Raw genomic sequence first — 109,263 nt, 5'->3', positions numbered from 1 at the left:
TTTTTGCACCTTAAGGCTAAGTAGCCCGTCATTCGTTTTGGCAACAAGGATGACTTTTCAGCTTGCATTTCAAAGTGATAAAACTCAGTCTTGATAGTTTATATTGACTTGAAAATGTATCACTGTACGCGCTAACATGCATAAAGTATGCTGATACTTTTTCAGCTATGTCAGTGCAAAACCAACTGATTTTCTTTGATTCGAAATTGTGAGATGAATTAGCAACAATCATCAACGACGCGTACAAATTTCAATGACGGCCTACTTCGCCTTAAAGCGACATTTTATTTTAAAATTAAGTGATATATTTGGTTGAAGTTCGCCAAAAATAAGGTTCAAATTTTCTAGACGTCCTGCTTTAAGAAGCCTTGAGCATTTATTTGTGAATCTGTTCGGCAATTCCACATAAGCCGCATTTTGAGGCATATTTATTTCAACCAATGCCATCTCTGGCGAAATTGTTTGTTCGGAAATCTCGTCAGGGGGAAGCAGTTTGAAAAGAAGCTCATTTTTGGATACATTTCAGGTATTTCTTCACGTATCTTTCTTTTCATATATCCTTAAACACAAATCGAACTGAGAAAGTATGTAGCTTTCATATTCAATAAATTTGATCATCTTGAATTTTATCAGAAAAATCTTGAATTTCATTATTAGTGCACCATTCGTTTTAAATTTTGTGGTCACCATCAAAAAGCTAAGGGGTCACCCAAAAATGACACTCATCATTTGAGGGAGGGGGGTGGTCTACGAAAGTGTGACAGTGCATGTATTAGGTATTGGAAAAAATTTGACAGAGGGACGTCATATTTGAAACTTCCCTAAGAAAAAACTGAGTTAGAACAGCTGCAAAAACTAGGTGAGCAATGGTATTATCCGTTTGAAATGAACGATTTTATAAATTTATGAAAACAACATATTTCGTACAACAAAGGTATTAAATTTGGGTAAAAAATTTGGTGTCCATATTGTATTATGACGCCATCTTGATTTTAAGGAAAAGTATGAGTTATTTAGTATAGTGATACTTATCATGGTGAAATGAAATAAACATTGAGTTTAAGCAAATACTTTCCATTTTGAGAATATGTGTGAATTTTGCTCGTTTGTCCCTGGTTTTGAAGATATTCCGATGTATTTACCCAGTGAACCACGTATCGTATAAGGATGTGCGCCAAAAATCTCATATTCATACGTCAAAAATCAGAATCGCACAATATATCAAATCAAAACGAATAAATGTTAACACAAATTGTATATAATTCTCCACAACAAACCATGCCGTAAATAGTATAATGTAGAATAGCATCAAGTTGTATAAACTGACAGATCATATATTAATGCAGATAAGCATCAAATGAAATCGCAATAACTTAACAAAATTTGCCACCCGAGGTTGGTATCTTCTGGCGGTGGGCTTCAAAGAACAACAAAGCGTGTGTGCCTTATAGCAAACTTCCTTTCATGTTGCCAAATAATCACACCTTAATCATGTAGCGGTCTGTGGTGTAATGGTATGGTACCGGTATAGGGATCCAAAGGTCCGGTGTTCGAGTCTCGTTGGAAACTTTTTTTTTTGTTTTTATCGGAATTTTGTGGCATCGTATTGCTGACCATGGAAAGTCTGAAAAAGTCGTGGGAAGTGCGTATATGGCCTCCACTTTGGTGTGTATATAGCGTTTTCATGCATTTTATACGAGTGATTTGATTCACATATAATGATGTATAGCAAAATATATACCAACCGAAATGTTGACTGGGTAGAGGGGTCGACATTATACATATATTTTTTAAATTTATAGGTGTTTCTCCGTTTCACATTTTAATTTGAATAAACATTGAAGATTAACTTAACACGTACAAATGCATATTAGTTCTCATGAGTTTGGAATATATATTAATTTGATACAATTTTCTTGTGAGACTCCCTCATTAACACCTGCGAGTACAACCGCCCTCTGGGCTATAGCAACGCCCTCCTCAAAAGGGGATTACTAAGAAGCTCAAATTTTACGACGACAGGGTTGGTGGTCCCACGCTGTTCTGGCTGAATCTCGCTGGCAATCGAAATATCCCACAATACGGATATCTCCGGTGGTCACTCCTGAGTTCAACTATAAGAGTCACAGGGATTCAAAACTAGTTTTGGTGCTGAAACTTAGTGGTCCAACATTACGGGTTTCCTGTGGCCATTCTGGTGCTCCAAAAGGACCAAAATAACAATCAATATCCTAATGGCAAAATACATCAAATCATGAAAAAAGTTGTATTGAATTAGACTCCGTTCATTTGGTTTTGGGGCATAAACCGGATTGTTCAGAACGGCCACCTTTTTCAGGTGATGTGCTCCGGTAGGTTCCCTATAACGGAGATTTTTTTTTTTTCTAAAATATACATCAACCGAATAGTATTGATGTGAATTACATATACAACACTGCGATGGAAACTTACTTTTCGCATGTTCCAAGTTTCCGGTACCGGGTAAATGATTTGAGAATCTCTATTCATATTCCACTTGAATACCTATTCAACTAAGCACGGTTCAGATTACTTGTTCAGTTACGAAATTATACAGGTGTTTAAAGTGAGGATCTCAAGACGATTTTTTTTTCATATAAGAAGAAGGGAAATTGGTCAACACACTGCGACCTGTCTGAGTTGAGGTCGAAAACGATTCAACTTTTTGTTAGGGACTAAGGAAGGTTAAGGTTTAGTAACTTTTTTCGCAAGCCCATGCTCGTGCACTTTACAAGAATTTCTGCTCTGAACCCTTTACGTGAAAAAAAAAACAAATTTTTAAATTTAATGGTTTGTCTTTATAAAAAAAGGAAAAATGTTGAAATAGTTTCCAGCATTCGAACACACGCTTAGTGCATCAAACTTTGTTGATTAACGACGATCCAAGTTAATGTCGTTTCAAATATAAGTTATAAGAAAGAGTTGACCGAAATTCAACATGAACAAACTAATCGCAAACTGTGCGGCACATGCGTTGGCTTAGAAATGTTCCCCGCAAATATGTGACATAATACATCGCCATCAAGAGTTAATTACCCCAGTCCTTGGCAAAAAAAAAAAAATGAACCTGCATCAGCAGATGCGTCAGGCAACGAATCACGATATTCATCATAGATTTTGATCATTTTTTATCTCATACCTACTGTGCAAAACGAAACAAAATAATAACCGACGCAACATCAGATGAGGAGGGAAACTAGTTTACTAGTGTACAATGTGTTTTATCCATAACGATGCGTTTGGTTTTGTAAGTTGGTGTTCTCTTCTTCTTATAGAAATTTACAAGCGTTTGAAGACAGGTCAAGTTACAAAAACTATGGTTGAGCTTTAAGACCGAGCATACGGTGTGGTAAGAGTTCAACCGCCTTCGCAGGGTTTAAAACGTGACTGACCAGACACAATACAAGATGCGCAGTACCTTGCTAGTCAGTAATGTACACCAATAACCGTAAACCCCATTTCTCAAGCTGACTCAATCAGAAATCTCATCCGGAGATGCATTTCTCCTCTTTACCTGAATATTGTGGAACCAAGGCCTTTGCGGCACAGAAAAATGACACAATAACAACGATGCATGGTTGATGCAAATATAATTGGATGCCTCAACAACGCACAATGATTGGAAGAAAAATTAAATCTGACCAAAACTAGTTTTATCGTTTTGCTTAGACAAATGTCTTAGTTCAACAGCTGTTTTGTTTCAGCAGTAATCGTTCACATAATACGTATCCTTTTCATATCGTATACATTAAGTGATTTTTAAAAGTGCAATCAAATTTGTTAGAAAATACATGTTTTGTAATTGATCTACAAAGTCGCTAGCCATTCCAAATCGATATATCAAAGCATAATGTTGTGAGTTTTTTTATGTATTGGTTTTAAGCTTGTGAGCAGGCTACTGAAACATAAGCGAGTACTGGTTCTTTGACAGTACCTCATTTGGTCAAAATGCGTGTGAGTGCATTAGTATATTTTAAATTTAAAAATTTAATGAAAAAAAAAACACTTTTGCAAAAAAATACTTTATTGTATGTCGAGGATGTTTTTTTATGTATTCTATGAAACATGTCACAATTTATTCACATAAAATTTTATTTATGTGCCTCATACCCATTACGTGAAAGGAAGTATCAAAGTATTTTAAAAATATTTATAAAATATATGAATCACTTTCAGCAGTTTGGCCACTTTTTGTTTGAAGCCCATCCATTGTGCATCGTCTGCTTGAACTAACAGTCATCAACTGCTAACATCGAATAGGGTCGAAAGAGGGAAAGTTAAATGGATCTCGATAGATTGCCACAGATATCGACGCGTTGCCAAAAATTTCATACTGCGTTTGCCACGGTGGTGAACGTTATGTAACCTCACGACGTTGGCCATTGAATAGGTGGTTATGTTTTGGTCACTCTTGATTCGATTATTTTCGGTTACAAGTGGTGACTCTCTAGCGCGGTGACTCTGAAGCTGCCCGGCGGCACGGATTTCTAAGCTACACCCAACACACGGGTTCAATGGTGATCATGTCAAGTAAATCATACTGAGATGCGCTTTGTGAAGTTATGCAACATTTCGTTGGTGGTACTGCACTGCTGTTCTACGCATAGTTGTCCCATGTTTCAAAATATGCAATCAAGATAATAACGTTGAAAGACTTTCAGATATTTGTGCCTTATATTGGCAAAATGTATGATGAACTTAAATACATTTGTTGCAATAGTGTAAGGGGCGATCCATTTATTACGTAAGACAATTTCCGGGGTTTTTCAACCTCCCTCCCCTCATGGTGAGATTTTTTTTATGAAAATTAAATTTATATTGTATGGTGCCTAAGACATATCAAAATCCCCCCTTCCCCATAAACCCTTACACAATTAATGGACAACCCCAAAAGTATAAGTTGTTGGTTATAAACAAGAGTATTATTGGATTTTTGGAAAACGTAAGTTTTGCTACGATATTTAGTGGGACGGTTTTGTCTTGATATCCTCAGTTGTAATACTCGGTTAAGTGATTCCACACTTTTAGCGTGTAGTGTATGTGATTTTCGAATGGTTCGTTCATGACAACTTCACCGTTAGATTTAGGCACGGTTCGATTTTGGAAACATATTTTTTACACAGTTAATTTTTTTTTCTTGTAAATGATTCTGCACACATATTTATTAGTTTAATTTGTAATTCATTACTTAATACAACTAAATTATTTTTTGGGACCACTGAAATGCATATACAAACGCTCCAAGGAAGGGAGGGGGTCGAGTCGAGCGTGAAAAGTCTAAAATAAAATAGAATAAAACGTATCAAGAAGAAGGAGGGAGACTCTCCGCTTCTGTTCATTGCTTTCTTAAGCTGGTTCCCGCCCACTCTCCGGATATTGTAGGGGCAAATTTTACGCTATGCGCGGTCTTCGTCTCCAGGATGCAGAGATTGTCCGATAGTTCCGGTTTGGGGATAAAGCTCGCACTGTCGGTGTCCTACATACCCGAAGCTTTTCTTTATTCTTCGTCGGCTGGCTTGTCGGGTGCCGAGGTCGGTCCGACGATTCCCCCACATGCTTAACTTCGCGCTTCGAGTTGATGATGCAACAACCCATCCACCTACTGCACAGCCTTATCATAACCTGTTCAGTTTTGTGGTGGGCTATCGCCAGCTTCTTGTCCCGCATCCAATCTTCTACCGTATCGATCGTCTCGGTGGTGAGTATCTCCACCTCCTCTCTTGATTCACCGACTATCAATAGCACCACATCGTACGCAAAGCCAGCAATCTTCACGCCTCTGGGAAGATTCAACTTCAGGACACCATCGTACATAATATTCCACAGAGTCGAGCCGAGAATAGAGCCCCGAGGAACGCCCGACATAATTGAAATACTTCTTACTTCTTGGCCTGTTTCGTATATCAGTAACTGGTTCTGAAAATAGCTCTTCAGAATCCGGCAGATGTACTCAAGTACTCTCATGCTATGCAACGAATCCTCGATTGCTTTCCAGCTAGCGCAGTTGAAAGCGTTCTTCACGTCCAGTGTGACCACCGCACAATAACGGTTTCTTCTCTTTTTTTGCTTCTGAGCTGTCTCCATGGTTTCCGCAACAGTTTAGATGGCATCCACAGTAGACCTTCGTTTCCGGAAGCCGAACTGCATATTCGACAGCTCGTTCTCGCTCTCCATATGCTTGTTCAGGATTAGTCTCTCGAGCAGTTTTCTGGACGTATTCAGCTGCCATCGTCAATGCAGTTCTGCAGTGTGGTCCTGAACATATCGGGGCTCTCGAGGATCGCTGTTTTCAGAGCCAGATTTGGAATTCCGTCTGGTACTGGGGCCTTCTTTGTTTCCAACGCTTTCGCCACACCGATGAGCTCCTCATTTGTTGTTCGAGATTCATCGTAGTTTCCACCATGCACTCCGTAAGTAGTGAACTTGGTGCTGTGGTAACAGTCCGTGCTCTTCGGGCACCTTTCCGGTAGCATGGTTAGTCCTTTTAACTTCACCATGGCTACTCTATACGCGTTGCCCCACGGATTCGCTTTTTTCCTTGTAGCAAAGTTCTTGAAGACATTTTTTTTTTGCTAAGCTTGATTTCGCCGATCTTGCCGCTCTGTAGACGAGCCTTCGTTCCTCTCTTTCAGCATTGTTGCAAGCACGCTGCATCCTCCTTCTGGCTCGGAGGCAGCTTCCTTCCGGCAATGGTCGAGTTCTACCAGTAGACTGGACGACGACCATCAACTGGTTTCACAATTAACTGTTTGCATCGCACGCACGAGTTAGTGCTGCCGTTAACTCGTGTGCACTGAGGTTCAAAGTTATGTGTTCAAGTCTAACCGCTTCGGCGAACACGTTCTTTTTGAAGTCCACCGTTATCCACCTTCGTTCGTCAGTCTGACTTTCGCACTATACTGGCTGGAACCAGTGTTGTGAAAAACTCAATTTCTTACAACTCAAGCTTCAGATTTTTTATGCGTGAGTTGTCAATGATGCAACTCAGCAGTCAAAAAAATCATGGATGAGTTGGCTCACCATTTTGACTTATTTTCTCGTATTTCCACAGTTTACTCACACACGGCAATAATTTCTTGTTAGTCTGGTAAAATTATAATAATCCTTTCTAACGTAAACAACAACATTCAGGTTTCACGAGTTTTTGCCGGGTTTTGCGACTGAATCATTCTTTACGGTTTGAGTTGATTGAGTTGATTTTGCATCAAAATCTCAAGCGTGAGATTTGCGAAGCAGATCTCTAATGAGTTTACTCTCACGGGAGAGCGTATTGATTGAGATTTTGAGTGTGAGTCTATCAACACTGGCTGGAACCTGCCCCCGATGCGGTATCGGATAATTTGATGGTCGCTGCTGGTATACTCTTCACACCCCTCTCCAGTTCATGTGTCTTGCTAACCCCGGGCTGCAGAAAAAAGCCGATTGTGGACTCTTTGCCTTCCCTACGAAATGTGCTGATAGTAACTTTGTTTGCTAGATGAACATCTAGCATGACAAATGGTCTACGATCTTCCATTTATCTGTCTAGCATACAGTTGAATTCTTCTAACGGCCATCGCGGGGGTGCGTAGCAACTACAGATGTACACACCATACACTTTGGTTAATACGAAGCCTTCTTCTGCGCATTGCACCACTTCCTGAAATGAGTAGTTTCTCACCGTCCAAATTTCAGCAGTTTTACTTGTATCTGCTACTCAATTCCCATCTCGAGGTGGGATTTAGTATGGCTCAGAAATGATAGCTACATCACACTTCATTTCCACTACTAACTGCCACAGCAAATGCTGTGCAACCTTACAGTGGTTCAAGTTTATTTGCACTATCTCCACTGTGACATGTTTGCAGACGCTTGTTTAAAAGCACGCTACCAGCTGATAGCGTTCAGACACACTAAGTGGACAAGCCTACCAGCCTACTTTGATTTTACCGGTTTTGAGGGCCTTGTGCGCTGCGTCAACAGGTCGAGAATTCTTGCATCCCACTGCACGCTATGTCTGAACCAGACGATTATAAAAATCGAATGTACATCGGATTTTTTCTCGTCAAAGATCAGTATTTGATCCATATTTTCATAATCGGAAGGTTTTAAAATATTCTATCGGTGAAATTGTATGGGTTGAAATGCACCGAAAAACGAGGTTTTCATGGGTTTTAGTATGAAAAATAGCTAAAAAATGTAAAAAATCAAAATTTCCCCGATAGAATATTTTAAAACCTTCTGATTATAAAAAATATGGATCAAATACTGATCTCTAGCGAGAAAATATCTGATGTACATTCGATTTTTATAATCGTCTGGTTCAGACATAGCGTGCACTGGATCCTTTTCTCATGCGAATTGACATTGGAACGTTACCCAATGCGCACTGCTGCTGCATGGCTAACCTCAGATCTACCTCCGTTGAAATCTCGTCCTTATTTTTACATCCGAGAGTCGCTTCCGAGCACACGGATCTTAGTTTGTTTGGAGTTTGGCTGATTTCCTCAGTAGCTTCCTCGGTTGTTGGAAAGACCCCAGTACCGGGTGCATCCTTGTGCTTTTTTGAGCAGCCTGGTGTAACATCTTCTGGTGACGCCCTTGCCCTCTTTGGCGTAAAGAAGGGCTAGGATTGCACGCTATTGGCATTTCTGTTTGACACGGTGGCTTCCCCCGTTACAGTACTCATTTCCACTTTTCGCAATGCTGAACTTGGTCACCGCAAGCTCGTTTTCGGCTGCATCAGCCCTCGCATCCAGGGTTTTTCATTCGTCACCAATAGTTTGATGTCTTTGTGCATAGCATAGAGTTGACTGTACAAAGTTTTGGGATTCTCTTATGATTGTTGGTGCGATCCATGGATAAGAATGAATAATACGGCTGTTAGGTACTTAAAACTAGTTTTGAAAGTTTTATCGTGGTGAAAAAAATTAGCGTTGAAAAAGTACGTCAACATTTATATTGTTGAACTTTTCGAAGGTTTTTTTAAAGGAGGTTTTTTGTTCGACGAAAAAATATAGGTGTAAATTAATAGTATATGATACTGGAATAAGGGCTTATGTCGACATTTGTAGTGGCAAACTATCCAAAGATTGTTCGAAAATTACATAAAGGTGACGTTGCCTCCATAAAAATATGTTATCATAAGCATGAAACGAGCTCATCATTTGGTAATCCATCCTCGACTTTTGCTAAGGAAGCGCCATCTTTTTGTAGGATCGGTAACGACAACTTTTTCCCATCGCTAATCAGCATTCGTGACATTTATATATTATCTATCAAATTAACATGTCCTATTGAAAAGGGTTAAATACGTTATTGGGCATGATTTAACATTAGAAATTACCTTCAGTCAGTATACCTTTCAGTATAGGTTTCAGTTTTAGTATGTGCAACATTTCTATGATTTATATAAAGTAATGACTCATAGTTTATGCAATTGACGTCTTGAGGAGTGCGTGTCAGCTTCAGTAGATCAAAACGAAGCTATAATACCTTTTTTTTTGTTTTAAAAGTTAGGTTTTATTTGTCAAATTCATTTTTAGTTAAATACAATTAAATAGTTCAAGTCTAACAAGAAGTTCAAAGCATCAACATCAATCCTATCGTTACTCTCATGAACATGGCAGATGTATTTTACTAAAAGCTTCAAGATCTCCACACGTTTCGCTTTATTTATTCCTTGTATTTTTATATTCGAATGTAAGTCGTCTCCAATCATTCATGATCTCTGCTAATCTTCGCTGAAGGACCATCCAGGCCGGGCCGACGCGAGTTGTGTCACACAGTTTTTGCCGGAGCTTTTCTACCTATGTGGTTTCCACAGTGTTCGCAGTTTTCGTCCGCCACTCGCTGCATCGCAAACAGTAGCTTTCGGTGCTCAAGTTTCTCGTTCACAAGCAGGTACAGTTTCGTGCGCTCCACCGACGAGAGCTGCTTGATGTTTATGTTTCGCCTCGCACGTGGCCAGTCGGTCACAGGACTGTTACGCTCCACCTTGGGCACCTCTGTTTGTTGCACGAAGAACTTGTGGATTTAATCGGCGGAGGTGTTGTTGGATTTGGTGGGAAATTTGGGATAAACTTGATAGGATTAATTTAATATCAGGATGATCTATGGGAATTACTGGGCGAGGATTTACGTGGTGAAGATGGGATCGATAGTAGGGGAGGGAATCGATCTCTTGCATATGCCTGTTGATAGCCAAAGATTTGCACATCAATGCTGGCAAATGAAGATTTAGGCCTCCGTGCTCTTTGTCGCGGGCCAACTGCATCATTGGCACGTGAGCGACGATTCCTCTCCATAGGAATTTGCCCATTGTGGCGGTGATTTTCGCCGTGTGTATACCAAAGGGGGCAGCACTGACGAAAGGTACCATAACTTCGACGTGCCAAACGTGTTGAGCATGATTACCTTTTGGTGCAATGTTAAGGTGCGCAGAGACTGCAACCACATTTGCTGCGAGAACTTTTCCACCAGCGTGTTCCAATTGAAGGTCGTCATTAGCCGTATGGAATTTGCGAAGACAACACCCAAAATTTTGACTGTGTTGACAGTTTGCAGCCAATGGGTATTAATATCGTTGCCTTCGCAAAACCCAACGTTGATCGCAACTGTCTTGCGCAAATTTAATTTTACACCGGCAATCCCGAAGCGGGTAAACATTTCATTGAGCGCCTCGATTTGCGCCGCTGACGTCACGATGACGCTGATGTCGTCCGCATACGCTACGAGAAGATCGTTGCCACACGCTTCCTCCAGTTTGCACACCAGTGGGTGAAGGTACACGCTAAGCCTGCTCAACGCAGCGCATGTGTTAAAACTTAAAACTGCACAGAATGAGGCAACCAATGCAGGACTCTCTGGCTGAGTGAAAATTCTGTGTAAGTCGCACTCATGCTATGTGTAACCGATGTGTTGGCCATTGGCTGTGTGCGGATCAATGGAAATGGAACTGTCAGTCATCTCCCGCGCGGCAGCAAACAGTTGGCCATTGGTAGGATGTGTAGTTTTCCGGGATTTTTTCAGGCGAAAAGTCGGAAAATGGTCGCAAATGTGAAAGTTTTTTCCCCATTTGCTTCCGCTTCAGCTATTCGAATGAAAAAAATCTCTGAAAACTTGAAAAATTGAATGTTTTCTTAATGTTTTCAGAAGCAAAACAAAAATGGAAGCAAATTCCGCATTCCAAGCGTTCCTCCTCTGTGCGCATTTCACTCATTCGATTTGTTTACCACCGTTCTCACAAAACTGTGTACAACCCTCTTTCCACAGATTCTGTTCTGCAACGATCTTCTCGTAGCGTATGCGGACGACATCAGCGTCATCGTGACGTCAGCGGCGCAAATCGAGGCGCTCAATGAAATGTTTACCCGCTTCGGGATTGCCGGTGTAAAATTAAATTTGCGCAAGACAGTTGCGATCAACGTTGGGTTTTGCGAAGGCAACGATATTAATACCCATTGGCTGCAAACTGTCAACACAGTCAAAATTTTGGGTGTTGTCTTCGCAAATTTCATACGGCTAATGACGACCCTCAATTGGAACACGCTGGTGGAAAAGTTCTCGCAGCAAATGTGGTTGCAGTCTCTGCGCACCTTAACATTGCACCAAAAGGTAATCATGCTCAACACGTTTGGCACGTCGAAGTTATGGTACCTTTCGTCAGTGCTGCCCCCTTTGGTATACACACGGCGAAAATCACCGCCACAATGGGCAAATTCCTATGGAGAGGAATCGTCGCTCACGTGCCAATGATGCAGTTGGCCCGCGACAAAGAGCACGGAGGCCTAAATCTTCATTTGCCAGCATTGATGTGCAAATCTTTGGCTATCAACAGGCATATGCAAGAGATCGATTCCCTCCCCTACTATCGATCCCATCTTCACCACGTAAATTTTTAAAGCAGTCTACCAAAACAATGCTGGCTTTTGGTGACTCGTCGACATGAGGTGCTCGGAGCGACGACGACGATCCATGCACGCGTTGGGTTTGTGGGAGGGGGGACGTTGTCAAATAGAAACTAGCATCGGATTTAGAAGTCGAGGCAGGCTGTTCAGGCTGGCTCGAAGACTTCGGAAGCTCGGGAAAGGCATCCGACGTTGCTGGTGGGAAAACGGGAGGTTTCGGCCCGATCTGTTTTGCACTTGGTGGTTTCGTGCCCGCTGTTTTTTTCGGCGGTGGTCGTGTTAATCCCGTTTTTTTTCGTCACGGTGGCATAGCTCTTTTGCATCAGCAATTTCTTGTTTTGGAAACAATAAATGCCAGACTGCAGCTGCTCTTTGTAGACAATATATGCCTGCTGTCCGTCGATGGTGACCCACGAGTCAATATTTTTTTGTATCAACACCATGTGCCGAGTGGTATACCAGCAAATTCGTAGCCCTCTCCCCACGTTAGCTCTCGGATGTAGATTACTTCGCCGAACGCGCACAAGAACTCGACGATCTTCTCTTCGGGCACATTTTCGGGCAGATCGTGAATCTTCACTTCCACACTACCATCTTCCATGGTGATATGAAGCCTGTGCTTCTTCCCGTTTAAGGGGGCAGGATCCGTCATTGATTTCAGAATTTTCAAAAGCAGTTTTTTCGTTCAAAATCAAGAAAATTTACAGGAAAATGTGTTCACTGTATTCTGTTTCCCTACCGAAATACAGTGAACACATTTTCATCGAATTTTTTTAAGTTTTGAACAGAAAAACTGCTTTTTAAGTTTCGATGATGACGATGATTACGATGACGGAGCGTTGATCGTTAAATCCACTTCATGACGGGCATCATGTTCGTCCACAATTTTTGTGCAAGCGTCAGGTCGCTGACCTTGACGAATGCACATTGTTCGCCCTTGTGACACTGTAGTCTTTCAACGTCTTCTTTCTTCAGCCCAAGCACTGAACGGCAGAAGCCGTGCACTTTTTCGAAAGACGGCTTCACTGGGAAGCACGAATAGTCTATTCGAAACGTGTTTTCCCGCCTCATCGCGACTATACCCACGACGCGGCACAACAGAAATATCGATTGAACGATCTGAAAAAAGTGCTTCACTAATGAGGAGTGCAATCGTAAACACGCCTATGTGTCTCAGAAGCTGAGCGATAACTGCAATACTTGCAAAATATGGAAGATTTTGACCTAATGTTTCCAAAATTCGACTTAAAATATTCCCACATAAACCAAAAACACTTAATTACAAACCTTCAGGTAGACATGTAGTCAGCATTAGATGGGTACCATTAAATTGGTCTGATGAAGATAACCATCGAAGTCTCATGCTAGATTAAAATGTGGCCCTCAAAAATTCGTGGGCTTCGTGGCCGTGCGGTTAGCGGCATCATCAGTTTAGGCGTATTGTGGGTACCAGAAAGCGTGGATTCGATTCCCGCTCCAGTTGGTGGAAACTTTTCGTCAAACGGTGAATTTAATTCACCTTTAAATATTATGAACTGCTACGGAACTGAAATGTTAACAACGGCATAATTTAGTTTTACCAAATTAGAATTGTAGAAAGTCAAAATAGACTCAAGATAACATGGGACAACTATGCGTATACCGGCCGCATATGGTTCTTTGACAATCAAAGAGATTTTTGCGCGTTCGCAAATGACATTTAAACCGTTAAAGCGCAGTTTGATGCCGAACAACACCAACGTAATGTCCTCAAAACGAACTCTAGTGATGGTCGTCATCGCGCCAACCGTGCAGTGGAAGCCCTTCTCGTTAGCGAAAAGTACGTCACCGCAAATGCTTTCGCTTCGCTGTCAGAGCAAAGCCAAACAAATACAAAACGGGAAAGATTTGCTCAGCTTTTTCGAGTAAGTGCAAGTGCACGTGAGATTGCTGTGCTCGATTCCGTTCGCACATGGCGAGATAGGGTCTCGTTTGTTACCCTTGTCGTTGTCGTCGTCGTCGCAGGGTCACAAGTCAGATAACCCCACCGCAAACGTCTGGGAAACTGCCGCCCGATGCCTCTGGTGAAGTTGAGTGGTGAACGCAACGTGAACTTCTTGGGGCGACTTCGGATCACGCAAGACAAACGAAGTAGATGGAAGGAAAATGTGACGAATTGTAAGGGTATGCGATATGATTTTTTTTCATATCGGTACGGAACGAAACGATACATTGAATTGCAAGCATTGTTAATGACGAAACGGTGCAAAATATGAAAATGTTTCGTGTAATAAAATCCAAAAATGAGAAAACATATTTGTTTTCTTCACTATAAGTTGCATGCCTTCAACGAAAGCATCTCTATCTCTATTATTATCATATTTATATTTTTATAAGATCTTTGAGGTACTATTTTGATACAGATGCCTAGTAAAATGGATAAGTTCCCATATTACATCAAATAAGGCAACTTTTTTTGTAATTCTAAGTAATTTAGGTAAGTCTTTTCTGATATCATTAAAAACACTTAGTTCAGTCTGTCTGAACACCGACCATATATTACATCAATCGAATTGTCTTGTCTTATGAGTTGTTATACGGACCACCAATACGGAGATTTGTTATGTGATTTTAATCTATTCGTTAAATGAGGAAACAAGATTTTGTATAACTTCACGGCTTCACTGTGGGCTTCGTGGCCGTGCGGTTAGTGTTACCAAGCATTTAGCCGCATAGAGTCAAGGGGTGGGGATTCGATTCCCGCTTCAGTCCGAAAAACTTTTCGTCAGGAAGGTTTTTCGACTGTGCCACTGGACGTTGCATGCTAGTCCATTGTCTAGTGTGGAGCTTCCTTCAAAGGGCAAATCGTCCACTGGAAGCATTAACGTGTCGGTGTCTTTAAAACTCACCGAATTCCTTTGGCTTCATTTAATTTCATTGAATTCCGCGTTTCTGTATTTCGAAATCATTCGTAAAACCGCATACCCTTAATGAATTGTGATGGAAGAGGCCGTGGTTGCAACAAATCGCCTGTCCAGAAGGTCTTTCCCGCCTCATGGGCGAGAAAAGGTATTAAGAGTGTTTGACGAAGCAGGTTTTATTGATTGGAACCAAATGAGGTGAAGCACGTGTTACAAGTTTCAAACTACTTCTACTTCTTCTTCTTCTTTGCCACAATACAGCTCAACTGATACAGAGCTGATCTGAGACGCTAAGGGATGTTATGAGAAATTCCAAACCTTCCGAAATATCTTCGATGGGACCAGAAAACGAACCCAGCCGCCTTCATTATGATTTTGAGTTTTGGCTGCATGTTTCCAGATAAGTTGAAGGAGGTCCCAAATTGCATGTTTGCTGCTTTAGAATACTTGCGGCGGAACCCGGGGCGTGAATGCTGTTGCAAAAACTTATTATTTGGATTCCGATAGTCTCACGCTTTGTTGATTGAAAAATATCAATAATTCTTCATTAGCAATATTTTTTGCGCTTATATAGCTTGAACGACCTTCTCATTTGAATTGTTGTTTTGAATGTTGACAATAGGAGTTTGCTATTCTTCGTATTATTTGTGGCGTTACGTCTCAACTATGATAGTGCCTGCTTCTCAGCTCAGCTTAGTATTCTTATGCGTATTTCCACAATTATCAAATGGGACCTTTTTTGCCAATTGACTATTATTGCATTCATACATATATCGTTAGCACTTTTGGAGGTCGTGAAAATTTCCAACCTGCAAACATCTGTGACCGGTATGATTCAAGCTCACGACCCTCAGATTGGTCTTGCTGAATTGCTGCGCATATCTGGTACGCTTACCCATTTTAACCCGTATAGGCCTGAGTGAAAGCAAAAATACTAAAACCCTCACCGCTCAGCGAATTCGTAACGGATTCAAATGATATTTTGTCAGTTTACTGGCCCACATATCTAGTTTCTAGAAGTAGCCAGGGGAACTGGGAAATATTCCTGTGACCGGAGTTATTCCGGTGGGTCACTAGGTCAAGTCGGGTAAAAAAGGGCTATTTTTTGGGACCTGCCAAGTTACCTTTATATACTGACAATCATTTTAATTTGCATAAATCATTGAGATCTTATATTCAACATTAACTAAGAGTTATGCACCGTTTAAAATATACCAGATGTGGCCATTGGGACGTAATGCCCAGAAGAACCGGCTATAGATTTGTTGGGTACTAAACCCTTTCAATTCTAGAAAAGTAGAAATCAAACATAATTGTGCACTAAAATGCATCCCCATAAGCTTGGCACAGATGTTCAGAAACAAATTGGGTACTTTATCGTAAGTTTGAGGCGTCCCGGGACCCGAAAATGGTCATTTGTAGGATTAGTCAAATGAAAAACTCATAGTTATCCAATTCAATCGTTTCTCAAAAGGTTTACACTGATGAAATTTTCTTAAAATTCCGTCATGTGGTGGCCACATATTAGCCGATTCTGGAAATTATCTTTGAACTGAAATTTGCCAACCTCCAGGGGCACAAACGCAAGGTACCCTTCTCACCCGACCTGACCCTGTGATTCTCCGGAATAACTCCGGCCACATGAATATTTCCGCGTTCCTCTGTCCACTAGATATGTGTGCCTGTACACTGACAAAAAATCATTGGAACCCATTAAGAATTCGCTAAGCGTTGAGGGTTTTAGGTTTTTTTTTCACTCAGGCCTATACGGGTTAATTGTTTTGGCCTAATGTTCGCACAGTCCTTACGTCGCCAATATGGTCTAAACGATTTTTTTCATTGCAATGTGTTCTCACGGTGTGTTTCGTAGAACAACTTGATTGCGAATGAGGTAAATCAGAAAATTTAGAACAATAAATTCTAGGTCCTCATCCAATAAGACACTTGCTGGACATGCGAAATAAAAAAAATAGTAGAATAGAAGATATTTGAATTATAGGAGAAAAAAGTGATGTTTTAGATGACAAAAGTATGAAATTGATAAAAAAAATCTCTTCCAATCAATTTTTGAATTTCAACCCCTAGGGAATGCAAAAATTATTTGTCCGAAATTATTAACAGAAGCAAGAATGCAACAAGAAACACAAAAACACATATTTACAGAATGGATAGTTCGGGTGGTGCCGTCGACCATGCAAACATGGACTGAACATATGATTATTTATTTGAAATTTTCCCTTCGAATATGAAGGCAACTCCAGAATCGTCTACAAAACTGTTTTGAATCCTCTGCAGAAGAGTATAACTGGTATCACAATATTGTATTGTATAAGTATGGACTAGTTTTTTAGCTAGTTCTTATTGGTTAAACAAATATAATTGCGGACATGATTTATTTGAAGACCAAATGTCTGTTTTGAGAAACAGTTTTGATTTTCTGGTAATGAGAGTAAACAGACATTTTATGTATTTATTATTTCCGGATTGAATACCCTCAATTCGGTTTTGAAAGGTAAATTTTAATCTAGAATGAGTCTTAGGTACTCCATGTGGAATCGGTTCCTAGAGTCCCGAAAGGTGGAAGGTGGAATCTGGACAATTCGATGAAATTACTCGGATGTATGCCCTAAAAGCAAATGAATTGTGAAGAATGGACGGATTCTGATCCTTTTGGAGCACCGAAATGGCCACCTGGAAACCCATAATAGAAGACCAACAAGTTTCAGCACCAAAACAAGGCATGCGACGGCTCAATCTTCATTATTTTGAATACCGTAAAACGAGGTAACTTTGATAGTTTTTTTTGAAGACTTGACAAAACTTGAATATTTATGCATGCTGTTCCAAAGAATTATAATTTATATTCTAAAAACAAGTACTGGTATCCTAACTATCAATTGCAGTTGTTAGATTGCCAAAAGATTTATTCTGAATGAATACATAATTTTTCATATAATCAAAAATCGGTTTTCTGTTTTGGAGTAACTTTAATAATGGAGTATAAATCGAACAAAATTGAATGAATTACGGAACATTTATAGGGCATTGCATATCTCAAGGCGTTTAACGCTATATGGAAATTTCTAACTTAGATTACAAAAATGATCACAGTTTGCAAAAATGGTTTTCGCTAAGAGATTTGAGAACGAATTCATGTTCTACTACAACTAGGCTGTCAAGGATAAATGACGAACTCATTATGACTTCATCAAATAGTGATCATAAAACAGATTGTTTGTGAGCGTTTCAAACATGCTAAAATCTTATAAATTTTTAATATTTGCATATAAATCCTCAAATATACTTCATTCCAACGAAAATAGCTTTGACATAAAGTAATAATACTCTTTACTTTTGCATTCGTTTTGTTTAACTGATTAACAGAAATCTTGGTATTTCGTTTAGTATGTTGTGGGTCTCGCACTATCAAAGTTACCCGCATTATCAAAGTTACCCTGTTTTACGGTACCTGTACTTCTTCTAGTTCAATTATTGCTGAATTAACCGGGATCACCGAATTAACCCAGGAATTAACCAACAAAGATACCCGTATTATAGGACATTTCAGTTTTTTTTACCAAAACTAGACATGCGACTGCTCAATTTTCCTGTTTTTCTGCGCACGTAACCCATCTAACACAATAATGAATGGATGGCCAGTCTGGTCCTTTGCTTTCACTGAAATAACTCAGAAATCACCACAGGGGTAACCTATATAATGGGGCATTTTAGTTTTGTACCAAAACTAGGCATTCGATGCTCCAATCCTCCTAGTTTTTCGGATTTGTGACTTAACCTACACACTAATAAGTGAAATAAGCTGAAATAAGCCAGGAATTACCACTGGAGTTCTCTATTGATGGACATTTCTGTTTTTGTTCCAAGACAAGGCTCAATATTCTAGGTTTGGTGAGCATGTGACACGTCTCACACAATAACAAGTGATTTGTCACTCTGTTTTTGTTGCTGGTAAATATCTTAGACATGACCAACAGAGGAACCGGTATAGTGGTACACATTAATTTTTGTACCAAATCTGGGCAATCGGCGGCTCAATCTTTCTAGTTTATAGAGCATGTGACCCATCTCTGTTTCTTTGAGGCCATAGAAATAACGTAGAAATGACCAGCGCAGAAACCCGTACGTATTAAGGGCTTTTGGTCTTAGTAACAAAACAAGACATACAACGGCTCTATCTCCATGGTTTTTGAGCATGTGACATAATGCTCGAAAACCAGAGAGATAGAGCTGTCGAATGCTTAGTTTTGGTACAAAAACGGAACTGTTCCTGGTCTATTTCTGTGTTCAGAGCATAAGGATCCAAATTGATTGAAATCGTGCACCTGGATCCGGGCTTTAGAGGTAGGTCACATGCTCAAAGAAAAAAATATCAGGAAAATTAAATCACCGAATGTCTAGGTTTGGTACAAAAACTGATGTCCCACATCACCGGTAGCTCAGGTGGTCATTTCTAGGCTATTTCATTTATCAAGAAGCACCAAAGTGATCAGTCTTCTATATTTGAACTAGAAGAGCCGTATGTACTCGAAATCATGAATTTTGATCCGTCACATGCCTAGTTTTAGTATAAAACCTCAAATACCCTACAATACGGATATCTCCGGTGGTAACTTCAGTGATCACAATAAGCCAGAGTGGTGGCCCAAGGTCCTTACTAAGGTTAAGACCGCACGAGAGCCGTCATTTTAATCACCCTATCGATTTGAAGAAGGAAATCTCAAGTACGATGAAAAATTTATCATATAGTTCTACAAATGTAGTGCACAACCCTTGGTTTTTGTGCTACCAGCCGCTTTCTTGAATATTTCAACATTTTTGGTCAAAAAATTTGTGCATTTGCTAAAGATTGATATTCATAAGTTGATCAAAAGGTTAATTTGATTAATTTCTTACATTTTTCATCTGTAAATGCATACGTCGCTTTATTTGTCCGAGGATAGATCGGAGTAGGCCACGCGCGCGGACGGGCGTTTTTTTTTTGTTGTCACGGTTTTGATCGTTCTCAAGAATTTTCAATTTGGCCGGCCAATTTAAAGTTTGGATAATGCTGAGCGTAAAACAAAATTCAAGAAGTAAAAAAGTTGTTCGGTTAACAAAAGGCGTTCGCAATATAAAAATCTAAAGTTCATTGAGTTATGGTCGTTGTTGTCCGAATATTTTGAATTGTTTCGCTGAAAATTTAGTCGGTGTGTTTTGTTCGTTAATTTACCGGATGATGATTAGAGCAACGGCTGTTGGAGTCCGAGGTAGGGAGAAAGTGATACAGCTTCGGTTTCAAGAGATAGTTTCAGGACTGGATCTTGGGAACTGTAGCCGGTTACTTGTAAAAAAAGCTCAAACAAACAATCAGCACTTTAACAGCACGTTATCTCTTTCAGGACGGACCATATTTGAGTGATTATTTTAAAATTTACCCTATAAACTTATCATCTCGTAGAACAAAATATTCTTTATTTTGGCTATTCTATCACTCCATGAACTTTTTAGGGTCAAATTTAGACCAGCACAATTGTCCCCAAAGCGGTCGACGTTCGAAAAAAATATATATTTTATTTATTTTAGAAAATTATTCCAGTCATGCCTTTTTAAAACATGTTGGTCCCGTATTTTTTTATTTCGTCATTAGGGTGCTCTTCCGTGGGATAAGGTGACCCAAAAATTCATAAATTATTTTGTTTATTTTTAATGTACATTATAATTTTAAAAAATAAGGACTGTTCATTTAAGAAAGTGGACACGTATTTTTTAAAGCAAACAGTTTATTTTCGAACAAATTCATGAGTTCTCTTGAAATACATGGAAATCAAAGTAATCTCGACCAAATTCACATAATTTTGAACATTTATTTAGCATTCCTGGATAATGCTCTGACTTTTCTCTTGATGCCTCCCATCGGATTCTGCACAACTTTCTTCATAACTTTTCTTTGTGTTGCTTACCACATTTTCTTGAAACAATCCATGGAACTGGCTTATCTTCCATCTTTCTTAAGATGTTGTTTGATTATTGCCCAATATTTCCAAATGGGGCGTAGTTATGGGCAATTCGGTAGAATCTTCCATGTTTCAACAAATTCGACTTTTTCCTTCTTGATCATCTCCAAAGTAGCTGAAGCATAGTGAGTCGATGCCAGGCCTGACCAAAACAATGGAGGCTTGTTATACTTTCGGTAGATGGGTAGAAGATGTTTTTAAATGCATTCAGTTCTGTAATTTTCGCCATTGATTGAACCCGTTGTGAAAAATGTAGTACTTTTCATACCGCAGGAGCAAATTGCTTGCCATAAAAAAAACTTTTTTCCCAAATTTTTCTATTCGGATGTATTGCACGTCGTCATAAGCATCTGTTTTTGATACAGTGTTGCAAAATTGGAATTTGGACACTTCGCGATTTAAGCCAAATCTCGGAACGACAGCTTTTCTGAACACCATTTGTGCGGAAACAACCTGTGTGTCGCCATGTTGAACCGACCTATCGCTCGGAATTTACAACTGTTTGATGTCAACTTTCTTCTGCTGTCAAAATAAACACTTGAGTACACACTGAAACAAAATTTGAATTTTTCCTTGTAATTTTCACACCAAAATGTTAACAATCAGATGTCCACTTTTTTTAATGAACAGTCCTTAATATACTTCAATTTATATGATTTGTTTATAAATGGTACAAAAACAATTTACAAGAGATAAAAATACTTCATATTCTCTATAAGATTCAAAGCATTACGTGACGATGACGTTCATCGAGATTATCCATGAACAAGTCTACGTCATATAAAAATGGGTGAACATACATGTGTGAATAACTTGAAAACTAATTGTCTCAACCAAACCGTCTTGGTGCTATGTTTGCTTGTATCGTCAAAAATTATGTGGGATTTTTTTTCTCAAAAATAATTTTAGAATAAAAATCAAAATTGATAATTAAAAATAAACCTTCGAATTGTTTAGTGCAATAAAGTTTGTATCTTTTGAAATATACGCTTAATTCGACCTCCACTAAAAGGTCGTTATCAGAGTTGTGTACTAGACTCGAAAATTAAGTTATTTTTTTTTACAGACCTCCTTCAACCTCTTTCACTTGCTTTACCTAACTTATACACTATCACTTTTGAAGTTACACAGCTCTCCTTCAAATGATGCATAAACGATGTTTTTGTAAAGGTTGGTAACATGGAACTGAATAATTTTAAATAACTGGAATCATTCAAAATATTCAGTCTGCGTAAGCAGCTTCTCTAAGAATGCATGTAAATTAACGTCATATGTGTCCGATAGCTTGTACGTTAATTAACAAGAATGACGCAATTTTAAGTGCAAATAATTACTATCAAATTGTTTTCTTCTTCTTTTTGACGTTACATACGCCAACTTTTCCCAACTTCTCATGAGCACTTTCACAGTTTTTAAATGACAGCTCTCTTTATCAATCGATCAATTTTGCATGTGTCTATCTTGTGACAGGTACGATCTTACTCTACGCTCAGGGAAGTCGAGAAAGTTTCCTTTACGAAAAGATTCTCGACCGGCTGGACTCTTTCCTAAGACCCTCAGCATTGTCTTGCTGAGTATTTGCGCATTAACCGTTATGGTTATCTGGCTCCCAATATCAGATTTACTTTATTTTATTTTTTACATCGAGAATATTTACTTAAAATGGAATTTAAGTCACTGTACTATTAGTTTTTAGTAGTGTGTAGGACTGAAAGAACTGTGACGGATAGCTTACATATTACCGGGAATTAAAAAACCCATTTAAAAGGATTGTCAAAATCAGGTCAATAACCTTATTAAAGCATGAATTTGGTTTTTGAAATTGTTACATACATATATTCCAGCAATTTGAAAAATTACAAAAAGAACAATCATTTTTTTTTTCGAATGTGTTTAAGGGGACACGGGAGACCGTGTTATTTTCCCTATCTTTTGTCTCACTCTAACAATTATCATCAAAACTTTGCCGAAGCAAATCTCGAGTTTTAGTGAACCGATGAAGCTGAAAATTTAATCGATTGTGCACCACATATATAGAATATAGTGATAAATTTTTCACATCCATATATGGAGTGGTACTTGAGATCTGCTTCTTCAAATGGATAGGATGATTATAATGACGTCCCGTGCGGCCTTAAATATTTGGAAACTATGAGATTTAAAAATAAAGACACTGACCATGCTTCTAATAAGACAATCCATAAGACAGCTGCGTTCAGCAGGCTTTTTGGTTTGCCATGATTTTTTAAAGTTTCGCAATCAGTGTAACCGTTAGATTACAAAGGAAAATGTAAAGATCGACCATACTCGTAAATTTTGTTTTCCCTTTTGTCTCGGTTGCATGAACACTTTTAGCTGTCAATCCTACCGTGGAAAGTCTCCTGGAAAGCATTATGCACGATTAAGGCCTTTAAAGGGAGCATCAAACGAATCAACGGACATGGCACAATCGTAATACATTTCTGACAAAAAAAATAATACTGCAGCGGGAATTAAACCTAAACTTCTTTGATCGATACAGTTACAGTAGCTTGCAACACTATACGCACGGCAATGAAGTCCAGATTTCAATTTTCAATATATCAGCTTTTATAAGTCTCAAAACTCAAGATTTGGACAATATATTTTTGAAGGTAAAAGGAACGAAACGATATTTTTTTATATTAGCGGATAACCTAGACTCCAAAACTTCATACATTGCTTAATAGTTTAGTAGAGTATTTCATAGTACTGCAAAAGTTTAAAGTTCCCCAGTTTAAAACGCATTTCGTACATCAACATTTTAGCGAGTAATACCAGCAGGGTCTATCCTTAGCCGAGTGGTTAGAGTCCGCGGCTACAAAGCAACGCCATGCTGAAGGTGTCTGGGTTCGATTCCCAGTCGGTCCAGGATCTTTTCGTAATGGAAATTTGCTTGGCTTCCCTGGGCATAGGGTATCATCGTACTTACCACATGATATGCGAATGTGAAAATTGTAACTTTGGCAATGAAAGCTGTCAGGTAATAACTATGGAAGTGCTCATTGAACACTAAGCTGAGAAGTAGGCTCTGTCGCAGTGAGGATGTAATGCCAAGAAGAAGAAGAAGAAGACCAGCATGGACTGCATACGTCAATAGTATGCCATTCAAAAGACTCTGCAGTTCAGAAGCAAATAGTAAGTAAGGGTTTTCAGCTCCAGTTGTCCAACTTTATAATTATTATAACAGATATTGAACCAGGATGCATTATAGAACACCAAAATGGATTACCGCGCCAACATGGTATTGGCAGATTATCAAATGAAGGGGACATTCAAATATTACGTCCATTGTTTTTAAGTATTTATAAATCCTCCCTATGCTCACTATCACGCTTGTTTCCAAGCCCCTAGTACATACACTGACACAATTTCGTACACCCCCACTCCTCTAAATGATTGACGTAATTTTTGAACGTTCCCCAAAAATTATACTGTTTCTTAAACTTTGTTCAAAGCATTATTTCCAATTTATTTAAAATATGGACGTATAAGAAAATTAAAAGGCTTTAAACCAAATTGTGCTGGTCCCACTTTGTCCCTCCAGAAATCTTTGCTGTGTGAATCAATTCACATTTGGTCTTCACCATTTCAAAGAATGACTCTTTCACTCTCGATTCGTATCTGTGCATACCTAGAAAAACGAATAGTTGAAAAGTTGCGACTGATAAAACTTTTTCAATTCTTACAGTGTTTGTTTGCCTTCTGTTTCCCTGAGCTGGTGTCTTCTAAACACGATGTAAACAAAAGCTGTTTCGCTTAATTGCAAGTATCAATGATAATTCAATAATCGAAATCAAAAAAGTTTAGTAAAACAATTTCGTTTCCTTGACCCGATGTAAAGTTCAACTAACAGGTTATCGTTTATAATAAAGTTCAAATTACAAATTAAATTAACAATGATTTATTGGCTAGAAGAATCATTCAATGTCATGGGTGCCGAACAGCACAATTCTGGACAATCATTTCAAAAGGGCACATCGTCATTGGTAAGCATTGGCTTTGCAAGACGCTGTTGAGCCCAATTCAACTCGATCACGCTCACCAATACCACTATCAGGAAGAGCGAACACCAATCTTTCTGATAGTGGTGTTAGTTTGCGTGGGCGGGCTAAAAAGGGCTCAACAGCCACGTTTCTAAAAAAAGGCTCAAGACCTCTTGGGCCCTTTTCAAATGTTTGTCCAGAATTGTGCTGGTTCGTCCCGAAGGGGATATGGCGATGGCACAAATTTCCCAACTGGTGGGGAACGTTCCTTTGGAGCCGGCCTTCTGATACCTGATATCATTCAAATTTCTATGTCAATTTATGAAAATTTAAGTAACTGTTGCGTTTGCGTTTTGTTTATCTTTTTAGGCTTGGAAAAGTTGTAGTCAAGATCATTTCCAGAGACTAGGTTAAACCTCCAACTTGCGGGGTATAAGGGGTTCCGTTGTGTAATTAAGTACGTATATTTACTATGATTATGAGGATATTGGTGCTTCACAAATACTACTTTGATTATACAGATGTTGGATTTTCTTCCAGTTAATTGATTCTTGAAACTTAGTTTGAACGATCTTCATAAGTTGTTCCGAATCTTACATTAATATGAATAGTAAACTGCAGAAAGACTCCTCAATTCGAGCTCGCATTTGTATTTATTTGATTTTCATTTGATGTCTTAACGACAAACACATGTTTTTGTGAATGACCATAAACTGACATAAAAAATATAAAACATAATAACATAAACAAGCACTAAGCTTTATGCATTGTGGATCGATTTACATGAAAAATGGAACTTCGTTTGTAACTCTATTGACACAAAAGATTCTACAGATTTGCAATATATTAGTTCCTTTGGCTTCAAGGAACAAATACATACAATGTCTGTATTCCACTTATAACCAGAAAATATAAAGCCTTAAGAACAAGCTTTTGATCTTCAAATGATTTTTCAAGCCGGCCATGTTGTATAAGGGCGATTCAAATTTAAAAATGTTTGAAAATCCAATCTCCCATATGCTCCTTACCATCCTTACCATAAAAACAGTGTTCTGTGAAATTTTCAGCTTTCTAGGTGATAATTAAAATGTGGCCCAAAGACAATGTAGGATTATATGGAAATTACTATGGAGAAATTTCGAGAAATATTCCAAACACGCTAGTACTGTAATGTTATTAGAAACTCATTATCCCATATTGAAAACTCATTCTTCAAACCTTAATGAAGGATGTTGCTGAAGAAACAAATACCTTTTGAGCTAATTTTGTTTGGGATTCTTGTACATGTTTGCAGAGCTTTAATCCCATATAAGGCCAAATAAGGACTTGCATTTTATGAAGCAGACACTTTGTTTATGCTATATCTTTTTTAATTTATTGATAAAATCGTAATCGGTTTTCTGTGAATCGTTCAACTATTATTATACAATGCTATGAAAATATAAGATCTTAGAAAATGCTTTTCGTTGATGGGAAGCTGATTGTCAAAGTTTAACATTATTTTTAGCAAAACAAAAACCTTCATTTTTATGAACAAATTGTATGTTTGTATCTTTACTAGTCTACAAAAAGTGTAGTTTAAAAAAAATGAATTATATTCCACCATTTACTAACATCAGTAACATAAGTGACTCATAAATTTACGCCCAAATTTGCTGATACACCATCCTTTCACTCCCAGCAAAAGAGAAAAGTAAAAAGTGTGTTCAAAACTAGTTCAGATTACTTAAGAAACTTTATTTGTATAAACGAGAGCTAAATCGTGAGTTTAAACCGCAGTCTTGAGTATAAATTTTACTATTTATGGTCGTTTTTCTAAAAAGTCTCATACTTTTAAAATCATGTACGCATATTTATCGATCTACAGCAAATTGTAAACGTTTTTTTCCGAATATTTCAATTGGTGATCTCAGAATAACATAGGGTAAAAGCACCGGTTTTGGCCAGCCTAAGAGAAATTGTCGTTAAACATTAAATGGGAAGCCGTATTTTTACTACAAATATGTCAAATGTAAGCTTTCAATCCATATTATGTGTGTAAAATATCAAAACTGAGCTAAATCCATTGTTTCGCTTTAAAAATCCCGTTGGTCAATATAGGCCAACGGAACCAGTTTCGGCCAGAGATTTAACTTCGGTTCCTAAATTAGCCAATCGCATTGATTTCTCATAAGAAGGGCCAAATTAGGAGTGCCCTGGCCAAATTAGGAGTACGGGAGCTAAAATTATAAGAAAAATGAATTGATTTTCTTATGTTCTGAATCAATTTGGACGAGTAAATGAATGTAGCTCTATCATGTGAATGTGATCTACTGAACACAAAAGGTTTTATGCTGATTGGCTATGTAAGACGATGTATAATCCCCTATGGCTACAACTGGCGTATGGCCAAAACCGGTGCTTCTACCCTATTATGAAAATAATATGTGGAAAATAAATTCGATTTTATTACAGCAGTGTTGCCAATTTCAATGAATGTCATTGTGCTTTGAAAAGTCTTCTAAAAATAAAGTAATTGTTTTTCTATTGTGCATTGAATGTGACGTGGAGACTAATTAAGTAATTCTATGAAGGCGTAAATTATTTTTAATATTAATAGTATATTAGAACTTTCATCAACGTTCCAACCAAAACGTTAAACCAAAAAAAAAAATCTACTCATATCAGTTCCTTTCAAATTTAAAATATTTTTCTCCAAAAATATCGAGGAAAAATGATTTTATTATATCTGTAGCATTGTTGCTCCAAAAATAACTTGATTTTTTCCATCAGGCTTCTGATTGATGTTGCTTTCGAAGAACGAGCCTTTTTGGAGAATAAAAAACAAAGATTGTCGAATTTCTCAGCCATTTTCTATCAATCATTGATTTTGATAACCTAAAAAAATCGACCGTTCAAAACGTTGTTCCATATTCGTGTGCAATTAAATTATTTTGGAGAATATTTTATTATTACAACATTGTATAATACTAGTCAAAAGATGTACAGAAATCCGATTGAAATTTCATGGATAAATTAAAAAGATACAACATGCACAAGGTGTCCAATTTATAAAATGAACAGTCCTTAATAGCAAACAAACTCATGAATATCTCTTCTACTATCTGTCGGATTGAATTTATGACTTCAGAGAATTTTTTTATTATGGCTTGAAGAATATGTTTTTACTATGGGATAATAAGTTTGTACTTAAATTATAGTACTAGCCTGTTTGGAACATTTTTCAAAATTTCTCCATAGTAATTTCCATTTAATCCTACATTGTCTTTGGGCCACCTTTAAATCTCCATCAAGAAAGCTGAAAATTTCACAGAACACTATTTACATGGTAAAGATGGTAAGGAACATATGGAAGATTGGATTCTCAAACATTTTTAAATGTTGAACCGCCCTAATGTATGTATTCTGATGCAATACCAGAATTGCTTTCATCATGGATTCAAAACAAAATGCTGAAGATAGTTCTGGCACTCTTTTTCTGATATAATTCTAATAAATTTCATATAATGTCCAATGTTGAATATCTAATAAAATTATAAATAAATTTTTACTAAGACCATTGCAAAATTAAACTAACAAAATGTTATGAGAAATAAATTAAATGTTTGAAATAATACCAAAGAATTATTTAAAATGAAATCATCTCATTCAGCTGTTCCAGTAAGTTATATGAAAATACGTCCAAAATTATTATCGGTGAAATAGCTATCATCACCTCGAGTCACTTATAATTTCAAGAGTAATAAATATTTGGCTTATTCTAGGGAAACAAAACTATTTTACTCAAACAATATAGTTCATATTGACAACTATTGGTTGGACAAAATGGTTTAAATGTATTGTTAAGAGTAGTCGGTTTTACCACACCTAAAATGTTCATATTTAGGGCTTTTCCCTCAAGTTAAATATTTACATTTTATATATTTTCTAACGCATAATTTACAATGATATTCAAGCATGGCTCGGTTACTACTTATGTTTGTACAACAATGGCTTTTAAGGAATCCTGAATTTAGTATTTGTCAAACTTAAATCAAATTCCATAGCATTGAGCAAAAAGTTTTGGTTTGAAATTTGTTTTGTAAAACATAATATTAACATCCCCCAAAACGCAACGTAATAGAAAAAATCCTATACTTTAACTAAGTGACATTTTCGTTTTAAACTGAAACTGGTCTGTCCAGCTCAGGCGGACGCTGTTATCCTATTTCCCGCTATGTTAATAAAACAATAAACTCAAAAAGGAAAAGTTGCATTTTTTTTTGGAAGATGCGCAAAGCTCATAGCGGTAACACTCACGAAAAAGGCGGAGTTAACATTAATGATTTTTTATGTTTTATAAAATGATGATGAGAAAGCTTTCACGTGATACTATTGTGTGTTCCAAACACACACCAGCTTAATAAATTTTGGCTCCGCCCTCAGAAGTGATTGTGATACTTTCGAAAGGGTACGCGTTCCAAAATAGGTAAAGTTAGTTCTGCGACCATATATTGATGTAGCATTTGGAAATCCGATAAAATCATATGGAAAACGCTTATATATTGAATTATTGAAATATTTTTGTGATAAATAATTCTGCTACTAACAGATAAGTCACTATAGGTGCACGCACCCTACCCCCACAATAACAGTTGCGAAAGAGCTTTTATCGCTGTGGCCAATTAATTTTATTCACGTGACATTTTCCATTGACTTTGTTTTCTTTCTCAAGAGGACGAACTTTTACTCAAAAGTTAATAAGATAGTTTTATCCCAAAATTCCGAAGCATAAGCTCAGGAACTCAAGCGTAGAGACATCAAATGGCACGAAGGCCACTGAGGGAATATAATCTGCATTATTTAGAAATCTGGTTGCTCAACAACCTGTTTGTGTAATTTTGTGAGGAATATGACAAAGGCTCTGGGTAACGGGGAGTCGTAAAACTAAACTCATTTATTTTTCGCAGCAATCCCAAGGCAATGTTGCTAAACACCCCTAATCGTAAAACTTCGAACAGTGGGATTTCAAACATAAACAAAATATGATGATTTCTATGCATAGCTGAAATATTTTCCATGTTTGGGTTCAATAAACTGATCGGATAAACATCATGTTTCCAAAACGTTGAATAAAAAATAAATTTCATCAACTTAATATTTATATCAACAATATTTACTGAACAGGGTTCTAACATTTTTAACATATTGTTTTAATATTATGTTTAGCTATAATATTTAAACTTCAATACTAAAAATGAGTCCAAATTTGAATAATGGCATTTTTGATTATGTTTGACGTTCACTATGATAATTTGAGTTTAGGAAATACACCCAATATTAGAATTTGAAACCGGAAAACATGTTTTTTGGACTTTTGAGTAAACATGTTTTTTTTTGCCTAAACTTAAGCATTTGGTACTCCAATTGGACTGGGCGTTTGGACCTTGTAAAGGTTCTAAATTAATGACTGATCAGCGTTTTAATAGGCACATAGGTTTCCTTCGGTTAATGGTATGCTTACTTGACAGTCCATTATGTAATATATGAGTTTTACAATTTCTTTTACAAAATCGTAACGTTATAACTTTTTGTAGAAAAATAGTTCAAAACATAAAAATTCAATAATGTTCAAGATCAATGTTAACAGTTTATATAAAGTTCATTTTTCGGAAAAGTTACGAAGGTTTGTTTGTATATTTCCCATGTATTCATATTTACAATGCGGTCACCGTTTATGTCCAACCCACCTCGTTTATCACCACGAAATACCAGTTCTCGATGGCAAGTGTTTCGAGTCAGGAATCTTCAGCATATTAATATTCACGTGCTATCATTGGGACTGGAAATCGCTTGTGTGTCAAGCACGTGATCCGGCTCAGGCAGAGTTTTTTTTTTGTTCAGCAAAACTCGGCATGTTTTCGTGAGACGATGCAAATTAAGCTGAGTTTTGCTAATAAAAATTTGCATATTTACTACCAATATGCTATTCAAATCTTTCAACGGAGCGAAACAAAGTTTTCGATATTTTTCGGTTTTTCCGGTTAAACCACTTCTTACCAGCTGTAAACTTTTGATCATTTACCATTCGTCCGTTTCATAAATCAAACACTGCCTTTGCGATTTGTGTTGGTAGTAAATTTCAAATTTGATCAAGCTTTCTCAAGAATTGTCACTTAGTTTAAATTCATAAATTAACGGATTTCAACAAACAGCGGTTAGAATAGTTATTCGTGCAAGTCTTTAGTACTAAGTATTGAAGAATCAAAATGAATCCAATAGATTTATCCCAACCATTCCTATCGAAAACGTGTCGTTTTGTCAAACAATGCGTCATTTCTCACAGCGGTCAATGAAACCTTCCCTATCAATAGTGACTGCTAAAAATCAAAAGACGTGCGGTCACTCTAATCTCATTAGAGTGTGACGGCGGAACAGCCATGTGCATGATTCAGTACTAATTAGTCCTAATTGACGTTCGGGTTTCTGTTATTCACGGACACCATTTTTTGAGCTGTAGTTTTGCTACGAAACTTTTTTTTTCTCTGTTTCTGCAATGCATGACTTCACATTTCAATAATTTTTCCTCGCAGACGACACCGTATCGATTCAATGTCTTATTGTGAAATATTAGAACCATGATCGTGACCTTTTTGGTCTGATCTGTTAATTAATATCACGATCATTTCCTTCAAGGGTTTGGATTTTCAATGCCGGCTTATCACATAGGTGAAGGAACTAGGAAATGAAATTATATTAGACTTTAGATTTAAGCCTGAGAAATAGTTATGATATAATTGAAGATATGGTCTCAAGTTATTTTTTCTTTTTAGATTTTATTACGCTGCCTTGAAGAGAAAATGAATTCGTTATTATATGTATACATCACTGTAGTGAAAATCATAGCCATATAGAATGTTTTTAGATAACTATTCTTAACATTAATTCATTGTTAAGCAATGAATAACTTTAGCAATAAGGTATTCAAAGTAATTTGGACGGACCGTTAAATTATATACTTAGGACATTTTCATTTGATTTTGCCGTGATTGTACGTGTTACGTGTCCATGTTACATTTTGTATCCAACGAATAAAAAAGTAAACTGATTAAAGGTACCCCAGTTTTTTCTCAGTTCTGATGGTGATTTCAGAATTCAAAACGAGCGGTGCGCTAATGGTAATTGAAAATGGCCACCAAAATGTTTTAACTTCAAATGTAAGCTACATGCTTCTATTATAGGATGCCACTAAATTTGCTATGTGTTCCAAAGGAAGTATGAGACATCACGTGAAGAGATACCTAAGATTTATGATAAACGGGCTTTATCGCAAACTGTTTAGCTAGCTGGCGTACGAGGGGTCCATCAATTTGGGAAAACCTAAACGACCACCCTCTAGTTTTATCATATGCCTACTAGCGATCAGTGACATAAAAATGGAATTCAAACGATGTATGCCGATAGCGGCATGGTATCAGCAAAAATTGCTCACATGCAAAACTAATAAATTGGCAAAGTAAGCTATTTTATTCATTTAATTTTATTTAATTGGCAAAAACTCATAAAATTCCCCTACTTTCTGCTAAATAAAGTAGTTGATCCTCCGCATTGAAGGGTATATGAAACTGATCGTTTGCTACTTGCGTGCTTTATTGCATGCAAGAAACGGCTCTTTGCTGTGAAAGCTTTAAGACCTAAGTTTAAGTCTTGAAAACGTATGCAGCGTAAGCTTCACTATTTTCATGTAGCTCAATATGATGCGCTCAGAAACGAGAGAATTGAATCATCATAAATTTAGTGTAACCAAATTAAAATTAGACTAGCACAGAACACCTAGATAAAAAAAGCTTTGTAATGAGAAGAAAATATTCTTGTGAGTGAATTGAAAATAGACTCCATCAACATGCTCTTGTCTCACAGCTGGATTCTCAGTTATTTGATTCATCGGCATTTGGTTCCATAGATATAGACAAAATTATATGTATATGTATGCATAATGCATTTCGTATGTAAATTTAAACGCCAAAAAACTTGCAAATTAGGTTTTGAGAATTATTAAAAATGCAAGAATTTGTTTTATCTGCGTTCTTCCATTAGACCAGACATACGGTTTTTTGATGATCTGGTTGGGACGGTTTTTATTGACTCGTAACATAACCTGCTTTTGAATCGCACGGATCAAAGAATCTCCCTCGCGACCTTGATTATAAATTCTGCACGTTTTTCGCTCACGCGACTTCAGTCGATTATTTATTCTTTATTCACAAAGTTAAGCAAATGACCACACCAATAACAATGAGAAATGAAATTCTTAGGAGCTTCCAGAATGTTACGAAATTGATCGAATTAATGACAAGACACTGAAAAAATATGCATGTTTGAATTTAAAACGTTTTTGTTTTAAATTGAAAAACAGAAGAAATCCATATTTATTGGGTAAGCACACCTTTCTCTATTGGCTGTTTGACACTTTGAGTAGAATTTTTGTGTTTCTAGCTTAGGCCGTTTTTAGTTTGCGTTATTCTATTCAAAGTCGAGTATCTAGCAGTGAATTTAATTTCCATTAAAACTTTTCAAATATACAAATTGCATGATCCTTTTTAAGTTCCTCACCCTTCTACTCCAGTGAGCCTTAAATTTGAATGCAAGGAATTCATCTTTATCAAACAGGACATTCCAAAAGTGGTTCCCATGGCAATCATTTTTAGTCAAATGTTCGTCGCCAAATGGTATGCGAATGTGTGCCTTGTATATTATTATATCCTGACTTACTTATATATTATTATTCTACACATTAATACTTTGCCTTGCTTTCTCCCTGCAGAGAACAATAAATATGTGTATTTCAGATTAGAACAGATAAATGCCAAACATATCTGGTTTTCAATGTTTAGTCATAAAATTTTGATGACTCCCCTTAAGATCAAATATCCTCATGATAATAAACGCTACGTTGGAGTGGGAATCAATGCTGCACGTGTTTCGCTCACATAATTACATTTTGCGCGCTCATTCCATATCCTATTAAATGGACTTGCATAAAAATTATTAACATTTAATATGGTAAGTCATCAATTTAAATGCAAGGCACCCTCTATATATGTTCATCTAACAAAATGTCAGTTGATTTTATGACTATTTTTATAGTCAACTGATCTTTGCTAAATTGTATACAAGCGGTTTGTCTGCGCCAAACCATTTATCAAGTGAATAAAGCTTGTATCTATCATAAACCGGACAATAAGACAGATCTATGTATTTAAAACGGTTCTATGAAAATATCGGTTAACTGAATATAAAATACTTTATAGCACATAATTTAAACATTAAATTTTTTATTAGAATTGACACAGTTTTTTTGGTTTTCGATACCATAACAAATAAGGGTGAGAAAATGGATTTTAAATACCTTGGAAATCGAGAAGATGTCCATCATTGGCGTAGGAAGAGGAGAGTGAGGGGGAAAACCCTCACTAGAATCATCCAGGCTCCCTCCAGAATTTTGGGAGATAATAAAAAATAAGTAAAAAAATTCACATTATTCTGACGTGGAAAAAATCTGAAACCATAAATATGATTCATATTATTGACAAAAAAAAAATCTGTTCCGTAACCCAAAATGATGTATACAAAAATTAATAAATAAATTAGTTTAACTGCAATTCGTATAATTCAGCATAAAAACTTTTGCTGCAAATCTCTTGAAAATTAGTCAAGTAATATTATAAAATTTGTTCATAATTTTACAGTGAATACCTCCTGGAGGACAATTATTTCTTCTATGTCTGCCTTTCATCCACAAATTATTTCCGGAATATGTTTTTGCATAGGTACATTAAAAAAATACTTAATCTTTCAAAAGTTTAACGGTTTCCCTCGCAATTCGTCCAAAAAATCACAGAGATATTGCGTTGTAAGTTCTACTACAAAATCCTCTGTATTTTTGTTTTCAAATAGTTTTCCCAAAAATAATATTACAAATTCTTTCACTAAGTTCATCAAAAGTAATACGAAAACAATTCTTAAATAAACTTAAAAGTACGATAGAAATTTGTTTTTTTTTAAGTTCTGATTAAAACAACTGGATTCTACAAGATTCATCTACGAAAAGTATTTTGAAATGTTTCTTGCCTTCGAATCTTCAGAGGAAATTTGTTGAAAATTCTCAGAAATGGTAAAGGAATCTGTTGAGATTAAAATGTAGCTAAGTAACTAGGCAAGGGGAAGGAATTTATTAAAAAAATCATGAAGAAATTTTAAAAGTTGGTTTCAAGGAAGATGAAATTTTTTTTGGACATAGTTTAATCAACTAATGATCCATATTCTGGGATTGAATTCAACTGAACTGAATTCAACTGCATTCAACACAAGGCAGGAGTTCCTAAAGTCTTTCTGGCAGAATTTTGGGGAATCCAGACAAAACAATCTGACAACTTGCTATTTTTTTGTATTAGAGAGGTGTTAATCATCCTGTAATCATTGACGTGTTGTTTATCCTACCATCATTCACCTTTAGATAAAATATTATAAACAATCACTTATTATTCGTAAACCGTTGTCCATCTGTTATTTCTACCTGCTTCAACATTTTGTTGTTTCTCCTTCCTTCGACGGTTTCTTAAGCACCTTCGCATAAAAATCTTTTCATACTCTTAGAGCAACACTTCAAAGAATCTTAAAAAAGTGGTAAATTCTATAAGACATAATTGGCAATGTTCTTAAAAACAACAATATTTTTGCATTCAACTTTCACAGTTCTATCACAATAGTTCAAAATAGTCCTTTGATTTTTTTTTTGATTTCCTGCAAGTAGAAAAAAGTGGTTTCTTCGTCAATCTGTTCGCCCTAGTATCATGAAACTTCGGTGTAAAATCGAAACATTTTCTAAGATGTTACATATAATACATGAGGTTTAATGTCTATCATTGTCCATTACATAGGACCAAAGAAAAAGAATAAGATTTTATGTAGTAAACCCTACAGAAACAACTTTAGCTCTTTGTGAGTTATATCGTTAGGAATTTCGTCAAATATGTTTTGAAATCCTTTGTTTAATTCCCGATTTTTCAGACAGTAATTAAGTAAATATTTCCAAATACTGTTGTATTTTGGAATGGTTTTGAACCAAAAATGTAAAGTTAATAGATTTCTAAATGTTATAAATGGATGAATTCCGGGATTAACATTAAGGAAAATTTATAGAGTGATTTCTAGTACCTCAAAGAATGGAATTTATGGTGAAATGCTTTGAGTTGATTAAGAATGATTCGCAGAATATTTGAGTAAATCTGTAGATTTTTATAAAATCCCCCGAAGAATGGCTATTGCTTTTTAAAATACTTGGATGAATCTCTTATGAATTTTTCGAAAAAATCTAATGACAATATAGTATTTCTGCGGGTAGATTAAAAAAAAACGTACGTATTCCGCTGGAAACTTTATGAAAATGTGTAAATGATTTTTAATTTTCTTAGGTAGGCATTTTTGAAAAAAAAAAAAAAACATTTATTACAAATTTTTTTTGTGCAAAATAAAGATAGATCGGCAGAGAACTTCTCCTAGAAATCGCTAAGAACATTATTCCAATCGGAACCTGTCTTATTCTTTGATCTCTAAAGTATTCTCTGGTGGAATTAATTAAGAGATTTTTCTAAGCTATTTGATAGAGATTCTTGGAAATTATTTTTGGTAAGAGTAGAAATCCTAAAGAAACTTCACGAAAAGCCTTTAGAATAACAACTTCTAAGTCCGGGAATAATTTTCTGTAGGAATCTCAGGAGGAAATTGAGCTAGATTGGCCGCCCATGGATGCTACTCCAGTATCGCCAGATCAGCTGCACTTAGACAAGGACCCAACCTGATGACTGCTTGGGACCAACAGACACCCTCAGTGTATAAGTACTGGTGATCTTCTATTGTTAGGCAACAATGGCGCCTGCCACCTCAGAATGCAGACCAATGTAAGATATGGAGAGGAATGGATGATGCACTTATACTGGTCCACTGTAGACCGTGGAGTCTAACTGCATCTAAGCCGCTTCATGCGGGAGTGTATGAGTTGGGGGAAAGGCATGGCAGAGAGGCTTGCTTGTTTGGTTAGCTGACTGCCTATGTACCAGGCGTAAGGAGAGGCGTGCTACTAATTATGGAAGAATGGAAGCGTAGGAAAACGGCATCACCATGATCTTAGGATTCATTCGCATATTTCATAACGCCATGGTCATTTTCGACACCCACCCCCTTGTAATGCATTTTGTTCAAATATTTTTCAAATTTTGTGTGCGCTGTAACATGTTAAGGTCTTAAGGACACCCATCCACCTCTTCGGCGTAATGAAATTTGTGAATGGGCCTTTAGAGTAATGCAAGGCCAAGATTCGCACCTAACTTGTTGCAGGAGATATTTAGTTTTTAGCTTGATAAATGCATTAAGCTCCAGCTTGTGAGGCAAATTGTAGCTCAACGTATTACCTTAAAAATGTAGTACCGTAAAACGGGGTAACTTTGATAGTTTATTCTAAGAAAACTTGAATATTTATGCCTGCTGTTTCAAAGAATTATAATTTATATTTTCAAAGAATTATAATTTATATTTATATTATTTGACATCCTAACTATCGACTGTAGTTGATAAATTGCCAAAAGGTTTATTCTGAATAGATATATAAATTTTCATATAATCGAAAGTCGGTTTTCTGTTTTAGGGGGAAACTTTGATAATGGAGTATAAATCAAACAAAATTGATTGAATTACGGAACATTTATAGGGCGTTGCATACCTCTAAGCGTTTACGCTATAAGGAAATTTCTGACTTAGATTACAAAAATGGTCCCAGTTTGCAAAAATGGTGTTCGCTAAGAGATTTGAGACCGAATTCATGTTCTACTACAACTAGTCTGTCGACCTCATTATGACTTCATCAAATAGTGATCGTAGAACATATTGTTTCTGAGGTCTCCATCCCATTACCCCGAACGCCATTACCCCGAACGCCACTACCCCGAATGGGTCACTACCCCGAAAGCCATTACCCCGAATGGGTCATTACCCCGAACGCCACTACCGCGAATGAGCCATTACCCCGAATAGTATTAGGTACAGTGCAGTATCTTGTTTTGCGGGCAAAAATGCGTCTCTAATGAAAACTAGTAATTAATGGCGCGTAATAATCGTCGGTAAAATGCTCCCTTCTTTTATATATCAGGTATTCTTTCGAAATATCTTGTTGTCAACAATTTTCTTCTTATTCTTCAATTTCTCATTCTTTCTGAGATGGTGCCTGTTTATCAGCTCAGTGGGCACTTTCGTAATTAAAAGGTTCATTCACAAAATTTCATAACGCTAAAAATTGCTATTTCTGACAATTACCCACCCCTCGTACAATTTTTTGTATGGAAGTGCTTCATATTTTGTAGTGGCTGTAACATTTTGAGAAGAACCACCCACAACATTTTTTGCCCCTTTAACGTTACGAAATTGGTGAATGGGCTTCTAATAAAATAAGCCCTTTTATTAACTGAGCGCTTTCCTTGTCAATTTACCATTATTGTACATGTGCTTCTATGCCCAGGGACGTCAAGGAAATGTTCAATGTATAAGATCCGCCACAGGAGGAATTCGAACCCATAACCCTCAATATGATATTGCTGAACAGCTGCGTGATCACCGGTATTTGGACTTCTTGGTGGTGTTCATATTTCAATTTTGTTTTTTAACAGGTTGTACCATAGCACCACGTTGTTACAGTGATCATTCACGCCATAGCTGCAAACATTTCACCAGAAATTTGCCCTTCGTATATATAAAAAATACCAATATTAAGCGAAGTATGCACTTTAACAGAAAAGTAATCGCCTATCTCGATGCGTGGGAAATTTCTTGCAAGAAATGCTCACGAAAGCATTTTTATTTGATCGCTGTACACTGTTGCAAAGAAAGGTCAATTCAAATGGAGCTCACTGTAGGAAATTTCTTGACAATTTCTTGAGCAGAAATTTTAACTTTTCTTGAGCGGAACAGCATACCTAGCTTTACAGTATTATTTTTCGATGAATTGGAAAAAAAAGTATAAGTGCCGGTATTTTATCGGTACTACCGGTACACAGTAAAAAATAATGTGTAATATCACATCATTTTAGATGTACTTCATCTGCGTCGCAAATGTGATGCAGTATTATCTTTCATTTACAACATTTGAAATTGATGTACACTTCCGTGTAAAAGTTTGAGTTCACTCCTTAAAAAAACATGCAAAAGTGCACTCTCCATATCAATGTGATTACATGTCCAATTGGAACTCTATATATCACACCCGATAGGCAATGAGTTGATCTTACTTCATAGATATTTTGACATGATGGTTTTTTAAATTTTGTTTACTAAAATTTCACCTAAAATTGCGACATTTTTTCAAAAAAACACATGAAAAAATAATGGAATATTAGTAGATGAAAAAAACCGAATTTAGTACTATACCATTTAATTCCACTAGAGTTAGGAATATTAGGTCGACATAAAATTCAAAGCAATGCGCCATTACAACCGTAATCTTATATTCTTTGAAAAGCATTCGAGTTTGGCGAAAAAATTAATCTTTTTGATAATAATAAAATAGCCATTCAAGTCATCGTGCAATAGTTTAGGTTCACCCCTTAGCATAATGTATGCATCGTGCAAAAGTTTGGGTTCATAAAATGTTCATGTCAAAACATCTACGAAGTAAGATTAACTCAATGGGTATGAATACAATATAGTAAAACAGAGTTTACTACGTTCTCGGTAGTAAATGCTACATGTGGAATACGTACGAACATATTACAAACAACGCGTTGGTATAAATTAAAGTAGCATTTACTACAAAGCTGCTGGTAGTTAGCTTAAGAGGTTGCTACTCATGCTTTGAGATTGTTGAATTGAATAGAATAATTAAAATGTGATTAAAAGTAATGGAAAAATTATGTCAGCTGGGATATTTAGAAAGATATTTTGAGATTTCCGTTAAAAAAAGCCGAAGATTCAAAAAAAAAAAGTTTTAAGGTTCTTCTAATATTACCGTAGGAATTCTATAGTTTCGGGTGAATTTTGCCAAATTCAGGTATTTATAAAGTAAAAGTGAGCTTTGCATGAGAATAGGGTCCAAGAATGTTTGATAAAAACCTGTGTTTATTAAATAACACGATAGAGTGTGTTCTTGCTACTACTTTGGTATACTTTCCCGCTCAAATAACGACTATATCATTTTTAACCTTTAATTTAAAAAATGGATCCAAGTTTAAACCTTGACACTTTTAATCATGTTTGACGTTCACTTAGTCGACAAAAATGCCACAGGGGCTCAACGTTCTAACACTGAGCTTCTTTCTATCTGACATTTCGGAAGGAGACACGGAAAACAAAATATACCCATTATTTGAGTTTAAACCAAAGGGCGTGAAAAATTTCAAAAATCAGAAAAAAACGGTTAAAAACTCGTAAACCAAAGAAAAGCATTCAAAAATGTAGTAGCAAGATTCACGGATTTCCTCTGCAATTCCAGAATTTCTGAGGAATTTCTGGGATTCCGATAGCCATTCTAGATTTGTTATAATAATTCTGGGATTATGTAAGCCTTTCTGGGATTCTTGTGACAATATAATAAATCCAGCATGTGATTCGGTTATTGATTTTTTTTTTAAATTATTTCGGTATCTTGGAGGAGGTATTTCTGGGATTTTCGGATTTTACATTAGAATCTCAGTATTGGAATCCAAAAAGTCTAATAATTTATAAATTTTATGTTGCTGTAATCTCAAGATTTCTTCATAGGATACAGACTTCTAGCAAAAATGCAAAATTCTCAGGAAAATCTTGTCAAATCAAGGCCGTTGTTGTGGTCAAATCAAAGACGAAATAAAAACCTCCATGTCCCTTGCAGTAGCCCAAAATTGTATTGCACATAAGGTAATAGACCAAAATCTAGAATGCCGTGCAAAGTGTACTGCAATCTGTCAAGCTTGGGTACCTTTTGCAGTACCAAGGACCAAATAACATAATCTACATGAATTTGTGGCCACGCTCGATTACGCGATGTATAGCGGGAATGTAGTAATATTCATATTTTCACATGATTTGTTGTGTGAATAAGGGACAAATTTGGCATCTCCTCTATATGCATGATTTTATTGATTTTAAGCGTCACTCTGAATGGATTTTTCTTAACGTGCAGCATCAATCACTGCAACCCGTACACGGAGAAAAATTTGACAAGTTTGAAACAACCATAAATTTGGTTGAATTTCAAACTATCAATTTGGTTGTTTTTAACCACAATTTTGTTGTTTGAAAGAAATAATTTTGTTCGAAACATTTAATTTATTTGCTTGTTTCTAACTGACATCACGACGTTATTTGAAGATAAATCAGTTTTGTTTCAAACTAAAATTTTAGTTGGTTCTAACAGAATCATTGTTTATACTAAATATTAGGTTATTAAGTTTAGTTGCGAACAATTGAATTCAAACTGAAATATTAGGTTAATTGAACAAATGCTTTATTTTGAATCGATCTAGTATATTGTTTGTGGTTAATACTGGCAACAATTACAGTACTGACTCGATTTTGTCAGCCCTAGATTTTGTCTGCCCCCGATTTTGTCTACCCCCGATTTTGTCAGCTTTTTGATCAGATTTTGTCAACCTATTCAAAATATATCAAAAAATGTCTTCGTCATGTTTTACCACGTTTACATTAATCCTGATGTTCAATGTCATGCACGTAGGGGCGTAGTCAGAGGGGGCAATGGCAATGCCTTCTTCCCTCTGAACGATAGAACTATTTTACTACGGGAAATAATCTCGTGTGTGAATTCTTCAAAGACTGTCTCCAGCACTCGTATTTATTCAATAATAACGTCATGATAGATTGTAAAACTTATAGAGTCTACCAAACAATCAGGCTTTTAACAATAATCTCACTAAAAAATATCAAATTTTCCATTTAAAAACCTCAAAATGTCCCTATTTTCTTCACAAAAAGCAATAAATAATTATAAATTATCCACAAAAAAAACCAAAATTTGCAATAAATAAATAATAATTCGCCCACAATAAATCAAAAATTTCCATTCAAAAAATCAAAGATAGCAATAGCAGTAAATGCAAAGTTGCAATAAACAAACCCAACTGAGCAATTCAAAATGACAATCAATACATGAAAATGTTGTAGAAAATTCCAATATTTAAGTAAAACTTTCCATAAAAATAACGTAATTTTCCAATAATGAGTAATAATGTGTATAATGGATTTCATAAATTTTCAGTCAAACTGAAGCATTGTTTTCACAATTGGAGCTAGTTAGTCGTCGTACATACAGTATTGGACAAAACATTTGCAACTTTTTCGATTTTCCATACAAAATGACCAACTTAGATAAACTATACCTCAGTTATTTATGGTCCGATTTGAATGAAATTTTCACAGAATATCAGACATAACTTGAACTTCAACATATATTTTTGAGTGATTTTTCCAATCACAAGTTGAAAAGTAGTAACGGTTGTACTAAAGTGAATTTTTTGACGATTTTTCATAATTGACATAACTTAACATATTGAAGGAATAGCTTCATCGTATGTTGAGCAAAGTTGTAGATTTTGACGAGATGAATAAGTTTGCTGAAGACAGTTTTTGTGTAAGGCTATCAGATTTTGAGATAAAAAGTTTTGATTTTTTCGTCAAAAATTACACTTTAGTCAAATCGTTATTACTTATAAACTCGTGATTGGAAAAATTATTCAAAAATATATGTTAAAATTCAAGTCACATCTGATGTTCTGTAAAAGTTTCATTCGAATCGATCCATAAATAACTGAGATCTAACTTACCAAAGTTGGTCATTTTGTATGGAAAATCGAAAAAGTTGCAAATGTTCTGTCCAATACTGTATGTAGATGTAGAAATTGCATTTTAGAGTTCGATAATTAATTACGTAAGAATTTAGGGGAGGGGAAAGCGGGGATATTGGCCGGGTTTGAAAAAATATTTCTTGCCATATAGAAAAAATTGATGTTTCATACAAAAAATCATACATGAAGGAGAGGCGAGGTTTCGTAAAATCACAAAAAAATGTTTTTTAATACACCCCATCGTTAGGCGCTACAATTTTACTTATTTCGGAAAAGTTGAAATGAAACATGGAACATGGGATATCTAATCTTCCAATATTAGGAACACTTATGTCACTGCTTGGGTTATGTCCAACTACATTGATGGTAGAAGCTTATGCTCTCATGCCCCACCAGCCAGGGAACTGGTGTTTACCAACTAAGCATCAGTAAAGTAACTGCCCACAGCAGTTGCAGAAATGTGTATATTTCGATTGATGAGTTTTTTCCTAAATATTTTTTTTTATTTGCATACGAACATAACGCTTTTTAAAGTATCTTCTAATAGGTTCATTTTTAGATCTAGTGGGTTGTCTCAGTACTACAAATATGGTTAACCATGCTGTAACGCTACTTTTGTACCTCATCACCCACTTCATATTTCATTTCAACTTTGCCGAAATAATTAAAATTGTAGCGCCTAACGATGGGGTGTATTAAAAAACATTTTTTTGTGATTTTTCGAAACCTCGCCTCCCCTCCATGTATGATTTTTTGTATGAAACAATAATTTTTTCTATACACACTCAATCACGATTTGCGTGTTCGGTAATTTTTTATACTGGGTACGAATTGTAAATCATAAAAAATACCGAACTTTCAGCTTTTTGATTGAAAACTTCTGAGGTTCAGTAATAATTTTTACTTTTTACTGAACTACGGTAGCTGTCAGACCCAATTTTGCAACATTACCGAACAGGCCGAAAAGTCAGTAAAAACAATTACCGACTATTCAGTAGTTGATGTTTTTTACTGACTTGTCGTTAAAATCAAATCAAAACAAACTGATGTGCATGCGGGAAAGTGTCAAATGAGAATCTCCTGCTGTAAAATCGTCCGGCGCCGGGAGACACGGCTATGGCAAACAAACTTTTCCTGCCCCTATTTTGCGATTTCTCGTGGTAAGTAGTCGAAATTCAGTGAGAAACTCAACCATTTTAAGCCAGCAATTCGGCTCAGGACGATTTAACTGCTTACGTTGGTATATTCGGTTGGTTTCCATACAAGAGGTAAATTCATCTGCATCATTGAGTTTGCCTCTTGTATGCAAACCAACCAAATAATGATTTTGTCACATATTTTTCGATTACTTCCACTGAGATATGAGCATACCGTAGATGTTTATTCGTACGCAAAATGCATGTCGATGTTCATGTTCATGTCGATTGGGTTTTAATTTGTATTGTTTTCTGAAAAAAATAACAGTATCCGGAAAAGCAAAGCATGAAGCATGGGAAACTGGAAAGCCAGTAAAAACGCTCAACAATTTTACTGACTAAGTCAGTAATTTCCATCAATCAAAACATATTTTGGTTTACTGGGTTTTTTCGGTAATCGTAAAAAATTACCGAAAAAACCGTAGTTCCAAAACCCAGTAAAATTTTACTGGGGTCGGTAATCTGAATTGGCTGTGTATGGCAAGAATTTTTTTTCAAACCCGGCCAACATCCCCACTCTCCCCTCCCCTAAATTCTTACGTAATTAATTATCGAACTCTAAAATGCAATTACTACATCTACATACGACGACTAATTAGCTCCAATTGTGAAAACAATGCTTCAGTTTGACTGAAAATTTATGAAATCCATTACACACATTATTACTCATTATTGGAAAATTACGTTATTTTTATGGAAAGTTTTACTTAAATATTGGAATTTTCTACAATATTTTCATGTATTGATTGTCATTTTGAATTGCTCAGTTAGGTTTGTTTATTGCAACTTTGCATTTACTGCTATTGCTATCTTTGATTTTTTGAATGGAAATTTTCTGATTTATTGTGGGCGAATTATTATTTATTTATTGCAAATTTTGGCTTTTTTTGTGGAAAATTTATTATTATTTATTGCTTTTTGTGAAGAAAATAGCGACATTTAGAGGTTTTTAAATGGAAAATTCGATATTTTTTAGTGAGATTATTGTCGATCCTACTGCACTTTTGAATCTATTTATTGCTCAAAATTTTTTTATTTATGGAAAATTTTGTTTTTTCTATGCACTTCTTTTTTTTATGGAAATTTTTAACTTTTCTGTTGATTTTACCCTTGTTTCTTTACTGGCAAATTTTGCATTTTTTATGGAAATTTTATATTTTTTTATGGGACGTTAATATTTTAGCCGTAGTCGATAAACGAAGTGCATAAGATCTCGAGTATCAGTAAATCGTGCTTCGTTACTTAGCAACTTGACAATGAATACTGATGAATTTTTTTTTTTCAAAAATATTCAAGTAATAAATTTAAAAACTATTCCAGAAACATACTAAACATAATGAAATTGTAAGGGCCGATCTTCTCCCCCTGATAAACATAAAAATCTGGCTACGTGCATGTCCCTCGATCCTTAAAAGTCTATGTAGGTTGTAAACGCGGTTCAAATGCAATTATTAACACGTCAAAATTTAAAAACAGAAATAAAAAATATGACCCGATTTTGCCAGGTTCCCAATTTTGTCAGCCTAAAATTCATGGAGGGGCTGATAAAATCGGGTCCCTACTGTAGTTGATTTATATTATAATATGGTCTCCTATAGATCTCCGGCAAAGCATCGTTCACATTTCGGTTAATTTGTTTTACATTATGTCAGTATTTTGCAGTACTTCGTTAGTTTAATTCGATTTTTCTTATATTTTAGGACACTGGCACGTTACTGGTTCCAGTGGGCATTTATGCTCTTTGAAGGAAACAACACACTAGACAACAGACAAGCATGACAACGGCATGAACTTTACCTCCAAGTAAAGCAAGAATCCAGACCACAAACACGCCCTGCTTAAAAGGTAAGAAGAATCACGTGTAACATATTTTAATATGTACTTATTCAACACTTTTCCAACAGATGATAAATTAACAAAATTCCTGAAACACCAGAAATTCAACAATAGGAAGATGGCGGTTTGTTTTCAAGAGCTGTGTGGCTTCAGGATTTTGACGACGGTGTCATCAATCAGATTTATTGCTTAAAATAACTCCTTTAAATGATTATCAATATTTTTTGTTTTAATAAAGGCAAATACTACTGTTCGCAAATAATTTGCATTTTTGATATTTTTTAATGATAATAGGATCATATTTCCTGCTTGGATGGAAGGTAAATTGTGGGCATCGTGGACGTGCAGTTAGCGGTGTCAGTGCCACGAAGCGTGGGTTCGATTCCCGCTCCAGTCGGTGGAAACTTTTCATCAAACGAAAAAATCATCACTAGGCTATTGGGTGTTCCGTGTTGTCCGTTGCCTAATGTTCGTGATTGTTCAGTCTGTACAGCCTTTGGCTGAAGACGGTGTAAATTGTCTTTTTAAATTCAATCCTGGATCTTGGTTAGTTCAAGCTAATGATTGGTGAATTAAACCTAATGAATTTACATTGAAATAACCCAATATATTGGTTGTTTCTAGAACTGTAAAATAAAACAAAAAAAAACGTATTGTTTTAATCAAATTTTGGTGAATTTAAATGTGAATTTGCCCAGAATTTTAGTATGTTTCAACTAACGTATAAAGTTAAAGCAAACTAACACGTTGTTTGTGCAAAATTTGATCTGTAATTTTGGTTGAATCTAAGTAAAATTTGTTTGGGTTTAACATATTTTTCTCTCCGTGTATGTAGTAAAAGATCATGCTCGAAAGCATTACGCACTGCATGTTTGAAAGGCTTTTTATTCATACCAAAAGTGTAGTAAACATTGTGGATTTTGTTTTTGAGTAGATGCTACATGTAGTAAAATAATAAAGTTTAACGGTTTTTATTCATACCATATGTCTTTCGTATGCGACAAAGAGAGTTCCGATTGTTTTTGAGGGGGTGAACCCAGACTTTTGCACGGGAAGCTAGATACAAATGCTTATGGAATAAATGTAATGTAATGTGATACAAACGTATGAGAGTCGATGTAGCGAAAAACATTAGTGAAAAAGCTGAGTTGTGGAGAGAAATTTACCTTACACATGACATATACTTAGGGATCATTCAAAAATGACGTTTACCATTAGGAGGAGGAGGGGTCTACGAAAGTGGGGCAGTGCGTGTATTAGGTATTGGAAAAAAGCGTGACAGAGGGGGAGGGGGGTCTAGAAATCCCGGAAAACGATGAATGCCATAATTGAATCATCCCTTATAGAAATATCTAGGGGGAGATCCCCCAGTACCGGACACTTAAGCCACTAAATTCATAATTCGAAAAATATTGGTTTTATGTGCTCGTATTACCCATTTATGATAAATATTATCATTTTTATAGTGTACAAAAATAAATTTGAAAATATAAGTATGAATTTTGACATTGCATTTGGATGATGTATTTTAGTACCAAATTGATCGATCTTGAAAGGTGGCACCCAATACCGGACACAATCTGGAAATGCCTCGAATTCTGTAAATTTGAACATCATTGAATGTGTTTACTTTAGGAATAGTATATGATTGCCATTTCAATGCATTTGCAACATTTACAAGAACAATTTGAGTATATCATAGTTTGCAAGATGTCCATCAAAAACCTCTTTCTTATATGATGAAAAATAGCACAATTTACGATGTTGTTCTGAATGTTCATTTTTCTTAATTTCATAGCATGTTTGATACCATGATCGACGGAATCCATGAAAAATGAATGTATTTTGAGACACTCGTGCAATAATTACAAAGATATCATATAACAAATCAGGCTGTCCGAAACTGGGGGACAGGAGGTGCTTAAACAAAATTGTAATTTGTCCATATTTAGTCCAATTATGATACAAAATACATTCATACTATCAAATTAGGATTATGTTCGAATATGCTTGCGTGATCCAAAGTATTTTTTCATATTCAAAATAATTACTAAATAGGCTCAAAATTAAGGCAATACGTCAATTATTTTGAAATTTTCAATCTTTTGTACTTTTTAAAAAAGGCATGCATATTTCAAGCATGTGTTATTCTACGCAAACATTAGTCTCCAGAATAGCTTCCTTTACTACTAATACACCATCTTGATTGGACCATGATTTCTCAATGTTTCGACTTTGTCCGGTATTGGGTGCTGTCCGGTACTGGGGGATCTCCCCCTACATACGATGTATGGAACACACTTAAATTATTTCACCGACCTCAGTAAAATTTTTCGCCGAGAACCCAACAGCTGAGAATTCGGTAATTTGTTTAATTTACGAGGTACTTATTTTACCGAGATTCGGTAAACGTTTACCGAGATCTCGGTAAAAGTTTTACCGAGAATCGTCAAATTCTTACCGAGATATCAGCTGTTGGGTTCTCGGCGAAACCGTTTAAGTGTGAAAGAAGGGACCGAAAAATCCATCGATTCAAATAATATTCAGTTGTGGAGGGTTGACTGTAATTTCTGGGCTTTAGTAAATTGCAAGTAAGACCCTCAAGTAAAAATTCGGCACTGAGATATTGTTCTTCTTCTTCTTGGCGTTAATGTCCTCACTGGTACAGAGCCGGCTACTCAGCGTAGTGTTCTAAGAGCACTTTCACAGTTATTAACTGAGAGCTTTCTTTGCCAAAGTTGCCATTTTCGCATTTGTATATCGTGTGGCAGGCACGATGATACTCTATGCCCAGGGAAGTCAAGGAAATTTTCATCACGAAAAGATTCAGGACCTTGGCTTTGCTTTATAGCCGTGAACTCTAACCACTCGGCTAAAGAAGGCCCCTCAATTAGGATGATAGTGCTGTTTTTATAGCATTCGAACACTAGTTTTCATGTAATTTTTGCATTCAACAGAAAACAATATAAAAAAATCATTGAACATTTGCTTGATGTTTTGTCGCCTATACAATTTGCATGGAGTGTTTTTGTTTAAACATGAAAGCAGTTTTTCTCCAAAGTAGGGGATTTCCAAGTAACAAACACACCCCTCTGCTTCTAACCCTCTCAGTTACCTTTAGTGGGAGGTCATTCACGATTATTGCGTTGTTGAATAGAGATACGCGGAACAGGATTGAATAAAATTAGACAATTTTGGTGTGACGTATATTTTTACATAAAATAAGGGGGCTTCGACAACAAAAATGCTTGCAATAAATTAATATTCCATCAGTGTACAAAAAACTCACTTCATCTTAAAGCTAAGTAGCCATCAGTGCTTTTCCATTAGTGAAGTCTCTCGTTTTTGAGATAGTGTTCCCGCTGCAAGTTGCACATATCTTCTGCGCCAGCCTGTTTCAAACAGTCCACAATTGGTCGTCCGCTGTCTACGGCCATCGTCAATCCCTTCTTCACAGCTTCCGTAGTCATGGTTTGTAGTTTCGTGGCCATACCCATGGCAGCAAATACTCTAATGAAGGCAGTAGTGCATCCTGATCCTAAAATAAAAGTGAGGTTAACAACTGAGAATGCCATGCGATGAAGAAGTTGATGAACTTACCGTAATTACCGAATTCTCCACTTTGATAGTCGAACGGTAGCAAGTAATGGTACTGTGGCCAATAACTCTTGGTCACAACGAACACCATGTTGGAGTCACTTTGTTTGTGGTTCTTGTCCAGTCCCCAGATGAAGTGGGCCGAGTTGATCAACCAAGCTACATTCAACACCAGCAGGTATCGCAAGGAAAAGGCAACGAAAATTGCAGCCTGCACGGTATCACCCCAGTATTCCAGAGGGGCATTGATTGGCAGTAAAACGAACAGGATGGGGTACAACAGCCAGTAGAACCGCTTCTGGAACATTACAATCTTATCGGACTCAAGATCGCGCATGTCGATCTGTTCGAGCAGTTTTTCCTGTCGGGGGCTGAGCTTCCGGATGTTGGCAAATACTTGAGCATGGAGGAAATCCTTATCGCTGTAGTATGGATCGTCCGGGGTACGGAACTTCTCGTGATGTAATCGATGCATTCGTACCCAGTCATAGATTGAGCCCTGAAAAAAGAGTGAGATGATTCGTTATTAGAAGAACTCATCATTGCATTAAACATATATTTGCGAATTTCTCTTGTCAAGCTCTTGTGATCCTCACTACGGTTTTGCTTAACTTCGTAAGCCAGTCAGGAAGATCAGGAGGGTCAAGAAACCAAAATATAATACAGTCAGGTCTCCTATTAGACACATGGTTAAGGGTGTTATAGGAATCTGCGTTATAGGATACCGAGGGCTTATGGGATTTCATCACTTTGGGGGTGTTGTTGAATATCTCGTATGTCAAAAGAGATAGCACAGTACTGTCTTCGGCGAAGCTTCTGTGCTAAGTACGATCTACCTTTAGGAGTTGAGGATAATCCTTTTAGTTGAGAACTTGGCCGGTAGGTGCGCTTTTTCTGATTTGAACTATATGAACCATGAGGGATAAGAATGCAAAATTGTGTAACACATGATATCTCTAGATCCTGATGTTTTGGAAGGTTGGTGTCTTCGGAAGAGTTGTTCAGTAGCTCAAGGGCTGACATGCGGTGGTCATTGTGATTACGCCACCAGGCGGCGCTAGTGGGCATGGAATTTTTGTTTTGCGCATAGCTCAGTTGCCTGACCACTTAGAAAGATGGCGTCATCGGCAAAGTTGCTCAGTTTCACACCCCCAAAGTGATGAAATCCCATAAGCCCTGGGTCACCTATAACGTTCTGGTGTGTTTCATAGGAGTGAGCCTCCTATTGAACGCATTCCGACTGTATTTTGTTATTTCAACTATTTTGACAAATGCCGCATAGAAACTTGTCAACTGTTTCATAGTAACTGTTTCAAAAAACACGGTTAATTTTCTCAGCATTGGATCCACCAAAATTTGGAATCAATGCTTAAGATAAGAACTTTATAGAATATTGAAAGTATGCCAGCAATTTTGGTATAATAAGATGCATTAAACTTTGTTCTCTATCTCGAATGCGTCCACCTTTTTTTTCAATACAGTCCTTACTTTTTCAAAAACACCGACATCTCTAAGTTCTTCAGAAGTTTTCTTTCGTGCGCATAATCAGTTCTAGAATTGAAGGCCTAAGAAATGGATAAATAGTGGCCACAAGGGGGTGAATGAGTCAATAATTAGCTACCCAACATTATTTCAACATGGCGTCCAGTGTCTTTGTTTTAATTCTTTTGGGACTGATGAAACATATTATATTTTGGAAACATCAATGACACCTCACTGATGCGTAAAACATTCAACAAAATATTGAAATACGACGATTCAATGCAATATATTTAATTACCAGAAACTAGCACTAGCAGCACATGAGCCGTGTACTCGAAAATCAAGAGCAAGTTAGGGCAAACCGACCAGAAAGTGGGTACCGAAACGCGAAGTGCCAAAAACGATGTGAGGAAGTGCCGAAATAAATGCAGGATGACAGCCGTGCCAGTCCTCTGTAGTGGCCACAAACAATCCAGCAAGCATTGAAAAGTTACATATCTGGATTTAAAGAAAATTCTGAAATTCCCTCTACTGTTACATACTTTAAAACTTTTCAATAAATTTTCTTTTTGGATCACAGCAAAACAGTAGGGTAACGGTCGTATTTAAGAGAAATGAGCTTGAGCGTTGCCCCAATTTATTATTTGCACAGCGTAACCGAATAAATTAACACGCCAAAATGTAAAGAAAAACTTCATGTATAACATACTGTTACATACTTTAACTTAACTAAAATAACAAGTATAGGCCTAAGTAAAGTCTTAGTCTAATATTCGTCGATAATGATTCAACTGTAAAGCATTATTCTTTTTCAATATATTGGACACCCCAACAAATTTTGGAGGCAAATATAATATGCTTGCGCATAGTCCAACCAATAGATTAATAGTAGAAAACTGCTGGAATTTTAGACTTTAAATTTACACTTTTGTTCACGTTCGATGAATTTTTGAAGGTTTCAATTTTTGGATGTAACGTATTGTAACGATTGTATAAATGAACCGGTTAAATCATAATAGTTTCAGTCAAAATAAAGATATTTTTCATGAAACAAACGGTTGATGCAGGTGTAAAGCTGTTCTATCCATCCGAATGACATACAAACTGAGGTAGTCTTGTGATTTAAACTAGAAATTTGGTTCGAAAATGGATCCAAAACATATAGGGGTCCAAATTATATTGGTTACCGTATGATGGAAAATCTGTGACCCTAGCATATCCCATCAATGTCATAATGGAACAAAGTATACTTAACGTTTGATAATATCTTTTAAAAATTTAGATTCTTATCTTTAGTGAAAGGTCTAATAATGACACATCAGTAAAATTCCATTGCCAAAATAATCAAAGAAGTCTCTCTTGCCTTTTGATCTTGGACAAACATCTATGGGACCTCTTAACATGACCAAATGTGTACTCAGAGTTCCTCTGAGTGTTCGAAATATGTCTAAACCTTTGCGTCTACTAGGGCCTCTCTATCAGATCCAAGATTACTTCAAGACTTAATAGAAGTAATGATTCTTAGACGAATTTCAGAGCTGTTCATGAACTGAAAAATTCAAATAAGATTATCTACTCAGTACTATCTTTTTACAATTCAACCGTTCAAAAAATTGGAATGCACACAATGGTCGAGTTTTCGAGAAAGCTGGTAAAAAAGCCATTTCAAAATTTTGTTTTAAGTTCAAAAACAGAGTCAATCATCCATCTAAAATATCTGACATTTAAGATGACATACGTGAAATTAAAATGCTTGAGATGTCTGTGTTCGATTCCCGGTCGATCCATGATCTATTCGTAATGGAGATGACCTTGGCTTTCCTGGGCATGAAGTATATCGTACCTGCCACACGATATACTATGGCAACTTTCGCACAGAAATCAGTTAATAACTGTGGAGGTGATCATTTAACACTAAACTGAGAAGCAGGCTCTGTCCCAGTGAGGACGTAATGTCAAGAAGAAGAACGAGAAATTAAAAATAAAAATATATTTTTAACATGTTTGAATGCTAAATGATTGTCCGACATTTCCCCAAATGCAATTTCCTCGAATGACGTTTTCCCGAATGAACTATTTCCCAGACAACTATTTTCTCGAATGTACCATTTCCCTGAAAAAAAAATTGTAATGTAATTGACATATTGAGAGCTATTCATGAATCTGCTACCAAAAAGCATTTAACGTGCTAGCTGATGTAAGATAAGATGAAAATTGAATAATTTGTTATAAAATTCTTGTGTTTCAAGCAACCGATGCTCAAAATAATGTTTTACGTGCATTCGACTCAAAACAAACTTAGATTGTTGTTGTGATAGCCTGATGGAAAAAGCGAGCACATGTTTGGCAGTTTTATTGGAAGCGGTATCTTTGGCGCATGGATATTTGGCTTCTGGACATTTAGCCGAACTAACATTTGGCTTAGGTTTGCCTTCTTAGACTAATAGACTTATTTATATTTATACAGTTCCAATCTTTAGATAATATTTCAATTTGAATTTTCCCTTCTTTCAATAATTTGCTGTTCTTTCACATTGTTTCGCATTATTATGCAAAGAAGCCTTTTTTGGCCAAACGTCCTCATGCCATATGTCAACTAGGTTAAACGTAATTTTATTCATCATACTTAGTGACAGTAGCTACAGTGAGTCCATTGAACATTAGGATACATTATACTTAATTAAACCTCGAGTCTTCCTTCTGGATATTTTTGAAAAACAACAAGCTTTTTTATAGATTTTCTGACAATCAATATCAATTTTCCAAGGTGGTAGGTCATTGGGCATAAAGCGGTTTGGCGTAATGGTCATTTGGCATTAAGTCGTTTGACATAAAGATCGTTTAGCATAATAGTCGTTTGGTATATGAGTCTGAAACAAACCCAGTAAACACACGATCGTTTATGATAGCGTATAAGAGTTCAAATGTGGAGGCGATATAGGTACATTTTGCATGCAGCCTTATGGCACATGTACGTATATCGCCTCTGTTGTTGTGCTCTTATGTACTATCGTATACGATTTTGTGTTTACTGGGAAGAATTTCTTAAAATGACATTCATTTTTAGCTTCTATTGAATACCTCTGACAAAATCAGGCTTATCTTGGAGTCAATTGATACGAAAATGACACTTTATTCAACAATCATATGCTCATGAATAAATTAAAGCATATTAGGAAAGTAATTGCCATATTTTAGTATTTATTCAGAAATTACCTTTTTTTCAAATATCAGTAATTCTTTTGACTTCCGCTATTGGAATATTTTTTTGCACTGAAGATTTTGATATATTTAGAACAAATTCACCCTTCTTTCAAACATTGGATGTTCTCTCTATATATGATGTAATCATAATTATAGGTATACAAAAATTTGATTTAAACTTGAAATAAATGTCACCTTCTTTCATATATCGGCTATTTTTTGGGACTAGATTTTTTTACATTTTTTGTTTCCAACTGATATAAGGGCAGCAATCGATTACATTGATCTGCTTAAGTTATCAGCGAAAAGAGAAATCGATTACTGCACTAACGGGGTGAACACCTTCTGAACACCATATTTGATATCCTTTCTTCTTATTATATAATTTTTGGCGTACAATGTTACATTGTTTGATTTATAAATTTTGTCTTCTTTCAAAAATAGGCTGTTCTTTATATTTATACTGTTTTAAGATAAAATTAAGTAAAGCGATATGTTAAACATTTTTATATTTTGCTGTTTTATCAATTCTTGTAAGCTGTGCTTTTGAAATGATCGTTACTTAAGAACCTGTTGATATTTCAACATTTTTTACAAACACATGATCTCCTTTCGAGATTTAGAGTTATTTCAATCACAAATTTTCCCTTCTTTCTGTAATAGACGGTGTTTTTGATTTACATTTCTAAAATTTTGTAACAAAGGTTTATTTTTACAAATATGTTTATTCGAGTTATCCTGTGAGAAGGTTTTGTTTTGCCTTAAAGATTTTAAACGAAAATCAATCTGCTTTGGTACATAGGCTATTTTTACATTATGCTTCAATATAGATCTTTGGATTAGAGCTTCCAATATTTTACAAATATATTTTTCCTTTCTTTTACCAAGTTATTTTTCATCAAGTGTTACGTCCCAACTGGGACAGAGCTCGATCCGCAACGAAATTGTCTTAGATCGTTCCCTTTAATATTATCTGCTACATTTCATTCGGGGAATTGGTTTATGGGAAAATGTCAAATTATCAAACTAAATAGCTTAACAGTTTGGTTTGCAGTATATTGTTTTTTACCGTTAACTCATTTTGTGTAGATTCAGCATCCTTGAGTGCAAATTTATTTTTAAGCATAATTAAGCTTATTAAATTAAGAACTATTATTGTAGATATGCCATTTAATAAAAGTTCACCTTCTTTATACCGTACAAATCACTCTCCACCTCTCCCCGCGGAGATATTTCACTCGAACGTGCCTTCTAAGGAAATGACTAAGGAATCGATCGCATGAAATTCTCCTTGCCTTAGTTTGCCTAAACGTTAGGTTTTTGAAAAAGTGTAAAGCCTCAAAATGTATGAAAAACATCAGTTCTGTTAGAATTTTGTTCTATGGAAACCAAACAATTGTAACCATGCCAAAAATGAACTGTTTAACCTTTAATCATGTTCCAAAACACTTTTTATGGCAGAAAAGAGTGAAATATTAAGAATGTGGAATTTCTGCCATGTTTTTTTTTTAAATCTGGACCACTGTGGGGCAGCTCAAAATTCAAAAAAGTTTAAAAACCTCATCTCCCATATTTTCCTTTCCATCATTATGATTATAACAGAGTTCTATGAAATTTTAAGCTTTTTCGGTGGTGATATAAACTGCCCATAGAGGCATAACTGTCCCATATGGAATAAGAAAGCATGTAGAAAATAGCGCCAAAAAGTTTGAAGTGTGTGTCTTCATACAAATGTTCATAATTTTCTAATACATTTTTCCAGGCCATAATCATTTAGCAGTACCGCACAGGTGACTCATTTTACTTCCATTGATCAGCGAAAAATACAAACTTAAACATTATTGCTGTGGGGTTTCAATGTTCATATAGAGACTGTTATGCCTTTATTTTTCAATATGGGACTACAGTAACTTCATATTTTTCCACAATATTTTCAAACAAAGTGTGTTAATGGTAAAGTATATATTAAAACATGAACGTTGCGATGCAAAAAGGTGTTGGTTCAAAAAGCCATATAGGACAGTTATGCTTTTATGGGCAGTAAAGGTAGCCCAAAGACAATGTAGATTTATATGGAAATTACTATGGAGATATTTTGAAAAATGTTCCGAACACATTTGAACATAATTGTAAGTTCAAATTTGTTATTTCATACTGAAAACTTATTTTCAAAACCCTAATAAAAAAAGTTGCTGAAGAAACAAATCCTTTTGAGCTTATTTTGTTTTTGCAGAAGTTTACAGGGCTAAATTCTAGCTAGGTGATTTTTTCGTCATACAGAACAAAATAAAGTAATTTGTAGAAGCTTGGCTTCTTTTTTGGTTCCCATACAATTAGTATGAAAAAAAAATGGAAAAACTTTCGTTTTCCTTGAAAGTAAATTTTTTTCACTTACACCCCTTTGCATCAAACCCCCTCACTTTTATTTTTTGTTTTCCTATTGTTGTCACGCTCAAACTGTAGGAAGAGTTGTAATAAAATTGTTAATTATTTCACTTGATTCAAGGTATCACCCAGCTTCCGGAACAATTATTGCGTTCTCATATTATCGAGAATCAGAATTGACATACAATGCAATATGTACTAGTAATTTGCTTAGATGATGACTGAATAAAAGCTCACCTACTTTTCTCGAAGACAAATGTTACACGGAAAATACAGTTTACCTAATTTTTTATTTGACTTTACCCAAAATTAGGTACATCGATTTTTCTCAATAGGGGTAGTTTAGCCCAATAAGCATGGGTAAATGCATTATTCTCAAGCTTGGGTTGAATGAACTCAATTTTGCGTTGAATCAAACCAAATTTAAGTAAATTTTTCTTATGGCTTCAAAAGCAAAGCACCTAATGGACGCCTTGGAAATTTATCCAAATTTAGATTATTGGGCTCAACTACAGTTTTGCATTGAAACAACTCAGATTTGAGTAGATCCGCGTTGCCGTGTATGCACATTTTACACGTGTTGTAATTAGACTTCATGTTGACTTTGAGTAGAGGACCAGGATTTGATAGAGTGCTAGGTTTATTATTGTATTGCTCTGTTCTCTATTATTTAAGGGAGATGATTAATAAAGTTTTCTCTACAATACATCAATTGAATTTAGCTTGTACCTAATATTTTGTTAAAGCATTCCTTGCTTAGCGCTTGTACGAGTCGGTCGACTGATTCCCGGTCTCATCGCACGGCACTTTTGCAAAGTACTTTTTGACCTTTTTCCCCCACCGCCCGCGTGGGTTTTTGGTTCAGTATTTCGAATAGTTTCCAAGTACGACTAGTTTAGTGCAATATTTGTGCTTAGGCGATCGCGCTTTGCGAAGGAAGCGAACTAGTGTAACTAGTATCGTTCCACCGCATTGAAAAAAAGTCATCACAACCAGCTCCAAGTGATTGATTTTTTTTCCCCCGCACCGAGAGCAACGTCAAAGCAGAAGTCGGACTGCTACCTACGGTGCGTGAACGTTCTCCTGCTGTACATCGAACGTTAACGGATAAGTATAAATTGTATCCATTGAATTGCTATCACATCTCCGAATAAACAGTGTTGAGGTCAAGCTTGTATTCGCTTCTTTTCTGTCTCTCTCCCGGTTCGATTGTTTCGACCGAATAGGGGAGTAGGGTACAAAATAGTCCACTGATCGGTTAATTTTTTTTCTTGTTTTTTTTTCTGCCCGTATAGGGGAGGTGTGTACATAGTAGCCCATTAATTAGTTAAGTTTTTTTTTCTCTTTTCACATTTGTTTTTGTTTTTTTTTCTTTTTACATTTTTTTTTGTTTTGTTTATTTGATTGCGGTTGAAAGTTTTCCCGCATGGACGAATCGGATGGAGGCGATACGCCTCCTAAGGATCTTGTTGCTAGAACGCGGTTTTATCAACCATCTTCGGCAGGGCCTTGGGTTGTCTATTTCCGGCGCAAAAGTAAGATTTTGATTTCTCGAGAGCTGACGCGTAAATATCCTGGGACCGTTATTCATCAAGTAAAACAATCCAAGCTGCGTGTAACTGCACCTAGTTACAAAGCAGCAAATGAGATTGCTCAGCATGAGGCTTTTACTGTGGAATATTACGTCTACATTTCTGCACGAGAGGTAGAGGTGGAAGGGAAAATCGTTGACGCGAGTCTGACATGCGAAGACATAAAGACTGGCAAAGGCGTTTTTGATAATCGGTCAATTCCTGATGTGGCTATACTGGATTGCAAACAATTGCAATCAGTTTCCATGGAAGGAAATAAGAAAGTGTTTTCGCCGTCAGCCTCGTTTCGAGTGACTTTTCCTGGTTCCGTCCTCCCAAAATTGGTTTGCATTGATAATGTTTTTTACCCAGTGCGCCTTTACGTGCCAAAGGTATTCAATTGTACCAACTGTAAGCAACTTGGTCACAGTGCTAGCTTTTGCGACAACAAGCCCCGTTGTGGCAAATGCAACCAAGCTCACTTAGAAGATGCTTGCACAAAGGAAGCTGAAAAATGCTGCTACTGTAGCAAGGATCTGCATGACTTGCAGAAATGCCCGGCATACAAAAGGCGCATTCGAAATGAGAGTCGCTCCATTGTGAAGCGCTCCAAGAAGACGTATGCGGATATGGTGAAAACTTTAAATCCGCCAGCAAAAGAGTCTTCATCAGCCATCCCAGTTGGTAACTCTTTTCAAGAGTTGTCTTCCGACGAAGCATACGACGACGAAACCGATGGGGGGGATTCTTCGGAGGTACACGCACCCGGAAAAAGAAAGTCTCCATCTTCTCCGGGACTGCGCCGTAAGGTGTTGAAATCTTCCCTCAAAAGTTTGCCTAATTCCAAAGAAGGTGGGGCAAATTTGAAAATGCCGAAGCAACAGGTCTTTGATGCATCCGTTCCGTGCTGTAGCAAAGATTTGCCACCCCCGCTTCCACCGATTAAATATACTTCAAAAAGAAGCTCTAGACAAGATAGCAAGAAAAAAGCTACTGAAGTCCCTCGCTCTTCCTCGAAAACCCCCCGGGCCAAGCGAGGACTGATAACTTTTACGGCCCTTGTGGATCGCATATGTGATGCCCTCGGAGTTTCAGACTCATTCAGAGGCATACTCGACCTTTTTCTCCCCGCAATAGAAGAGTATCTCAGGGAATTGACTATCTCGTGGCCCCTCCTTGCTTCGATCATATCTTTCGATGGATAATTCATCGAGTGAGGTACAAGATATGATCACTGTGCTACAGTGGAACTGTCATAGTCTAAAACCTAAACTAGACACATTTAAGTTTTTGCTTCACAATTCCGATTGTGATATATTTGCACTTTATGAAACATGGCTTTCTTCTGAAGATGATCTTAACTTCTACGATTTTAATATTATACGCCAGGATCGAGATGATAATTACGGGGGAGTACTTTTAGGGATCAAAAAGTGCCATACATTCTACAGAATCCCCATCCCGACCCATCCAGGCATAGAAATCGTTGCTTGCCAAATAAACGCAAAGGGTAAAGATCTTTGCGTAGCTTCTGTTTATATTCCTCCAAGAGTTTCCATAAACCGCCGTCATCTCTGGAATGCAGTCTCCATGCTCTCATCCCCAGTTTTAATACTGGGTGATATGAACTCACATGGTACTGGATGGGGCGAATCTTATGACGATTATAGAGCGGCTATTTTCTATGATTTATGCGACGATTTCAATTTGAACATTTTGAACACAGGTGAAGTGACACGTATTTCATCCGACGGCAAAGAAAGCCGCATTGACCTGTCTTTGGGTTCGAGTTCACTATCATTCGATTGCATGTGGAAGGTCATCGATGATCCCCATGGTAGTGATCACTTACCCATAATAACGTCCATCAGAAATAATTGTGAAAGGTCAGAACAGTCAATTCAGGTTCCTTTTGACCTCACTAGGAATATCGATTGGCAAAAATTTGCATCAGCGGTAACTTTCGGAATCGAATCATTCAACTCTCTCCCACCGTTGGATGAGTATCGATTCCTAACAGAATTGATTTATAAAAGTGCATTAGAATCCCAAAAACAACGAGTTCCAAGTGCATCCTTCAAAAGACGACCAGCCACACCTGGTTGGGATGATGAATGCACTCAGTTGTATCGAGAAAAATCTAATGCTTTCAAAGCTTTTCGTAGATATGGTACCTCTGAACTTTATTTAGAGTACTCGAAGCTCGAAAAAAAGCTGAAGAATCTTATCAAAGCGAAGAAGCGTAGTTATTGGCGGCGTTTCGTTGATGGCCTCTCACGAGAAACTTCAATGTCGACGCTTTGGAGAGTGGCTCGCAACATGCGAAACCGCTCATCCGCAAATGAGAGTGATGAATACTCCAACCGTTGGATATTCAACTTCGCAACAAAGGTCTGTCCAGACTCAGTTCCAGCTCATCCGCCTCTCTGGGAAACTCCAAGAGACGATTCTTTGGACAGGTCATTCACTATGCTGGAATTTTCTATGGCTCTTCTTTCATCAAACAACTCCTCTCCGGGACGCGATATGATTAAGTTCAATCTTCTTAAAAACCTCCCTGATATCGCTAAAAGACGGTTGCTTGACCTGTTCAACTCATTCATGGAGCACAACATTGTGCCACCTGAATGGAGACAAGTCAAAGTAATTGCTATTCAAAAGCCTGGGAAACCAGCGTCTGATCACAATTCATACCGCCCGATCGCTATGTTATCATGTTTAAGGAAATTGTTAGAAAAAATGATCCTATCCCGACTCGATCACTGGGTCGAATCAAACAATATGCTTTCCAATACTCAATTTGGCTTTCGCAAGGGTAAAGGAACAAACGATTGTCTAGCGTTGCTTTCATCAGATATTCAATTAGCCTGAGTCAACTGACAACTACCAGAATTAGCTATATGGGCCTTCCCCAAGGCTCATGTCTAAGTCCCTTGCTTTATAATTTTTTTGTTAAAGATATTGACAACTGTTTGGAAGAACCATGCACGCTTAGACAACTTGCAGATGATGCTGTGGTCTCTATGAAGGGCTCACGAGCGGAAATCTTGCAAAGACCATTGCAAAATTCCCTTGATAATCTATCCACTTGGGCTAGAAATTTAGGGATCGAGTTTGCGCCGCAAAAAACTCAACTGGTTGTATTTTCAAGGAAGCGGAATCCAGCCCAACTAAAGCTTAAGCTTTTGGGAACAGACATCGACCAGTCTTTGACTTCAAAATACCTTGGGGTCTGGTTTGATTCTAAAGGCACTTGGCGAACTCATATTAGGTATTTAATGGAAAAATGCCAACAAAGGATCAATTTCTTTCGAACAATTACCGGAACATGGTGGGATGCTCATCCGGAAGACCTCATAAAACTCTATAAAACAACCATTCTCTCTGTTCTAGAGTATGGCTCTTTCTGTTTTCTCTCAGCAGCAAACTGCCACCTGATCAAATTGGAACGAATTCAATATCGTTGTTTGCGTATCGCCTTAGGGTGTATGCACTCAACACATAATGCGAGCCTGGAGGTACTGGCAGGGGTTTTACCGCTACAGAACCGATTCTGGGAGCTCTCGCTAAGAATACTTATTAAGTGTGGAGTGAGCAACGCACTCGTCATTGAAAACTTCGAAGAATTGCTCAAACTGAATACTCAGTCAAAATTCATGATAGTTTATCTCTACTACATGTCATCTGACATAAGTCTTTCATGTTATAACCCTCCACGTGTACGCTTCACCAATGACAGTTCCTCTGTTGAATACGATCTGTCCATGAAACAAGCTGTTCATGGAATTCCAGATCAACTTCGATGTTTAACTATTCCACGTATTTTTAACGCAAAGTACCAAAATGTCGATTCCTACAGGAGATATTTCACAGACGGGTCCCGTATCAATGGATCCACTGGCTTCGGTGTCTTCAATGAAAACTTTTCCGCCTTCCGAAAACTTCAGGAACCTTGCACGGTTTACGTTGCTGAGCTGGCAGCAATCAACTTCGCTTTGGGGATGATCTCAAACATGCCCGCAGACCACTTCTTCATCTTCTCGGATAGCCTCAGTTCTATTGAGGCACTCCGATCGATGAAACCTGTAAAGCATGCATCTTACTTTCTTACAAAAATAAGAGAGCAGATGTGTGCACTGGTCGAAAGATCATATAAGATTACCTTTGTATGGGTCCCCTCACATTGCTTAATTTATGGCAATGAGAAGGCGGACTCTCTCGCAAAGGTGGGCGCTGAGGAAGGTGAGATATATGATAGAAGAATTTCACACGACGAATTGTTTCATTTAGTACGTCAAAGTTCTTTTCACGGTTGGCAAAGCGATTGGCTAAATGGCCAACTGGGACGGTGGTTACATTCCATAATTCCTAGAGTTTCCTTGCGAGCGTGGTGGAAAGGTTTGGATCTAAGTCGAGATTTCATTCGCGTGATGTCAAGACTTATGTCCAACCATTACTCGCTAGATGAACATTTGCACAGGATTAACCTCGCGCTGAGCAATATTTGTAATAGGTGTGGTTATGGTTATGATGACATCGATCACGTAGTTTGGAAATGCCCGGATATGGACGCCTCCAGAGCGCAACTTTTGGATACCCTTGCGGCCCGAGGTAGACAACCCTATGTTCCTGTTAGAGATGTGTTGGGCACCCGCGATTTCATTTATATGGTCGCAATTTACGATTTCCTTCGCTTGTCTGGTATAAAAGTTTAATTCTCTTGTGTTCTCTTCTCCAGTTTTTTTTTCTCTGTGTTTTGTCCCCTTTATGTTGGATTGAGGATCCTGGCCATCCGGCAGACGAATACCGGCAAGAAATTAGTACCAACGCCATTACACGTTACCACGAGTTACCACTATATACCTCCCGGATGAGCTGCAGAAAACCCTAAACCCAATCCTCACCATGTCCTTCCATCCAAAAATTGTGACCATTAACCTCGAGTTGCCACGAGTACCCTGGCTCCATCCCATACTAATTTTGGTATGAAAAAGTTAATTATTTGTAAATAATACAAAAAATGGATTTCGGCTCCGTAAAGCGTTAAACGCGATTGAGCCTCAAATAAATGAACTAGTTAAAAAAAATATTTTGTTAAATGCTTGGGTCACGAACGTGACCATATAGTTAACAATTTGCAGTATTATATGCATCAAATATAATCTGCATTTTTACATTTTGTTTAATCACAAGTCTTCGAAATCCCAACTAAAATTTGGTACATATGTAAACATTTTCGAAGTTTTCTATATACGGCTTTATGTTGAGTAAATAAACGAAAGCTTCAATGCTATGCTTTTACCAACAAATTTGGCGAATCCACACAGCTATGTTGGCAGCTATTATGCATACCGATCATTGCGTTGTCTCGGCTATTAAAGGACAAGCTTCTCTGTAATATAAATTCATTATTAATTTCACGCTGTTTTACAGCTTCCGGAATACAATTCCTAAGTTGCTGAATGAAATTGTTCCCTACGTACCTTTCACCGCTTGGGATCGAACTCACGACCGCATTATCCTCGATGCTGTGCTTGCTGCCACCACTGTATATTAGGGTGCCAATGGAATGTATAGGGATAATTTTGCCATCGAATTTCAAAAAATGGTAGTGCTCAAAAGTTTTGTCTCCTCGAAAAAAGTCCCCATGCAAAATTTGAGCTCAATCGGACTTCATTAAGTGGACCCCAAAGCGGTCAAAGTTTGGCTTTTTTGACCCATGAAAAATCTCCACAGGGGGGGGGGGGCATGATATTTCCGAAATCGAATTTTTTTTTATGCCAGATGTCTTAGAAATGCATGAAACGTCGAGATCTGGTGTTGTTTGGGAATTTTTTTTCTTAAATCGACCTTTTGGGACTTAGTAAATTTTTGAGTTGGTGGAGTGAATTGAATTTGAAATGAACGATTTGAATTCAATTGCTGAGAAAATCAAGGCAATAGTATTGAAACATATCCTATATCATTGTTGGCCACTGAAAGCATATTATATTTGATATTTCATTAGGGTGGTTCATTTGCTTTCCATTAGGGTGATCCTTTTTGTTAAAAAATGAAAAAAAAATAAAAAAATACGGTTTTAATTGAATATTGAAGACAATAGTATTGGAACATCTCTCACATTATCGTAAGCCATTTTCTACATTTAACATGTGGTATTTTATTAGGGTGGTTCACTTATTTTCCATTGCGGTGGGCCTTTCTGTCGAACAATCATGTGATATTTCATTGGGGCTATTGTCCTCAGTTTTGCATAAGGGTGATCATTTAATTTGTAAATTTAAAAAAAAATATTCTCAACAGATCTAACAAATCAACTTTGTTTGTATAGTTTTGAATCATGATTCTTCACTGGCATGCAACTCTTCGTTAAGCTATTTTCATTAAGGGTTTCTTTTGAATAGTTAAAATAAAACGTTCCAATAACAATAATCAGTGAATTCAGTGAAGCACAACTCTAACTACCATAATCAAAATACAGATAAAAAGGAATGAAATAATTTTTGACGTATTCAAATTAGGACAATAGCTTGATGGGCGACGATAAAGGGCAACAAAAGTGTTTAGTTTATATTTTCAAAAGAGATTCTTAGCCTTGGGCTCCTTCATTCCCGAAACAAAAGTACGTTGCCTTCTGCTTGCTATAGTACACGCGATTCGGTTATGACAACGTAGGCAATTCCAGTTTTAACAATCAGTTCTCGTTTATTCTTCAAAGATGTAACAAAGTTCTTTCTCGAAATTTCGTCGCAATTTCATATGGATTTTTTCGTTGGAGTTTTCAACGAAATTTTCTTTGGAGTTTCCTTTGGAATTTTAATCGGAATTTCCTTCGAAATTCCTTTTAAAATTTTTTATTGGACTTTTCTACGAAATTTCCTTTGAAATTTACTACGGAATTTTCATCAAAATTGGAAATTTATCCTAAATTTGCTTCGGAATATCCTGTGGAATTTTCTTCGGTATCTTTAGAAGTGCCCTTTTGAATTTTCGATGGTATTTCCTTCGAAATTTCCTATGAAGTGTCCTTCGGAATTTAATTCTGAACTTTTCATTGGAATTTTCTTCGAAATTTACTTCGGAGTTTCTTTTTGAGTTTCCTTCGAAATTTGCTTTGGAATTTTCCTAGGAGTTTCCTTCCGAATTTCTTCTAGAGTTTGTTTCGGTATTTCCTGTGTAATTATGTTTGGAGCTTCCTTCAGAATTGTATTCGAAATATTATTTGGAATTTCTTTCGAAGCATTGGAATTTACTTTGGAATTTCCTTCGAAATTTTCTTTGGAGCTTTCTTCGGAATTTCATTTGAGATTTCTTTTGGACCTTTGAAATTTAGTGCGGAATATTCTTAGAAATTTCCTTTGCAATTTTCTTTGGAATTTCTACAGAGTTTTCTTGAGAATTTCCTTACAAATTTGCTTTGGATATTCCATAGAAAATTCCTTAGAAATTTTCTACGAAATTACCTTTTAGCTTCCTTTTTTCATTGCAATTTGCTTCTTCATTGCTAGGAATTTTCTTTGGAATTTCCTTAGAAATTCCCTATTGAATATGCTTTGGATATTTTTCAGAATTGTCGTCGGAATGTCCTTTAGAATGTGCTTCAGAATTTCTTTTAGAATTTTATTCAGTTTTTTTTTAATTTTTTTTTTCGGGATTTCCCTTATATTTTGAAAGTTTCCATCGAAGTTTCCTTTGGAATTTCTTTTGGAGCTTTGAAATTTCCTTAGAAATTCCTTTTTGAATTGAATTCGGAATTTGCTTTGAATTTTTTTATGGAATTTCCTATTGAGTTTTCGGAATTTCCTTTGAAATTTTCCACAGAATTTTCTTCGGAATTTGCTTTGATTTTTTTTTATGGAATTTCCTATGAAGTTTTCGGAATTTCCTTTGGAATTTTCCACAGAATTTTCTTCGGAAATTCCTTTGGATTTTTTTCGGAATTTCCTTTGGAATTTTCTACGCAATTTTCGTCAGAATTTCCTCTGAAATTTGCTTCGGAAATTCGAAATTTTTTCAGTTTCCTTCGGAATTAACTTTGGAATTTCCGTCAACATTTCCTTAGGAGTATCCTTTAAAATTCCTTTGTAGTTTTATTTGAGGCTACTTATCAATTTTTTTTTCAGAATTTCCTTTGGAATTCCTTTATTACTTCCTTCAAAATTCTCTTTGAAATTTCTTTCGGAATTTCGTTTACTTCCAAATTTGTTATAGAGTTTCCTCGGAATTTCCTTTGGAATAACCTTTGGAATTTCCAATGGAGATTTCGGAATTTTATTTAAAAGTTTTGATTGGAATTTTTCACGGAATTTTCCTTTGGACTGTTTTACGTAATTTTCATCGGAATTTCCGTTGAATTTTCTCGGAATTTACTTTGGAATTTCCTTCGAATTGTTTTTTTCGGAATTTTCTTAGGAGTATCCTTTAAAATTCCTTTGTATTCTTCGGAACTTCATATCTCATTTACTTCAGAATTTCCTTTGGAATTTCTTCATGAATTTCTTTCAGTAAGTTGCTTAAGGAAGTTATTTTGGATTTCTTTGGAATTACTTTCAGAATTTCTTTCTTCAGTTCTTCAAAATTTTCTTCGGCGTTTACTTTGGAATTTCTTTCGGAATTTCTTCTGGAAATGCCTTCGGAATTTGGAATTCGCTTCAGAAGTTCCTTTGAAATTTCTTATGAAATTTCCTTTGCAATTTCTTTTAGAGCTGGCTTCGGAATTTCATTTGGAATTTTCTGCGCAATTTTCGTCCGAGTTTTCTTTGGAATTTACTTTGGAACATCCTTCAAAAATCCATTCGGATTTATTTTTATTGAATTTCCTTTTGAATTCGCTTTGGAATTTCTGTCGGGATTTGCTTTGGAATTTCGTTTGGAATTTCTTTTGGAGCTACCTTCGGGATTTGATTTGGAATTTTCTACGTTATTTTCGTCGAAATTTACTTTACAATTTGCTTCGGAATTTCTTCTGGAGTTTCCTTCGGAATACCTTTTGGAGCTTCATGCTAAATTTGATTGGGAATTTCATTTGGAATTTCTTTTTTCCTTCGGAATTTCCTCTGGAATTTCATTCGGAATTTCCTTTGGAATTTCCATCCGTATTTCCCCTAGAATATTCTTCGAAATTATCTCTGGAATTACCTTTGGAATTTCCTCTGGAATTTCTTTCGGGTTTTTTCTCTGGAATTATCTTCCGAATTTTCTCTGGAATTTCCTTAAGAATTTTCTCTAGAATTTCCTTCGGAATTTCCTCTGGAATTTCCTTCGGAATTTCCTCTAGAATTTCCTACGAAATTTCCTCTGGAATTTCCTGAGAAGTTTCGTCTGGAATTTCCTTCGGAATTTTCTCTGGAATTTCTTTCGGAATTTCCACTGGAATTTCCTTCAGAATTTCCACTGTAATTTCCTTCGTAATTCCCTCTGGAAGTTTCATTGGAATTTCCTTTGAAATTTTCTTCGGTATTTCCTCTAGAATTTCCTTCAGAATTTTCTCTGGAATTTGCAAAACTAAATTGGAAAGGTCACTGAGGCTCAATGCTTGATCTCTGAGATGAGTGCATCTGAAATCACGAAGTAGCAAGCGGATTTTGTATGAGACGAGGACTCCGTTGTTGCATTTCGAATGAAAATCACGCAAAACTTTTCAAAAGCACCTTTCTAACAATGAGAGGCTTTCTAGAAAACTCTTTTGTTGTTGACTAAGTTACCTTTACATTTTTCGTCTAACATTACGCAAATATTTTGTAGTAGTCCTCACCATAATCTTTCGGTCTGTAGATACAAAGGTTGAAATTTTTACAATGACACCATAATTAAGGAAAGTGGACGAGACTTTTGCGAGAAATCATGGTTTCAAACTATACGAAAAATGATCACCCTAATGGAAAATGAGAGAAACTCCCTAATGAAATATATTAACAGTGTCCTACGATGATGTCGCATATCAAATGGAACTAGAGGCGCATGAATTCAGAGGAATTTAAAGCCTCTCTAAACAAAAATGAAGACAATGGCCTACGATTATAAAAGAGGTGTGAAAATACTATTTTGCTAAAAAAAGGATCAAATTCAAAATGTCTTGATTTTTTTTAATATTCGGCAAACACCAATAAGTGAGCCACCCTAATAAAATATCACGAATCTAATGAAGGAAATGCCCTACGATGATGAAAGAGGCGTTAAAATACTATTGTTTTTAATATCCCATTAAAATTATGATTTTTCGACAGAAAGGCGCACCCTAATGGAAAATAAGTGAACCACCCTAATAAAATACCACATGTTAAATGTAGAAAATGGCTTACGATAATGTGAGAGATGTTCCAATACTATTGTCTTCACTATTCAATTAAAATTCTATTTTTTATTTTTTTTTTATTTTTTAACAAAGAGGACCACCCTAATGGGAAGTAAATGAACCACCCTAATGAAATATTACATATCATATCCTTTCAGTGGCCAACAATGATATAGGATATGTTTCAATACTATTGCCTTGAATTTCTCAGCAATTGAATTCAAATCGTTCATTTCAAATTCAATTTACTCCCCCAACTCAAAAATTTACTAAGTCCCAAAAGGTCGATTTTTTCAAAAAAAAAATTTCAAATAACACCAGATCTCAACGTTTCATGCATTTCTAAGACATCTGGCATCAAAAAAAAAATCGATTTCGGAAATTTCATGTTGCGAGTAAACATTTTTTTTATTAATAAGTCATATTTGAATAAACTTTATCGATTTTATTTACAATTGAGCGACTTTGGAAAGTCTTGCACCCCCACAAGAATTCATGATTAATTCAGATGATAATGGTGTGAAAGATCTAATGGATTTCAATAGAGTTAGGTCTAAATTTTACGTCTTTATTTTGTATGTTTGTGTAAATACTTGCCTGATTACTCACGAAAAAGAGAGAAATAATACAAAATCGATGTACAATGTACCCACCTTGGACAGAATGGTACACTTCCTGAAGTCTGTACAAAAAAGACTATCACTAATCGATCCCTCGTCATATTTTTCCCATGAATATAGCTTCGTCCATAATAACTACTTTAGTAGAATCTGATGACTAATATAATGAAGAGATCAAGTGCTTCATGCTTCTAGAGTGTCAATTTCATCATTTTTACAAAGGGATTTTCATTAGAATTATAACAGATCTTCAATGCGATTAATCTCGGTAGCCAATATACACTCACCTGCCCTGCTAGCGTTTGGCACAGCATTAACGAAAACCGAAGAAACGTTGAAGCCTGGTAGGTTTTGTGAGCCCATAATCTATGTGCCCCGGCAGTGGCTCCCAATATTCCACATAATGTTAAAAAAGATGCTAAAACATAATTTTTATTAGATAACTTGTATATTGTTTGGCGACCAAACAGTACTTACTGAATAGGAAAGTGATTGCTGAGGTGTGAGAGAATAGTACGAATATTCCATAGACTCCTAGAATGTTGAGATGAATGTAGAACAACACAGAGGGCCAACTGGCCTCTCTTTTGTTGTCTCGAGAACTGCTCTCAGTCCGAGAGCCTTCACTGGGGGTAGCATCTTTGGGCACATCCGCTGAGGAACTGGAGTTTGAATTGGAGAACTTTTCGCTGTTCTCAGTTGAACTGGTCGCCGTCTCGCAGGTTGACATTCTTGATTCGGGTTGTGTCGATAGCTGAGAAAAGAAAACAGAAAATATGCTTAAATATTTAAAATTTTTGAAGAAGCGGGAAAACTGGTTTGGAACGACAACAACCTTGAAAATGGCTATGACTTTTGCATCCAGGCTGTCTATAAGGTAATTGTAACCGGCTTTTCGACGACGCTTTCGTCGTTATGATGAACCGGTTCGATGGAGCGCGGTGACGATATTGCTAAAGTCCATATATGTAGAACTGAATGGTCTCACCCTCAACCAATTGTTTGCTAGCCATCGCCCCAGAACGTCACATTCAGACGAGCGAAACTCTCCATTGAGAGAATATAGAAAGCTAGACGGGACCGCTCCTCGAGAGCAACAATGCTTCCATAAAGTTAATAGATAGGTAATCGTCAGATCACGTAAGTAGCTACGCTTTAAATACCAGTTACATAGTAGTCCGCACTAAATGACGCTTCAAGTTTTCCGACACCGGGCGCTGTAAACTGTGATTCCGCAACTTTGGTTAGCATTGACAATTGAAATTCACGATCAATGCTAATTAATGCTTTGACGCCGCTTCTGATTCTTCGAGGAACTCGAGCTGTTTTTGCATGCGTTTTATCGCATTGCCTCGTTATGTAACGTTGTAACACTGAACAGCTCATTTCTTGATGTTGAAACCTTTGATTCTTTCGTGTTAAAATTATTTTTGATCATATATGCTAGAGGATCATTTATAACCCATAACATGTTTCGATTATTCAGTTAATTCAGTTGAGGATCTGATGCAAACCATATTGTTGTTGCCATATTGGAATTAATAAACTAAGAGAAGTTACGTATTCTCGGCAACCTAAGCCGATGCCGCGTTTCTTTTGTTATTTTTTTGGACATCAGCTCACAAATTACCATTTTGTCTCAAATGCCGAACAGACTCATATTCCGAACACTCGGTTTATGTATGGTAACTTGGTTGAAATGTTTCGCTGAAATATGTCATCAAATTTCAAGGAAATGGCAGTCAATTGAAATGCAATTTCATATTCTTCAAATCTATGTTTTACCTCGGGAAAAGTGATCATTCTCTAGTTCGAGGTCATTATAACTAGCTCAGATAAATTTATTTGCGAAATTATTCATTTGAATACGATTTATTCGTGCTGTTCGGAGATTGAATCAAGGAGTTCGGAATATAAGATATAAATAATACAGTGTTCGTCATTTGAGTCAAAATGTTGTTGCATACTTTTGCGCTGAAACAATACTAAATATATATTTAATGAACATTTTTATCGGCTCACCCAACAACTTACAGTTAGACTTTGTGAAGAAATTTTCATTGGTGTGTTCTAATAGAAAAACACTGTGTATTTGCCATTTGAAATTCGATTGCCAATAATAGCCGTAAATTACCCTATTATCATAAACTTTTCGCTATAAACTTTGCTAGTGTAGGTTCATTTCTCAATACAAATACAAACGCAATTAAACCATTTTTTTGTTGTTAACTGAAACTGCATGAGAATCATGTAAAATCTTACTATTTTAGATTTCTCAGATTTGAATAGTCATGAGTAATATGAAATAACATTAAAAAATATATTTCGAGCATCCCCAACGAGACAAATTAGGGTAGGTCGCTTATTTCGACAGTGCTTTGGCAATGCATGCTAGAGGTTTGCTGTCTCCGACAAAGTATTTTGAAATAAATTGCACTATATTTTGATCCCTTTGATTTTGTTCTAGATAACTTATAACTGATCTAGATCAGTTTAATGTCTTAATATGAACATCTGACTTAAAAACATACTTCCGCAATGTTGTTCCATTAGACATTTTAACATATTTTCGTTTTAAATTTACGTGTAGAAGTGCAGTGAACACGTGTGATCACGAATATCAATTTTTGCTTTACTCAAAATTTTTTTCATTTAAAACCTACGAAAAACCCCGAATACCTAGAACCTGTTTGGCTGAACCTCAGAATTGAAATCAAAGAAATATGTTTTTCTTCGGGGCCTTCCTTAGACGAGTGGTTAGAGTCCACGGCTACAAAGCAAAGCCATGCTGAAGGTGTCTGAGTTCGAATCCCGGTCGGTCTAGGATCTTCTCGTAATGGAAATTTCCTTGACTTCCCTGGGCATAGAGTATAATCGTACCATGACCCCGAAGCTATGGATCAAATAGTATGGAGTACAACCTATAAAATTCAATAAAACGACATGGATAACGTAAAATTGTAATTTAAAAGCACGAATTGAATCTTTTCAAATTAGAACTTTGGTTTGTAAATTGTTTTTGGTGTAATATTTACATAGGATTGCATAAAAATTAAAAATTGTATCGGTTTCTGAAAACCATATTATGGATCAATTTTCATATTATGGATCAAATTGTGACATATTACGGATCAGTGCGCAAAATCAAGAGATTTTCTACTCAATGCATCTGTATTTCATGATTTGGCGAAAGTTAACAATGTGTCACATTATACTGCAAAAAATAGCAGTGTTTAGAGCCGGAAACATGCAATGACTTTTTTTGTGATACTGCATTGTAGTAACTGAGACATGAACTGTTTTTGCTCCAAACCAAGTTTCCCACCCATTTTTGTCTGCTAAAAAAACGAAATTGACAAACCTTAATGTTTTATTAGTTTTACCCTTAGTGCTATTTTCTGAAAATGTCGAATCCAATGTTTAAAATGGCAGAGATCTACATTCTTTGGAAGTGATCCATAACCGTGGTAAACAATAATTTCCTGGATTTCATGGATCACTAGTTAGAAGTGCTAATATTCGGTATTTAGAGTCAACAATCAAGCAAAATGTTTTCCAAAGACGAATTCATACTAAATCGAAGCGAACGAGCATGTTTTATGCTATAACATTTGAATTTTACCGCCTGTGGGAGCTTAGGGAGCTTATGAATGCTGACGGCACTTCTTACAGAAAACGACCATATAATGAGCTTTATGGTACCAACTAAACATTTGTCAAATACACCGTTATTTAGCGGTTGAGTGTTGTGCTTAATATTACATATGGTAGAAGACAAATAGTATACGGGCAAAATATGTTTTACGTCAACGTTTATGTTTTGAGCGAGTTATCCGAAGTTGAACGCCAAAGTGATCCGTCACTGTGGGTGATCCGTAACTGTGTGGGCATGGTACCTGCCACACGATATACGAATGCGAAAATGGCAACTTTGGCAAAGAAAGCTCTCAGTTAATAACTGTGGAAATGCTCATAAGAACACTAAGCTGAGAAGCAGGCTCTGTCCCAGTGGGGACGTTAATGCCAGGAAGAAAAAGATGATTTTTTTAGCATCAAATTTCTGGTGGAAATCTAAAGAAAATAATAAAACATACATTTTCGATTACACTCAACAACTAAAAAAAATCCTAATTTTACATGTTGATCTTAAGAGCAAATATTTGATAAAAAAATTATTAAAATCAAAATTTCAATCCGCTAAGTGGAGCGATTTTCAAAATTCTTACAGAAATTGACCTTAACACTATTCAAAATTAATGCACACTCAAAAGTTCTCCAAATAGGCAGTCTATCATAAGTTATTAAGCTAAAGGCACTTCCTAGTTCTTTTTTGGTACCCGTTTTGGCATCAATTTAACTATACAACACCATTCCAAGCTATAAAATAAGGGAGTTCGTTGATAGTTACAAAATACCAATGAACATGTTGAGCTTGAGCTTGATTGGCCGCCCGTGGTTGCTACTCCAGTAATTTTTATGGCAGAGAGGCTTGCTGGTTTGGTTAGCAGACTGCCTATGTATCAGACGTGAAGGAAGGCTAATGATGAACGAATGGAAGCGTAGGGAAACGATTTATTTCTGTCCGTCTCGGGTTCTAGCAAAAGTGTGTACTGTGATAGATACAGTATGGCCCATAAAAAAAATACGAAAATCGTCATATCATGTTTTATGGTAGGTTTTACGTAGAAAATGTGAATTAAACATAAATATTATTCATTACTTGTATTGTTTAATCTATTTAGACTCAGTTTTTCGCCTTGGACATGACTTTTATCTATTAATTTAACCTTACCAGAGAGGAATTGGATGCATACCTACAAATTTTATCAAGCGGGCGTCGAGTTCAATATCTGTGTAATAAAAAGCTTGTAAAACATCACCGATGGCTCAAGATTCTTCACAGGCCTTGTCTCTAGTATACGTCCATATTAAATGATAGAATTAATTCATACCTAGGTAATTGGAGACTTAAACATATTTTTGAAAAAAACGGCACATTTTGGAGAGCTTTGATTGTACCTTCATATAAGTGTGATAAGCGGCTCCGTTTTGTACAAAACCTATGAGCTAGTATTGATATAAGTTGTATCTAACCGAAGGAATAAATTTCATCCTCACAAATCTGTTATAGGCCTCCGTATTTATTTTTTATTCAACTTTAACAAAAAATAAAGGCGTATAAAACCTAAAAGACGCAAATGCCCTCAAAACTATGACCCTGGCAAAATATTTTATTGTGATCATGAAAAACACGTTCTCTAAGAACTCCTCCATCCTCTGATTTCAAACAAACTATAATTTACAACAGTTAAGTGTGATTTTTAAAGGTGTAAAGTTTATCACCAGAGTATACGACAATCGAACGCTGTTTCTAACTTTGGGCGGACAAAACCTCTGAACTTCTTTGCTTTATTACATTCTTTAGGACAGTAAGAAAAATATGACAAAAATTGTCCTGGATAGCAAAGTTATGTTAGAATATACTACAATAATCAGAAATTACATTCACTAGCAAAAACAATGAAAATAACGCCTATGAATGCTATATTAACGTCCAAACAATTTTCACATTTTTTTTATGGGCCATACTGTACATCAACTGTGATAAATTAAGAGTGGTAGATAGAAGCAAGTGAAAGATACAACTACAAAGTACGACGAAAGGTACGGACCTGGGATTGAACTCATGACCTTCTGCTTATGAAGCAGAAGCGGTAGCCATTAGACCACCAACCCCGTCATAAAAACTCTAATGAACATGTTTGGAAGAAGAAAAAAATTGTTTTTTTCACAACAGGTTTAAAAATTGTGTTTCAAATGAATCAAGCTTTAACCTGATAACATGTAGTTTTTTCGACATGTATTGGAGTGTGAAAGCTCAGTAAACATGTTTAGACAGAAAAAGAGATGATTACAATCCAAATTACTTTTAATTGAAAAACCACAAAAAAAACTACTGTAAGATCGTATTCAGATCGCAACGGATCAATATCTACGATGCCGAGAAGTACAAAAAGTACGCGAAGTGCCAAAAATCACTTCAAGGCCAGCAAAGAGGCGGACAACGACTGGATGATTAGCTGCTGTCAATGTGGCTCCTGGGTGCATTATGAATGTGTGGGCGTGAAGCGACCGGAGCCACTTCAGCTAGGTAGGGTAGTAATCTACAACCGCCTTGACAGGGATTTTTTGAAGACGCAATGACAGGTATTTCGTTAGGGCAATCAGGAAACGAGCCAACGTTAAGTGGTTCAACAGGTAACATAGAAAGCGTTCGGATTTTCGGATGCCGAAAATCTAACGTGACAAAAGCGTTCCCTCAAAGGGGGGCCAGAGCTGCTGACCCATGCACCTCAGCGATCATTTGAAGGCCTGAAGACATGAAGCGCATCTCAACAACGCGATGCTATTATTCGAGTTGGTAGAGAAGCTTGACTAGGCTTTATACAAGCAACGCTGCGAAGAAGCAGATATTTGCTCGTTTTCCCAATACACGCAGATATTGCAGATGTTGGTGTGGGCAACAACTGACGTTACACTACAGTATGATCCGTGGCAACAGCAATCGCATCAGCGGAGGTCGCCTATAAGGAGAAAATTGTAAAAGATAAAAAAATTCATCGGAGCAGACGCATCAGAATAGTCGGGCGGCGAAAGTAGTAGAAGAGGAACGGAGAACAGTGTGCTTATCAAACCCGTCATGTCTTATCTGCAAGAATCCGGAACATCGGGTAAGGGATTGCTTGGAGTTTCGAAAAAAAAGTGTGTGGTCTTTGTCTTGGAGCACATGGAAGATAACCTTGTAAGATCCGTAAATATTGCGATATCGATGGATGTCAGCGGCGGCATAATCCGTTACAGCACTCAAGGCAGGATAAAATCGCGAACAAAAGAGCATAGCAAGCAAGGAAAATACGACAGAATGCTGTCCGGAAACAACATAAAGGTGGAACTAAAGCTGAGTAGTTCCAAGCCCGCCACATATCTCAATTTTACTGGTAAAACAAAGCTTTTCGAATCCCTCCTGTAACGTTACACGGAAACAATTGGTCGTGCCCGGAGAAAGCCAACCATTGTGTCTCCAGTGCACCTCGAACGTGAAAAACACAGAAGCTAATACACAACGATCTGGATGGAGATCTCAGGGCGCATGGATACAAAACGATATACCCTATTAGACGTGCGTACAGTAAAGAAGTTGGACTCTCTAGTTGATAAATGGGCAGCCAGGAGAGCCGATTGCAGCAAAACCGTGATTGGACTGGACAATTTACGGTTCTAGCCAAGAGAGGACTCTTCACGACCTTGTTGAGCAGTATTTCACTGTTGAAGACCTGGGAATTATGGAAGTCACATGTTCAGAATCATCGGAAATCCAACGAGCTAGGCGGATAGTGCGGAAACCACTAAGCGCATCGGACAGCGATTCGAAACGGTACTTCTATGGAAGTACGGCTGTTTAGAATTCCCGGACAACAATCAAATGGTCGTTCTTTGGTAGCAATGTCTGGAGAGGCGGATGCAGAATGAGATGGTTATTGGAGAGAGTACGAAGAGACAAATGTCCGAATATGAGATTAAAGGGTACATGCACAAAGCGACGCAGAAGGAGCTCAACGATTCGGATCCAAGACGTACACGCTATCTGCCTTTAGGTGTTGTCATAAACCCGAAGAAACCGTCAAAGATTTTTCTGTGATACAGCGGCGAAAGTAGATGGCGTCTCTCTCAACAGTATGTTGTTGAAAGGACTGGATCTTCCCTGGACATTTCTGGACGTTCTTTTTGGAATTCTGAAAAAGCGAATTGGTTTGTGCGCTGATTTAAAAATAGATGTTCCCCCAGATAGAAATTCGAAAGGAAGACTGCCATGCGCAACGGCTGCTCTGGCGTGGGAATACAACTCAGGAACCCGAAGTGTACGCAACCTTCTTCGCCTTGTTCAGCACAGATTGTTAAGCATTGGAACGTGGAGAAGCATTAGTTCAAGCTTTCTACCGCAGCTGACGCCATTATCAGGAAACATTATATGGACGATTATTTGGACAGTGTCGAGAACATGTTAGAGGCGCTTCAATGGCTTTCTGTGAAAGAGCGTATAATTTTCAATGTGCTAACTATTATTTTTAAATTGACAAATGAACTCTTGCCAGAATAATTGACGAATATTATCATACGAGGACGAAATATACATAACCATAGAACTAGACGAAGAGATAATTTACGTGTTGTGCCGTTTACTACGACAAGTACTCAAAAATCGATTTATTATAATGGAATTAGAATTATTAATGAATTACCAATTGAAGTTAGAAGATCTGTCTCCGAATTTAAAAGAAATTGTGCAATGTGGATAAAGAATAAGTATAGATAATTAAGTGAATTTGTATGTATTTAATGTATATTATCAAAAGATAAATAAATGGATTATTATTATAACGTGGAGGAAGCTATGAAACTGGCAAAGGAAGTTAAGCATGTCCACTCATCTTGGAGGTACGACTGTTATGTTGATGTTTGAGGTTATGGCTTTCAGTCTTAAATAAAACTCAAAAACGGATTTTTGCTTACATCCGACGTTTCGGACACATGGCACAATACATATGTCCGAAACGTCGGATGTAAGCAAAAATCCGTTTTTGAGTTTTATTTAAGACTGAAAGTCATAACCTCAAACATGTCCACTCATTCGGTGGATTTCGTTTACGGAATTGGCTTTCAAACTCCCAAGAAGTCCTGACACGGGTCGGGGAGAATGACCCAGCAGCTGAAAAGTATCTTCAGCTAGACAAGACGAGTTCTGCTGAACGTTTGCTTGGAATGTATTAGAAGCCAGACGAAGATAGTTTCACATTCTCCACTATATCAACTTCATTATATTGAGCTACCGACCAAACGACTAGCGCTTCGAGTAGTTATGGTTAAGCATGGTAAAATTCACTCACTCACCCGAATGCCACCCATAAAAAGTAGCAAAAAATCTGCTGCTACCGAACATTCAATGATAGCTGAACCGTACTGGGTGGAGTGTAGCATGAAAGCGTCAAAACCGATTGTGTAAAAGCGAGAATCGGAAGAAACACGAAGAGAAGTGAATACTAATACACTTGTATCTGCGAGGCACGAGTGAACGCAATTTAGCATCCATTTGCCAAATGCATTGAACTGATTGAGCGGATTCCCACTCACTGAATCATTCCGTGGTGTGGACTGCCAGTTAGTGAACGCTCATCAGCACTCAAACCCGAATACCACTCGAACGGAATCAGAATGTATACAATCATTCGGTATAGCATTCGGCTGCTTTCGGCTTTCAGTATCGGTAGCGGCTCGATCAGTTGCCGTTTTTTGTTTCGCTTAGTGCTCGCCGAAGAAGCAGAATGGGCACTGGAAATTGAAACGTTCGGCTTGGCTAAAGAAATAACTTCTCGCTCCCGACTGTACGTGGAAGTAAGTGAGAGAAACGCAAAAACTGAGTGAGTGTTTCCCATACTTGGTAGTCATGCGTCGTTTCTAACTAGCAGAACTATTATCGTTTTTCCTCATCCACGACAAAATATTAATACAAGATTTGTGGCGAACTAAGACGGATTGGGATCAACTGATCTCTGCTATCGGTGTCCGTTTTTCTCAAAAACAAGAAAAAATGGCACAAAAGTCAGAACTGAAAAAGCAGTTTTCTCCTCTTAACATAACAAATTGGTGAAAATAAATACACACAGCCTTTTTATTTGTCAAATAAAGGAGCTGTGATTTTTATTTTCTTCGATTTGTCTATTTAAAAAGAGAAAACTGATTTTTCAGTTTCGACTTTTGCACCATTTTTACTTGGGATATACGAACGGTTTTTTGTTTCTGGAGCGAATCGAGGTATTTGCCTGAATCAACTCAGACCATGTCAACTATAAGCAGTATGTTGCTTGCAGAGTGGGGGAGATCAAAACCTGAACAATGGAGCTGGACATCTACAAAGAAAAACATGGGGGATGAGACAACCAAGTGGGGGAAAGGCCCCCGTCTAACTCCGAAAAGCCGGAGGTTTCAGGGAGAGGAAGATTTTTATCTGCAAGCAAGCATACACTTGTCCCACGAAAAGACCAAAGAAGAACTAAGGACGTTCATGGTGCACCACAAAGCGGTAATTCCACGACTAGTGAAATGGGAGCGTTTTTTTTAAACTGGACGCGTTTTGTAGGATTTGTTGATGGTGTTGATTTGTTCATCGATAGTCGCTGAACTTGCAACGAAAGGTGACCAAACGATCTTGTTTGACCGGAGCACTTTCATAAGAAGAGCTGAGCAAGGCTGAGGCCATAATCTTCCGTTGGATTTAAAGTGAGAACTATGCAATCGAATTGGAGACTCACTCGCATGACATGGGTAAGTAGTTGAGTGAGCAACTGCGACTAGAGAAAAACAGAATGGGATCATTCGCTCGGACAGTAGGATCGCTACAGCAGCACCGCATACGACACCAAATTTCCTACTGTTCTGCCAAAGGAGCATCCAGGGACGCGACTGATTATCGAATGGTATCACAGAAGGTACCTTCACGCAAACGGTGAGACTATCGTTAATGAGATATGACAACGCTTTCACATCTCTCGGCTCGGGTCGCTTGTACGCAAGGTAGCTAAAAATTATACAATGTGAAAGATAAAGATGCCTGTTCCAGTTGTACCCCGAATGGCACCGCTGCCAGCGACCAGACTTCAAGCCAACGTACTACCATTTTCGTATGTAGACGTTGATTACTCTGAACCGATCGCAGTGAGAGTACACCATGGCACTTTCAAACTTTGTGTCGGTGGTTTACGTGCATGGCTACTCGTAGAGTACATCTAGAGATCGTCCACACACTCTCCGCTGAGTCTTGTAAGATGGCGATCAGGCGTTTCATCGAACGCAGGGGAGCGCCTGTAGAGATACGGAGTGATAGAGGCACGAACTTCGTGGGATCAAGCAAGGATTTGAAGCTCGAGATGAATAAAATCGATCTTCAGCTTGCGGAAACGTTCACTAACGCTAGTACTCTCCTCCAGGAGCGCCCCACATGGATGGGGCCTTAGAATGCGTAGTGCATTCGGTGAAAACGGAACTTGTGGCGTATACCGAACGAAGAAACTTTGGAGAGTGTCGTGAATTCGAGACCGTTAACGTATATTTCCTCGGAGATGGCACAGCAGGAAGTTCTGACGCCGAACCATTTCGTTCTCCTTAGCTCTACTGCCCATACTCGCAATACAGTCCCATTTGGAAAATCATCATGTCGATAAAAACGCAACTGAACATTATTGCAAAAGTTTCCGCAACGCTGCAGCAGGCAGCAGAAAATTCTAGTGGCACTACTCAACACATTATCATAAGAGTATAAAAAAATGATCAAGTACTGAAATATTGTTAATGCGATTGTTTTTTATATACAAATCAAATATACTTGCAGGTGGGACTCGTTATCCGAGTACTTTTCTCATCACATTCAAATATACTCGCATACCAGTCCAAACAAACAAGACCCAGAAGACAACGCTTGAACCCGAATCAAGCTAGTCATAGTGACTGAAATATATGCCGGACTATGGTAGACCAGTTCTGGAGACGATGGGCTTAAGGTAAAGCTGGGTTTGCGGCTAGACGCTCATAAGACTGGTAGTCCTCTACGGGTATGAAACGTGGACTGTGCTCGAGGAAGACCTGCAAGCTTGGTGTTTTCAAACACCGGGTACTTAGGACGACCTCGATCAACTCTACGGCAAACCCAGTATCCAGAAGGTGGTCAAAGCTGCAAAGATACGCTGGGCCAAGCATGCTGCAAGAATGCCGGAAAAAAGCCCTGTTAAAATGGTGATCGCTTCAAATCCGGTCGGAACAAGAAAGCGCGGGGCTCTACGAGCTGGGTGGATTGACCAGGTGCATCAGGACCTGGAGAACGTGGATCGCAGTCGAAGATGGAAAGAGGCGGCCATGAACTGTCTGAATTGTCGAAATATTTTTGGCGAGGTTCTTCTTCTTCTTGGAATTACGTCCGCACTGGGACAGAGCCTGCTTCTCAGCTTAGTGTTCTCATGAGCACTCCCACAGTTATCAACTGAGCGCTTTCTTTGCCAAAGTTGCCATTTTCGCATTCGTATCTCATGTGGCATATAGGGGTTCCTGGGGTAATATGCACTTCATAAGGAAGATGTGCCGAAATGGTTACTAAACAACATGTATGTAGTGTTTTAATACACGAATCTAGTTGGTTCGGGTTCACCCTACATGGTGTTGAGCGAATTTTCATCATAATTACACTAGATTGTTGGAAAATTTAACTTTTCTCAAACACTTCTTTTGCCTGAATTCAGATTGATGCGGGGCACGGTGCATCACTTTTTGGGGCAGAACGCACTACAACATTGAGACAAGACGCACCTACCCAAAGGGGCATGATGCACCGTCCAATGGAGTGCATGTTGCCCCAACCGGGTGCTTAACAGAAATTGTTATGAAAAATAGATATCGTTGTCTTATTTCGCAAAATCATCTCATCGACAACTAGCCCGGTCTCTAATCATCTCTTTTATGGTTAAAGGTTGTAAAAATCTCAACCCATCGCTTTCAAAACAACAAGTGAAATGATCTGGAAAGTTACATCAGAATCGTACTTTTCGATTTCAATGTTCTATCTTCCTGTTAAGTTTTTTAAAATGTATCAAATTCCCAGGGTGTCAACAATTTGCAAAGTTTCATCAATCCGCATAGGGTTTTTCTCTCAAAACTCGTTTATTTCAGAGAAATTGACAAAGTGCGTTTTGCCCCGGCAGTGCATATTACCCCGGAGCACCTACGATGATAATCTATGCCCAGGGAAGTCAAGGAAATATCCATTACGAAAAGATCCTGGACCGACCGGGATTTGAACCCAGACACCTTCAGCATGGCTTTGCTTTGTAGCCGTGGACTCTAACCACTGGGCTAAGATAGGCTCCTGGCTAAGTTGTTTCAAGTGAAATGATGTAGAATAAAAAAAATGACCTCAAGGTTCATGTCCGAGCAAAGGGCTCTTATCCCACTAGGTGATTGTACCATAGAGTCCAAGCGATCCCTTAGGCATCTTGAGGTAATGGTCGATAACAAGCTTTGCTAGCCCCGTTGAATATACCTGTAAAATGGTATCTACGGCTATGACGGCGTTTTCGAGCATGATGTCATCGTGGAAGATGTATTATGCTTCAAACAAAAAAGGCAACAGAAGAGTCCGCAATGCGTGTAAAGAGAAAACGCTTAGGGGTTGGCCGAAGGAATAGGATAACTCCACTAAAGGTAGATGGACCCATGGGCTAATACTCTGCAAAAGTTTATCTCTATTATTCTGACAATCAACAGAAACACAAAGCGGTGGCTACACCAATACCATTAATCGCAACGCTGACAATGGTTCACATACTTCTTGAATGTTTTTTCTCCTCGATGATCGCAAAAAAAGTTATAATAATTCAATAGTTAATATTTCGTTTGTTTTTCTAACTAAATGAAGTTAACAGAGCTAACAGCAAGAGTGTAATCTTGAGAAGAAGATTTGTTTTTACTGTGCAGTATTAAACAAATGTTTTTACTGCCTGTGCAGTATTAAACAAAGAACCAGAATTACCTTTGAAGACATATGCTATCTTAGACTTCTCTGCTGCAAACAGTTCTCCATCTGAGATATGTGCCCACTCCTCCGAATTCCCAACAGTCAACCAATATTTACCGGCAGCGTTCGATGTTTATTTTCGAATAATTGTGATGTTTTCGATTCATCGTTCTTCCAACCGGACAATCTTACCAGCGAAGCCCCAGCCAAGATGAGCATATGTTAAACATTAGCACCTGTTTCCAAATTGAATCCGCCTTCAGAGGCCTCCAAACAACCGCAATCGAAGGTCAGGGAGTTTCAAGTGCCATGCTGCTCCCACAGTTTGTCGCCGATGCTGCTGGTTCGTTTGTCAACAAATAATTGCGTCCTTCGGCTGACATCACGACGATACTCATTTTACTACCGATTTTGGGAATTTTATCGTTGCCTTGCGATTCGGATAGTAAAAGGAAGCGATCGGATTGATTTGTTTTAAGAGCTTAACAGAATGGTCCAACACTTTTAAGGTTTAGCAAGGTTAAGCATTGAGGCTGTTGCTGGGTTGAAACAATCTGCAGGAAGCAATAGAAATTAACAAAACATGGTCCATTACTTCGAATGGAATTGAATTTCTGCTTCAATGATTATTTCGTACGAATTTTGTACGTAGTTTCTCCCGTCTGATTACATCAACCGACAAGTTCAATTGAGTTTCATGTACCATAAACTTTTTAGCAACATCAAGCAAAAGATATATTTTTGCAACCATTCCAAATTTGTGCAATAAACAATTTCTCGTTTGAGAACTTCAATGTTTAATTACACCCCATAATCGATCTCACTAAAATAGAAGCAGCGAAGCCACAATTGCTGGTTGAATTGCACCAAGTCACCAAGTAGCGATTCAGTGATTTATACGCCCGCGCAAGCGAAAACCCCCCGGGTCTCGTGTGACGTTGCGCTTACGACAAACGTCGGTCGGTTCCTTTTGGAAATGAATCAGCTTCCGTGAACCGGATTCCAACTGCATTCAGCGGAAAATTTAATGTTTGTTTGTTCTACCCAACGAGCGAAGAGTGGGCAAAACCACGCCAGCTGCAAGGTCAAGTTCGAGAACGAAATGTTGATGCAGGTCCAGGAACTTGTACACTCCCGTGCAAAAGTTTGGGACCAACACCTAAAACACACAAAAAAGAATTTCCTTCCATATCTCTGTGAAAACAAGTCTAATTGAAAGTCTCTATTATCTCTTTCGGAAGGCAATGAGTTGATCTTACTCTATATGTATCTGTTTCATTAAAACGATTTTTGAATTTTTAAATAGTTAGTAGCTTGAAATTGTGACATTTTTTAAAAATTGTACTGAAAAATCCAAAGTGAATCTTTTGATCGACCAAAATTTTAAAGTGATGGAACGATGACTGATTTTGAAAAGTTTTCAGTTTTTTCGCCAAAGATTTGCAAGCAATCTACATAGATTATGAGATTACGATTTTGATTCATTTGGCTCAATGCTGTGAAAGTTAGTCAAATTTTTCCACAGTATTTTTTTAAATATGTGACAACTTCAAGAAAAAAAAAGTGAACCAAACTAAAAAAAAAAACTTTTATTAAAATACCTGCGAACACATTGTTTTCCGTATATGCCATAGAGAGTCTCAACTAGACGTATATTCACAGAGATATGGACAAAACTCGTTTGTATGTTTTCCAAAGGATGACCTCAAACTTTTGCACGGTAGTGTATGTTCGCTTGACTTGCAGTGACTTGATTAGCCAGTTGAACGATCAAGTACGATGCACTTTGGATGAGCGGGTGCCTTTCACTTTCGTGGACAATGGTAGTTCTTATAGGGGAGGGACTTTGACCTATGTAATGGAGCAATAACTGGGTGTCCTTCAATGGGCAGACCTGTTGCTCAACCAAGGGATCCTTTGTTGACCATTCTGAATGATATGTTTTAATCATCTCGAGAGGTACATTCATGTTTGTACCTTACACATCGTGTGTAGTAAATCAGTATGATTAAAGTCTAAATACAATTGGAGCAAACGTCAAAACTGGAATAGCAGTTTTCTCCAAAATAATTAACAAATCGAAAAAAAAAAATTCAAACACTAAGCTGTTCTATTTCGCTAATTAAACAGCTGTGTGTTTTCAGTTTTTTTTTTTTCAATTTGTTGATTATTTTGGAGAAAACTATTTTTCAGTTTTGACATTTGCTTCAATTTTACTCGGGCCTTAAGAACTACTACCTCCATCAAGATTCTCTTTGGCATCGAGGATTTTTATCTGCCTTATTATCTAAAACTCTGTAATAATATTAATCAATGTACGGAGCGTATATAAATATATATAAAATAATATACATATGCATGTGGGGCTTTGTAATGATCATTTCCACTCATTATTTGACAAATCATAAAGTGTCGTTCGAATGGTTTTGGAAGAATATGAAAATGAATACTTCCATGGAATCGCCCGGAATCTGACCAGGTCAATTCTGAATGGTCATACAACTTTATAATAATTATTTCCATTTACAATTTGAAGAATCATGCAACACCTCAATTGAACGAACGCTTTTGTTAACATCATGTAAATGACCACCTTCCTCGAGGCTCCCGTAACGCCTTAAGGGAACGCCCCAAACGGGCAAAACGCTCCACTTTGTATAAGAGGAATTTATGCTTATTTTTCACATACACATGATCACATATATGGAATAGTGTTTAGTAAGAGCTATTTTTGTTGAGAAGTAAAAAGAATAAACGAAATCCAGAAAGATTGAAAATCAGATATTTGACGTTTTTTTTTGCGTCAGATAAGTAAGCCTCATAGTAAACTAAGCTAATTATTTTCCCTTGGGATATTTACTAAAAATTTTACCGGTAGATGGTTGGTGATAGATCCTTTCAAATAGAGCAGATGTTGGTGCTATCATTCGAACCAGTGTCCGGCCATTTGGCCGAATGCCGATTGGCCAAATGCCCTGAGGCCGAACGCCATTTGGCCGAATGCCATCTGGCCGAATGGGCCGTTTGGCCTAATTACGAACAAAAAAATCAAATTGCTACATCGCTGATACCTAAGATTTTTCAAAGTATTGCCCAACAACTAATAGTAGATTTTTATGATGTGACGGGACGTTATGTTTGTCGGTATATAAGAGCTCCAAGAGAATGATAAGATCGACTCGTTAATTAAGGACGAAGTTGTGAACTTCCACATAGCGCCAAGCAGTACCGGATTTACAAATGTGGGGGCTTGGGGGCCATTGTCTTGTGAAAAAAATCCATACGGAATATCTTATGTAATTTCTATGGTTCTATGAAAAAACCAAGTTATATTCTTCAGATATCCGAACCAAAATTCTTGGAGGAACTCAATGGGATATGATCACTTAATACACTCCTGGAGCAATCGTCGGAATAATCTCTGAATCTTTAGGAAAATACCTAAATTTTAACGAAATTCCAAGAGAAAATCATGAAAAAACACATACAGTTATATACAACCGTATTGTCACGAGAAATTACAAAAAAAAGTATGGCCTCATCCTATTATCAATAATTAAACTCTTATCTTCTCGTTTCGATTAGGTTACGTTTTTCTTTTTCTTATTTGGTCCATTTTCGGTCTCTTGTTGGTTCTTGTCTGGTCTCGTTTATTATGCTAGAGGACCTAAAGTTCATATATTTTAGGTATATTAATACACTACCAGCCCTGCAGTGTGATCGATATAGTAATTTTCAAGATAAATATTTAAATTATTAAGTCCTATTACTTGACCTTCAGACATATAAATTGCATTCGAACCTAGTCCTTAACTTCATCGAGAATGCTTTCAATTTGTTGGCAACAAAATCCCATTCTGAATGTTCTAATATTATGTTTTAGTTATTTTATTCGAGTTTATTTGCATAAACTTTGCCGATTTTTCCAGACATATTCAAAAAATCTTTCAAATCATATGATGCGATTCCAAAAAGTATGTACTATTGTAATGATTCTAATTATTCGCAAAAGTTTAACTATAATTATGTTTGTCGAGATTTGTGGAGGCCCCTGAAATGTTAGGGCCCGGGGGACATGGCCCCCTCGGCCTTCTTATAAATGCGACCCTGGCGCCAAGACTCTAAACTGATGGTTGATTCGCCTCTGGGTAAACAACGGTGTGATAGGGTTTCATGTGTTCCTAATAATTTCATCAGAAATTTTTCCTTCTTTCAAACATAGGCTGTTCTTTCCCGTTGTACTGGTCTCATTACTATCGGCAATAATTTAGCTTATATTTCGATTGGGAAATATACCTCCTTTAAATCATCGGTTTTTACTTCATTTTATCATAGGCTGTTCTTTCAAGAGAAAAGTATTTTTCATAGTTGTTGGTATTAAGGCTTATAATACGCTCATAAAGAGTCTTATTCAAAACTTGATCAAATAGTTTTAGCACACGGATCAACTAAGATGAGATATCATTCTCCTCCATGATTAAGATTGCAACGTGTGAACTGAACGGCTCGGTAAACAGTTACGTCAAAAAGAAGCTTCTGTATCTCCTTTGTGGAAAAAAGAAGTCAAGACTTGTGTTTGCTAGAGCTATGAAATATATTACTTAGTATGATTCGAGGCATTTTTCATTCTTTCAGCACTGACTGTTTCTTGAATTAACACTAAATAGCCAATTATTTATATATCAATGAAGATTTATCCCTCTTTCCGAATGAGTTGAATAAGCTCTTTGGAAATCAGCTTTGAGATTGATTCAAAAGCGCATGCTAACTATAGTTTACTTTTGTTTTCAATTTCGGCCAAACAGCATTTGGCCAAATGGCATTCGACAAAATGACTCCTTCGGCCCTTACAGGGGGGTGGGAAAGGCTATACCATTTAACTCGGGTTCAGGCATTACCGAATTCGCTCTGATTTGATTTTAAAGCTCGATCAAAGCAAGCGAAAAAAAAACTCACATCTGTATCGGTCCACGATCGGCAATGTTTCAGCAGACTCAGCATAAACAAACATTTTCATTCTTCCGTCAACGATGACTATGATGATCTGTATTTTCCCGGAATATTTTTTTTATAACGCGTAATAACAAGCTCGATAAACAATGACAGCGAACTAGAGAGCGATGATAAAACCCTTCTTTACAAACAAAACTTATTGACAATGCACTGGAAACTTTAACACATTCCATTGTTGAAGCCAGGGGTATTGCAATTCCAAAATGTGCAGTAAAATTCGAATTCTTCCTTATAGACGATGTTCTTGAACTCTTGATCCGTCTTAAAAACGTGAGGTTTTCAACGCACTCGCGATCCTACTATGAAAATGATATGGCAGGATCGGTTTCCTCAAGTCAGAAACAAAAGTTTTGAAAATAAAATTTCCCACTTGAACCCTTTAAATATCATCAAAAAAAAAATCAGAGGCCAATTCCGATCTTAAAAGAGGAAACCAAATTATAACTATCTAATTTCGAAAAAGCTCAAAAACTTGCTATACAGTGTCCAATTGAAAATCAAGTTAATCAGGACTTCGAAACTAATCTCTATCAAGAAAACGTTTTTGAAAATTCCTGAAAAAAAGTGAGAACTATTGTAAAAAAAGCAAAAATCTGAAGTGAAAAGTCGTTGACTTTGAACATCCTGTCTTTTGAATGAAAGCTATCATTGGCAGCTCGTTGTAGAAAGTGATTTAGATCATTTCAACACCTTTCAACAGATGCGAGTTGGTGTCGAGGTAAGATACAAGATTTGCACTCCGAAGATTGAAGGTCGGGCGGAAACGTTTATTTTAACTTTTTTTTATTTCAAATCAAAACATACAAAGTTGAATTCAAGTGCGGTTATCTTGATATTCTCATGAATCAACAGTAGTGCAAATCCAAGTGCAGAACTATTGATAGCATCGTGCTTATTTTTTACCGTGTTTCGAACATAAGCAGTGACTGATGCTGCACGTAAAGAAAATTCCATTCAGAGTGCAGAATGATTCTGCACGTAAAGAAAAATCTATTCAGAGTGACATTTAAAATTAATACAATCATGTATATGAAGGAAATGCATGGAATCTAATCGATTACGTGACACTTTGCTCAAAATCATGAAGGTGCTGTAATTTGACAAGATTTCTCTTTCTCGCATAATCTGAGATAACGCCCTAAAAGCCATTGGTAACCATGTGTGTAGCTCGTTGTTTCTGAGCAAATTAATGAATAAGCACCCAAATCAACATCACTGCCAGGTAGATAATGATCCTTTCTTAACGAAAGAGTTGTTAAATAACGTGTAAATCCATTCAAATGCTCAGAAACAACGAGCTACTCACATGGTTACCAATGGCTTTTTGGGCGTGATCATAAATTATGCGAGATTTGTAGTGTAATTTTGCGATTAGTCTGGTATTCTCTTTATGTTTATGACGCCAGTGATTGACTTCTTTTTAATTTTAGTTTAAAATCTATGAAGAGATCTTGAGATTACAGCTATCAAATTAGGAGCCACATATTTCTTAGCACCAGTACTAAAATTATGGTTAAATTGCGATAGAATTTTAATGCTTCTCGTGTGTTTCATTAACAGCATTGTTAATTCCGGAAATTCTAACTGTTTCTGTGATATTCTCGTTATTTCGGTGGGATTTCTGATAGTATGCTTGGAATATCTAGAATTTAGAATGTAGAGATTTTTGTGGGAATTGTAGTGACTCCGTTGGTTTTCGTTAGAATTCAATAAAAATCTCCCCTAAAACACCAGGGTTCCCTTTGAAATTTTTAAAGTTCTTATCAACTTCACAAAAAATCCCATTAAAATCTAGAAAATATTTGCCGACATTCAAAAGGTTTATATTGAAGCTTTGCTTTGAAAATCCAACGGAACTGAAGATCAACGGAATCTCAAAGGTTTTTACAATAATTACAAAGATTGATTTTCAGAATTCCAAATATTCACACAATAATTCGCAGGAATCCCACCGAAGTCTCATATATTCCTACAGAAATACAGTCTCAAAGATACCCACAGAATTTCTAGAGATTAATAACCGGAATCCCATTCCCACCCCAAATCTAGAGTTTTAACAAATTTCTAATATTTCCGCAATATTCCAAGGATGGCTTTTAAAATTCCAGAATTATCATCCTAAATCCGACATCCCTATTGGTATCCAAAAATTCCTACAGGAATTCGTAACCTCAGAATTCCTAAGCAAAACTCAAAATACCTTCCGGAATATCAAAACTCATATCGTTTTCGCATGATTTTTACTCAAAAGTAAATTATTCTATTCAGTTCCGCAATCTCATAGCATGTGTAGCAACCTATAAAGATAACTACCAGTAGCTTTGTAGTAAATGCTACCTTTATTGTAGTATGTTCTAAAGGTGTAGAAAGGAAAATGACACAAACATGTTCCACTCGTGTTCCACATAAAGCGTTTATTACCGAGAATGTAGTAAACTCAACTTTACTACATTTTATTCATACCGCCCAATATCTTCACATCTGACATAGCTGAGTTACCTCAGGGATGTCAACAATCTTTGCGGATGACACAGGCCTCTCCGCCAAAGGACGCAGCTTTCGCGTCAGCTGTAGTAGATTGCAAAAAAAAGTTTGGATACTTTTTTCAAACTTGCATAAATGGAAGATTTTTCTTAATGCTTCCAAAACTCAATTTATAATATTCCTTCCTAAACTAAAATCTTTTTATTCAAAATCTTCAAGTAGTCATGTTGTCACGATTAGAGTGGTTCCAATAGATTGGTCAGATAAAGTTAGGTATCTAGGACTCATGCAAGAAAAAAATAAACCTTTTAAAAATCGCACTGAGGGCATTGGAACAAAATGTAACAAATATATAAAATGTCTGTATCCTCATATTAACAGAAATATATTACTTTGCAGAGGATTAAAATTTAAATTTTAAAAATAATTCTGAAGCTTCCTCCTTGGTATAGTACTAATAAGTTACATAGAATATCCAGTGTTTGAACATTGGAACAAATGTCGATTTAAATTATTAATAATTTGAGACAAAAATCGTTGCAATTTTCTTTTGCCACATTACATGCGTTATATAACTAGATTATATTAGGTTATATTAGGGGGAAAAACCATAATCATTTTACAATTTTTTTAAACCACTTTATTTGTTAAAAATCGAAGCAATGCTCAAGAAAACCTTAAATGGCATTAATCTTGCTGTCTGAAATATGATGATAGATTTTCCTGAGGATTGATAGAAATTTTAATGAAAAAACTGGTTTTTAATTTTTGATGATTGAATAATAGATTCTTTAGCCTTAATAGAAAGCGTCAATGAAATGTAACATGATGTTAACAAAATTTTAATAAAAGCTTGATTAGTTTTACCAAATAAGGATGATGGTGTTTTCTAACGCAGAACACCTAGATATAAGAAATGAATGTAATGTTTGGATTGATACTAATAAAGGAATAAAAAAATACTTCAGAATAGTTTGCGAAATTTTACAGAGAAAATCACGATGCATTTATAGAGACCTGAACACAAATGAACTATAGTTATCAGAGTAATTTTGCATGAACATTAAATGATATCAAATTGGGAATGTTGTTTATTACCATAATTGAAATCGTTTGAAAAGGTCTAGATCCACTTCAAGGTCGATGGTTCACAAGGTTCACGCACATCAATGAAGGATTACAGATGTCTGACTATCAATGTGATTTAGATCTGTCTGATCAGACTTGATTATAGATGCGACAGATCATCCAAGAGCACCCGCAAAATTAGCATACGAAGCGAAGCCGTCGCAGAATTCGCAAATATTAAAATCCACATGGCGCAAATATGCTCTTCTGGGATGCCATCTGAGTGGGATCAACGGCACCATTAGACTGCGTAGATACCTATACACTCATTTAAATGATATGCAACTGATTCAGCTTTAGGATATGAAGGATTTTTGCCGTGAACCTGAATCAATGTAAATATTTGATATCAAATGTATATTAATGATATCGATAATCTACATAATTTTATTAGCAAAAGGAACATATATTTAAAATCAATGCCGCAAATTTATAAAAATTACGATAAGTGTATAGTTGTTCATGTGTTTTAAATTAAAGTTTTTCCACTTTATAAAATTAAGAAAATCATAGAGTTTCGATAGAAATAAAATGACAGTAGAAATTGTTTTTTTTATAACGATGCTGATACTCCCTTTATGCGAAAAGTAACACTTATTTTGGGACTTGACAACCCATGCTCAAGAATCCGAATAATTAATTTGCTAATCATTTATGCTTACGGTTTGTTTTTTTTTTTTTTGTATAGTGATGGCGAGTTCAACGTCTTTGGATGAGATTGCATCTGATTTTGAAAATTTTTCCTTGTTAGAATTAGAAAATGAATTCTATAAACTATCATAATCAATGTTTAACGTATTATTTCAAAATAAAACACTTCGTTTTGGCAAACGTTTATCTTCATAACATCTTTAAGAAACTGTTGATAGTAAGTCATTTCAACTGATATTGCACCGCAATATCTACCAAATATAGTTTAAACTCTCCAACTGCTCCTTTGGCTTCACAAATTGATAACTATTTTATACAATAGCTAATGTGAGTTGATAACTGCCGAGTTCCAATAATTCCCCTACTATATATAAGCGCACTAGCAACATCCTGGAATTTTCATAGTTACCTTTCTAAAATCGTTGAATATTCTCTGTTTAGCACTGACAGCACCGAATCCCTCTCTCGAGATTGGTCAGACTTCGGTCACTGTGTTTTCGCTTTTCACTATTCAGAACTTCTAAAACTACAACAAAAACTCGAAAAATCCCGCCACTTTTCCAAAACTCAGCAAAATACACGTGCACACTGTCCTCAAAGGCAAATCACAATCACAAAATGATACTCCACGATGTCCATTCGCGCTAGCCAGTTAGTTTCTAGCTGTGATTCGATTTTTCTTCCGACTGCCACGCTGAATTTTCCAGGCTAGCAGACTGTCTTCACTACTTATATCCAGGTGCTGCTGTTTGTTCTACCGCGATGAGCGTGAAAGTGTCGTCCGTACGACGCGAGTGTTCAAGTGCGAATAATCGACCGATAAGCGAGACCTACCACGAGGGTGATCGACGACGACAACAACGACAACGACGACGGCGGCGCGACGCAGCGTCTTCCAATTGTTGGCGACGTCGCTGCGCCGTTGTTGTTGCTACTGTTTGCGGTGTGGCGGTTGCAAAAGCTAGGTCCTACCTATCAGGTGCGCAATTAGTGCTTACAGATTTTTTGTCATGGTAAACGCTTCATATGCCTGTAATACTTTATGTTCATGCTTTTATCTTTCTTCACAGTCTACTTATTGCAACATTTGTAGTGCATACAAATGAATTTGTAATGTTTAATATAATTAGTAATTGCGAAATAATTCATGACAAGCTAAAGATAAATTCACACATTATTATATTGAACAAATCGGTCTAAGTATTATTAATACATAGGGTAAATGATGGCTTCGGCACCCTGAGGGTATTTTCAGCAGCACTAACTTATTGTCCTTGTTTAAATTTGTCTACGGAGCAAGAGTTAACTTCAATGTACTCAACATATTCCTTGAACTATAATCTTCCATGTAAATCACATCTTTCACAAAAATATTATATAACATGGGTATTATTATTAAATGAAATAAATGCTTACGAAATTATCGTCATTCGTGAGCTGCCGAATAAAACAATACAAGAGCAGCTTAAAAAAACTCACCACTTTAAAAGGTCCAATTTCCCGCTCCAATGCCAATTTTTCACAAAAGCTACACACCGATCACTTATGCACTATTGAACTTTTTATTTGTTCTGCACTCGAAAATACTTAATTTTTATGCTTTAAATCACAAATTAAAATTAATGCACTTTGATTTCCTCGGCAATCACTTTTCATTACGGGACCAGGTTGCCAGAAAACCATATTCAATTGCGGTGTATTATTATTCACGATTTAAATTCACAGAAAAAACGAACATGACTAATTAATTTAATGGAATTAGGCAACTAAGCATGCATTGAAGATTGTAGTGCATAGGGTTCATTCAAATATTACGTAACGCAAAATTTGTCAATTTTGGACCCCTCCCACCCCACGTAACAGCTTTTGTATGGAAAATCTTAAATTTTTGTATGAACCGTAACACTATGTAAGACCCCATCCATCCCCCTGTTGCGTTACGTAATATTTGAACGGCTCCATAATCTTCAACATACTGAGAAACATATAAAACATACGTCTTTTAATAGTTGAACTATTTTGGCAACACTGTTGTTCCACAGGCAATCAGAGGATGATGTTTTTAAGTCAAGTCATAAGTGAATTGATTTGCAAAAGGCTTATTCTGATTTTCTCATACATTGAGAATAATAAGAACGCAAATAAACTTTACTGGCAAAGTTTGGATTTTGATCCGAATGAGCCGATCGAACAATATTCATAAACTAAAAAAATCGTGGCACATCACATTCGGATATTTTTTTAAATGTTATCATTCATTCTCTTGGTAATAACTTGATGATAGAGCGTTCAAAAGCAGCAACCTTTACAGACCATAACCATATCGAGCCATTCAGCGTGTCAGCGAATAGTTCAATTCACGGTGAAATTATTTACATTTCGAATTTAAAGAAATTTGAAAACAAATGTGCAAGTACCGTCGTTGGGGTTAGATTTGGCCAAAAATGCGTAAGTCCTCAATTATTTTAAACAAATTTCGCTATTTGACTTGATGGGTTTCCAACAATTCTTACACTCCTGAAACCGCCACCTTGGATTGCTAAATATGGAATTTAGTTAATTTTCTATACCCATCGTCCTACAATTTTTATTCTATAATATTATCAATTGATTGAGATAGAACCTCTATCATTGTTATTTGAGAGATGTTGTACCGATAGTATCATCATGAGAATTTTTTGGGATAGGGATACTATCACTCTATCTCTGGTAGAAACCATTCTCTCAGTGATACTATCAGGATAGACATAGTATCATAAGTACATAGTAGGATAGTATCATCTGGCTGAACTGATAGTATCAGTTGTCTATCAGATAGATGATAGTATCATGGTCTATCTGATAATTTTGATGCCTGAACCTGGAATCGATCGATAGGCTCGTGCGCACTCCCCTCGTCTATCAACGCCTTGATGACGGGTGATGCTAAAACGATACATAATGCTTTCGTATTGCAATAATCGTTCCATCTTTCTTAAGGCAAAATGTATGAATTTCTATAGTCCAGACCGCCGCGTTTAGAATTGATACGCAATAAGAACAAATCAAGAGAATCATGTTCGACCATTCCCCCCTCCGCAACGGTCTTTGTATAAAAAAAATTGTATTTGAGCCTACTCCCCCTCTCCCTAGAGCGTTACGTAATTTGTGGACGGTGCCTTAGTCTGCACAACTTCAGTGGCGTTGTGTATTCAATATGACTCTCAGCTATTCTATTTATAACTGCAATGCTGTTCTCAGTGTAGTCTGTACCCTTTCAGCGAGTAGAACATAATGAGTGACGTTTAAGGACATATCTCCTTGAGTACCAAAATGGCCTCTAATATGGCACCTCCCCCCTTCACTTTCCGCTCCCTTCTCCCACGCTTCTCACAGTGTTTTCGAGAGCGATCACAAAAAATGATTATTTGAAGTTACTAACCTTATTGTAAAGGGGTGGTTTCCTAACTGAAAGTATTCCATAATGTGTTTTTCACAAATTACCAGTTTTGAATGCAAACACGTAGTTATTGCTGTGATTTGTGTTGTAAAATATCACGCACTACCGAATCACTTCTTCTTCACGCACCGAGATATTGTTTGCTGGTTTTTCGGTGCCCATTCTAAAACTCACTTTTGATCATATTTCTACTCACCGTAGCAATTCAAAAATCTAATGCGATACTTGAAACACTTTGATTTTTCACGCACAATGCTCTTGGGAGCAATGAATCACCGGAACGCGAATTCACTGAGCCAACATTGTTTAAGAATCGGATGCGCCGCTCTCACTGATTGGAAGTGATGTCAGTTTTTATGTTTGGACTTGTTTGGATATTCATACACTTGCTACAACCACGCTCTTCCGGATCGACCTCTTCCTTACTATGGGTCTTCAAATCGCCGGGAAGAAGCATACGGTGGATCATGGCTTCCGGTTTCTTCTTGGCAGTCATTACCGCGCGGTGTCCATCTTCAAGGTGAAGCTTCTCGTCGTACTCGCGACGACCTTCGTGAATAGCTTGCAGCACCAAGTGATCACCGGCATGTTCTTCAGTGCTTTGCTGAATACGGCTAATAGTTCCACTGCACAATGGTCCAGATAGCAAGTTTAGGCGGACATGAACTTTTCGACGTCATTTTGTGGTTTTAGATATGTTGCTTCCCAGAAGTGTCTCGAAATTAGTTTTACTAATTTTTCAATTCGTACGAAAGACATTATTTTTCTTCACTAATCGCAATGGTGTCCTATACGCCAACTTTTTTTATGTTAATAGATAGCAAGTAGGTATATTTAGCAAAGATGTTGCATATTTTAATACAAAAATCTTTGTAGAACAAACTTTTTCTCTATCTCTTATACTTTCTGAGCTAATTGACTTTTTATATGAAAAAAAATGAAGAAAATCATTTTTTCACTCATAAGTCTTTTTTTAACAATTTTAGCAGCCTACTATGTTCTACAAAGTTTTTGGTACCATTATATTCTACAGCTTTGGTGAATATACCACAGTTGTATTTCCTCTCGTTTTCTTATTGTGCCGTACTACAGGCCAAATAACTCGCAAAGATGCACTTGAAAATGAACCTATCTGTCACATCTGTCCCAGTTTAAATCAAAAGACCAACTCAATTCGCATGCCATTTGAAAAGATAGGACTATTCCGCATTTGCATCAACCGTTTGTACAAAGAAAATGTGTAATTTAATTTAATCGGTTCTTTCGTGCAACCGTTACAAAACGTTACACACAGATATTGAAGCCGTCAGAAATTTTTCAAATGTAAACAAAAACTGTTTTCAAATTTCTGAACTAAAAGCGTAAAATTTCTTCAGTTTTCCATTGTCAATCGATTGATTAGACTATGGGCAAGCATATTATACAACCAGTGTCGTGGACTTTGTCGTCAAACGATAAAAATGCCGGGGGTCCAAAATATATACTTTGAGGGTCCAAAATGTATTGGTGTGTCCAAAATAATGAAAAACAGTGCTTCACCATTCAAATATTTACGACGTTTTTTGGATCTTACTTAACGTATGGACATTATTATCTCGTAGATGAAGTTTTTCTCTACATTATGGCATGTTCTTTGACTTGATTACGCTGTTCAATTAATAAACTGGGACTTAAAACTAAAATCACTTCCTTAGGGGGTCCAAAATACGACCGTTACCCTACATAGGTTTAAATTACTTCATATTCACGTGATTCAGGTACGAATTACAGTCATCTCTCCCTTACTCGATATTGAAGGGACCATCGAGTTAGGGAGGTATCGAGTTACAGAACACAAAAGCAGTGCAACTGCATTCCAAGGGACCATCGAGTTAGTCATAAAAACCAACTTTTACTATGGTTCTCTAACTCGATATCGAGATACGGAATATCGAGTAAGGGAGAGTTAACTGTACTTCATATTTAAGTAATTCAGATCTGATTCATTTCGAGTTAATGTTATTCATTTTTATAACTGCATTTTCCAGTGGTTCATATCTTCCAAACAGTTTAGAACTAATTCACTTCATTTTCTAATAATTTAAATCTGATTCACTTCATCTATATAAATAAAAATGGAGTGGTGTTTGTATGTCACGATATGGTTTACGAACGGGTCAACGTATTTGAATGATATCTTCTCCGTTTTGTTCCTCAAGGGTTCCGACGTGTTTGTCTGTATAGAAATCCTAGGATATTCACCAGAAAAATAAAGAAAACGAGAGTGAACGGAATTGCCATTTTATATGGGACGATACATAGCGTTGTGCATCAGCCTACTTGATGGCAAGACGAAGCTTGCCGGGACCTCTAGTGTTCAAATAATTTAAGACAGATTCACTTCATTTTCAAGTGATTTAAAAAAAAAACATGTCAGATTTACCTCATATTAAAAAGAATCAAGTATGACATCATATTCAACAGTTTCAGGTCTGATTCAGTTCGTTTCCTAGTAATTCGGGATTAAATTATTGGGCATTTAAGACTGCAATTTTCTATCTTATCTGGATCAGAAGGTATAACTCGCTTGAAACCCTTGATTTAATTTGCTTACTAGTGACACCAATTGGATTTTTTTATTAAAAAATGTCTGCTTTCCGGATGAGTATGACGCTCTGAACAACTTTCCCGAAGACTCGAGATTTCTTCTTCTTCTTCTGGGCATTAACGTCCTCACTGGGACAGAGCCTGCTTTTCAGCTTAGTGTTCTTATAAGCACTCCCACAGTTATTAACTGAGAGCTTTCTTTGCCAAAGTTGCCATTTTTGCATTCGTATATACTGTGGCAGGTACGATGATACTTGACTTTCAGTCGTACGATGGCACATAGCTAGCGACGATTCGGCTACCAGTAGCCGCAGCCAACAAACTAGTGGAGAAGGAAAAGGTGAAAATTGGATGGTCGGTTTGTCCGCTGAGATTGTACAAAGCGGAACCGGAGGATGGAAACGCCCATGTAACGGGTGGTTTTAAGTGTCCTGCGTATAAGAAGGCGATCACATCACGACAGTAGTGGAAGTAACGCAGATCAACTTGAATCATTGCGACACTGCACAACAACTGTTGTGGCAGTCAACAAATGAATCAAGGTTGCGATGTTGCGATTATAGCTGAGACGTGTCTAGTACCGCTCGATAATGTTAACTGGGTGGCGGATATCAAGGGAATAACGGCGATACAGGTGATGGGTAGGCTCCCCATCCAAGAAGTGGTTTGCAACGCTGAGAACCACAACTATCGTACAGCAGTGGAAGACGAAGGCCTTCGACAAGGACCTTTTCGCCGAAGCACTTCGTGTAGACAACCATATGGCAATGAAGAGGTAGAAAAGGCCGAAGCTAGTCAGATCTCCAACGAGGCGCTTATAGCAGCTGTAAAAGCGCTGAAGCTGAACAAAGCCCCGGATCAGGACGGAATCCCCAACGTGGCACTCAAAGCAGCGGTCCTTGCGTATCCAGATATGGTCAGGAAGGTTATGCAGAAATGCCTGGATGAAGCTCAATTTCCAGAAATATGGAAAGTTCAGAAACTGGTACTGTTGCCGAAGCCAGGAAAACTGCCCGGGGATCCAGGATCATAATAGGCCTATATGTTTACTGGATACACTCGGTAAACTCTTGGAACGGGTTATCCTCAGCAGGGTGATTAAATGCACAGAGAGCGAGAACGGGCTATCAGAATGGCAGTTTGGATTCCGGAAAGGAAGGTCGACGGTGGACGCAATTCGGACAGTGCTCGAGAGGGCCGAGAAAGCATTTAAACAAAAGCGTAGAGGAGATCGTTACTGCGCCATGGTCACGATAGATGTGAAGAACGCGTTCAACAGCGCAAGCTGGGAGGCCATTGCCACTGTGCTGCACATAATGCGGGTTCCCGACTACTTGTGCCAGATTTCGAAGAGCTACTTCCAAAACCGTGTACTGAGGTATGAAACCGACGCCGGCCCGAAGGAGTTAAGAATAACAACTGGAGTCGCACAAGGTTACATACTGGTACCAACGCTGTGGAATGCGATGTACGACGGGATCCTATCACTGGAGCTACCCAAGGAGGTCGAGATTGTCGGCTTCGCCGATGATGTCGTCCTAACGGTATTAGGCGAGACGCAGGAAAAAGTAGAAATGCTGGCAACGGAGGCAATAGGGTAACGACTGTTTATTTCGTTCTTTATCGCTAACAGTTGGCGCCAGCGGCAAAAAGTACAGGCAACAACCTTTCGAACATTCAGTTTCTGTCACCGGCCGCCGAGCGACGACACTGTTGTTTGTATTCCTCCCACTGATCACGCTACGCTGGATTCTCAAATTTCTCAAACTTTCAACACAAGCGCATGGAAGAATGGTAGTCGGAGAACTGTCAAAACATATGGAAAATAATGAAAAACGTAAATTACTTGCAATTTGGAAACTGGATCAAAAAAGTAGTGATCAGAAATCAAGTGTAAAGTGAATACATAACTTTTTGTGTTTAGTTCATCTTCCGTAGAGCTTTCTTTGCTTCAGGATTTCGTTTTTACTACCACTGAAAAAGAGCCATCTATTGCCTTTTCAGTTTTGAATATCGCCCTATTAGTCTTGTCGAAGATTGGATGGAGGGAGTCAAGCTGAAGATAGCCCACCATACTAGCTACTAGTTAGCAACTGCAAAGCAGTCATGCACGGTGAGATCACTGTCGGGGAGCATGCCATAGCATCACAGCGAAAGCTGAAACACCTGGGCGTAATGTTAGACGATCGGTTGAACTTCAACAGTCACGTAATGCGAAAAGGCGGCGTAGGCGAACATTGCGCTCACAAGACTTATGCACAACATAGGTAGTCCTAGAAGCAGTAAGACGCATCTTCCGGCTGTCGTATCAACATCGCTGCTAAGATACGATGCGCCAGCCTACAGGGACGCGGCACTATAGACCAAGCGGAATCGGATAAGTTAAACAGCACGTTCTGACTCATCACCATGCGAGTGGTGAGTGCGTACAGGACTATGTCATCGGAGGCGGCATGCGTAATCGCTGGGATGATCCCGATCTGCATCATCCTGTCCAAAGACATTGACTGCTATCAGCGAAGAGAAACTAGGCAGGCGAGGAAGTTGGCAAGAATTCGTTCGCTGGCTAAGTGGCAGCAAGAATGGGATGCCTCCGAGAAAGGCAGGTGGACCCACAGGCTCATCCCAAATCGAAACCCGAATCTGCGAAACGAGACGCACACACTTAGATTTTTTTCACGAGCTCGGCTGTGCGAATCTCGGTTTCCCGATTTTAACCGAGACTCAGCTAAGAAATTGTCCGGTTGCTTAGCAACGAAGAACGATTTACTGATACTCGGTCTGTTGATGAGAGGAGACCATCGGGCGCGATTGGAGTAGGCTAGATCCTCGATCGGGGACTAGACCGAGTAGAACGAGCGTAACGTAGTATCGGTGATAAGTCGTCGAGGCGCCTGTGAACCGGAAGTCATCCTTCAACTGAAATTGCAGAACCGACCCTGACACTTGGCCGGCCACCATCGAGTCGGAGTAGGCTAGATCCTCTGCCGGGGACTAGCTGAGTATATCGCGGAACAGCACCGGCAAATGATCGACGGGGCGCCTGTGAACCGGAAGTTTCCTACCACCGGAATCGCAGGACTGACCTCGGCATCTGCCCGGCCAGCTTCGAGTAGGCTATGTTCACCGTCAGGGATTAGCTGAGTAGATTGCGGAATAGCACTGGCAAATGATTGTCGGGGCGCCTGTGAACCAGAAGTTTCTTTCCAGCGGAATCACTGGATCGACCTCGGCATCTGCCCGGATAGCATCGGTTCGGAAGATCTTCCGCCGCCGGGGAAATCTTCGTCGGAGTAGGATAGATCCACCGTTGGAAGCTATTATGAGTAGTGCGAGCGTATTATCGGCTTGAGTCGTTGGAGCGCCATTGAACCAGAAGCCATCCTCCAACCGGAATCTCTGGGCCGACTTCGGCACTCTACCGGTCAACAACGGAGTATGAACAGCGCGTAACGTTACCGGTTTCGGGAGATATTCCTCCGTCGAGGTACTCTCTATCGGAATAGGCTAGCTACACCGTCGGGAACTAAGCCAAGTAGTATCGATCACGACGAACCGCCGGCTTTGGGTCGTCGGGGCGCTTGCGAACCGGAAGCCACCCCTCAACCGGAATCGCAAGACCAACCACAGCATCCAACCGGTCCGCCTGTAGAGCATGACGAGCAGAAAAATGGAGTTAAGCGCACCAACAAAACACAGCTTCCATCGAAAAATTCTCACATGGCTCAGGCGTCAAAATGTGAGTGTCGGCCCCAAAATGTGAGTGACGTTGAAGAGACGAATTGCAGCCAGATCGAATAGAGCAAGAGGTGACGTAAAGGCGTAGAAGCATCAACAAGCCCTCTGCCTCCTGAAGTAATACCATGAAGCAGTTCCAGGAGGACATCGGACTTGTAGCCCAAGCCAAAGAAAAGTGGCGTGGTAAGAGTTATTTTCCCCTTTTTTTTTCTCTGTTACCGCACTCGAGACGTGCATCCGCACTAAACTGTTGAGTAATAGACCGTAATAGATCGTTAAGTGAGAAAAAAAAGTACGATGATACTATATGCCCAGAGAAGTCAAGGAAATTTCCATTACGAAAAGATCCTGGACCGACCGGGAATCGAACCGAGACACCTTCACACCACTTGGCTTAAGAAGGCCACAAAAAATGCATGTACAAACTGCAAAATAATAGATTGCATTCATTCTTTCAAGTGTTTAATGATATTTTTGATAATTATCTAGCAGGTGAAGCAAAACATTGAAAATTTTAAACACTTTCATTCTTTTTTTTTGTAAAATACCACGAAATTGATACACATTTGTGGGAAGTACACCGTTTTCAAGGTTTCGTTAATATTCGCGATTTTTGAGGTGTACTCCCAAAAATAATTTTATTTTGAGGTAATTGTGTTTTGTACAGCGTCACCATGATTTTAAATCATATTTTATTCGGAAAAATTATCCTTAGCTGATCTATAACTGTGGATAAGCGTAAAAATAAAATATTTTATCTGTTAGTCAATATAAACGTTATAAATTTGTATAATTTAATATTTAAATTTTTATAATGTATATGTTTTCTAAAAAAACGGAATCTTTTGATGTGGTTAGCTAAAAGATATATTAGTTATATATTTCGGGGATGGACCTGGTGTAGTGGTTAGAACACACGCCTCTCACGCCGAGGACCTGGGATCGAATCCCATCCCCGAGATAGTCACTAAAAAATTTCAGTGACGACTTCCTTCGGAAGGGAAGTAAAGCCGTTGGTCCCGAGATGAACTAGCCCAGGGCTAAAAATCTCGTTAATAAAGATAGAAAAAAAAAAAAAAGTTATATATTTGTCAATGACATCTCAAATTTACTCATGGAATATCATAAGCACGTCGTAGATAGCTTTTATTCTATTATGTTTATTTGTAGATCTGTAGACATACAATTTTCCTATGATTGAAAAACTCCAGGGATTTTTTCTTCTTCCACTCGAAATACGTATCAATTTTCTTCGTTCTTAAGTGTTAAGGGAACGTCTTCGGCTACAAAGCATAGATATAAAGGTAATTGGGTTAGATTTCAGGACAGTCCAGAAAGTAATGGAAACTTTCTTTTCTTTCTTGGTCATAGGCGGCATCCACAAATTACGTAACGCTCGAAGGGGGGAGGGGGTAGGCCCAAGCGTTACAACTCAAACAATTTTTTTTAAATTTTCATACAAAAAGCGTTACGGAGGTGGGGGAGGGGGTCAAAAATTTCCAATTTTAGCGTTACGTAATAAATGGATGCCGCCATAGATTATTATCATTTTTGCACCCAATAAACGATTGCAAATGGGACATTTGAAAATGAAGTTCTCAATTATAAACTATGCAAGTGTTTTTAAAAAAAAATAAAAAAAATGGGTACGGACCTGGTGTAGGGGTTAGAACACACGCCTCTCACGCCGAGGACCTGGGATCGAATCCCATCCCCGAGATAGTCACTAAAAATTTCAGTAGTGACGACTTCCTTCGGAAGGGAAGTAAAGCCGTTGGTCCCGAGATGAACAACTAGCCCAGGGCTGAACATTTCGTTAATGAAGATAGAAAAAAAAGTGTTTTTAAAATACTCAGCTTAAGCTTAAGCTCATACTCTGTCTCAATGGGTAGGTAAGGCCATGAGGAAGAAGACATCACGCTTTCAGCATAAATACTGGATCTAAACTGCTCGACGACCCTTCCTTGAATCACAGTGAATATGCACAATCAGGGAAGGGCACGTGGTGTTAACAAAACAGGAAATTAAATTAATCCCTCTGCACTACTCCAGTACGAAGCATGGCCATACGATGACAACCATTTTGGCCAAACTGACCCCAGACTGACCTGTTTTACGATTTCAAAGTTCAATACCTACCTTCACCGGAATGAGCGTAAAAGAATAATTTAAATATGTATAATCGAATGGCGTACCGAACGTTCCGTTTCGTTCTGAAGGTGAAAGAATAAGTAGGAATCAACAATTAACCCAGGCACATATTCTTTCGCTTACTGTCGCCGCTGACAGTGAACAGTTTCAAATGTAGGAAAAAGGGCCGACCAATCGTGATCCAGTTACGTAAGGGTGATATGCGCAAACCAGTAGCTCCGTTTGCTCGAACTGTTTAGATACGAGAACGAATCTATTTCGACCAGAATAGCTTATAGGCATACAAGCTATGTCTCTACTCACTCATTGATTTTTAAGTGGACTGCTGTTTGTGACGAGTGCTAGTAGAAAGTTTCGTAGGAATTCTCACGATTCAAATCATGCAAAGATAATTGATGATCCGCAATAGCACTGACTGATTGATCGAACAGATCTCCACCTAAGAGAGTAAACATCTTGATTATTCTGTTCTCGTGGAAACCATGTGAACGAATCATTATTTAAAACTAAATTTGATTAAAAGCTACGTAATAGAGTGTGAGCTCTCAAATTGTGAGAGAGTAATGAAGCTTCCTATGATGATTATACTGCTTTATTGGAATGATATAGTAACGGAGGGTAACGATGATGGCATGTGCAAGCAGTGGTCGACGTAAAGCTTTCATAACGCAAGTCTGAGCTTTTAGTTTTGAAACACTTGGTAATACCTTCGTAAGCAAGCAGTGGCCTATCCCATTAGTGACCGTCCATTTATTCCGTAAGAGGTTTAGGGGAAGGGAGATTTGAATTTTCTTATGCGTCAAGTTTCCTTATGGCCCCAGTACCGTTGGAGCAAACATCGAAACTGAAAAAGCAACTTTCTCTGTAACAAATGACAAATCTAAAAATATGAAACAGATAGCTGCTTAGTTTTTGAAATATAACCAAGGTGTGTTAGTTTTTCAAATTTGTCGATTATTATGGAGAAACCTTCTTTTTAAGTTTTAAATTTACTTCAATTTTACTAGGTCCTAAATGATCTGAATCAATTTTACGGTAACATTCTCTTAGAGTGGTTTGAATACATAGGTGTTAACTAAAGAATTGTTTTTTATATTCTCACGGTTTTTGAATCAATCATCAATGACAACTTGTGCTGTTGAATAATGTTTGATACTTCTCACTTGGGTATTTAATTTAATTTTAAGAACAATAAGAAAATAATGCAAGAAAAACTACAAAATTAACACTAAGAAAAAAACTTCAATTCAAATTATGCTAAATAATTAGGCTCAGTTTTCAAAACTATTCAATTTAAGCCCTCTCAGGGTCTAACCGGGAGAATCCCAAGGTCGGACTCACTTCCCACACTTGTATCGCGAATTAAATATGCACAATTTAGGAGGTGGCGGAAAGGGAATTCCCCGTTAAATAATTATGAACTAACACTAAAATTCAAATTGAATACACTAAATAATGTTATTTAATAATAATACGGAGATTTCGAAGGGTTAATAAACGGATATATTGCACCTTAAATTCACCTGAAGGTGGCGGTTGCTGGCAAAACGGATAACCTTGTGCCAGTCGACATAAAGGTTGCTTCCACTTCGAGTCGTCTTGGCTTCACCAGAGGGTTTCTCTCACGCAGGGTTGTGCCTTTCCCCTCGTCTGGGTTAAGATGAGCGGGAACGCACTAATCTCTGGTCGGTAAAGGGTCACTTCACTAGCACTCACAGCGCGAACTATTGATTTCTGTTCCTGAGGAATTAATTGATATTGGGTTTGAAACCGCGGAACACTTTAACCTGTGAATTTCTGTTACCAAAAGAGCCCTTCACTTACTCCAGCGTCCCTTTTTTTCATGGCCAAGAAAAATCCTTGCCGGCATGACGTCATCCTTTATTTGTCCCTGCTCAATTAGAATTCTGCAGAAAGGTGCTGACGGGCAAAGGATAAAATGAATAGCTTCGCTATGATACCAAGGGGAATTTCGACGGTGTGATAGGATTTAAATTTAAATTTTGAATTCATGTATGGATATATTACAATTTTATGTTTACAAATTTTAGTGTCAGGAAATAATTATTTACATACTTACAAGTATTTAGAAAAAAATTGAAATATAAACAAAATATAAATATTTCCAAAAAGAAAAAAAAAATCATATAACAAAACAAAGAGGAAAACTACAAAGAAAGAAATAAACACAAGATTTTGATTTATCACATAGGTAACATATTGACATAAGACAATTTACACCGTCTTCAGCCAAAGGCTGCACAGACTGAACGAACACTAACATTAGGCAACGGACAACACGAAACACCCAGTAGTCCAGTGATGAAGTTTTCGTTTGACGAAAAGGTTACATCGACTGGAGCGGGAATCGAACCCACACATCGTGACATAATACGCCTAAACGACTGACGCCGTTAACCGCACGGCCACGAAGCCACCTTGATTAGTCGAATACGTGCTTAAGGCTGTGAACCATTTCACCTATTCGTTCAAATTTGACATTTGGATAGTTATTTTCCTCTCACCAGACCAGAAAATATCTTTTGAACTGCCATGTTTAACCATGCTCCAGAGCAGGGTTATAGTCCATTTTGAACAGCTGATCGCTTGTTTTATGAATGAAATTTTGACAGGATGCGGTGTCGTAACGGTGTTTCAACCGTTTAGGAAATAACTATCAAACTACCAATTTTCACTAGAAGTTAATCGAAGCGGTACAACGATTCACAGTCTACAAAGGGAATTGCAGAGCTTTGTTTTTTTTTCTTAAACAGTACTGGACAAAATAAAGTACGCCTTGGTCGTTTATTATACAATATGGTCATGTTTGGAAGTATGCATCCCAGCTTCTAGTGATCCGATTACCCTGTAGTTTTCATCCCAGCTCAGAAATAACATGAATTTCTTTCAGCAGGGTATTTACAATATTTTCCAATACAAACTTTCAAATTATTGTAAAAATAATTGCAAAAATGGTAAAAAATTGCTTTATTATTTCACTAAAAATGTTATTCGACAAACTTGTTTTTAACCAAACCAATTTCATTTAAAAGTTTTTTATAAATCTAAATATAGAAGACACGGACAACGTCTTCAGCCATTTTAGTCGCACAGACTGTAACTCAACAATAGACAATGGATAAGCAAGCTACAATGGTGCATCCGAAAAATATTCCTGAACAAGAGTTTCAATGGCTGCAGCGGGAATTGAACCCACGCCTCATGACACGAAGCGCTTACTGTGTGACGACACAAACCACATGGCCACGAAGTCCACTGCAATTGAAATTAAAGATTAGCGATAACTTAAAACTTTGGTTATGAAAAACTGTGAATCCTTAGCCGAGATCTTTGCCTCATAACAAATTTCAAGTTATTTTCAGAGAGCGGTGAAAATTTAAGGTTAAACGGAGCACTGAGAGCTGCGATCCAAGCATCCAAAATGGTTTGAGTATTGAGATTGAGCTTGAGCTTGATTGGCCGCCAGTGGTTGCTACTCCAGTATCGCCAGATCAGCTGCACTTGCACAAGGAACCAACCAGATGACTGCTTGGGATTAACAGACAGCCTAAGTATATCCTGTATAAGTGCTTGTGATCTTCTATTTTTAGGCAACTGGCAGACACCACCACGTCAGAATGCAGACCAATTTCCCCTCATTGGAAGGAGTTGATGATGCACTTAACTGCCTCCCACGGTAGACCGTATATACCACTGCGTCTACACCAGTTCTTACGGGAAGGGTGAAGGGGTGAGGTAATTTTTATGACAGAGAGGCTTGCTGGTTTGGTTAGAAGACTGCCTATGGATCAGGCGTAAGGAAAGGCTTGCTATAATCATTAAATAATGGAAGCGTAGGGAAACGGTTTATTTCTCTCCGTCTCGAGTTCTAGCAAATGCTATGAACTGTGATAGATCAACTGTGATAAGGTAACGTAGGGGAAGTGTAGCAGTGGGGTAAGTGGATCATTTGTCCGTAATAAGCATAAATACTTAAATATTTTCACACGTTTGCTTCATTTAAGGTTATATTCTTACGTACACACTGATACTACTGCAAAACTGATACTACACGTGCACTAACACAAGCAAACTTGTTGACTGCAAAAATCAATTCATTTTAAAGTAACACAGCACAAGCAATATTGGAATAATTTGGAGTCATGTCGTTAAACAAAATTATACATTACTGAGCCATCCACAAAGGTGGCAAAGTATTTAAAAATCTGTCAAAGCCTGCATTGAAACGAATTTTATTGTTGAAATTACTGAATCCATGGTAAAATTAAGAACTGCACCAACGATTTTCAACCGACTACATTATTCTGTCAACTCTTCCAAAACATAGTCAACATCACTACACAAGGAAATTTTGGTTTATTTAACCACAGTTGCAGTATTTATGACTAGAAACATGCTTGATTTGACAAGTTTCGCATTGTACTTTTGACCACACTGTGTTGTACGGTGGGTGTCACGGATTGAAATACAATGCTCTGTAGTGGATGGTACTATGGACATGGTCACATTTACTGCACTGCTCAGTGATTTGTACCAGATTATAGTAAACTTAATAGATTTTTGTAGTCGTGTGAACATCATTGGTGCAGTTTTTAATTCTACCATGGAATCGGTAGATTATACAATAAAATTTGTTTGCGTGTGACTGCCGACTCAACTATCCACTATCAGTCTTCAAAAAATCTCACTCCAAGAGCTACTGAGATTCAAAATCACCAGACCAAGATTCGTTTCACACGCATTTTTTGTTCAAATCCCGGCATGCAATGAATCACGCCACGTGTATGAGAGAATTCGATCCTTGATCGATTGTTTGCCGGTAAAATAAATCGAGTTAGCATCGATATTTTCTTTAGTATGATTGAAATTTTCTTTGACACTTGGAAAGCTTCCAAAAGTTTTCAATGGTTCCAGTGAGCGGGAAGCCTTCCTACACATTTTGGTAGCATTTAGACATGTATGTAATGAATACTCAACTAGAATGGACTATGGATCAATGCACGAGTTCACTAATTTGACGTTTGAGCGGTGCCAAATTCACTTGTTTTCATGGTCACGTAAATAACACGGCACCGCTCAAACGTCAACGAGTGAACGCGTGCATTGGTCCATAGACCAATGCACGCGTTCATTCTTTGACGTTTTAGCGGTGCCGTGTTATTTACGTGACCATGACAACGGGTGAATTCGGCACCGCTCAAACGTCAAATTAGTGAACTCGTGCATCGGTCCATTCCTCTAAAACAGACAATGATTGAGATGTAATCAGGAATTTTAAAATGGATTCTCGAGAAAGCATATCTAGATTTAGCAAAAATAGTGCAGTGACGGACAAATCTTTGACTGAATTTATTTCAACAAGAGTGGACATGACTGACAGTAGTGCCAACAAACTTGCAGTACACTGCAGTGGTTGGATACAATTATAAGACATCTCACATGACGGAAACATTGCCTTCCTTACTGCTTCCCGTTCAGCAGGTTTCGTTTGTCCTAAACCCCTTTGAAATGGGAAATGTTCATGTTCTAGATGAGGAGCAATTTATTTTCATCCGAATGATTGGCTG

General features: G+C 37.3%; 1 protein-coding gene and 1 long non-coding RNA gene across 3 annotated transcripts; one reads left to right on the top strand and one right to left on the bottom strand.

The window, feature by feature from the left end:
• Positions 1–19,800: 19,800 nt before the first annotated feature.
• On the top strand, positions 19,801–45,976 carry LOC110674576. Its single transcript, XR_002498999.1, has 3 exons — positions 19,801–20,073; positions 45,582–45,726; positions 45,786–45,976. It is a non-coding gene; the product is annotated as an uncharacterized LOC110674576 (long non-coding RNA).
• A 2,920-nt stretch (positions 45,977–48,896) lies between these two features.
• LOC5578682 (acyl-CoA Delta(11) desaturase) lies at positions 48,897–92,582 on the bottom strand. Of its 2 annotated transcripts, none has more exons than XM_001657031.2 (5): positions 92,171–92,582; positions 69,348–69,624; positions 69,158–69,288; positions 49,318–49,813; positions 48,897–49,255 (listed from the first exon to the last, which is right to left on the bottom strand). In XM_001657031.2, exons 2-5 carry the CDS (start codon positions 69,598–69,600, stop codon positions 49,044–49,046), a joined length of 1,092 nt encoding a protein of 363 aa, XP_001657081.2. In that variant the 5' UTR covers positions 69,601–69,624; positions 92,171–92,582; the 3' UTR covers positions 48,897–49,043. The 2 variants fall into 2 exon arrangements, with proteins under 2 accessions (XP_001657081.2, XP_021711121.1); XM_021855429.1 differs by lacking the exon at positions 92,171–92,582 and adding an exon at positions 69,706–69,895.
• Positions 92,583–109,263: the final 16,681 nt, after the last annotated feature.

This window comes from Aedes aegypti, chromosome 1 (assembly GCF_002204515.2).
Source record: "Aedes aegypti strain LVP_AGWG chromosome 1, AaegL5.0 Primary Assembly, whole genome shotgun sequence".
Taxonomy (NCBI): domain Eukaryota; kingdom Metazoa; phylum Arthropoda; class Insecta; order Diptera; family Culicidae; genus Aedes; species Aedes aegypti.
This window is presented reverse-complemented; position numbering and strand designations above follow the sequence as displayed.

Excerpts from the sequence above, each read along its gene's own strand:
- LOC5578682 (XM_001657031.2), bottom strand. The coding sequence starts at position 69,600 with ATGTCAACCTGCGAGACGGCGACCAGTTCAACTGAGAACAGCGAAAAG. Across the intron at positions 69,289-69,347 it reads AGCAATCACTTTCCTATTCA|CATCTTTTTTAACATTATGT; the intron begins GTAAGTACTGTT and ends ATTATGTTTTAG. Across the intron at positions 49,814-69,157 it reads GCCAAACGCTAGCAGGGCAG|GGCTCAATCTATGACTGGGT; the intron begins GTGAGTGTATAT and ends CTCTTTTTTCAG.